The sequence below is a fragment of the Syzygium oleosum genome, unplaced genomic scaffold, assembly GCF_021117445.2.
Source record: "Syzygium oleosum isolate NSW1041296 unplaced genomic scaffold, Sole_v2.1 Sole_v2.46, whole genome shotgun sequence".
NCBI lineage: Eukaryota > Viridiplantae > Streptophyta > Magnoliopsida > Myrtales > Myrtaceae > Syzygium > Syzygium oleosum.
Genome location: NW_026607530.1, coordinates 1,222,070 through 1,334,377, shown reverse-complemented (window position 1 = coordinate 1,334,377; position 112,308 = coordinate 1,222,070). Strand labels below are relative to the sequence as shown.

General features: G+C 41.5%; 14 protein-coding genes across 17 annotated transcripts; 8 read left to right on the top strand and 6 right to left on the bottom strand.

The window, feature by feature from the left end:
• Nucleotides 1-10,297: 10,297 nt before the first annotated feature.
• Nucleotides 10,298-18,649, bottom strand: LOC115687395 (uncharacterized). The gene is made up of 14 exons (XM_030612942.2): nt 18,300-18,649; nt 17,436-17,562; nt 17,087-17,333; nt 16,719-16,760; nt 16,538-16,609; nt 16,286-16,421; nt 16,008-16,165; nt 14,229-14,313; nt 13,490-13,689; nt 13,146-13,307; nt 12,583-12,735; nt 11,491-11,751; nt 10,680-10,958; nt 10,298-10,568 (listed from the first exon to the last, which is right to left on the bottom strand). The coding sequence occupies exons 1-14, from the start codon at nt 18,358-18,360 to the stop codon at nt 10,332-10,334; spliced, it is 2,220 nt and encodes a 739-aa protein (XP_030468802.2). The 5' UTR covers nt 18,361-18,649; the 3' UTR covers nt 10,298-10,331.
• Nucleotides 18,650-19,575: 926 nt separating this feature from the next.
• Nucleotides 19,576-22,547, top strand: LOC115687410 (uncharacterized). 2 transcript variants are annotated; one of them, XM_056306576.1, is made up of 2 exons: nt 19,576-19,971; nt 20,917-22,294. In XM_056306576.1, exon 1 carries the CDS (start codon nt 19,786-19,788, stop codon nt 19,936-19,938), a length of 153 nt encoding a protein of 50 aa, XP_056162551.1. In that variant the 5' UTR covers nt 19,576-19,785; the 3' UTR covers nt 19,939-19,971; nt 20,917-22,294. The 2 variants fall into 2 exon arrangements, with proteins under 2 accessions (XP_056162551.1, XP_030468822.1); XM_030612962.2 differs by having other exon boundaries at nt 19,578-19,971; nt 22,250-22,547.
• Nucleotides 22,548-24,760: 2,213 nt separating this feature from the next.
• LOC115687370 (protein ENHANCED DISEASE RESISTANCE 2-like) lies at nt 24,761-26,093 on the top strand. Its single transcript, XM_030612901.2, has one exon. It carries the CDS (start codon nt 24,845-24,847, stop codon nt 25,784-25,786), a length of 942 nt encoding a protein of 313 aa, XP_030468761.1. The 5' UTR covers nt 24,761-24,844; the 3' UTR covers nt 25,787-26,093.
• A 4,289-nt stretch (nt 26,094-30,382) lies between these two features.
• On the bottom strand, nt 30,383-34,596 carry LOC115687369 (aspartyl protease family protein At5g10770-like). Its single transcript, XM_030612900.2, has 3 exons — nt 34,337-34,596; nt 31,804-32,259; nt 30,383-31,542 (listed from the first exon to the last, which is right to left on the bottom strand). The coding sequence occupies exons 1-3, from the start codon at nt 34,512-34,514 to the stop codon at nt 30,716-30,718; spliced, it is 1,461 nt and encodes a 486-aa protein (XP_030468760.2). The 5' UTR covers nt 34,515-34,596; the 3' UTR covers nt 30,383-30,715.
• A 9,126-nt stretch (nt 34,597-43,722) lies between these two features.
• LOC115687381 (uncharacterized) lies at nt 43,723-56,221 on the bottom strand. Its single transcript, XM_056306612.1, has 15 exons — nt 55,883-56,221; nt 55,500-55,657; nt 55,025-55,146; nt 54,611-54,804; nt 54,315-54,497; nt 54,129-54,247; nt 53,890-54,026; nt 53,055-53,174; nt 52,802-52,895; nt 49,410-49,522; nt 47,035-47,279; nt 45,821-46,057; nt 45,012-45,191; nt 44,759-44,924; nt 43,723-44,347 (listed from the first exon to the last, which is right to left on the bottom strand). The coding sequence occupies exons 1-15, from the start codon at nt 56,003-56,005 to the stop codon at nt 43,932-43,934; spliced, it is 2,607 nt and encodes an 868-aa protein (XP_056162587.1). The 5' UTR covers nt 56,006-56,221; the 3' UTR covers nt 43,723-43,931.
• Nucleotides 56,222-57,542: 1,321 nt separating this feature from the next.
• LOC115687367 (protein TIC 55, chloroplastic) lies at nt 57,543-60,281 on the top strand. The gene is made up of 3 exons (XM_030612897.2): nt 57,543-58,118; nt 58,787-58,889; nt 58,998-60,281. Exons 1-3 carry the CDS (start codon nt 57,676-57,678, stop codon nt 60,114-60,116), a joined length of 1,665 nt encoding a protein of 554 aa, XP_030468757.2. The 5' UTR covers nt 57,543-57,675; the 3' UTR covers nt 60,117-60,281.
• Nucleotides 60,282-61,109: 828 nt separating this feature from the next.
• On the bottom strand, nt 61,110-64,951 carry LOC115687368 (zinc finger CCCH domain-containing protein 18). Its single transcript, XM_030612899.2, has 4 exons — nt 64,741-64,951; nt 63,809-64,120; nt 62,516-62,576; nt 61,110-62,247 (listed from the first exon to the last, which is right to left on the bottom strand). The coding sequence occupies exons 1-4, from the start codon at nt 64,870-64,872 to the stop codon at nt 61,259-61,261; spliced, it is 1,494 nt and encodes a 497-aa protein (XP_030468759.2). The 5' UTR covers nt 64,873-64,951; the 3' UTR covers nt 61,110-61,258.
• A 1,293-nt stretch (nt 64,952-66,244) lies between these two features.
• LOC115687339 (uncharacterized) lies at nt 66,245-68,727 on the bottom strand. The gene is made up of 3 exons (XM_030612857.2): nt 68,251-68,727; nt 66,642-66,791; nt 66,245-66,529 (listed from the first exon to the last, which is right to left on the bottom strand). Exons 1-3 carry the CDS (start codon nt 68,482-68,484, stop codon nt 66,452-66,454), a joined length of 462 nt encoding a protein of 153 aa, XP_030468717.2. The 5' UTR covers nt 68,485-68,727; the 3' UTR covers nt 66,245-66,451.
• Nucleotides 68,728-72,956: 4,229 nt separating this feature from the next.
• Nucleotides 72,957-79,156, top strand: LOC115687353 (monogalactosyldiacylglycerol synthase, chloroplastic). Of its 2 annotated transcripts, XM_030612878.2 has the most exons (8): nt 72,959-73,831; nt 74,656-74,828; nt 76,072-76,233; nt 76,306-76,447; nt 76,793-77,017; nt 77,527-77,589; nt 77,665-77,739; nt 78,687-79,156. In XM_030612878.2, exons 1-8 carry the CDS (start codon nt 73,298-73,300, stop codon nt 78,918-78,920), a joined length of 1,608 nt encoding a protein of 535 aa, XP_030468738.1. In that variant the 5' UTR covers nt 72,959-73,297; the 3' UTR covers nt 78,921-79,156. The 2 variants fall into 2 exon arrangements, with proteins under 2 accessions (XP_030468737.1, XP_030468738.1); XM_030612877.2 differs by having other exon boundaries at nt 72,957-73,831; nt 76,072-76,447.
• Nucleotides 79,157-80,607: 1,451 nt separating this feature from the next.
• LOC115687354 (uncharacterized) lies at nt 80,608-84,176 on the top strand. The gene is made up of 6 exons (XM_030612879.2): nt 80,608-80,845; nt 80,969-81,025; nt 81,378-81,531; nt 82,734-82,831; nt 82,958-83,023; nt 83,755-84,176. Exons 1-6 carry the CDS (start codon nt 80,717-80,719, stop codon nt 83,791-83,793), a joined length of 543 nt encoding a protein of 180 aa, XP_030468739.1. The 5' UTR covers nt 80,608-80,716; the 3' UTR covers nt 83,794-84,176.
• A 992-nt stretch (nt 84,177-85,168) lies between these two features.
• Nucleotides 85,169-85,815, top strand: LOC115687355 (probable steroid-binding protein 3). The gene has a single exon (XM_030612880.2). The coding sequence runs from the start codon at nt 85,273-85,275 to the stop codon at nt 85,573-85,575; it is 303 nt and encodes a 100-aa protein (XP_030468740.1). The 5' UTR covers nt 85,169-85,272; the 3' UTR covers nt 85,576-85,815.
• A 2,905-nt stretch (nt 85,816-88,720) lies between these two features.
• Nucleotides 88,721-92,058, top strand: LOC115687384 (ubiquitin C-terminal hydrolase 22). Its single transcript, XM_030612915.2, has 3 exons — nt 88,721-89,880; nt 90,352-90,470; nt 90,934-92,058. Exons 1-3 carry the CDS (start codon nt 89,111-89,113, stop codon nt 91,716-91,718), a joined length of 1,674 nt encoding a protein of 557 aa, XP_030468775.1. The 5' UTR covers nt 88,721-89,110; the 3' UTR covers nt 91,719-92,058.
• A 603-nt stretch (nt 92,059-92,661) lies between these two features.
• LOC115687383 (uncharacterized) lies at nt 92,662-97,620 on the top strand. The gene is made up of 9 exons (XM_030612914.2): nt 92,662-92,854; nt 93,533-93,873; nt 93,943-94,093; nt 94,491-94,831; nt 94,934-95,084; nt 95,399-95,733; nt 95,802-95,952; nt 96,080-96,420; nt 96,824-97,620. Exons 2-9 carry the CDS (start codon nt 93,541-93,543, stop codon nt 97,349-97,351), a joined length of 2,331 nt encoding a protein of 776 aa, XP_030468774.2. The 5' UTR covers nt 92,662-92,854; nt 93,533-93,540; the 3' UTR covers nt 97,352-97,620.
• A 4,378-nt stretch (nt 97,621-101,998) lies between these two features.
• LOC115687363 (protein RRC1) lies at nt 101,999-111,427 on the bottom strand. 2 transcript variants are annotated; one of them, XM_030612890.2, is made up of 17 exons: nt 111,095-111,427; nt 110,825-110,960; nt 110,595-110,640; nt 108,310-108,370; nt 108,051-108,203; nt 107,765-107,884; nt 107,497-107,662; nt 106,778-106,890; nt 106,503-106,574; nt 105,836-106,057; nt 105,652-105,710; nt 105,449-105,533; nt 105,063-105,200; nt 104,436-104,660; nt 103,523-104,325; nt 103,004-103,170; nt 101,999-102,616 (listed from the first exon to the last, which is right to left on the bottom strand). In XM_030612890.2, the coding sequence occupies exons 1-17, from the start codon at nt 111,167-111,169 to the stop codon at nt 102,357-102,359; spliced, it is 2,901 nt and encodes a 966-aa protein (XP_030468750.2). In that variant the 5' UTR covers nt 111,170-111,427; the 3' UTR covers nt 101,999-102,356. The 2 variants fall into 2 exon arrangements, with proteins under 2 accessions (XP_030468750.2, XP_056162618.1); XM_056306643.1 differs by lacking the exons at nt 110,595-110,640; nt 111,095-111,427 and having other exon boundaries at nt 110,825-110,962.
• Between the last annotated feature and the right edge of the window lie 881 nt (nt 111,428-112,308).

Sequence of the window (112,308 nt, the reverse complement as noted above, 5' to 3'; positions counted from 1 at the left end):
GAAACTTAGGAGACCGGAAGTCGATATGTTCCATATGACACAGACCCACGATCAGCGACCAGGGCACAGTAACATTGAGCTTCTCAAACATTCAATTGCCGACCATGGCCATTTCACTTCTGCAAATTACACGAATCTTCTTACATTCCTCTTCTGGTTTCCTTTCTCTCCTGTTGCAAACCATATATTCGGTCGAAGTATGGTCGAGGGCTTTCGATTTTTCGGTCTTGAAAATTAAAATAATTGTCATTTAATATACTTGACAATTGTTCCGAGAAACTCATTAACAATAGTTTTGTTTATTAGCAATAGGGTGACGACCTCTGTGTATATATGTTTATTATATAATTAGTAATAATATCCATCCTCCCTTTTTTTTTGGTACATGCGTTTTCCGGAGGAGGAACATGATAAAAAGTGTTGGTCAAAGTTGGCCATTGACCGGTCAATAGTGATGAACATGGAAGCAATAAAATCTGAAATGAATGAGACGGTGGTTCGATCAAAATGACGTTCCACAGTGAAACCAAATGCTTTGAAATTTTCAGTTTTTGGTGGTTATAGGGTGCATTTGGTTCGGCTTTTGGGGAAAGCCTTTGGGATTATGCAAAGACTTTTAGCATAAAAGGATTTGATGAAATGTAAAGACTATTTGGTAAACTGTAATTGAAAAATGTCTTGGAAAGCAACTTTGGAGAAATGATGTTTGGTAGATATATACTTGAAAAGTCCTTTGGTGTGACTAATTTAAGTGTTGGGTTAATAATACGAAAAACCCCAAACTGGTATACTTATGACAAAATTACCCCAAACTAATTTTTGAACTCTAAAAACCCAAAATTCATACACCCGTGACATATTTACCCTCCGTTAACTTCCATCAAATTTTACCGTTAAATTTGTTAACGTGGATGACATAACGTGGTATGGTGACGTGCAAAATCCATAGGGTTAATACTACTAAAAATCTCAAATTGGTACATTTATGATAAATTTACCCCAAATTAGTTTTTTCGGTCACTAAAAATCCCAAACTAGCGTGACACATTTATTCTGTGACACATTTGCACAGATATTCGTCAAGGTGGTGCAAATCATACCGTAGATCTTTCAAGCCTAACACTAGTATTAAATTAAACACGCCAAAGGAGTCATAAACCACCAATGATAATGCAAATTTGCCGACGATATGACATAAACATGCACGACTGTTTTAGTGCAAGTGTAGAGGTACACGTGAAATGTAACATATGGAGTTCCTAGTCAGCTGTTTCAATGACTTGTGATGGTAAGAATATTGTCATGTGGCCTTCAGTGCATTTGGTTCTGAATGGCGAAGCCTTTACCTCTATGTCCACATTACCAGAAAATTGAAATTCTTCCTCCAGATATATCTGAGAATACGTATTGCCCTTTCCTGGTCTAGATTGAAAATGAATTTTATTCAGTCCCCGTACTTGAGTGTGCAGGCACACTTCTGTATGTTCGACTATGCTTTATGTGGTTCATTTCGGTCTGCCGAGGCAATAATTTTTAGGGAGGTCATTGCTTTTGCATATTACCTATCCTTGTAAACCAGCTGCATGAAGTCTGTCCCTAATCGAACATAGCTGAGTTTTAGCTTCTGTGATACTCATGCTCTCTCTGGGTACTCCAACTGAGCAGGCAATTCCAATTCCATAGACCAATACCAGACACTCTTGAACTGTGTTGTCTCTGCTATGGCCTGCATAGCTCTCTCTTCCCTGAAGTAGAACGGGATCAGTAATTTCTAGAACTTGTGCAGGCAAAAATTCCTCAACGAAAGTGCAAGGTTCATATGTTCTTTGAAGATCTCATCCGTGGGATTGATTCCGGTGAACGTCTCTAACAATAGAATGCCATAATTGTAGACATCACTTTTGCTGGAAGCCACACTTCCCGTCCCATATTCTGCGCTTTGTCCAAATTTCGAAGTAGTCATAACAGAAATATAGTGTCCCACTCCATATCATGAATTGTAAGATTCTTTTGAGAGCATTCATTGGATTTTTGGTGATGAATAGTCTTCCTTTTGACAGGGGAAGGACAAGCGGGTTTAACCTAGAGCTACATAACCAACTATTCCTCTTAGACCAGCTAAGCTTATGAGTTGGTGTCAAGTGTGTTTTGAAGGACGAGTGAATAGCCACTGACATGCCCATCCATCTCATCCTGTAAGAGAACATTGCTTCGCTTTAGATCACCATGAATTATATGATTGGGACACTGGTTGTGAAGATAATCCAATACAGGAGCAATGTCAATCGCTTTTTTTATCCTACAGAGCTTCAATCGGTTTATGAGGGTGGTGCAACCACTCTTCAAGGCTGCCAATCACCATGAACTCATAGACTAAAGCCTTAAACTAATTACCGTTATAGTCAACGCTTGAGCATATCAATGCCCGTTTCTGTGTCTAATATGCTTTAGTCTCGCATTCATCCATGAAACTCTTCAGTGCATCACAGCGTGTTAATTCAGCACTTTCACATCGACGACCATTCCATTCTGGAGTATACCCTTGTAAATGGATCCAAAACTTCTGATACCAATCAAATTAGTTGAAAAGAATCCATGTGGTGGTTTCAGGAGAATTCCATAATATAGATTCTGCCATGTACTGTCTATGGAGCTAGAAATAGGCTCTTTCCTTTTCTTCTTCAACCAACATGAGTACAAAAAACCAAGAAGAAGAGCTATTTCCAGAAGCCCAAAAGCGATAGAGATGGAATATATCAGCTTCTGTGGACTAGCCCCATGCTCTTGGAGTTTCTTGAGATGCACTTAGGGAGATGAAATTCAGGAATTCCTCCGCGGAGCCTCTCGTTTCCAATGACAAATACGGCATTTGTGTTCTTGAAGACTCCCTCAGTTGGTAGAGCGCCTTTAATATTGTTAAAAGAAAAATCTGTAAGTTCCAAATCAAATGCTTCCAAGAACCTTGGAATCTCACCGGATAAATTATTGCACGAAAGATCAAGTACTTTGATACCTCTTAACCGACTAATGGATCGAGGAAGTGGTCCTGCAAGCTTAATTTTACCAGTACATACAATTTCCCAGACTGCTTGGTATCTCACTATTTCACATATATGTGTATATAACTCAAGTTCTTCGTCTCTACTATGTCTGTGGGAAGGACCCCAGTCAGATGGTTGGGGTATAAGTTCAAATAGAAGAGACTTGTGACCACCGGGAATATGGAAAACTGAGATTGTTACTAGAGAGATCGAGCGGCATCGATCTTTGGCACGTATCTAGATACAGAGGAATGCACCCTTGAAAGTTTTTTCCATCAAGAGACAGAGAAATCAATTTAATTAGAGTTTGCATAAAGGATGGAATAACCCTGGAAAGATTGTGGTTTGAGAGATTCAAATACGTAACGTTTTGCAGATTTTTCAAGTCAAATGGGATTGTACCTGAAAGTTTGTCGACATCCACATACAACTTTTCTAAGTTCACAGGGAGAAGAACACTAGAAGTGCCAAAACTTGTGTACGGTGCTCACTTTAGTGCCAAAAGTTTTCGCCGGCCCACTTAAGTGCCAAATCGGAGGAAAAACGATCACTTAAGTGCCAACGGCGAGAAATTCCGGCCAAATTAATACGTGGCTTTTATAATTAAAATTTTAAACCGAGTTGGAATTTTTTTTTAAAAAAATCGGTCTACGTGGCATTTTCATGTGTATAATTCAATTTTTTAAATATTTTTTCTGAAACTTTTTTCCTTCCTTTCTTTTTTCTTTTTCTTTCTTCATCTTCCTCTACCTTGGGTCACCGCCGGTGACCGGAGGTCGGCCTCGCCGTCGCCAAACCCAGCAACGGCGAGGCCGGCCACGCCATGGCTGGGCAAGGCTCGACCTCGCCGGATCTGGGCGAGGTCGAGCCTCGCCCGGCCATGGCGAGACCGGCCTCGCCGTCACCAAACCCAGCGACAGCGAGGTTGGCCTCGCCGTCGCTGAGGCCAGGCGACCGGCCGTGGCCGGCCTCCGGTCACCGGCTGTGACCGAAGAAGAAGAAGAAAGAAAAAGAAAAACGAAAAGAAAGAAAAAAATTTCAAAAAAATATTTAAAAAATCCAAGTGTACATGCTAAACTACGTTGTTTTGATGTGTACATGCTGACTGAGCATGTTGACTCAACCTCCGGCGAGCCACATCGGCTTCAAAAATTAATAAAAAAATGTCACATCGGATTTCCGACCAAACTGACCGGAGTTGACACTTGAGTGATCGTTTTTCAAAAATCTTGGCACTAAAGTGAGCGCCGTACACAAGTTTTGGCACTTCTGCTGTTCTTCTCCCAGGTTCACAAGATCCCAAGTGCCCCCGGAATCTCACCAATTAAAGCATTCTAGCTCACTCACCAACGCTGCGAGAGTAATGGAGAAGTTGCCAATGCACTGAGGCAGTGACTCACCCAGTCTATTTTCCATGACATTCGACTCTTTTAAGCTAGAGTCATTTGTTAAGGAGCAAAGGAAGCTCAAGTCACGGGAACCCCCATTTCTGATATGATTGGAGCGAATCGAAAACCATTGAAGGTTATGTAGGACTCCAGCTTGCATTGTACACACTAATATCCTCGAAAACTCATGTAGTCGTCCTTGTAGATAGACATGGACAGGTGTGGGATGCGCAAGCATAATGCTTACTCGTATTAATAGATCGAACCATTTAACTAGCACAAAAGAAGAAAAGGATGACTGGTTATATGAATTCGGATCACGTCGGTGACTTGGATGAGTGCAGGTTTTTAACAGGGTACGTATTTACGCTAGCAAGTAGTACAGTTAGTTGGAAAGAGTCCTTAGAAGACGTTGCCTTTTCTTCAACTGAGGTAGATTATATGGCACTGACATTTAGGGCCCGTTTGGTAACGTGCCAAATAGTGAAAATTTCTGTTCTTTTGTTCCCAGAAATAGTTTGGGAACAGAAATGCGTTTGGTAAATTTTTTGTTCCTTGGCACATTTTTGCAAAAATTTGTGCCGAGAAACAGTTTTGGAAGAGAAATAAGAAGTAAAAAAAAGTTGCTTCTTGTTTCTCGGCACAATTTTGAGAATCAGTTTTTTTTTCTTTTTCTTTTTCTTTTTTTCCTTTTCTTATTTTTGTGTTGTTCTTCCCTCGGCTGGGTCGGCCGCCGGCGATCGGCTGCCGGCGACCGGCCACGCCTAGGGCCGGCGAGGCGTCACGGCCCTCGCCGGCCGCCGGCGAGAGAGGGTCGACCTCCGCCGGCGAGGGCGAGGCCGGACCCTCGCCGCCTAGGCGAGGCGCCTCGCCTGGATCGAGCGAGGCCGAGCCTCGCCGTCTGCGGGCGAGGCCGCCTCGCCCGGGCGGCGAGGGTCCAGCCCTCGCCCTCGCCTCCGCGGCCGGCGAGGTCCGTGATGCCTCGCCGCCCGGGCCAGTGGCCGGTCGCCGGTCGCCGGCGACCGGCCATGGCCAAAGAAGAAAGTAGAAAGAAAAAAAAAATTTAAACAATTCAAAATATTATTAAAATATTATTTGGGAACAGAAATTTTGTATAGTTACCAAACGCATTTCTGTTCTTTTCTACTCTAGGAATAGAAATTTTGGACAGTTTATCAAACTCCTTCAAATACTCAGAAATTGTTTCCGGGCACAGAATAAAAAAAAATCATTTCTGTACAGAAATAGCGCCCGGGCACAAAATGGTATTCATGCGCACCCTTATAATGAAGGTGGCGATATGGCTGAAGGGTTTGCTCTCGGACTTTGGATTAAATCAGAAAAGTGTTGTATACATTATGACAACCAATGTGCTATTTATCTAACATTTAATCCGGTTTGTCACGCGTGAACGAAGCATATCGACATCAAATAACATTTCATCCGAGATGTCTTAGCGAAGATAAAATTGTTGTGAGAAAGATTACTACATTGGAGAACCCAGAAGACATTATGATGAAACATGTTCCTTTGGCGTTTGTGGAGAGTAAGCGCCCTTCAGGGCGTTGAGAGATCAGCATGAATGATGAGTACTGTGACTTGGCTTCAATCGTTGAGTCAAGGTGAAGAATTGTTGAAATATATCTCGAGTTTAAGCCGTTTATAGAACAAGAACATGATCCGGTTAGATAAATGTGCGAGTTTCAGCACAAGATACGTACTTGTTACTTCTCTTGTCCAAGTTTGAATATTTGACCACAAAGTGGACATGGATCAATTACTAGATCCGAGGGGTACGATCGTTCGGTATAGGTTCAGGATCATTCATCAATTCATTTCGTGGTCTGGCGGTATCACCCGCGATCCACTACTCTGACAGTGACGAGTTGACCCCGGGCTATCCTTGGATCGGCCAACAGTGGCTCAAAATGTCACCTCAGCGATTTCATGATCGAAAGTCAATTCACGATCGAATTTTATTTTAGTCGTACGGAATTTAAATCCCTAGTTAGCCTTTGGTTAGTATCCCAGGAATGATCAGTTCCGGGTGAGAACTAACTACGAGTACATTCATAAAACTCAGTATTTTATAAATCCCAAATGGACCAATTTTCAGGATGTCACACCGGTGGCCGGCCTCCGGTCACCGGCTGTGACCGAAGAAGAAGAAGAAAGAAAAAGAAAAAAGAAAAGAAAGAAAAAAATTTCAAAAAAATATTTAAAAAATCCAAGTGTACATGCTAAACTACGTTGTTTTGATGTGTACATGCTGACTGAGCATGTTGACTCAACCTCCGGCGAGCCACATCGGCTTCAAAAATTAATAAAAAAATGTCACATCGGATTTCCGGCCAAACTGACCGGAGTTGACACTTGAGTGATCGTTTTTCAAAAATCTTGGCACTAAAGTGAGCGCCGTACACAAGTTTTGGCACTTCTGCTGTTCTTCTCCCAAGTTCACAAGATCCCAAGTGCCCCCGGAATCTCACCAATTAAAGCATTCTAGCTCACTCACCAACGCTGCGAGAGTAATGGAGAAGTTGCCAATGCACTGAGGCAGTGACTCACCCAGTCTATTTTCCATGACATTCAACTCTTTTAAGCTAGAGTCATTTGTTAAGGAGCAAAGGAAGCTCAAGTCACGGGAACCCCCATTTCTGATATGATTGGAGCGAATCGAAAACCATTGAAGGTTATGTAGGACTCCAGCTTGCATTATTGTACACACTAATATCCTCGAAAACTCATGTAGTCGTCCTTGTAGATAGACATGGACATGGTGTGGGATGCGCAAGCATAATGCTTACTCGTATTAATAGATCGAACCATTTAACTAGCACAAAAGAAGAAAAGGATGACTGGTTATATGAATTCGGATCACGTCGGTGACTTGGATGAGTGCAGGTTTTTAACAGGGTACGTATTTACACTAGCAAGTAGTACAGTTAGTTGGAAAGAGTCCTTAGAAGACGTTGCCTTTTCTTCAATTGAGGTAGATTATATGGCACTGACATTTATAATGAAGGTGGCGATATGGCTGAAGGGTTTGCTCTTGGACTTTGGATTAAATCAGAAAAGTGTTGTATACATTATGACAACCAATGTGCTATTTATCTAACATTTAATCCGGTTTGTTACGCGTGAACGAAGCATATCGACATCAAATACCACTTTATCCGAGATGTCTTAGCGAAGATAAAATTGTTGTGAGAAAGATTACTACATTGGAGAATCCAGAAGACATTATGATGAAACATGTTCCTTTGGCGTTTGTGGAGAGTCAGCGCCCTTCAGGGCGTTGAGAGATCAGCATGAATGATGAGTACTGTGACTTGGCTTCAATCGTTGAGTCAAGGTGAAGAATTGTTGAAATATATCTTGAGTTTAAGCCGTTTATAGAACAAGAACATGATCCGGTTAGATAAATGTTCGAGTTTCAGCACAAGATACGTACTTGTTACTTCTCTTGTCCAAGTTTGAATATTTGACCACAAAGTGGACATGGACAAAAAGAAAGAAACGTGAGGGGCCACGGATAATTAGAAATAAGGAAAAAAAAAAAGGAGAGAAGGACTTTGGGCCCGTTTGGTTCGGCTTTTTAAATGCAACTTGAGGGAATGCAAATACCTTTAGGTGAAAGCCACTTGGGAAAATGTAAGTGGTGTTTGGTAAAAAAAAATTTGTGAAGCTACTTTGGCCTAAGTAGTGTTTGGTAAAAAAAATTTTGCAAAGGGCTTTGGCAATTTTTATTCTTAATATTCCGGTTTTGCCCCTATTACTGTTCATCTTCTTCACTGCGAGGGTGGCCGGCGAAGGGCCGGCGAGGGCGGATCTGGCCGGCGAAGGGCCGGCGAGGTCGCAGAGGTCGCCCTGCGGCCGCCCGGGCGCCAAACCCGGGCGACAGCGCCCGGCGGTCGATCAGCAGGCCCGACCCGGCGGCGTCGCCTAGGTCGAAGCGACCTCGCCGGCCGTCGCCGACGGTTCCGCCCTCGTCGGCCCTTAAACGCCACCTCGCAGAGCCCACCTTCACGGTGAAGAAGATGAACGATAATGAGGGCAAAGCCGGAAAATTGAAATTTGAGTGAGGGCAATTTGGGAAGGAAAAATAGGCTTCAGCATTCCAACGGCATTCCAAATGCTGGCTTTCGGCTTTCCGAGTTCGGAAAGCCGAACCAAACGGTTCAGCATTTTGAGAAGGGGCTTTCGAGGCCAAAAGCCCCTTCCCAAAGCTGAACCAAACGGGGCCTTTATCCCCCTTCGCTGTACGTGTGGCCAAGAAAAGAGAAGAGAAAATAATAACGATAAAAAAAGGAGAGGTGTGCTTTGGGGTCCTTTACTCATCAAGTCAGCCGGACAGTGAAGAGTCCTTCAGGGCTGAACTGTGGCCGCACGAAGAACAAGAATAGTTAAGGATGTCGCGAGTTCTCTTCAAGAAACTCGGGCCGCGCACGATGTTCTTGGTTCTCGATCGCACGGGCGTGAACACTTGGATTTGTGTTGTGAGTCTTTATATCCAAATAAGTTGTTTATTTGAGATTTTGATTTAATTTAAGTGTGGGAAATACTCGAGCGTGTAAACGAGCGATTATGCTGCTCGCTCTTTCTGTGAATGTAGGTACCGATATATCGGATCGAACCACGTAAATCCTAAGTGTCTTTTATCGTTTCTTGTTAATTTCCTCTGTCCGGGTTAGCTTATGAGTTCGTTAATATTACAACAGTCCTTACGGAGACCCACGGCAAAGCATGACCAGCCCTTACTTTCAAACAAATGCATACTATATTAAGTGCAATTCTGTGCTTAAGCTATTCAAACTTGTCCTCCTTCGGCTGGATGGTCAAATATTTCATCCTCACAAGTCTTGCGGAGTTTTAAAATCCTTTTTTGTTTTTCTATATATTTAATGGTTTGTCACGACAAATACAGGGGAAACCTAATGCATGTGCGTCATCTAACTCTCAGATAGAATAATTCGATAGCCTTGGAGAGCAAGGCAGAAAGTGTGCAGACCACCTTGACCTTTTCCTATTATTCTGACCGTGATGAGCACGGACTTGGCAGCATGACATTGTCATCCAGCATTATAAAGAGGCTCAGGCGCGAGCTCAAGGAAACATCATTCGCTTGCCTCTTCCAATTGCAGACGAAGGCAAACATGAGCCCCCGTCTTTCTATCCTTGCTGAAACTCTGCAAGCGTTGAGCTGCCAAGTGTAGTAGTCTTGCTTCCTGCACAATACCTTCTTCTTCTTCTTTTGTGTCAAATCTGCACAATACTTCACCCTTTGCATTTTAGTACATTTTTCTTTTTTGTTCATGTGGGGCAGGACGATGACGACAATCTTTTGTTCGCTCGTCGTTCGTAACGGCGTGATTGCCTTGCCGACGAAACATCATTATATTTATCCGAGTCCTCTCTCTCTCACACATATTCGAAATCTTCTTCTGTATTCTCCCGTTTGAACTTGGCTAAGTTTTGCCTTTTTTCCCTTTTTTTGGGAGAAGCTTGAACTGGGCTTAGTGGCAGCACAGTCCATCCCCTGCCACAGCCAATCCATTTCTCATTACTGGTTTGTGCTTGAGGTAATGATGAGACTTATTTGCAATTGCATTTTCTGTTATTGCATCCGAAACAACTCCTCAATGAACACAGGACAACAGGTATATTGGCAGACATGTTTAGCTGTTTAAAGCATGAAAATGTGGCCTGGGCAACCAATTAGAGGTTTCTTTCAGGTAATTTATCTACTTTAGTCACTGTATGAAAGAAGACCAATGTCGTACAAGGTCATAGTTATTCCAGAACCAAATACAACTCCACTCTAGCACAGGAGTTAAATGATGAATAGTGAGGACACCAAAAGAAGAGTTGGCAGGGAAGAAGCTTTTTTCAATCTATTAACTCAACGAGGGTTGTCAACCACTTTATGAATCAGTCGAGATATACAAATCCAGTAAGTCTCTGGGGCTTTATGACTTGAATGAATAAATAAAGTAGATAGCATGTCTGAAATGAATGTACGAAACTCCGGCTTCAATACCATTCGAAGAAACATGGCCGACCACACTTCTGGGGCCATATTCACTGCTTGATGGAGAGATCGGAATCCAAGAGCTACCCTTGCGAGCATAGCCTGAGCCTGCAATTACAGATATCAAGAATCGGTAAGCCGCTTCTCATGAAGATCATACCACTTGTTCTCTCTCTTTTCTCTCTCTCTCTCCCAAACACCGAAACACTTTTCACAAACCTCAGAGTCTGAATTTCGTAGATCTTCAACCTCCTCAAATGACGATGTGCAACCTCCTACTTGATTCAGCATAAAGGTATCTGCTGCTTTAATTATGTCCCGAAGGAGGAAAATGCGCACCCTCAGACCCTTTTCAGACAGGATGAATAGCAAAAGATCCTCAGTAGCAGCAACAACAGCACGCATGTCGAAAGATTTCCAGCCCAGAAGGTTTGAGCTTTCTCCGGGGCTCTTGGAGTCCTCCGCAGACTCAGATCCCTGTTCAGATATTGCTACAATCTGAAACAAGAGAAAGAAGCCATTCATATTTCAGCAAGGCTGGGCAGTAATTAGCAATTTATGCAGGTGAGGATTCATAAAAGCAATGACACAAGATGACAGAATCGAGGAGTATATAATTGACCCAGACAGCTTCAACAATATCTTGTACATGACAGAGACCGTATACAGCATATTACCTCAGAAACTAAAACCGATTCACCAGATGAACATTCAGTTACAGGTGATATTTCAGGTTCCAAATTGATCATAAAATTGCAAATAGAGACGCATTTATGAAAGAGGCAAAGAATGCAACAATGTGCATCTCGCTATAGTAACTAAGAGAATAAGCTAAGCTACAGCAGCCAGGCCAGCATGTAGGTCCAAGTATTCATTTTCCCAATAAAAGATACATCAAGCGAGACAAATACCATAGAAAAATTTCACATTCAGATGCAACTGGAGAAGAAGTATGCATTTCCAACAGTATGCAATCATGTCCTAAATTGATCTTGCACGATAAAAAAAGGGACAAGGCAAAATGGCTCACCAGTCGCTCCAACCGATTCCACCTTATAGATCCATCATTCCGAATGACAAGTTGCCGCAAAATTCTTCTCATATCAGGATTGGGGTCTGCCAGAAGCCTCCCAATGACAAAAGGGTAAGCACTCTCAACAACTTTAAAATCAGGGTCTAGAAGTTTTGCGGTCCCTTCTAGTGATCCTAGAGCTCTCATCACCAAGGCATAGTCTGGTGGGAGTGAAAAGTTAAATTCATACATGACATCATACAGCTGATTCATTATTCCCTGCCATCCAAAACAACAACAGTAATTCCCAGTTTAGTTTCATCCATATTATACAGCAAGGTTCCACAACGTCTATGCAATACTTTTGCTCAGATCCCACAAGATTAATGCCAGATAAAAAGCCAAAGGGATTGATCAGCAGCTTCAACAAATTTCATTCACGTCTCAATCAGAAACTACACTTGACAGTAAACATACACAATTGGGTCTTTCATGATTTCCTCTCATTTCACAAAACACAAAAATGCGCATGAAATACTTCCTCCTGCACCCGCAGAAGCACGCATGAGCATTCTGCTCCACTTCTTGACACGACGCCATAACCAGAGGGATGTCAATATGGACAGGAAAAGCATCGATCAAATTCTAGTTGACACACGGTGATCATCAAAGAATCACCCGTTATCAAATGAATGAACCACCAGGACCAAATTACATCAGATGCTTAGTGGCATTCATCAATTGTGCACAATTTATCAGCGCACTACGTTCTGTTCAGAAGAAGAAAAGATATTCCTTGCTCACCACTAGACACATGTTCACAAAACTTATGCGTGGGTAACAGTTTCCATTTCATATCTTAGGAAAAGGCTATTTTGCTGCATTTGGTCCTATCCTGCTCTAGGAATATTTTAGGGATAGGTTTTATAGGAACAAGACGAACCAATTGGGTCAGATACCTAGCACCAAGCTCCTATTGTTTCTTTCGTTGCAGTATTTTTTAGCAAGTTTCTAAAAAACAAAACCTAGATGCTTTCTCCCGGATGCAGAAACAGATCAAATGACTTGGCTATTTAAAAAGGAAGACTTGTAGCAGCTTATAGAGAAAACCTGAAAATCTTGAGATAGTCTGATACCCTCACCACCAAAGGATGCTTTTAATGCATCTGCAACTGCTTGTATATCAACCCCTTCAGGAATGAATCCCAAAGAAAGAAAGTCATTTGCTAGACCCAAAGAGTCACGATTAATGAAGTGCACAAGCTGAAAAGGAGAGAAACTGATCAACAAGTTGAATCAGCATATTACAAATGACAGCACTAAGGTAAAATGATGCAGGTGCTCACAACTGCTATATGGGCAATTTGTTTACAGGAGAGAGCATGTGAATATGAAGATCGTATGATTCCAGCCATGGAGCCTGATTGTAACTTTTCTTTATTCTTTTTCTTTTTAACTTCTTTTTGTGCAAGGTGGGGGGTGTTGTTGTCATTTTATGGGATCCATTCTAGGAAAAACCGGAATTACCATATTCTGGGGGCATTGTGTATATTCAAGTCTCGACTGACAAATCTTTCTAATGCTTTCAAAATAGTTCAGTAGATAAACTTGCATTACCTTGACACGAAAAGAGAAAATGCTAAATTGCATGTGCGGTAAGGCAATGCTCGTACCATTTGAATTAGTCCAATGCGATAATGGCGAGGAATGTCTCCCATCATGCCAAAATCAAAATAGGCGAGAGAACCATTGGAAGTTGCAACAAGATTCCCGGGATGCGGGTCGGCATGAAAAAATCCAACTTCAAGCAACTGTCTTAATGAGCAGTATAATCCCTATAAAGCACAATACAAATCAGGTAACTTTCAGGACACATACAATGAGCTCAAGTAAAAAGTTGGCATTATCTTTCCACTCAATGTGAATAACAACAATATCTAGATGATGGTAGTGAATAGACATGCATAAAAAGTTGGACTATGGCTCCATAAAAAATGACAAAGGATTCTTTTTCCACCTGATCAATGAGTTTCCTTCTGTTTAAACGGGCTTCCTTCAGGCTAGCTCCATCTGTGAGTTTAATTGCATCTATCCATTCCATTGTCAGAACAGCTTTGCGAGTATAATCCCAATATATTTTTGGAACCTTGACCAAGTTAGTATTCTTGAATTTGGTATCTCTAATTGCAGCTTTTGATTGCATGTTCTGGTCATCAACTACCATGAAAAAGCTCTAATCAGCACACCAACAGAAGATTGTCCATAGCTCACAAACACTATACCACATCAGATACATGCATATGGCCATCTATTATTATACACAGAGAGAGAGAGAGAGAGAGAGAGAGAGAGAGAGAGAGAGAGAGAGAGATAGGTGGAATTGCTTTTCTCAATGGAAAGTGGTATTCATTTTGTAAAAGCCCCACTGTCTGGCAAAGGCTACTGCAAAGAACACTTCTAGTATGGCTATCACACACTTCAAGAATAAATATCCAAAATTTGAAAGAATGACCCTATTGTAATAGTCAAACTAGTACCATTTTTTAAAAGACACATTATGAAACTATAGAAGAATAACATTGTGCGACAATAAACAATGAAGAAATTGACAGATCCAATCATAATCATCCTGAAATGAGCTATGATTGAACTATAGACATACATGTATCAGAAAATATTCTTGGGATACTTTAAAGTACATATCCTACAGCTCCAGGAAACTTCTTGCATATTAATTATATGGTATATAAACTCACGTGGGATGGAACCATAGAGAGAAGCAAAGCGTTCTGCATTTTTCCCCTCCAGAACATAATCAATTTCATCGAACATGTGTCTAACCTGTCAATAAGTAGAGAATACACCACGTCCTTGTTAAAATATAACACAAACCGGAATCCATACGTAGAGAAAAAAATGGCCAAGAAAAGTGCATGCTTCCAAATTTGAATTTGACATCAGTATTTTGCACACTGTAACATGGCCGAGCCACCGATAAAATAAAACCATATAAGCTGTAAAAGAACCTCACCAAAATAATAGACTGTAATGCCCTAAATATGATACTCTTGCACTCAGAATATGTGATGATACAAGTAAAAGTTCCACTACTTCTAGAAATACTGCATAGGATATAAACATAAGCTTGGACTGCCTCTGTAGATACTGAAGAGGCTTCTGATCCTACATATTAAGAACTCGGTTTGGTTTCATGAAGTACGATTCAAATGCTTCCCTCAAGGGGCTTCCACCTTGATAGTTACCCAGTTGTGATGGGGCAGTGGTACCAACATGACCCAATGAATTAGTTTGAAGCTCCAAGAAGCCTGGAGACTTCAAAAAGAGAAAAGAAATTGCTTCCTCCAAGAGTACCTCTGCCATATTCAATCGGTAGATGCTAATCTTGGAGCATCGAAAATATCAATTGCACCCGAAGTATTTGATGCATAATATTTTCCCCAAGTCTGAATCTCTTGTAAATATGACCAAATATAAGGCACGAAGTATCCCACCAAGCAGGAACGGCTGCATCCACCGTGTAAAAGCTTACATATAAACATGTTCATTGACATATTTTCCTTTTGTCCACTGGATATTCTAACTGGACAGCTGGTACTGAACTCGTAAGAAACTAACCATCTCTTATTTCATGGTTGAATCAATGTGCTATGTTATAAAGAAAGGGTATCCTTACCTTCATGTCTTGTGTCCAATGCTATAAGAAATACTTATCTTTTCATGTCATCGTGTTGTATGAATTAGAATTTGCACTGAACAAATGAACAATAAAAAGTTTGCCCCAGAATATGTGAAACAACTAATGCAATAGCAAGCGCGCTCATGAAGAGCTGTAGATATATAACTCAGTCCAAATAAGCAAACCAGAAATTTCATATCATGTAACCTTCGCTAGTGTATCAAAGGGAGCAGGGATTAGCATTCATCAGCATAGTCAAAGAGTAAGATTTCCAACTTCAGATATTGACATAAAATTTCACTAAGAAGATAATGAGGATGCTCAACTACAAGCGCTCTATTGGACATATAATAATTGTCTCATAGAAAAGTTTGAGTCTGTCCAAGGAGAAGATGCACCCGACTGGGTTCACCCCAGTCCATGCAGAAAGAAACTACTCAACGAATATATTTACCCCTGCTTAGAAGTTCTACTCAGTGTAGACGAGCTACTCCCAAAATCCCACCAAACCTTGAAATTAATATTTGCCTGCCCCACTGAACATATGCACAGTGTGCCCTTCCCCAATGAACACTAATAGCAAAAAATTTTGTCCTGGACACTAGAGAAAATAAAGTCAGACCACATTTTGGTAACAAACAGCGGGTGGGGAGATCCAGAAAGTCAGCCAGTGCTCAAGAGTTCGATTGTACATTTCCAGACTAACCTTGAAACTGTATTCTAAAAGACGACCAACTCTCACAATGTTGGACATCCAGCATTATTATGTCGAGTAAAGAAACAGAAACTAGCAAGAAAGTCAGAAAGAATTTTCAGAGGTTTGCACGAAAATGCTCACCATCTCATTAACTGCTACTAAAAGATCTTTGCGTGCCTTTGCAAACCTCTTCAACTGACCACCAATCATATTGAATAGAAGAGCATCAAGAGTCAATGAAAGCGTCATCCCAGGCCTTTGTACTTTAACAGCTACCAGCTCTCCAGAAGGAAGGTGAGCTGCAGGACTTGGCACAACAAAAAGAGACGGTAATGTTATGAGTCCAGTTCGCAGAAAGATCGCCAGGCAACATATAAGCAGATATATAATCTTTCCACTCATAGAAGAGATTCTCTGACCTTTGTACACCTGCCCTAAAGATGCTGCTGCAATTGGCTCTGGACTGATGTCAGCAAAAATCTTTGAAATAGGAGCTCCCAACTGGGTCTCAATAGATTTAATAGCAACAGAAGATGAAAAGGGTGGTATTTGATCCTAGCACAAGAGAAAATTTCAGCTGTAGTATGATCAGTTTCTAATGAATCATCAAAATCGGGAACAGTTTCCTCAGTTAACAATTAGACAGAAATTTATAATAAAAAAATACTTACCTGTAACTTAGCTAGCTCCTGACAATATATTGTGGGCAAAATATCTGGTCTCGTGCTCAGAGCTTGACCAAGCTGTACAAGGTTAAATGTATGACTTTAGCCAATCACAAGTCCCAAAATTGTGACTTGTGAGAACCAATTCTACCCAGACAAGCACGGAGTTCGGGTGGAAAAGACTTGCCTTGACATAAAATGGACCCAAGCGTATAAGAGTTTCACGAAACTGCAGGAATCACATATAATTTCCGTAAAAATTGGATACAATTAGGAAGAGAGCAAAGAACTTCAGACAATACAGCGTCATTATCATCTTATAGATCCAAAGCTTTGTCAATTACCATGTAAAAGCCCCAGCTCATGCAAATTAAACTTACTCTAAGCATGATGGCATCAGGGTAGCAAACATGCAGAAATCTCTAGTCCATATCGGCAAAAATAAAACATCTTGAGATTTTAAATTCAATGCGAAAAGACCATATTGAATAACAAAAATGCCCAATTTGCCTCACAGTAGGGCCTAAGCATGGCGTTAAGTGATGGTGACAATACCTTAACAGCTCGTTTCTTCATGTCTTGGACAAAAAACTGCCAAATGGTTAACTGCAACACATGGAATGAAATAATTGCTGCTCTGTACAAGGCTAAAAAGGGACCAAATCGATAAACCGTAGAGAAGCTTCTGGAGCTATACGTCCCAAGAGCATGGCCAAATTCACTTTCTAATGATTCCTTCCTCAATTTTGCATACTCAGCAGATGGCCTTTCACCATGCACGCTGGTAAATCCAGCAGAGGACCTTCACAGACATCGTTGTGATAGGTGTGAGCGATACGTTTTGAAGGGCATATGATCATTATCAATTTAAAGCCCAAATGCTAGAGATAAACATTCTACTCACGAATATGGCCGTGACAACAACTGCAGAAAACAGATATCTTGTCTGGTTGAAATTCCAATGTCCTTTGCGCTACCAATTAATATAAGGTTTCCCACTGGGCTCTCAGTCCCATTATGACGGCATAAACCTGCTAGGCAATTGCCAAATGCAAGGAAATAATGTTATTTCCCTGTAGGATGAGACGATTAATACAAGCAGTAATATCCATACATGCCAAAAATTAACTTCACTAAAAGCACCAGAATAATTGCTCTTTCTCCAAGAGAATAGCATGTGGAACACTACCAGTGGTAATACGGTTGTCATAATGCAAATCCCATGAAATGAAACCATTTGATTATCTCAATCCCATTCGAATGAGGAACTTTATAGTAAACACCAACACTAGAAGACATCACTTTCTCAAGTACCATTTGTCAGCGGGCGGTGTGCGCATTGGAATATACATAACCACTTATCGTCTAACGGTGAACAAGTGAAACATGAACTTCTCCACCGGCAGCCTATCAAACGAATGTCTCGGAACTAAGGCAGTTCAAACTATCAACATCCCCTCTTGATGAATAAACTTCCACTTAATGAAAATCCCCTCAAACATTTTGCGAATACGGATAAGTAGCTCAATAGATGAAACACCCCTAGTAATGAAAATCCATAAGACAACAGCGGACCAACGTGATCAAACCGCTACGGCACAATACGTAATCGCAACAAAGCGTTCCGAGGGACAAGCAGGTCGAGATAAAACCACACAAAACTCCTGATCCCGAACGTCTACCACCGGCACATCGGAGACACCGATTGAGCTCCGGCGCGTGGTTGGAAGCGAGCGGAGAGACGCGAGAGCTGAGAGCAGGAGATTACCCCTGGAGAGAAGTGCGACATTGCGGCGGCGGCGGCCGACGCGGGCAAAGACGGCGCTCATGAGCTTGATGCCGGAGGAGAAGCCATTGGAGTGTGTTTCGCGAGTTCGTTGCGTGCGCAGCACTTGTTCGATGAATTGCCGCAGTGAATAGGGATGTGTGAAGCGCCACGCTTTGTAGAGAGAGAGAGAGATCTGATTGAGAACGAGAAAACTGCCACGTATCACGATCTCAGTCTACCTGGCACCTCACGGGGTGACCGAGCCGCCTTCCCTCGCCGGCGTCGATTTGCTTGCTCCGGCGTGCGTGCTCAGGAGAGAAATCTGCGTTTTCTTTTTTGATAATTGATGAAGAGATTTAGATATGCGCGTGCATAATGTTCACATTTTCTGGAAAAAAAAATATTTGGTCATACACATTTTCTGAAAATTGAAAAATAGCAAATGCGATTTGAGTCTTTTCACTTGTTTTCAAAATGAGAAGATTTGAGATTTTATGAATTTAATTGACGATTTTCATTGATTTTCAATACACGAATTGTGCGTCTTGACCGACACTCTGTGGACAATTTTTCGAAAAGATTGAAAATAGGTAGAAAATGAAATTGGCTTCTAAAAGAAATTCGTAGAAAATTAAAAAAAGTGATCCTAACTCATTTTTATTTTCTCTTGTATGGCAAACTAATTAAACAACATTATATCACTATTTTAATTTGTGACGCATATTAAAAATGGCTATAATAAGACTAGAAAAAATTACATGAATATTCAAATAATTGGAACTCGTCCATAAAATATTTGTTTACCAACCTATCTAATATTATCCATAAATGGAATTAAATAACATGTTTTAGAACACTATCGGCCAATTAAGAAAATAAAAATAAAAAAATAACACAAATTATCCCTGAATTATGGCTAATTGTGCAACGTGATCCCTAAACTTTTAATTTGTTCAATGTGGTCCATAAATATTCAATGCATGTATAAATTTAGTTCCTGAGTTATATACAAATGTTCAATGTTATTCCAAAACTTGAATTAATGGAAAGAACATTAGATATTTTCATAGGCTAGAGTCAGCATTTACCAAAAGTTTATGGAGTATATCAAACAAATTAAAAGTTTAGAGATCATATTACATATTGGGATAAAATTCAGGGACCACATTGAATAAATGAAATGTTCAGGGGCCACACTGTATAGTTGGCCAAAATTCGGGGACTATTTGGGTAATTATAAAAAGAAATGTAAAAGGTAAAAGAAAAAGGAGCTAATGCTCCATCGGGTACAGTTCCCACAGGCCACAGCGACTCACCACCAGCTGTAGAGCTCGAATACCGTTCTTCCCGCCGAGAGCAGATCCCGGCGACCGCACCCTCTCTTCGCCGTTATAGGCAATCCCTCGGCCGGCGAAGCCGGCTGGAATCCGTGGAAACCCTAGAGCGAATTCGGAGCGTCGATTTGCCGGAGCTTCGTCTGCTTCCAATGGCGAACCAGCAAGCATCTTCAAGGCCGTGGCTCATTGAAGCAGCGCCTTACTTGGTGGTTCTCCTCATCGCTGCTCATGTCTTCGCTTTGGTATACTGGATATACAGATTGGCTACGGAGAAGCAGCCTCAGAGAAGGAAGGCTCACTGAAGAACCTGTCGATTTGCTAATGATGTAGCGAAGGTTTGTCGAAAACCCTGATTTGTGATGGAACCTGTTCTCGTCACGATTTCGCGGCGTTCGCCATCATATAGTCCATGTTTTTTTGTTGATATTTTTGGAAGTGTTGACAAGAAGTCCTAGAAGGAAGGTTGAGCGCATTGCTGTCGTTGCCATTGTTTGGAGTTGTTAGAAGTTGAGAGAGGAATGTAACCCTGCCATGTTGACAATTGTTTGTTTCGGTCAGTGAAAGCAATTTCTACGACTAGTTCATGTGCACAGACATTTGCTCGGATCAATAAGCTTATCTTGTGGAGAATCTTATACTGACTGTTGCGAATCTGCTGTGATCTTCCTATTGTGCTATAACACACTAAAAGTGCCTGAGTGCTTTTGAGAAGGCAAGGGGTTATTATTATCCGGTTAAAAGTCATAAGAGTGCGAAGGTTGGATATTGCACATTAGGAATTGCATCAAACATCTGGGAAATGGGGTTATGATATTTCATGAAGAGTTGCACGAGGTTTTATAGGTGCCTAGGTGCTTTTGAGAAGGCACATCTGAGGGTCGACAACAGAATCGTTGGATTATGATTCTTTGTGGAAAAAGGGAAGGGTCCCAAAGTTGGTGATTGCACATTCAGAATTTCATCAAACACTTGGAAGCAAGGGGCCAGGAATGCCCGCCAACCCTGAGGGTCCACTGCTTCCTATTTTAGTGATAATTTTTGTTTATGTTAAGTATATTATAGTAGGAAGGACATTTTTGCAGATACAATTTTATTTGTTGTGAGTCTAGGCAAATCTGTTTATTTTCTTTTTGGTTTGAAGATAAAGTAGAAGATAAGCCTCATGAGGAAAAATCTCATCTTAATTACCTGCTCTAAAGGCCATAGTATTGCTAGGTAAGTTATGAGTGGGTGTAGTTGCCCAATCTTGTTTGAATTGATTTGAAGTAGCTTTGGTTCAGGTGAAAGTCACAGGGGAATATGGTGATTATGGTGGGAAGGAATCAGTCACATGCTCGATTAGTATCCATTAAATATGCTGTAACAAATGCAGTTCTCAGTCTCATTGGCTTTGTATTGATGCAAAATGTTTAGAGGCCTGGTAGCATTGCTTCCTTCAACAGTCAAGAAATCACCTGCTTGTTCTCGAGGGAGGAGAAGACAGGGAAAAGCCTCTGTTTTTGTAGTCCTTACTGATAGTGAAAAGTCTCTTTCCCCCTGTTTTTGGGGTGATTGTAGGGAACTATGCAAGCTGCTGGGAGATTGACTTCAATCACTTTCTCCTTTTCTTGAATACCAATTTGTTGATTCTCATTTTTTCTCCTCTTGTAATATAACTAGCATAGTCATTCCAGAGGACATTTTCTGTTGATTCTCTAAGCGTGTGAACTTCTTTTGCCATGTTTTACTGCAAAATAATAGATACTTACAAGGAGAATGCTTCCTCAGTCTCTTAAATTCAACTGGCCTTTTTCTTTTTCTCCTATGTGCAGAACTTTGCCCGATTTGTTTAGCTGTAGTGTTTCCAATCACACTCTGAATATTTAAATTCCATTGGGCTAGTGACTTCCTGAACTCTTTATCTGTACATCTAGGAATTTGAACCTTTTGGTCTTGAAGGTGGATATAGTGTGTCTCAAAAGAGTGCTTATGTTGTACTATTTGTACATAATAGACTGTTTAGGGGAGTTGTCTGCGTTATCTACAGCCTTAGCATAGTGGATCTTTGCATCACGTGCTTGCTGTCTTCTTATTTCTTTTCCTAGATATGTCTTGCTGCTTTACCTTCATAGTTAACACGGTGGTTAGCGATCCATATGACAAGATGATCATGATAATACTTAGGTTTGTGTAGACCTGTCAAAATGGGTCATAAACCCATTTTTTAACCCATTTATTAGTAAGTGGATCATAAATAGGTTAATTATATTTAGTATGGAAGTGTTAAATATGGAAGTGTTTTAACAATATGGGTCGGGTCGGATCGGGTATGGGTCAAGAAAATTACATTGCGCATAAATGGGTCATAAACAGGTTAATGGGCCAATTTGGGTTGGACCATTTGTGACCCGACCCACCCATTTTACACGTCTAGGTTTGTGTCTCTGAGTAGCTCGAAATGAATTTTTAAGATTTACTTTCAGCTTTCTGATCCGAGTGGATACATTTTGGGAGATGATGGTTACTTCTGTGCTTTTTCAATGTGCTCACACTAGTGTCTTTTATCATATTCAAAACAGATAGACTGTCTCCTTGCAGTGATGAGGAAACTAATGGTATCTAATTATACCGCAGGAAGTTTACAGCTCAAGGATGATCCATCTTGGGGAAAATTCAAAAGATGGATTGCTAGATATACGGGGCGAGAACTTTTCACGCATGTTTTCTTACATCATACCTTCTCATTACGTTCAAAGTCATTGCTCTTACTTTGTACAGATAATTTTGGAAGTCTTGTGTTTAGTAGATGTTTAATGAGTGGTTGGTGTATTGGATTCGATTTGTCCGGTGTCATTCTGTTAACCTATGCTACCGGCCATCCAGTTGACATTGCGTACCGTTTTCTGAGTGAATGAAGGTTTCCTTCGGGGTACCAACTTTCGCATTAGGCCGCCTCAAGCTGTTGGTTGGATGTTGAAAATGTTTGTGTTGGTAGGATGCTGACCCGTATGAACTATGCTCACTAAAGTGCTTTTGACAAATTACCATTATCTTGTCTGCACATTTAGTTGATCTAAATGAAAGTAGAGAAATGCTATTTCACCTGGCAAGGATATTTCTTTTTGTTTTTCCTTACAATTAGGGGCTTGGGAAAAACTCGATCTATAGTGGAGGAATAGTCTTTGCCAGCAATGTGGTCCACCTTTCCACATTAGCAGTGCAAGGTGATCTTTTCGTGAAGCTTAATGGTGGAAGGGATGGAAAGTCCAGCAATGTGGTCCACCTTTCCACATTAGCCGAGCAAAGTGACCTTCTTTGTGAAGTTTAGTGGTGGAAGGGATGGAAAGTCCATTTGCTAGGCATGCTTTTCTCCCTCCCCATCCTTGGCCTTTAAGAAAAATCAACACGGTGGCAAACGCTGCCCCTTCTCTCTTGCACTTCATTCCAAGCATGGGCATTGACTCACTCCGTGAAATTGACACAACCCATTAAGAAGATTGAAAAGATAAAACGAGAAACGGCATGTAACTTAAAAAATATTTATGTCCTTTCACGTTCCTATTTACGTTACTTATTAAGCTGACAACATCTGTGAATGAATTACGTGTTCTAATTTAGGCTTTAGCAGTCGTCGTTCCCTCAGTTGTCTCCAGCAGCGCCGCTTTACGGGGAGGTTCTCTGCCAACACCACCGCCCAAATTTGCAAAGCGGGGCAGGTCGACGCCGACGGATGAGGCGATGGTGGGCTCTTCTTCCCCCACAGGTTTGGGTTAAACAAAAAATTGCGGATTCGTTCGGTCTTTTATGTCTTTATTCTGCTACGTGTCCCCATCTTGATCGTCAACATCGATGGAGTCAACAAGTACGTGAAAAAGGTGTCGTCGTCACCCTTTTCGTTTCCGCTTGCTTGACCCCCCAGCTCAAGCTGGACGTGTTTGCCATTCCTTCGTTGGAGAATCTACGTTATTTGCCACTCCATCGACGAGGACGAGCTGTATTATATGATGCACCAAGGGATGGACAAGTTTTTGCATAATCAATGCCTTTTTCGTTAGTTTGGCTTCAGCACGCCATGTACGACTCCTCGTCTATGGTTGACACTTTGACACATAGCACTAACACGCATCACCCGATGTGATGGCAAATCCGAGGTCAAAAGAGTGAGTTTTGATCCCGCGCTACCATTGTAGAAAGAAGGCCTTGCTCTCAAGGGAAGGGATATTACTTTAATGGGGTTGGAGCTTGTCCTTGAGACCTAATAATTTATATTGATAGATCGTTGCATGTTGAGAGCAAAAGTGGCATGTTCTTGAATTTTGGGTCCCTTTTCTCTTTTGCAACAAACAAAAGACCAATCTTGATTATAATACTTACATTGTTTGCACAAAAAAAAAATGATCAAATCGTTGTAATCGACAAACGGTGACATTTGCTCGGTTAATCAAGAGTTTGGTTTAAAAGTGACTCAAAGGACATTGGTAAATCGACAACTACATAATAAGGTAATCGATAGCGGGTGAAGGAGATCGACAAGCATCATCATACGAGTTCAAAAGAGTATTTTCTTGGTCACATGCTACAATCGCAAAAGGAAGGCCTAGCTCTTAAGGGAAGCGATGTGTTCTAGGGATATCGAAATAAATAGCTCATAAACTTTAACTCAATGTGTAATGTGGTATGCAATGTCGTCCCTACATTTTTAATTTGTTCAACGTGATCCCCGAACTTTTAATACATGTATGAAAATATTCGATGTTGTCTTTCTATCAATTCAAGTTTAGAGACAACACTGAACATTTTCAAACAGTTTAAGAGCTAAATTGAGTATATACCAAAAATCCAGAGATCACACATTGAGCAAATTAAAAGTTCGGAGACGGCGTTGTACATCGAGATAAAAGTTCATAGACCATTCGTGCCCTTTATCTCCCAAACGAAATGTACGAGGTGTCAATAGGAAGGGGCAATTTCGCAGTTTTATTGAAAAGCGAGGGGTGTCTCCTCCGTACCCGCAACGATGCATCACCAAACCCCCAGTCCCTAGCCACGCCTCACTATCCACTCCCACTCCGATTCCCACGCCTTCTTGGTTCCTCTCTCTTTTATTACAACACGCGCACACACACTTCCCAATTCCCCCCCGTTGCCCATCTCCTTCTCTTCCTCTCTCTCTCTCTCTCTAGCTTTCAGGAGGAGGGGGGCCGTAGACGAGCTAGAGAGAGAGAGAGAATGCGGACCACCAAGCACCACCGCCGGAGCTCCGGCCCCGACCCGGACCCCTCCGCCGAATGCTCCAGATCCGAGTCCCCCGACCCCTCCTGGATCGCCGAGTCCATCCACGGCGGCTCCCTCCGCCGCGTCGACCTCCACGCCGGCGCCAACGGCTGGGCCTCCCCGCCCGGCGACCTCTTCTCCCTCCGCTCCAAGACGTACCTCCGCAACCGCCACAAGTCCCCCCCCGGCCACTACCTCCTCTCCCCTGCCGGCATGGACTGGCTCCGATCCCCCGCCAGGCTGGACAACGTCCTCGCCCGCCCCGACAACCGCGTCGCGCAGGCCCTCCGCAGGGCCCAGGCGCGCGGCCGCTCCCTCAAGTCCTTCATCTTCGCCGTCAACCTGCAGGTCCCCGGGAAGGACCAGCACAGCGCCGTGTTCTACTTCGCCGCCGAGGAACCCATCCCCCCCGGCTCGCTCCTCTACCGGTTCGTCAACGAGGACGACGGCTTCCGCAACGGCCGGTTCAAGATCGTGAACCGGATCGTCAAGGGGCCCTGGATCGTGAAGAAGGCGGTCGGCAACTACAGCGCGTGCCTGCTGGGCAAGGCGTTGACGTGTAACTACTACCGTGGAGAGAACTACTTCGAGATCGACGTCGACATCGCGAGCTCCAAGATCGCGAGCGCCATCCTGCACCTCGCATTGGGGTACGTGACGAGCGTGACCATCGACATGGGCTTCGTGGTGGAGGCCCAGGCGGAGGACGAGCTGCCGGAGAAGCTGATCGGCGCCGTCAGGGTGTGCCAGATGGAAATGTCGTCGGCGCACGTGGTGGACACGCCCCACCCGCCGCCGCAGCAGCAGCCGCCGCAGCCGCACCTGCGCGGGCACGGGTTCGCTAGGGTGAACCACCATACTCCCGGGGACGACGAGGACGATGACGATGACCATTGATTGATTCGGAAGGCACGGAGAAGACTGCAGAGGTGAAACCCTTTTTTCGTTCTAATGACTCTCCTCGATTCACTTTGCGTTCAAAGTAAATCGTCCTCTGCAGCTGATTTGATGCTAAAACAAGAAAATAACAGGGAATGATGTGAAATTAATTGGATTGACCCTTTTGATGGGGGGCACTGATATCTGTAGATAGTTCATCTCATTCTTATTGCGAAAAATAACAATGCCCAGTTCTGCTTCTGGAAAAGCTCACTTGTTCCTGGCATCTTTGTTTTAGATGATGTAACACCTTTTGTTTGGTTAACGCTTATCATCAATAATCTAGAGAAAAACGAGGAAGGGGTAAGAAGAGAAGAGAGTATATGTCTTTTGACAAGATTGATGTTTCTGGGTGAGGTCGGTCGTGTACTTGTATTGGGTGGGACAGCCCAGATTTTGGTAGCTGGGGTTGCTGGGTTCCTTTTCCTTAGCAATGGAATAGCATGATTGCTGGTGTGTGCTCATTTGAGTCGCGTGCCGTTTCTTGATGTCCCAAAAAGCACCGAGCTTTGATTTGTAGATGGTGGGTTTCGTGAAATTGGGAATTGGAACCAACTAGGAACTGAAGGGGCGTTGAAAGTGTGCTGGCAAGGTTGTACATTTTGGTGTCTATGGACCTCCCTTATTTCCTGAAATCATTGTACTGCTTTTCGACAGTTTCTTGTCTCCTTCTTGGTACATGGCGTGGGGCATTGCATGATTAGACAATGACCCTCAGCTATCAAACATACACTCAGTAACTATAACTCCTGTTTAAAACTACTACCGGAGTCCCCTTAGTCACATCCCAGTGTCGACTTAAGCATTAGAGGGCAAATCCGGGCGCAAAGCACGGACGCCCCTATCGGTTTGTCGTGGTCCAGACTCCGGCTGAGTTTGCAGCTCCCATTTTGAGCTTTAACGTTAGATATCAAGGCGTGAGAAAGTTAGTAATGCTCTCTCGATCATCATATTTTGTGATTTCGGACTAACTAGAATTATTGGGGGTTTCATTTTTGGAGTATTTTAACTCCAAGGAACGTGGTGGTGGTTCACTGATCACTTGTCCGTCAGTTGATTATTTTAAGGGGAGTAGGCATCTTTGGAACCGTTCCATAACGTTCACTTATCTGGCGGATTGAACTGTTTCCGTAACACAGTTAGTTTACCTTTCCTTAGAACATGGTTAAAGTGTACAAATCGATTCTGATAAAAGAGTGTTATCATGTTTCACGTTGATTGATTCATGGATACAAAAGAACTCTCGGTACCCCATTTTAGGGGTGTGTGCCAACTCGAGGTACTGCAGAAGCGGTAGGGTTCATAAGTTGATAAGGCACTGCTAGTGCTATAGTGCCTCAAGGATCATAGGTCGGGGCCCCACTATTGATTTATGGCTCGTTCTTGGTTCATGTGTTGTCGAACATGGTTCAAATAAAAAGGCGATACCTACCCGTCGCATGAGAACCAAAGTTCCACGCAGTACGCATACGAGGGCATAGCTTTCATTTTCCTTCTCTTTTCCATAATCATTCTGTTTGCTCTGTTCATCAAATGTAACACGGTAGCTTTCAAACGAGGGCGCTGAAAGTCTTACTAATTCTCGATGAGCCTATTGTACGAACTCAGATGATTGATCCTCCCCAACTCAAGTGCGATGGCCACTTTTGTCTGTGGGCTCACATGACAAATCCGTAGGCAAACCCAATATTATTCTTATAATGACAATCATATTTGGCATTGCTATATCGATTCGCTTTTTCTGAGTTTTCTCCATGTCATCATGTGGTTGGCAATATTCAGATGCATCATGCACACGCCCCATCACCGGGCCAAAAGGCTTATAGACCAGATTTTGCAAGATCTCCATGTTCTTTCACTTTGCTTTCGCCCCCTACTTTGAATAGGAATCCTTAATAAATGCGTGGAGAGTATTTTTTTTTCCTCGAGAAAGTTGTATTATTCCCAGGACAGTCAAGAAGCAGGAGCCGCTGGTGAAGAAAAGAATTGAGTCAGAAAGATCAATAGTCGTCGTCCTTTTCCACATATAAAAAGAGCGACTTTTGTAGCGCCATGTGCTGCTATTGCTACGCGCAGAAAGTCATCATGTGTGGTGCACATGAATCGGCCTAGCAAAGAATCGGGTTCCAAGCCTTTATCCCCGTGTACTGCTTTTACCCGGGGATTCGCCCGAGTCTTGATCGAAGAACCGTTTTCAAAGGATTGCAAAGTGATATGTCGGGTTTAGCTTGCTGTGATCTAAAACTGCCGTGCAGAAAACTGCAGCATTGTATGTCCACTCGGTCTAGAGTTTGAATTACGTCGACTGTTCGATCTGAACCTGCTAAACATTCCATTCAGTAAGTATCATGATATCAGGAGATATGTTTCCAGGAGTTTGATTTAGCCCCATCTCAACAAGTGACGACTCAAGAAAGCCCGCAACAAAACGAGGCGAATGCACCTCAACTTAAAGCCCACATGAATGTGAGGTGAAGTTTGCCTCAATAGAGCCGAATTGGGCTATCTGCACGATTCAACCGGTGTCGGCCCATTTTTCTTGTGGGTTTTGTGTTTGCCACTCACTTGTTGTAACTACATCTCTTATTTGCTGAGCCTAATTCCCTAAAAAAAACCCTCAACTTTAGTTCAAATCTCAAATCTGCTTCGAATTTTTTTTTTATCTTAGAAAAAACCCTAAACTTTAGGTCCATTCTCAAATCTACCCCGAATTTTTTTTTGTCTCATAAAAAATCCCAAACTTTAAGTCTAGTCCCAAATTTACCCCAAATTTTGTTTTGTGTAAAAAAAATCACCAAAATTCAATTTATTTTCAAAAATATACTTCCGCGATCCAGTCCCAACTTGACGTGGCATTACCACGCCGAGAACAAATCCATATCAACGAAGTAATGGGGCACTTTTTTAGACAAAGAAAAGTTCGGGGCAAATTTGGACTGAACCTAAAAATTGAATTTTTTTTTAAATTAAAAAAAGTTTTTTGGGATGGATTTGTTATCGTCCCTAACTTTCATATCCTAGAACGGTTTTATTTTAGAGAATTTCAATAATTTTTATTGGGTTAGATTTGTTATTGAAGTGGAAATGCGTCATCGATCTATACCTATCGCCTCATTACTTTGCTGACATGGATTTGTTATCGACGTGGAAGTATCACGTCAAGTTGGGATTGGATCACGGGAGTATATTTGTGAAAATAAATTGAAATTTGCTGATTTTTTTTACACAAAACAAATTTTGGGACAGATTTGGGATTGAACTTAAAGTTTGAGGTTTTTTCCGAGACAAAAAAAAGTTCGGGACAGATTTGGGACTGAACCTAAAGTTTGAAATTTTTTCTGAGACAAAAAAAAAGATTTGGGGCAGATTTAGGACTTGACCTAAAGTGGAGGGTTTTTTTAGGGAATTCACCCTTATTTGTTGCGTTGAAAAGAAAACCGATTCTGCAGCTAAAAAGCCACCAGAAGTGGATGATGAACTGAATCGTGGGACTTTCCATAGTGGCCATAAAAGCACATGCTGTGTAAGACTAAGAAAGTGGGCGAGCCTCACCATTTCTTTGTTCTCCAACATACGAATGCTTGCACTAACTTGGTTCCTTTGAAAAACCCAACTCAACTCAAATCTGCAATGTCGTTGTCAATCAGTGACACTGAATCCTCGGTGCAAACAATGTTAGATTTTTGCTTTCAGCAACCATGCGCGCGTGCGCATAGAAGTAGCTAGTGGGTGTTACTGTCCTAGCCGGCTATGAGTCATCTTCTCATCATGCTAAACGTCCACCCTCTGCAGCCCAAAACCAGATGTAGTTCAGTGGGAGAGATTTTGTCGTGTTTCAAGTAATTTAATTTGACCGAAAACTGGAGCTGTTGGTTTGTTTGTAACACGTTCTGAATCTTAGAATTACTAGCTAAACTATCGGGAGTCCATCCACTTGAAGTTTCGCGTTTTCACGAAGCCGAGCGGAATGAATTTGAAAACTTCCATGATCAATAAATCCTACATCATCATGGTTTCATTTGATAGATTTTAAATCGAGACGTGGCAGGGTTGATTAAGATGGTGTCATTCATGGGTTGTGCCCTTGTTTTAACTAGACACATCATTTTCTTTTCATTTTCCACTTCATTCTATATGTATGCGCGTCGTTTTCACAAAAGAATTCTAATTTAACCGACTGATATGGACATCCTCTGTCCACTCATGGCCTTCCACATCGATAATGGCCCATTCATGAGGACCAATGGGCAAGAAAAAGGACATCAACATGACATCAAAGGCCTATAAAAATGGCAAAACTACTTTTGGGGGCTTCTCTTTCTGTATCGACCACTGATTTTAAAGCAGCTGGTACGCTATCTCTTCGCAAGTGCCTTTCACACATGAAAACAACTTGCTCTGAGAATGATCTGTTAGCCCTCAGTTCAGATTGGTAACAAGAACACCCGAGTAGAAAATTCCAAGAAACAACCACCACAAGATGACCAAATTCAGAAGAGGTCTTATGCCCGTCTATAGTCCTACACCAGAGAGGAGAAATAAGATGGGCAGTGATAGCACAAAGCTTCAGCTTTCTGATTTATGTGAATCTTAAAGCTGTGAGGCTCATCATATTGATCATTAACAGTGTCTTACATAGCAATCAAATTGATTGTAACAGTGTCTTCCTATCACTTATTTTCTTCTATTTGCTTTTACACTAGATAGTCTTGATTGCACCAAAATATATATGGAAGCCAAACCAGATTCCCAGCTTACAACAACAATCTGTATACCACATTCTTTTGGCGCGCGGATCATTATTCTAAAATCATAGTCTCCTACCTTTGTAAGTATCAGTAAACATCAAGAGCTAGTGCACGGTTTTTCCCCATCACTAGCTCATTTTTAGGCACAACCCTTTGGACTGAACCCAAGCTTCAATCCAGCGACATCGTACACCACCTCGAAACTCTGCTGCTGCACATTCCCATATATCAAAACATCCGTGTCGTCCCCATTCCCAGCAAATGCCAGGCAGACCTGTGACGCACTCGCAGCATACAATATTCCTGAAGGTTCCAAGTCGATGTTGATCCTACCGTTAAAATAGAAGCTGACTTTCGGTATTGACACCGTGCTATACTTGCTGAGGTCATAGCAGGTGTCTAGGATCGAAAGAGCAGGTGCCGTCGGATATTTTGTCATCATTTTCTTGAAAGCCCTAGAGAGTGCACTATACGCCGTGGGCGGCAAGCGAGTGATCACGGTGCCCGAGTCTATGATCCCAGGGGCGTTCGAGAAAATACTCGAGGAGATTGATAGTTTAGTCCCGGCTACGCTTATTCCTTCTATGTTGATACCATAAAAATTATCGCCTTGCGAGATTGTAGCCAAGGGTGTGAATTTTACGGAACTAGATGCTCCACTGCCTTTGCCAAAGGTCAAGTGTCCAGTGGAGCTAGATGATGATGGTAGGCAATACGAAAAATACTTGCCGTACTTGCTCGCGGTTTGTTGCACTAGAGAAAGTTTGTCTCGGCCGAGTCCAAGCAGCCCCGCGGAACCACCGAAGAGGCCACGGTTGTTCTGGCCACAACCAAATAAAAAATTGTCAAATGCATCTGTGGATGTCAATGTCAATTTCTCTTTTCCGAAGAACCCGGCCGAGTACGAGGAGTCTCCATATTGTATGCCGTAGACACATGTGGATGCCGAGCACCCCGGAGTGTTTCCTGCATACAAACATGTAGAAGCAAAGTTCTTAAAATTCATCAGAGAGATTGCAGTCCTAAACTTGTTCTAAGTCTTGCAGAATTCTGTTAAGATTTTGAGGCCTAAGATCATTGTCTAAGCTTTCACTCCAGCGATGCGAGCTCGTTTATTAACCACATTCTTGTCTCATGCTGACAAATTTGTTCCTTTTCCTGTTAACCTTCAAGACAGTTGAATTTTCTCTGATCACCAAATTTTCATTTGATTGTAAAAAACGTTACCTGTGGCAGAAATGAGGGCAGAGCAAAGTGAGGAGGAACAAGTGATGTTTGTATAGGATGCGGACAGTGAAGGGTTAAAAGTTGGCTCCTTTTGCTTGTAGCAGTATCTCACGCACGGCTCGCACTGGGTCCAAGTGAGGTCACTACCCGTGTCGAAAATGAGGGACAGTTCCTTCTTCGGCGTGCCAAGGCCCACCGTCACTATGTAATTGCCCGCGCCGACCGTGCTGCCCGACTGCACTGGAAGATCAGCCTTTGAGTCCCTCACGCGATTGGTCTCACTGGTACTGGCACTGGCACTAGTGATTTTGGAGAACCTTGATTGAATTGACTTGACCCTTGATTGATCTCGGAGGAGGATTTGATCATGGGTTGGTGCATTTGCTTTGTCCTGAACCAGTTGTGAGCATGGGCCATGCTTGTGGACCACTCTTAGCGATGATCTTTTGTCATCAACTGAGAAAAAAAATGAGCACATAAAATGAACAAACACATGGAGGGAGGAAGCTTCCGATTGTGATTAAAGTTAAATGAATAGATGTTTGCCAGACAACCTAAATATGATGACCTATTGGACTTCTTGTTAGCGGGACACAGATGACGAAGAATCCAGCAGAACGCGATTCTCTAAAGATACACACCGACCTTTTCAATTCGCATTACGTTGGGAAGTCATCAATTATCGGTTCTCGATAATCAAGTCGGCCGTCTGTGAAGCATTTTTCCTCCACCAACAGTTAGTGAACTCGAACCATGAGAAGCTTCATCACTGAAAAAGAACGAGGCTCGTTCACGGATTTCCATCCACAGCCTGAAAAACTTTCGTTCTTTTCCTAGTCAAATGAGCTTGGTCACGCAGTGCAGTGAATTCTTCATCAGATGTGAGAATTCTCTTCAAAATAAGTGGGAGAAGTTTCTTTGTAATTTCAATTGGTAATGCAGGTGTTTCTCTCTTCTTCTTTCTGCTCTTGTTCATTCATTTTCAAACTGACAATGAAAGGCCTTTTGGGCTTAAACGTGGGAACATCACGTGTGAACTTGTTTTGGAAGATTATTAGGTAACACGAGTAATACGATTCCTCCAAGAAATCATTTAGCTACAGTGTTTCTGCATCTGTCCAAGAAAACTATTGTTTACTCACATGAATATTTTGCTTTGTGAAAAGGACAGTAATCAATTGAATACTTGGAAAATCTTATCTAGATCACCTTTTGAAAACTTCTTTCATGTGAGGAGATCGCCTGTCCGTGCATGTACCTATCGAATAGCATTGAGATTGCCCTAAACTTGGTCGTTTCATAATGAAAGGAACAAAACAAGAATCATATCGGATCAAATCAATCTATATAACGACGATCGCTACAAGTACTCAAGATGTCTACCCTGCATATGGTTGGCAAAATGTCCAAAGCTAAACATAAATTCAGTTTCCTTGCACTTGTGATTCAACTTCGTATTCAACATGAATGTGCACGTACTGTTTTTTCTCATCCATTTTTTGAGCAAACAGAAATTGATCTTGAAGGGTGGGGATGCTCTAAACCTGCTGACGTGATGCACATGTAATCTGTGATTTCACTGCGAATTTCTTTCGTGTGAATTTAGTGACTAACTATTGCGGCCGGTGCGGTCAACATTGAATTTCCCTAGCTTGACAAACGAAAATTTGGAAGTAGTAGGCGCTTGACGAGTTCTACGGGCAGCAGACTTCGTTTACTGAGGCTGACCACAGAAAGTAGGCACCGAAATAGTCCAACCATAGAAGTGAGTGCGCAATAAAGACCAATTGGCCAAGAAAAATTAGCAAATCAATTGAAAGATTTGGTAATTGATTTAGCATACTCTTTATCCTCCTATCCAGGAATCGATTTAAATCTAATAAAAAACTTCATAATCCACTTTTTGAACCATGGAGAACCGACTACTTTTAGGGGTGAGGTAAAAAGACAATCGAAAGTTTTTCTTTTTTTTTTTCCTTCCAAATTTAGATGAACTATAGTTGTTTCGGCTATCAAGATTGAGACCAAAGTGCTCCTTCCTTTTCCTGGGAAGTTGGTAGGACAATTTATAATTCTCGAAATTGAAAAATTTCTAATAAATACGTCATTAATAACTACACTAACCCAATATGAAATAGTAGTGAATAAAAGGTAAGAAAGTCATAGATTACATTTAACATGCTATATTGTCAAACATAGGAAACTTCTCATCAAACGATGCGACGACGGGTATTATCACTCTTATAGACACGTAATTTTCACAATTTAAAATTTTGTTGAGAAGTGCTCGGGCTCTGTCTTCCTCCCGTGAACTAAGTAAACAAATTTGCCATCGACTCTATGTGATGGTGGCTGGTTACTTGGATTGCCACTCAGCACCCTCTCTAACATCAAATCTGTGGAGCGTGATATCTCGATAATAAAGCACAGATAAAGCAAGCAATTCCTAGGATCTCCCATCACCTCACCCAAGAAAAGCTGCAAAAAGCTAATTACTGCACAAACTGAGAGAGAAAAAGAGAGAGAGAGAGACCTTGTTGAGGGGTGAGGGAGGTTTTGCAAGAAGACTCTGGCAGGAGAGAGCTGACTTGAATGGTGTGATGAGTGTCATCGAGAGAAGAGCAGAGGCAGCTGAGCAAAAGTGAGCTCAGCACAGCCACGCAACTCAGAAAATTAATGGACATCGAATGATGCAACACCACAGTCGCCATCTTTCTTGCTTGCTTGCTCTCTGCTGTGCTGCTCCCTCTTACCCGGTTCAAAGCACAGATTCTGATGACATGTGGTATCTTGGTTTGCCTCTTTATAAGCTTTTTAAGGAGACCACATCCCTACAGCCCGACCGACTAATTGCATGGTTAGTATTCGCTCCATACACACGTCACCCCCATCATTGGCAGCTTCTGCTTTCTTTTCCCCACACATTCCTATATACTGTAATTATTAGTATTTTCATCTTTTCTTGTTAAACCTGCATTTCATCCCTACCATACCGTGTCTATTATATTCTTTTCATGGCTCCATTCTTCGGATCGAACAGGACTTGACATGCTCGCACTAATCAAGTAGGCTAGCCCCACCATGATGATTTGGCTCCATTAGGAAAAGGGTCGATGTTTTTAAATTCCATGCATTACCTAACCTGCATAGATAACTTAAGTTTTAGCAACTTAAAGTGTGTTTGTATCGCGGAAAATGAATGATTTGAAAAGCATTTTCCAAAAAATGATTACCCATAAATATTTTTCAAATCTTTTATTTTTCGCGAAACAAACGCACCCTTAATTGATCTCCATATATGGCATTGCAACATGCATGATAAACATTAGTGCTCTTAATCTAACATTCTTGTCTTCTTAATTGCTCTAAAATAATAGATCAATGGTGGTTCCAATATATATATATAAGTGGACTACGAGACAACATAGCCTTTGGCTTTGTAAAGTTACTTTTCCCCCATACCATAATGCTTCGCTAGCATGATGCAGCTAATGTAAGTTCGCATGATCCGTGTTGGAATTGGGTCCACTTTACATAGTTCAAATTGATACTATAAGCCAAAAAAGAAAGAAGAAGACGATTAGGAGATAAGCCTCTGGAATGTGCATGACGTGTAGCAAACAACACTAGCACTCGACTATAAGCCGCGACAAAGTAGGATTTTGAGATTTCATCTAACATTTGTAGCTTCCATGCTCTTTGTTCATGAAGCAAACATAGTCCTGAATGATCTCACTAAGTGCCTAACCATAGGTGAATTGACCGTTGTTTCGTGTTCTACAATAATCCCTGAAATAAACCTAAAACCTTCTTCATTGCTTGTGTTCTAGCCGAAAAAATTACCAAAAAAGTCATAAACCTATTATAATTATATAAATTCAATCATAAACATTTTGCATTTGTACCAACTCAATCCATTCGGGCCAATTGGATTGAATTGTTCAAGATAACCTTGTTATGAAGAATTCTTTTTCCTATGGATCTTCTCCAATACTATTAATATACAATTCCAAGACGTACCAAATATTTGTGTTTTTTCTGCAGATGATGCACAGATATCAGTTTAGAATAGGGCTATAGATTAAAGAGATGGTTACGTTTGCTTGTATCCAATGTCACGTGCGTTCAAATTCTGGGGCTGATGTCTCGCCAAAACGGAGGCCATTCTAAGGCATAGATGGGACAAACCACAAGTGGCTCCTACCCGGGAAAGCTGAAACACGATTTTCCAATCTCTACAAATCAGATTTTACAAGCTCCTAATGGAAATTTGAAGTCACCCAAAGATTTCAGGGAAAATTGTCCAAAAACTCATAAATCTATTGTACGGAGGTCAATTTAGTTCTAAATCTTTCAATTGTGCCAATTTAATCCTAAACCTTTTGACGATTTACCAATTTGGTCAGAACCCTTTCAATTGTGCCAATTTAGTTGTAAATCTTTTGATGATTTGCCAATTTAGTCCTAAACCTTTTGATGATTTGCTAATTTAGTCTTAAACCTTTTGACGATTTGCCAATGTAGTCATTCCAGCCAAATATCCAAATAATAGGTTTAATACTAAATTGACAAATCTTCAAAAGTTTTAGGACCAATTTGACATAATTAAAAATTTTAGGACTAAATTAGCAAATCGTCAAAAGATTTAAGACTAAATTGGCCACCGTAGAATAGGTTTAGGACTTCTTGGACAATTATCCCAAAGATTTCACATCCTTTATCCAATCACAAAGAAGATTCATGCTCAATAGATTTGTTGCTAAACATTATTGAACCCGCAAATACAGAGCACAAAACAATTTCGTTGGCTCCACACAAGACCAATGTGGGGAAAACAATTATTGGAAGTGGGAGTGGCCTTGAACCAACCTCATGTATTTTGGTCGTCCATTAGGCATGACTGTACCCAGATGACTTTCCTAGAATTTCGTTGATGCAATGCCACTGTTCCCACTTGAAGTCTCTAAGTGCAAGGGATATCTTTCTCCATTATATAAGTCTGAAAATGGTTTATAGCATAAAAACGAAAACAAGGCACGGAATCTTCAACCTCCCCATCATTTTCATTGCCGGCTAAAGCCAGCAAAGTTCACTCCTAAGTCGGGCTTAGTGGTGGACCTTCCAAGCATTTCATGTTGCGCTAGAATCTTATTCTCGTGTGAACCCATGCGAGTCATTTCTTCCGGAATTAAAGATGGCCAGAACCTGGAATCTGTGTGTGTGTGTGTGTGTGTGTGTGAGAGAGAGAGAGAGAGAGAGAGAGAGAGAGAGAGAAGATTCTTGTTTATCTTTATGGGTAGAGACCTAACTTGTGCAGCCCAATCAAGTGGGTGGTGGAGAAAAGCTGGAATCAATCCAAAGGAGGGAGATGGCAGAGAATTGATAGGTTAACAGCCTCCCAAATTGATATGAGTGTGAACATATTCACACTTAAATAAAGAATGAAAAAACAAGAAAAACTGAAAAGGGGTTCACTTTCTTTTCCCACGGTCCCCGTTTCTCTTTTTAATTCACTCAATCATGCTTTGATTGAGTGACCTACAAAGATCAATCAAATGGGATTAGGTGGTAGGTTCACATCATGGGAATCAGCTCTTCTTTTGTTTGTTCTTGTAGTAACTGTTCACAAGGCTTAAGTGGAAGTACTGTTCTGACTCTAATAAGTACTCGACAACAGTCGATACAACTAGAAGGATTAGATAGATTTTTCAAGACCCTCCTAGAATAGAATACCATTCCTTTAAAAAGGAGAGACAGGTGAAGACACCGTCAATTGGCAGCTATCAAGTTTTCTTCCTTCTTTTTCTAAAGCTTGCTCGAGTACATTCACATACTATAGTCTTCTAAAGCCCGGTATCTTTTACTTCAGACATATCTTTCTCCTTGTTCACACTTTAAGGTCTCTTTCATGCATTATTTTAAGCTCCATTATTACTACCACACGATGGAAAACTCCTGGAAAGAAATCATGTCTCGTGAAGTTGTGGATTAGACTACTTCTGTTGAGGCAAGGACATAATTGGGATACGAAGTCACTGTAATTAGTTTACTTCGTCAAACTGGAGATGAGCTGAGCCATCGGATGTTCATGCCCTCACGCCGAATCATGGCGGATGACCTGATTGTGTTTAACAGCTGCAAGTCAAACCTATCATTCATTTAAAGAAAACTTGATATGTCTAGCTTTGATGGATAGAGCTAACTTTAAGATGAACATGGAGAGAGACATCATTTTTGAAGAGGAACCTTATCTTTGGATAGCATGCAAGAGAAATCACAGAGTAGACTCCCTGAAGGAAGAATTAGACAGTAGGACCTGGCAGAGATTAAAGGTGGTCAGCTTGATTTTGGAGGAGAAACTCCATTTTCAGCTTGTATATCTCTTGATTCACGTTTCTTACTATGTAAACTTTAGTTGACCTTTGGAGTTGGACTAGTTTACAAGAGCATTGCATCTGTAAATGTGCAGTTCAGCATAGTTTGGGAATTCTTCCTCGTCCGATGTTGAAAAGCGACAAGATGTGGAATGACTTTCTGGACCCTTAAGAAAGCAGTTTGCTCTCTCTATCACACAAGAACTAGATTTTTGGAGGACGAGATGATGACGGTGAAAACTAATGGGGAAAGGGAAAGGAAGAGTTCTGCCTTGATATGATTGATCTCACGTTGGAGATGCAAGGAACTTTACATTCTTATTTCTTCTGGGAACTTGATGAGATAAAGAATGTCACTGATATGTCATTTTGGCAATTACTTGTTACCTCGGAAGGGCTCCCATATCGTTGTTATGCGTTTTTGTGACAGTAGCGTGTTATCATTACGGGATAGATGAGAGAGTGGAAGACGTAGGAGCCGGAGGTTCTAAGTTGATTTTCTGAGTATGGTGTTACTCTTATGGAATAGATGGGTTTCAACCATCAATGAAGCTGATTATTTGACGTTTTAACTGACGTCACTAACATGGATGGATACGAGAGAAAGACTCACATCTTTTTTTTTTTTTTTTGGTAAGGTAAAGACTCACATCTTTCATTTGCAGACTTTTGAGGAATTTATAATTTCACTCCTAAACGATGTTAGAAATTAAACCAAATTTGTTAGTACTTGTTTCCTTTTTGAGTCTGTTCGTATTTCCATATTTTGATAGATATTGTGAGATATTGTTTCTAGTTATATTTTAGGAAAGTTTCCTAAGTCAATTAGATTTCCTAATTAGAATAGGTTTCCTAGAAAGAGGTTTCTTATTTCGAATCAAACTATGGTCTATATATAGTCTATTTCTCTTGTAATTGAGACATGCAATAGAAAGACGCGAATTGCGATTGTTTCACCTTCAAAAATTCCTTTCATCAAATCAATATTGGTGCCGCGCCTCTGACGCTCAACAAATTGGTATCAGAGCTTACGGTTCGTGATCATGGCCTCAACGAACAATCAGCTTCCTCTTCAATACCCTCGTATTACCAAAGAAAATTATGGTAACTGGGCTGTTAGAATGAAAGCTCTACTCGGCGCCTACAGTGTGTGGGAATTTGTTAACACTGGCTATGATGAGCCAGAGGATGAAGCCACGTTGAACCAGAATCAGAGAAATGCCTTGGAGAAGGCTCGAACGAAAGATCAATATGCCCTGTCGATCATCTATCAAGCGTTAGATGATTCCATGTTCGAAAAAGTTTCGAACGCCACTACCGCTAAAGAGGCATGGGAGATTCTTCAAAACACACATCAAGGAGTTCAGAAAGTTCAGAAGATTCGCCTTCAAACCTTGAGAGGCGAATTCGAGGTAATTCGTATGAAAGAATCTGAATCGATTGCTGATTATTTCACGAGAATTTTGGCAATTGTTAATCAGATGAAAAGAAACGGAGAAGAAGTTTCCGATGTTCGTGTTGTTGAGAAAATACTTCGGTCCTTAGACAAGAAGTATGATTATATTGCGGTTGCAATCGAAGAATCCAAAGACTTTGATGCCATGACGGTCGATGAACTTATGGGTTCATTACAAGCCCATGAAGAAAGGTTTAGAAAGAAAAAGATTGAACCGGTGGAGGAAGTTCTCCAAACGCAGTTGACCATACGAGATGAAAAGGAGCAAAGAAGAGATCCCATACAAAATCGCGAGACAAATCAAGATCGTGATCGAGGTCGTGGCCGAGGTCACTTTCGAGGAAAAGGTCGCGGACGAAGCAGAGGAGATCCTGCTCGAAGTGATGGTGGATACCAGTACCAAAGAGGTGTTCGTGGAAGAGGAAAGAACTCGACAAGCCAATGGTATGATAAATCTAAAATCTGATGTTATCATTGCAATAAACTTGGCCATTATGCTTCTAACTGCTCGAATAAAAAAAGTAGTAGACCAGATGAAAATGCAAACTTGGTAAATAATGATGATCAAGTTCTCTTATTGGCATTCAAAGAAGATGAAGAAGGTCAAAGCGATACGTGGTATTTGGATACCAGCGCAAGTAATCACATGTGTGGGAGAAAGGAGATGTTTGCCGAGTTAGATGAGACAATTAAAGGGAATGTCTCATTCGGTGATAACTCTAAAATTCTTGTTGAAGGGAAAGGTATAATTTTGATTCGCTTAAAGAATGGTGCATGTCAGTTTATTACTAATGTTTATTATGTTCCAAAAATGTCAAGCAATATCTTGAGTTTGGGACAACTTCTGGAGAAAGGTTATACTGTTCATATGAGATATCTTAATCTTATATTGAGAGATCGGAATAATAAATTGATTGCAAATGTGAAGATGTCGAAGAACAGGATGTTTATTCTTAATAGAAAGAGTGAGATGTCTCGATGTCTAAAGACGTGCGTAGATGATCCTTCATGGTTGTGGCATTTGAGGTTTGGCCATCTCAATTTTGGCGGACTCAATTTGCTTTCTCGCAAGAAGATGGTTTATGGCTTACCACATATTGATCATCCCGATCAATTATGTGAAGGGTGTGTTATCGGCAAGCATTCCAGAACTAGCTTTCCGAAGGAGGCGACTTATCGAGCGAAGAAACCGCTTGAGTTGATTCATTCTGATTTGTGTGGCCCGATCAATCCTCACTCATATGCTAATCATCGATATTTTGTTACTTTTATTGATGATTTTACTCGGAAAACTTGGGTGTATTTTTTGAAAGAAAAGACATAAGTGTTTGATATTTTCAAACAATTCAAGAACCTGGCTGAAAAGGAAAGCGGCTATTTTATCAAGGCTTTGAGGACTGATCGTGGTGGAGAATTCACCTCAGCCATATTCAACAAATTCTGTGAAAATCATGGTATTCGACGTTTCTTGACAGCCCCGTATTCTCCTCAACAAAACGGTGTGGCTGAACGGAAAAATAGAACCATTCTTAATATGGTTCGAAGCATGTTGAAGAGCAAAAATTTGTCCAAGGAACTTTGGGCAGAAGCTGTTTCGTGTGCCGTCTATCTTCAAAATAGATGTCCAACATATGGACTTGAAGGCGTAACTCCACAAGAGGTATGGACCGGGAGAACACCAAGTGTTTCGCACTTGAGAATTTTTGGGAGCATTGCATATGCTCATATCCCGGATCAAAAAAGATCGAAACTTGAAGACAAGAGCAAAAAGCTCATCTTTATCGGGTATGACTCATCATCCAAAGCCTATCGATTATTTGACCCTAACACTTTAAAAGTGTATGTAAGTAGAGATGTCAAGTTCGATGAAGATGGAATGTGGGAAGAAAATCTAAAAGAAGAAGCGAATGTTCGTGATGATTCCGATCAAACGGAGTTGAAAGATCAACCTTCACCTTCTTCTCCAACATCTTATTCAAGTTCATCAATACCATCCTCTTCAAATAGTGTCGATGAACCGCTAGTGCCAAGATCAAGAAGATTATTTGAAATTTACGAAGCTACCGAAGAGCTTCATCTTATATGTCTTCTTGCAGATTATGAACCACTTGCTTATGATGATGCGGCCAAAGAAGAAAAGTGGAGGAAAGCCATGAACGAAGAAATTGAAGCCATCGAGAAAAATCAAACATGGGAGCTTGCTAATCTTCCGAAAGACAAGAAATCAACTGGTGTTAAATGGGTGTACAAGGCCAAGAAAAATAAGAAAGGTGAAGTAACAAGGTACAAAGCTAGATTAGTCGCGAAGGGGTACAAGCAAAAAGCCGGAATCGACTATGATGAAGTTTTTGCCCCTGTCATCCGCATGGAAACGATTAGATTGATTATTTCCATTGCTGCTCAAAATAATTGGCGGATTTATCAAATGGATGTCAAATCAGCATTCTTGAATGGCATCCTTGAAAAAGAAATTTATGTCGAACAACCCAAGGGGTTTGTTGTGAAAGGTTATGAAGACAAAGTGCTAAGGTTGAAGAAAGCTCTATATGGGCTTAAACAAGCACCGAGAGCATGGAATTCTAGAATTGATGCATATTTCAAGGCGAATGGATTTTCTCAATGTCCATACGAGCATGCACTCTATTTGAAGCAAGAAAAAGGTGATATTCTACTCGCCTGTTTATATGTTGATGATCTTGTTTTTACAGGAAATAATTCGGCGATGATTGATGCTTTTAAGGCATCGATGGTAAAAGAATTTGAGATGACCGATAATGGTCTCATGAATTATTTTCTTGGTATCGAAGTGAAGCAAAGTGCCAATGGGATTTTTATTTCCCAAAAAGGATATGCAGAAAATATCCTTGAAAAATTCAACATGAAGATCTGTATGCCGGTCAATACACCAATGGAGTGTGGAACCAAGCTTTCGAAGTTTGATGATGGTGCCGATGTTGATTCGACATATTATAGAAGCTTGATTGGAAGTTTGAGATACTGGACATGCACGAGACCGGATATTATGTATAGTGTTGGAATTGTAAGTCGATACATGGAGAAGCCGAAATCATCTCATCTTAAAGCTGCAAAGAGAATACTTCGGTATATCAAAGGTACTATTTCTCATGGTTTACACTATTATTGCTCTGAATCTTTCAAACTTAAAGCTTATTCGGATAGTGATTATGATGGAGATATTGACGATCGAAAAAGCACCACGGGATTTATATTTTTCTTGTGCGACACTGCTTTCACGTGGTCATCAAAGAAGCAATCAAGTGTTACTCTGTCGACATGTGAAGCTGAATATGTAGCTGCATCTTCATGCGTTTGTCATGCAATATGGTTGAGAATACTACTCAAAGATATTCTTATGGAGCAGAAGAAAGCAACGGAGATTTTTGTTGATAATGTTTCTGCTATTGCTTTGGCGAAAAATCCAGTTTTTCATGAACGAAGTAAACATATCGATGTTCGATATCACTTCATCCGAGAACAGGTTAAAGAGAATGAAGTTGAAGTATTGCATGTGAAGACCAGAGATCAAGTAGCAAATATTTTTACTAAACCTCTTAAGATCGATGCTTTTCGAAAGTTTAAGAGCCTACTTGGAATGATCGATGGAAGAGAATTTGGTTTAGGGGGGAGTGTTAGAAATTAAACCAAATTTGTTAGTACTTGTTTCCTTTTTGAGTCTGTTCGTATTTCCATATTTTGATAGATATTGTGAGATATTGTTTCTAGTTATATTTTAGGAAAGTTTCCTAAGTCAATTAGATTTCCTAATTAGAATAGGTTTCCTAGAAAGAGGTCTCCTATTTCGAATCAAACTATGGTCTATATATAGTCTATTTCTCTTGTAATTGAGACATGCAATAGAAAGACGCGAATTGCGATTGTTTCACCTTCAAAAATTCCTTTCATCATATCAATATTGTTGCCGCGCCTCTGACGCTCAACAAACGAAGCCATTCGCTCTTCACATGCAGAGGAGGACTAGAGTTGTAGTACAGATGTTTTTTTGTAAAATTCCAGCGTCAGCTTACTTCTTCAATATTTAATCACCTTCTACCAAGTGACAGACTAAAAGAAAATAACGGCAGATAAAACCAAGCACACTGGAAACTTCTGAAAAGCAAGATCCTGTGGCTATGCAAACTTCCTAGCAACTGACACTGCGAATAATAGGACTATCTCCAAGCGACAGCAGCTCTAAACAGAGGACTATGAGGAATTACATTTTTCTTAATTTCTTTCTGTGAGAGTGAAAGAAAAAAAATCTTGAAAACCTTTCAATTTCATCCGTTAATGACTGAGCAAGATTGTCTCACCTCCCCCGCATTGCCTGTTTTTACTTCAACTGCACTGAGCTTCAAGAATGACTGAGCCCAACTTGCAAAGAAACTGTCCTGGTCATTCGCGAAATTCTCTACTTGCCCCCTTGTTCTGTTATCGTTTATCAATACAGAATCCGACTGAAATAGCCCCTTGTGCAACAAGAGATTTCGGTAGTACTGATTGTCAAATGACAGGGATGTATCAGGGTCGTTGTTAACTGTAATGGAAGGACTAGCACCTGCAGGGCAATGTGTCATGAGTTCCTCTGCATAAGTCTTGTCGAGGGATGAGTCAATTAGCAAGAGCTTCCCCTTGGAGTCTGCTTGAAACCTGTCGCTGAATGCACTGCAGTGAGCAGCTCCTATGGTATGTGCTCCTGTCACCTCAAAGCACATAACGTTGTCAACTTTAGACCACGGAGGCTCCAATGGTCTTGTCTGTAAAACTAAACCTTACTTCTACTATTTAGTGAACTAGCAACTAGGATATGCCCAATCCTAAATTTTTCATTTACCTATCAATCCCAAAATTTCCCATTGACTCAAAACAGTTTTCTTTTCCGATGGTCAGGGGGATGCAAGAACCAGGGAATATTTTATTCGTGTGATTCCAACTATAAGGAGAAAAGTCTTTTGCATTGTCGTTATGCTTCCATTAAAAAACATGACAAAAAATACATCTTTTCGTTAACAACTACTCTTAGGGACATTTTCCAAACTTGATGCCTGTACTACTAACCGATCTCGACCATGTTTTGCTTTTTGGAGCTGATATATTCCAGTTATACCTGACAGAGTGACAAGGTCAATCAAGGACAGCCCCTTAGACGAGAAGAGTTTAATCATCTCGTTGATTGTAAAACTCGTATCCACGATGTTGGGTCTTACATTTGAAGCTGCAGAAACTCTCCCATCTTTCCTACCTGTTGGAATCAGAACTGCAGGCCCTCCAGTCTGCATTGAAGCATGCATAATTAAGTGCAAGTGTTTTGTACTTGAAAAATTGGAAAGGAAAAAAGTAGTTTTGAGAATCTGCGTTACCAGTTCAACAGCATCTCTGGCAGCTAATGCAATTATATCGGCGCAAGAAACAGTTCCTGGACAGAATAATTCTAAAACCCTTTTAGCTGAGTCTATGACAGAAAATCCTCCAAGTGATGTATTAGCTGGATCACTTTGCTCCGTTCCATTTCCTCGTATAAGCACGGATGCATCGCAACCCTACCACCATATCATAGTAATCAGTCAATTTGATTTGAAATTATAGTCACCTTGGAAGCAGGCGTAATTTCTTGGCTCAAGTTAGGAGACAGACTCGAGAGAAGTCATGAAGTGTCAGCAAGACCGCACATAGGAAAATTTACTAGTCAATAATTTCATCTACGATGATGGAAGGAGAGACTTTGCATTTAGGAATCTAGATTGCTTGGAGAAACTAAACTTTCAGTATTTGAAATGACTGTCACTATTTTCATAATTTCCATGGATAATTAAGCCATTATGACCTCAGAAAGATTTCTTACTTCTTCAGGACTTCCAACAAAGTTCATGAGATCTTTTTCCTTGGCCTAACAATAGAAGAACAGGAACATACGAGTCGCTATCTTGAGCTTTTAAATTCCTATTACTAAAAAGGAACTCCACGGATTCAACAGATGTGTGTCGAACTTGGCTTAAATTTCCTTCGGCAGGAACCCAATAAAGTTCCCAGTTCAGTCCTTCTACTGAGAAAGATTATGCGAAGCGGTCCATTTGATACAAGGAGGCATGAAGTACATTCCTTGCACTAGTTTCAAGATTACAAAAATCTGTCTCTTTCTAAAGTGAGCAATAAAGAGAAGAAGACTAACCTCCACGAAGCAGTCATGAAAGAGCAAACGAAGGAGCTTCCCAGGGATTGTGGGATCACTGGAAGAAGCTGATCTCACTGTGTTCCCGACTATGAATTCAGCACTAGGACATGAAGCTGCATAGAACCCAAAAGACAGCTGAGCGGAAGAGGCAACCACATGAGCTAGGAAGACGACCAGAAAAATGAGCGGATTCAAAATGAAAACTCTCGTCTCCATGAAGCTTTCAGGTGAATCCTGCACAGAAAGTATCACTGATAAGAGCTGCTGAAAACAACTTATTCGGAGTGAGAGAGGATTTTGATTTTTATCATCATTTAAAGCAGCATTTAATAAATTGGGTGATGTCAGAAGGTAGATGGTTCTTCGGGTCATCATGCATTAACAGCTTATAGAAAGATGAACATGTTGAAGGGATGTGTTGAGAACCGAAACAGAACGATCACGCAGAAAACAGAGAAAATAGACGATGCACGAATTTACCCAGGTTCACCCTCAATTAGGGCTACGTCCTCGCAAAGAGATTTCACTATGTTTTCGGTTTACAGCCACTCAACTCGTTACAATGATCGAAAAACGAGTAAAATATATATATGCCCCAAACGGGCCCAAAACCTAAATCTATATGAAATCTCTTAATCTCGCACCATACGCCACCCAAACCCGTTGAGGTTGGGCGCCGCCCTCGAGCCCCCGCCCGCTCACCGGCGAGTGGTGGCCACCTTTGACCCGGCAACGGAATTTCTGTCGTGGGCGCCGCCCCAACCCCGCCCGCTGACCGGGCACGGCATTACAGGGGGCGCCGCCCGAACCCCGCATTCCGCACGCATGGGTCACATGTCGTCTGACAACACTTCGCTTCCCTAAGCTCACGTGGGCATACCCGTGTGAGAAACAAGGGTCCCCGAAGTATTCGCCAACTCCAACATTCTCCCACTTGGTGAATACTTCGCAAATGAGGGCCTTTCCAATATCATTCTTCTTCAATCCAATCGCAGGTGGAGCACCATTCAAACTTCGCACCAGTGACGGCTTTAGTAAAGAAGTCGAACTATTTTCTACCGTGTCGACCTTTACAATCCGAACCTCTTTCTTCTCTACCTTTTCTCGGATGAAATGATATTGTATATCAATGTGCTTTGTGCGTGAGTGAAATGCTGGATTCTTAGCTAAATAAATAGCCCCTTGATTATCACATCTCACCTCTATGGCACCTTGCTCAAAACCGAGCTCCAAGCACAACCGCCGTAACCATACGGCCTCTTTTCCAAATGAGTAAGAGCCATATACTCACCTCGGTAGAAGAAAGCGCTACCACGCTTTGCCTCCTGCTCATCCAACTCAATGCAACCAAACAATGTGAAAACATATCCGCTAGTGGACCGTCTACTATCAATATCTCCACCCCAATCAGCATCTACATGGCCTACGATATCAAGCATGTTTCCATTCCCCGTACCTTCAAAACATAAAGAAAAATTCAAAGTTCCACGAAGATACCCGAAAACTCTTTTGATCGCATTCCGGTGTTCTCTACCCGGGTTAGACATGTATCGACTCAAGACTCCCACGCTTGGGCTATATCCGGACGCGTGCACACCATAGCATACATCAAGCTTCCCATTGCACTCGCGTATGGAATTCGGGCCATCTCTTCACTTCTTCATCTCGTTTTTGGACATTGTTCCGCGATAGTTTGGTCCCTAAAGGTATAGGGGTACCAACAAGCTTGCGTCTATCATATTGAATTTCTTCAATATTTCTTTTATGTATTTCTCCCCCCCTAACCACAGCTTTCCTTTTCTCACGGTCCCTCCTAATCTCGCATGCCCAAAATAAAATTTGCAGCCCCAAGTCTTTCATTTCGAACTTTTGGCCAGCAAACTCTTCACGGAATTCACCATCTTCGCACTATTCCCAATCAACAACATATCATCCACATATAGCGTGAGAATGACAAACTGACGCCCGTTCTCTTCACATAAACACAATGGTCGAATTTGAACGCACAAAATTAAGATGGAGCATGTACGTGTCAAACTTCGGTACCACATCCTCGGTGACGTTCATTTCCCATATAAAGACTTTTTCAATTTGCACACTAAATTCTCCTTTCCTCTTATTTCAAAGCCTTCGGTTGCCTCATATATATCTCCTCCTCCAAGTCCCCATGAAGGAATGCCGTCTTTACATCCATCCGTTTCTACCTCAAGATCATATGCAAATGCTATAGATCGAACAAACCGTATCGAGGTCAACTTCGCCACGGGAGAGAAAATCTCGTAATAGTCAACTCCCTCAATCGAGAGTACCCCTTGGCTACAAGCCTAGCCTTGTACTTCTCTACAGTCCCATCCGGTTTCAGCTTTCGCTTGAACACCCATTTACACCCAATTGCCTTTCTATCCTTAGGCAATTTACACAAGCTCCATGTTTCACTTTTATCAAGCGATCGCATCTCATCTATCATTGCGAGCTCCCACCGATTCGCATCATCCATAGATCTCGCCTTTTACGTAACTAGGATCATCTCCGTAATGCTCAAAGCATGAAACGTACTCAAAGCACTAAGTGAGTATCGAAGTGGTACCTTTCTTTCCGCGTCGATCTCCCGAGAGCCGGCATGCTATCTATATCCGGTCTTCATCCAATATGCATCCTCAACTTCATTAACCGAGTCCCTTGTTCGATTCAAAATCGACTCTACTAGCCTGCCTTGTGGAATCATCTTCACAGTTTCGTTATAGGACTTTCTTCAAGCACTACCACTTTCTTGGGCTCATCACCTTCGTGTGCCAACCCTGGCGTGATTCACGAAAGACAACATCCCCTCGTATACAATGGTCTTTGATTCTCGGATTCCACGCCTTATAGCCCTTGACCCCTTCCTTGTATCCGACAAATATGTTCTTCTCGGACTTGTTGTCAAGCTTACCCCGCTTCTCCTTGGGTACATGAACATATGCGTCACACCCAAACACCCGAACATGGGACGATTCGGCTTCTTCCCAAACACCGCCTCATATGGTGTACGATCCTTCACCGATGAGGTCGGTGACCTGTTCTTCAAATAACGGCCGTGGCTACGCCTCTTCGCCCAAAATTCGACCCCAAACCCGCCCAACTCAATGCATCTTGCCTTTTCTATGAGTGACCGATTTAATCTTTCGCTTACCCCATTCGCTGAGGCGTATATGGAGTCGTCTTCGCCTTGCAATACCATTATCCACACAAAATTGCTCGAACTTATCCGAACGAATTCACCTCCGTTATCCGTACGAAGGACCTTGATTTTCCCGCCCAATTGGTTTTCAAACAAAACCTTAAATTCTCGAAATTTCTCGAATACATCCGATTTACTTTTAATAAAATAAATCCAACTATATCTCGAAAAATCATCTATGAACGATACATAGTACTGGATCCTCCAATAGATGGAGTCTGAGTAGGTCCAAAAACATCGCCGTGAATCGCCTCGAAAACCTCGCTGCTCTTGTACCAAGGTGTTGGAAGCTAACTCGGTTCCGTTTTCCATGGAGACAAGTTCACGTAACCCGAAACCCATAGAGCATTTTGGAATTCCTTCTACCATCCGACTTGAAGCTAAGGTAGACATCCTTTTCACCGATATGCCCTAACCTCGATGCCACAAGCATGGACGTTTCATGTCCATCTTCCTTGGCCTCTTCGAAAACGAACCCGCTACCAATAGTCACTTGTTTCCCGAGCAGCTTGTATAATGTCCCGTAACGGACTCCTCGTGCAATCACAATAGAACCTCGAGTCATCTTGCACGAATCCTTATCACAAATTAAAATAACCCCCGAATCACCCATCGTACCGACCGATAACAAATTTCTACTCATCAAGGGTATGTGCATCACATCCGAATAGTCTTCACCGTGCCATTACTCATCCTCAGCTTCACCCTGCCACGCCCGACAATTTGAACTGTAGTATCATCTCCGAGCATGACATCCCCACCATTATATTGCTCATATTCACAAAACCAGTCTATGAGGCGCATGTGGTATGAAGCACCGTATCGATCAACCATATATCCTTGTCCTGATCGCGCCATACATGCAAAGCACCCAAATACATATCTCCCGCATCGACCTCCTTTTACCCGAGGATGATTCAGCCTTCTTTCTTAAAACTCTGGCTTGTTTTTACAAATTCCGCTTCACATGGCCCCACTTCTTGACATTTCCAAAGACTGCATTCCCTTCTCTCCCTACTCTTCGATCGCCCACGAGATTTGGATCCGGATCCTCTCGATTCGTAGTCTTATCCGCCGGCCTTCCCCGCCGCCAATGCCTCTTTACCGGAATTTCCCGATCCCTTTCTTCGTGTCTCCTCCGATAACAATGCAGAACACACACTTTCATACGATAATTCCTTTCATCATCTTGGAACTTAACACCGATTGATACGAGTTGACTAATCAATGTGTTAAAGTTATACGAATGTGCGTAAAACGAGTCGCCCTCATGCATCCGAAGATTATACATTTTTCCTCAAAAACGCCTTTATTAACCAAGACTTACTTTGATACGGCGACTCAGCTTCGCCATAGGTCCCCGGCCGTAGGTTCCCCATCACGTTTGTCGAATCGAGTCCGAGACAAAGCCGAATCAAACCCTTTGCTCTTCGATCAATTCGATTCCGCCTTCAATCTCCTTTGGATCTACCGGGTTTGGAAGTTGAATCCGTTTCCTCACCGCTTCCTTGCCTATCACGACACCAGGTTGCGCAACAGCCTTTCCGTTTCGATTGCCGACCAAAGATCTCGATCACGAGAAGATCCTCCATCTTCATCTTCCACGCATCAAACCGCTTCCGTCGAATTTTTCTATCTCAATTCGTGATCCTCCCGACATCTCGAATAAACCCTAATTCCTCGAACAACTCCTGCTTTGATACCAATTGAAGGGATGTGTCGAGAACCGAAATGTAACGATCACGCAGAAAAAGAGAGAAAATAGACGATGCACGAATTTACCTGTGTTCACCCTCAATTAGGGCTACGTGCCTGCAAAGAGATTTCACTATGTTTTCGGTTTGCCCACTCAACTCGTTACAATGATCGAAAAACGAGTAAAATATATATATGCCCCAAACGGGCCCAAACCCAAACCTATATGAAATCTCTTAATCTCGCACCATACGGCCACCCAAACCCGTTGAGGTTTCTGGGCGCCGCTCCCGAAGCCCCCGCCCGCTCACCGGCGAGCGGCAATGTCCGCCGACCGGCAATGGAACCTCGCGTGGGCGCGCCCGAACCCCGCCCGGCTGACCGGCAATGGGGCACTACGTGTCGGGCGCGCCGCCCGAACCCCGCATTCCGCACGCATGGGTCACATGTCGTCGGACAACACTTCGGTTCCTGCTCACGTGGCGTACCCGGTGTGAGAAACAAGGGTCCCCAAGTATTCGCCAACTCCAACACATGTGAGCCTACCATGGAATCCAAATTTGCACCTTGGAGAAGAGAGGACGACTCTGCGAGCATTAAGATACTCCATCTGCCTCTACAACATTATGAAGCACGCCTAGGTTGTGGACGATCGCGTGCCATTTGCATTTTCTTTCTCCACCTTTATCGACCCCCTTTAGTAAAGAGCTCTGACAACATCAGAGGGCAAGTAATGCGCTCTCAGTCTCACTGTCCAAGATTGCCTGCGCTTTTCCCTAGAGCACTTTCGGATCCTAATACGAAGCTGGCATTCACTGTCATGTTGACAAGGTCAATTGAGTGGCTGGTTGCACTTGCAAGACAGCTTTAACGAATCTACCAGTTCAGTGAAAATTCTAGTGCTTAACTCAAGAAGGTATGTTGCCAAGACTAATTTGGATAAATCCATTGCAAGACATCACAGAATGACTGAAAATGGATGCAAAAATCATTACGCTTTGTTTGTTCCCGAAAAAGTTCTACCCACTACAGGGCGTACAGAATTAAGAATCCGGAGGGCATATATGAGTAGGACTCATTATTCTGAGTGATAAATGCAAACCGTTGCCAGCCTACAGGCACAATTCAACGGCCAAAATGCAACTGTGAAGCCACCTGCGTTGCCTCTTCACCATTGTCTTTCCTTCTGGTTTTACTTTCATTTTTATCTTTTCCCTCACCTATATTGGCTTCATTATCAACTGCGCAGGTTTATCATCTATGGGACACTTTCCAACAAATTCCTTATTCAACAAATTCCTCATCACATAATCAGTTTCAATGAGCCACATTTGCATGCATTTGGAAGATATGGTTTCTGATCTGGCAAAGGGGCCCATGGTAGTAACACAACCCAGGCTCATTTATAGTCTTGTGTTGTGTGCTCTTCCCCATGACTTCCTTGAATGGTTGAGTAGAGACCTCAATCAAAATGAAGTCCAGCACTTCTGGGGTTTTGGCTCCATAAAGTTCGCATCCTGAAGAGGCTTTTCAGGTTTAATGAATTCCTTTCTCACTGGATCTGTCCCCTACTCATTTGCATGACAATTATAAAGAGCTGTGTCTCTCCCTTCTGGCGGGAATAAACTCACATCATCGGTAAACATTGTAAAGATGGCAAAAGAAGTTTCCTCAGTCGATTGAAAGTACTTTCTTTCTCGTATTCAAATTCAAAAACTTTAAAACATTGAAAGTTCTTAGGGTAACTTCCCGACATCAAATTGAAACATAGTTAGCATATGTACATCAGTGTTTATCATGAACATTTGCTGGTAAAAATAGGAATTGTCGATAAGAAGTTAACTAAGAACATTGATGTGAAGCAAATGTCAAGTTGTCAACGTACATAATATGGGCCCTCTCATGATATATTTTTCCCTTTCTTTGGGCTGGTGAACCTCAGTGACCGACATGTGTAGAAAGAACCGCAGCTTATGACCCATTACTGCAGATATGCAGATGCCAAGCAAGAGGAGGCCAGCAGTAAACTACTTAAGTTAGCAGATACTCATGATCTTCTTGACTATTCATCCTCAGTTTCCACATTATCTTCTGCAAGCTCTTCGAATTCATCAATATCATCAATAGGAATTTCTTCACTATCAGCGCCCAAAGAACCTATGACATGTAAACAAGTCAATTAGATTTATTGAGAGTCGCAAAACGGTGGGGCCTAGCTTATGTACACTGAGACCGAGTAGATAATATTTACAATATCTCTCTGCGGGCGAAGAGAGCAATCAATGGTATAAACACATAAGCTAACAGCATGCTTACCTTGGTAGATCATTGAAGCGGGACTGCTGATTGGATCCCTTGATTCTGATGTGAGATCAAGAAGGTAAGGAAGTTCCAGTAGTTGCAACAATGATTCTGTCTGAGGGTTTCGAGGCAATGCTGGAGTAGAATGTACATGTAATCATGCCAAGGGTCAGGATAATTTATGAAAGCTCAATCACATTTACTTGGTTACCATAAATTAATACCCCTTAGTTGGTGGTGATTGTGGACAACAGTAGACTACAGGTCTGAACAGGGCTTATTCACACAAGGAAATACAGCTCCAATACAACCAAATAAATAGCATAGATAAAGCAATGTGTCTTTTATGTAATACAGACTACAGTGCGGCAGACAAAAGCCTTGGGCATTTGTAAAATGTGACAATCACTGCCAAAATTCTCAGCCATTGTACTTGGTATATATAGAGCAGGATGCCCTTGAATTCTCATGGAGACATCTTGCTGAAGAATAAGGCATTCCTTAACTTTCAGAAGAAACTACTGTGGCTCTGCAATCAAAGTGTCCTGAACCAAGCATATCTCCATGAAAGAATCGTATATTGATGATAACAGCTCAACTCAAGAAGTCCAAAGTAACTCTGAATATAACAGACCATTTTTAATCAAGCTGCATTAACTCAAGGGTTTCAATGTCAAATCATAAGCCAACATAGCACTGCTAAATATATTTTTTCCAGGCAATTATCCAACACAATGCGATTGCATTCAAGACCAAGCAACCATATAAAAACGCATGGATATATTCTTGGTGTCCAAAAAGAAGTTGAGAAATCAAAGAGGAGTCATACTGGTGACCTCAAAACTCCTACCTTGTGAACCGGTAGAAGAGGATTGAGAGGGATTATGACATGGAACTGTCCTTTCAAATTCAAAAGGTCGAGCACCTCTTTCTTGAAGTCTGCTCCTGACCCATTGTCGACAATCTTGCATGTCAAGTTGAACAGCCCTGTTATAATGATTCACCAGCTAGTCATTACATACAAACAACGATGCTTGCCCACATGGATGGGCTATGCAAAGAAATTGCGAGACATGCACATTTACAAACCCAAAATCTGCACTTTTGGTGGTCAAAGGAAAGACAGAATGAAACTTCCGAGTTATTGACAGCCATTCCTCGTCATACAAAATCTCATGTGGTCCAGGCTCTGACTCAATATCAACGATCTAATAACAAAGCAACATCAGCTTCCACTGCAGAACTCGGTAAAATTGATCAAAAACTAGATCATACCTGTAAAAACTTGCGGCCTGGTAGGCACTTATCAAGAGCAAGAAAATTGGTAACTGGACCACCTTCACCGTGTTGAACAGAAGCAGCAAATTGGCAATGTAGATGGGCAGAAAACCAGTAAGTGGGCTTTAGCTCCTCCAGCAGTTGAGCAGCAGCCTTATTTCCAAGAGTCTTTTGATAGATCTGGAAAGCAATCCTCAAGCATGAATTAAGCAATTCTCCAGAGAGAGAGAGAGAGAGTAATCTTCAAGGCTTGTTAAATCATAGTGGCATCACTATCAAATATTTCTTGTTACCTCTTTCTCGAAAAATGGCTTCTGCTGAATGAGTTTCTTAGAGTTTCCACAATCAGTGATGCCAAGAGGCCAATCATGGGAAAGAAAAATATCGATCCGTTCCTCAACTTGCATAAGTTTGTGCACGTCATATTCACGAACATGGTAAACAGACCTGATGGTGTTCTCGTTATAAGGAGGCCTCTCATAGTGTCCTGTCCACAAAACGCTAACTTAGTTCAATTGTAAAGGGCATCCAGATGTATATGGGTACTGCCACATACTATATGCAACATTAATCAAACTCTGCAGTTAAGGGCCTACTTCATTTGGACAGCAGATGCAGTGCATGTACCAAGATCACTTGCATGAGTGAACAAGTGCTGCACCAATCTGTCATCTGGTTTCAATAGAATTGATCGAAGAAAAACTAACCTAAACGATAATGGCGTGCGTTATAGATTCCGGAGAGTCCACCGATACGGATGTTCCCAAACTTCACCACCCCAGCAAACCCCAAGAAGTATATGTTAGGTGCTGCCCATCCTCCATAGTACCTAGAACAACAACAAATCCACTAAGAATAATAGCCTGGAAGTGAAGAAGTGAAACCATCCAGCCAACCAGCGACATATAAAATCAGCCATACACTTAAAGTTAAATAAAGACAAGATTGAAGGCCTCCAAATGTAGGAAAGACCATATATGTCGGTACGGGTGCCACTTTTACTTGCACATGTAATTAGACAGACAGAGCAATTAAACAAATTCTAAGGGGAACTGCTGCTTCGCAACACGTCACACATTGCCAACTTCAAGACATTAACAATGAAAGATTCGAGGGGTAAAAAGAGGGAAGACACCAAAAATGTTCTAAGAGTCCAGAAATTCGAGAATAGAATCCACTCACAATTCCCACAAGTAATTGGAAGCTTCATGATTCCCGCCAATGAATATAGTCGGAACAGGCGCAACCTCCTCCCCGGAGAAGTACTTCCAAAACGAGTTCATTGCCCGATACTTCCTGGGCACATTCAAGCTCTCCAAATCACTCTCGTTCCTCACAGCCTGAATACCCATCATCGATATGACATCACGTTAATCATCTCTTCAGCTAAACATAAAATTCAAATACTTACATCTTCAAGAATAGAACTTGTCTACGCTAAAAAGAAGCCAATTTCCCACGGAGCTAAAGCGGAGTGGGATGTTTCAACTGAACTCCGGAATCGGGCATCAAACCCACATTCCGACAGGACACAAACCGACAATGCTCGTCGAAATCGAAGCTACCTGAAAGTCGCCGCAACAGAGGAGGAGGTCGACCTTGATGTTGCGCTGGCGCTCGACGTACTGAAGGGTCTTGTAGACGCTGTCGAGGTCTCCATGCATACAACCTTCGACGGCTATCTTCATCGAGGATTTCCGATGTCACCGGGATTCACAGGCGAGTGGGGGTCTAGGGTTTAAGCTTGGAACCACCAAGTCACCGTCGTCGATGGGCGGGTTTCGGAAAACCGAAGAAGGATCTGTTGCCCGCCCGGTGGGAGGCGAAACGGCGGTCGAAAGCGAGCTTCGTCTGGTTGCCTGATTGGGCTTTACAACCTTCTTCATGAGGGGCCAATACAAAGGCCCAAAATGAATTCAAACACATCCTTTATACACGGGTGATCGGTTCCAGGATGGGGGGTCGGTTCTCATCCTGCAATCAGGAGCCAGACCAGAAGAGCCGGCTCCTCATTTATGGAATCGGGAACCGGCCAACCTAGCTCTAGACCACCCGGGAACTGGACAATCCGGTTTATGAGTGGAATCTAAGAATCGACCATATCTCCGTTTTTTTTTTTCTTATTTCCTGTAAGATACAAGTATTGCTGGATAGTATAAACTGCTATACAAGTGATGTTAATAGAACAAGCTCGTGATAAGCTAAGCATGACGATCAAAACAACAACAAGTATAAATGATGAGTCGACATTACTTTTAAATTAGATTATTAGAAATTGAACTCAAATAATTGATGGAAAATCTCACAAAAAAAGGTTGGTCTAGTTGGATGGTTCGAGTGAATGGGTCCACACCTGGAATTGAAAACTTGACCGATATTTATCGATTCCAAATTTTAGGAATCGAGAATCGCCCAAAACTGGTTGGCTCGATCTGATTCTTTTGCTTATCCCTATTCTTTTCTGTCTTCTTTTCCATTACAATGTTAATTTGATACCATCCAGTTTTCTTGTTTGATAGTTCGTTTGGTGTAGCATTGTTGGTAGATTTGGACAAGTGAATGTATCAAGACTTTTTGTCCATATCAATTCCGTTGTCCCTTTGCTTGAGTTCAAAAGAGGAACCCGCAATCACCGCGATTGGGTTAACAAAATCTCCTTTCTTATGTTAAATTGAGCGCCAAGTCAATAAGTCTCGAAATGACAAATTAAAGAACTCATTACAGTTGTCTTCAATAAAACTTATAATAATTCATGGAATTCCATGTGATCTCAAAGTCTCTACAGAAGCAATGACATCTCTCGTCTTTTATCATAATTTTCATTTTCTCAGAAATTTTGATGATTTTGTAAATAATTGCCTTGTATTATCGTTTGGAAAAATGACATAAATGGTCCATGAATTTTGATTCAATATGCAATGTGGTCTCTGAATTTTTAATTTGTTCAATGTCGTTCATGAATTTTAATTCAACATGCAATATGATCCCTGAACTTTTAATTTGTTTAGTATAATATCTGAAATTGTACATTCGAATAACATTTCGGACTATTTGTTTAATTATTCCTATCATTTTTGGTAATGCACTTCTCGAAGAAAAGAGAAGTTCACAAAGAGACAACGCTGGGGTCTAGCAGCGGGGTGACGAAAATTTGTGTGGACGAGAGAAGTGCAACGATCCTCCAAGCAACAGACCAACGACCTTTCCCTTCCTTGCACTCCCTCCCCACCTTGCCTGTCTCTCCTTTTCTTCTCCTTCCCCATGGCTTCTTCTTCTTCTTCTTCTTCTTCTTCACTCATTCCCCGCCATCCTTTCCCTCTCCACCGCTCCTTCACTCTCCCATCTCCACTCCACGTCCATGCCCATGTCGCTCCTCCACTTCCACCCCTTACGGTTCCCCTCCTCCACCGCCGCCGCCGCCGCCGCCGCCGCCAAAGCTGCCTCCTCTCTCCCCAAGCTCTCTCTCACCCCGCCAGCACCACCTCTCAAGTCCATTCCTTCAAGACCCACCACCTCGAGCTTCAGACTGCGCGCAGTCTCGACGGGCTTCAGGGACGCTGCTGCTGCCTCGGTCGAGGACGACGATGCGAAGGTCCTTGTGGGTCCCGCCAGCGAGGAGGAGCGGCGGGGGGAGCGAGTCGTGGCGGACTACGACTGGACGGAGGAGTGGTACCCTCTCTACCTCACCAGCGACATCCCTGACGACGCCCCGTTGGGCCTCACCGTGTTCGACAAGCAGCTCGTCCTCTACAGGGACGGCGACGGCTTGCTCTGGTGTTACGAAGATCGCTGTCCCCACAGGTAACGCCGTCTTTTTCAGGGCCTGGTCGCATGTTGTTTTTGTGGGTGTTTGTCATTGTCTGAGCTTGATTGATGGTTATAATAAAGTTTATAGATTTGGTCTCTCGGGCTTTACAACAGACTCCTCCAGTCACAGGACAGCGGACAGGACTCCATTTTGTGTTGAATGAGATGATCTCTTCTCTTTTTCTTATCTTCTTCTATGCTAGCTGAGCAACTAGCTAAAAAGGAGATGACTTCGAGCCTTCTCTCCTTCATATCATGAGAAGAAGCAATGAACGATGATCATCCATGAGTGTTGTAGCTAGTTTGAAGCATTTAAGTTGCTGAGCTAACTCGGATATTCTAGCTACACTGTGGTTCTTAAAATGCAAAGAGTTTGGGAAGTGAACTGTAGTGTTGGTCGAGGCCTTGCTGTCTCATCTGCTTCGCCTCTCGATATGGGGCTTTAGCTATTTAGTCGGGAACAAGCTCCTGTATTTCCTATCTTGACAATCTATCTAAGCTGGATTTATAGATCGCTTGAATGTTCATTACAGTTCAAGGAAAGTGTTCCGGGTCTAACAGTCTTAAGTGTCAACTTACATCTCATTGCGAGGATGACAGTTTTCACTTAACTTACATGGTAGTTGGTGTTTAAACCTTTTGATGGGAAATTCCTTCCTCAGGTTGGCAAAGCTATCTGAAGGTCAGCTGATTGATGGCAGGTTGGAATGTCTGTACCATGGTTGGCAATTCGAGGGCGAGGGAAAATGTGTCAAGATACCTCAGGTTTGTCCTTGCTTATGTTGACCTAGTTCTTTTGTTCCAAGAAATGGATTGCTAGCACACTCTAGACTGATGGAAACTGAAAGTAATGTTTCTTTATTAACGATACAGCTGCCAGCGGATGCGAAAATTCCGCGATCAGCTTGTGTTAAGACATATGAGGTGAGGGATTCTCAAGGAGTTGTGTGGGTGTGGATGTCTCAGAAGACACCACCAAACTTCAGCAAGATACCTTGGTTTGAGAATTTTGCGAGGCCAGGCTTTCAAGACACTTCGACTACCCACGAGCTTCCATACGATCATTCCATACTTCTGGAGAACCTAATGGATCCAGCCCATATCCCAATTTCGCATGATAGAACAGATTGGACAGCAAAAAGGGAAGATGCCCAACCCCTATGTTTCCAAGTAACTGAAAGGACTGACCGAGGATTTGCAGGATTGTGGGGTAAAGAGAAAGATGAGTCATTGCCCAACTTTTTGCGCTTTGAAGCACCATGCGTTCTTCAAAACAATAGAGAATTTGTCGACAAGAATGGAGTAAAACACTACTTCACTGGTCTATTCCTCTGTAGACCAACTGGACAAGGGAAGTCCATGCTTATAGTGAGGTTTGGAGGGACGATGAGATCTCCTTTGGCTAAAGTGTTCCCTAAATGGTATTTCCACCAGAATGCAAGTAAAGTATTCGAGCAAGATATGGGATTTCTTTCATCGCAAAATGAAGTTTTGATAAAAGAAAAAGTTCCCACAAAGCAGCTCTACCTTAACTTGAGGTCCTCAGACACGTGGGTAGCCGAGTACAGGAAGTGGATGGACAAAGTAGGGCACGGAATGCCTTATCATTTTGGGCACAACACCATTTCCTTGCCGAAGGAGCCTGCTGTGGTGGAACATGCACCCGCTGGTTTGGTCGCCAGAGCCTCCGCGTCGTCACCTGCCAAGGGAGGTGTTGGGACAATGCACGCTCCTAATTTGGCCAACAGATACTTCAGGCATGTGATTCATTGCAAAGGATGCAGAGATATTGTGAAAGCGTTTGAAGCTTGGAAAAATGGGCTCTTTGCTTTGGCTGCTGCATTGACTGCATTGGCTATTTTAGCGTCTGCTAGACAGTGGAAGGTGATACTCTTGGCGACGGCAACGGCATGCTTCGGTGGAGTTTATGTGTGTTCAGCAGCCATTGCTATGAATACTACAAACTTTGTCAGGACTCACCGGAGATTGTGAGTCCTTGATCGTTGCACATTGTGTCTCCAGTTATTTTAGGATGACGGGAAGTACTTTCACATAATATGTAATTGGTGTAGCAAATTCGTATTTAGTTACTTAAATATGACTGCGATGCTCTTCCTTTGACAATGATACTTGGCAATTGCTTGATTTTCTGTTTGATACCGTTATGGTCTTCCATTCGACTCTAATCTGGACCCATCTTCCTTTAGCGACAGTAAATTCGTTGAAGTTGCTTTAGGTGAAGATTATGCAATGGCATGTCTCTTTTTGCAAGTTCTAGGGATGAAAGTTGGGAACTTTAAAGAGAATACCGCTACGACGGGAGGAAAAAGGGTGTGCAAGTTTTAGGGTGGACAGGTATTTCGAAGTATTTAAAACCTAGTTGGTTCCAAAAGTTCTAGTGTGCCATGTACTACCTGTATTCAAAAATATCAATTGAATAAAACGTTATCAAAATTCTAGTTATCAACACATTGAACAGTCAACACAAAACATGTGGATTACATTTCAATATACATGTTCATGTCTGATTGTACTATAATCCTATAAAGATAATAACATCGAAAATTAAAAATAAAGAATCAAATCAACTTTCAGCCATTGATAAAATTTGTTAGTTTTACATGAAAGCATAAATGAAAGCATATTCCACTTTACAGAGAGTATGAACTAAAATGAATTGCCAGAAGCATAACCAACGGAGACACCTTGCACAAAGTACATGGCACAGGATAGGGGTGGATACAGGGTGACATGACTCCAAATCCTGAAACCTACCCTGTTCTCACCAATTCCGAAACTCCGGATCTCAGAATCTATTCTGTGAGCTCTAATATCCTCTCGGAACATACTCGACCTCTACCGGTTCCACAGATTTTACAGGTTCTCACGCAGGATTTTATAACTATACCATTCAACAGTAGCCAGATCAAGTGTCTCGTCAATTTTACGACTGCAGAGAAAGGTGTATACTCATCTAATCATTAGTTTGATGAACATACTAGAATAAATCATTTTCAACAGGGGAAAAGACAGCCCCTCCTTCGTGCATGAATACAAGCACCATGGCCAACCTTCAAATCTACATCTAAGAGAGCATATTACAAAAGTAATAAACAAGAACACGATATCTAATATCAAAACTTTAGCCATTTCTTTTCTTTCTCCTTGGACATGATCGCATGAGATGCAGAAGCGTGAGCTGCCTCGGTCTCGGCCAAAGCTCTGCGCGTTTCAGCCAACTTCCTCATGGCCGCCTCACACACTACCTTGTCGTTCTTGTTCCTAACGACCATCTCTTCAAGCTTCTCCACTCGCATTCGCAATTCCTTCACCTCGTCATCATAAGCAACAAGAGCCTGCCTATCTATTTTCTTCTCCCCAGAATCTTTAAGTTGCCGCTTCTTTGCAGACTTGCCGTTCAACGCCTCCCCATGCATTGCAAGTTGGGTATTAATCAGACTAAAGACATCTGGTCTCCTTTCTTCTGCATCTTTTGCCGCCCGAACTGCCGCAGCAAACTTCTTCTCGCGTTTCCTTTTTCCACCTCTGCTGCGCTTCTTTGCTTGAGTTTCATGATCTTTGTCTTGTTCATTAGACTTTAGGGCATCGTCTAGTGATTGTTTTGGTGGAAGGACTTTCACGGGAATGGGTTCAACCATTCCTTGCCCAGATCTGCCTAAACCCATCCCTTCCCGATAGCCCATGTTGGCCATCATCTTGGATGCCATGCCACGTGTGTGATTCTCCCACTTAGCAAAAATGGCAGTTTCTGTCTGGATGCCCCTCTGTTTTGCAGTGCTTTCAAGAAATCCTAGACCCTGAGGGTCCTCTTCTTCATAGTCACTAGAGTCGGATTGCTCCGAGCTTGAATCACTCTCTTCTTCATCGCTGATTTCCGCATACTCAGATAGCGCTATAAAATCAATGCCAAGCTTTGCAGAGCTTCCATCATCCCGGAAAACAACTTGTCCAAGACCACATTCATCATCCCATGATTCAAGCTCAGCTTCTCTCCATACACCAGCTTTACTATCTGACGTTGCCCATATACTGGAACCCACCAATGACTGCTCCCAACTTGTTGGGACAAATTTCTTTAAGGATGACAATGGAACATCTACTCCTGAGACATACATGAATGTCAGGTAGGAGAAGCTATAAAAAAAGATGCAATAAAATATCAGGATTTAGATTGGTATCATCTTTGGGACAAGATAAAGCTACCAAGGTAAAAAAAAGGAACTATATATCTTGCCAAAAAAGCAACATGGAAAAACTGTCAGACAAATGCAGATGACTATGGTGACAAGAATCTGTAGTGATAACATGGGAAATTTATAATTTTGCCAGACACTTTGCAGGTTGTGTTCGTTCTTTTAGTTGCAACATACCATGTGATAAGCGGCAGCTAGTACCAAACCGACATCGTTGCTGCAGAAAGAACTTGCATATCTGCACTTTGGTGGTCTAGCATTAGTGGTCTCATAATAATTAGTCAAATTTCACACCATAATCGAGAGCTTTTGATCCACTATGTGACACTAATCACGGTTGAGAAAACATGAAGAATTGTTCTTTTGGCACATCCACCAAAGAACACGCAAATATTTCATCCGAGAGCCGTATAGATAGGTCAAAGGAAAACTTATAGAGAAGACACCTAAAAGAGAGAATCATTAACGCAGTTATTAGAATAGTGTCAGGTCCAATAAAAAAGACATGCATATGCCCAATCAGAACTTAAAGATGGGTGTTAATAGAATCTACAACCAGTGCCTAACATCATAATCTTCGCAATGAACAGGAAAGGTTATTCAAAAAGCCTCAGAAAAGTTGAGAAGCACTTTAGACATTTCAGCAGGACTGAGAATTGGCCCATATTCTCATTCAAATTAACATATTTTTTTAATGTTTAGGATGTGAAGTGGGCATTTTATTCCATTTACCAAACTAGTTTGATTCAAAGTACAACCTGATCCAGACAATACAGGACACAAAAGCACAACAAATTGTGGAGACCCTCACGATAAATGGTAAAGAGGAGATAGGCTAGAATTCCTTTTCTTTCTGCTGAAACACTACCCAGAGTGGCTGATACTTGCATTTGCACATAGATTGAAAAAAATGGCGGCAAACTTTCATGCATAGTAGGAATGAACAAAATCTACAAATAAAAAATTGTGTATCCCAAAGATTATACAGGTTGTGCAAGAGCTTCAATGTATGGTTCATGCTCTTTGTCTTATTTATCCTATTTGCTCATATGGAAGTTTGCTTCGCTTTATTCGTCACAATCAATTAGTTGGTTTCACGTTATCTATATAAGAATAACATTTTGGCGAACACTTGCTCAAGAACTTTCCACATAAGATACTCAGAGGCTAGGTTAAGAATCCCCCATTGCTTTCATACTGTGGCCAGCAATAGCAGTTAATCAGCTTAAATTATCTTAAAACAGAAGCACCTACAATGTCATTCTAACAGCCTACTAGTCCACATTAGGGCAATGGCAGACTGACCAAGCTAAAATTACTATCAGGATCTCAATCGGGGACTTAAATAGTGACATAAACTACTAATCGTATTTTTCTTTAGTTGTCCTAAGTTGATTTTGCCGAAACGAACATAATACATAAGCCTATGCTTATAGTAATGGGGGAGAAAAGAAAGAAAGCTGCACTGACCAGCATATTTTCAGTTGTCGGCGTGAGGAAAGAGATTTTAGCCAACTGTGAGCCCTCCAATCCAACTATCTGACCATTATACCAGTGACCATCCCTGTGGCGAAATCGACATTTTGACCCAATGGAGTACCTTTGCTCCTCCAGAGGCTCAGCTTCAACATCATTTGGATCCAAAGACTCCACCTTAACATTATCAACAGCAGGATCTGACTTCTGTACCACCGAATCAACTTCCCGTAACAAACGTGCACGCTTAAGGTGAAAAAGCCCTTCCTCTGCATCTCTTATTGCCGAAACCAGCTCTTCATGAACCTGGGGAAGCAGAGTATATTAAAACCCAAAGGAAAAGAAAACACAACTAGCACCCTCTTTCCATGCATGAGGACCTTACACACATTAACTTTCATCATACAAATAGAGTTCATCTTAAAGCATCGACCACTAACCAGGATTCACTGATGCAGCGCACAAAAACTAGAGCCAACAAGTATCTTTATCCAATATAAACATAACTCAAAATGCATACTCCCTCAGTAACTCGCAACTAGAAATAAGCTGATCATAATTATGCCCAACACAATAGTACCTCTAACATAATACAATCTCTCCCTGGTTGCTCTTGGGTTTCTTGATCATTTATCAAAAAAATGTTCAAAGTTGTTACTTGGGGTTCTCAAACAGCTTTCACTGAGCTCAGCACCATTCATACATTATAAGCGAAGCAATAGAGCATACAAAACAAACAGGCCCAGATGAAAAGCAACTTGCCAAGACGCATATCACCCGATAAACAATCATACACAAACAAGAAGTAAGCTTTCAAAAACCCAAAAGAGATCAACTCCAAGGACCCAAGAAATGGTGCCCAGAAAGGAAAAAACCAAAACCAAAACCAAAACCAAGAAGATGAAGGAGGGAGAAGAGGGGCGCACGGCGAGGATCTCGGGGTTGGCGGGGTCAGAGGCAAGGGCTTCGTTGAGCGAAGAAAGAGAGTCTCGCTGCTCCTCCAATTGAAGCTCCAGCTGAAGCTCCAGAACTCTCTCTTCTTCTTCGTCGCTCGCCATTTTGCTCTTCTTGCTTTTGCTTGCTCACGGTGGATGAGATGAATTCAACGCCCGTGCGGAGATCGCCAGGTTGAAGGAGAAGGGAACGAAACGACGGGCCGTCTAAGCTTAGTGGGGCTCTGGGATCCGTACACCACGTAATTAAACAGTTTTAATATGATTAACGTTTTTTCAAATAACAAAAATGATCCATCAATTTGATTCAATATATAATATAATTTTTAATTTTTTTTTATCATACAGTATAGGGACTAAATTTTAGGAATTTTATTGAACAAAGTAAAAGTTCATGGACAATATACATATTGGGCTAAAATTTATGGATCACATTGAATAAATTTAAAGTTCATGAACCACAATATACATTAAGCATAAATTCGACATTATCCCTTTTCTCGTTTTACGGCCATATGGATTTTCAATAATTTTACAATTTTTGTTTTCTTTCATGGTATAGAAAATACGGAACGGCCAAGCCAAATTAAACCTAACATTTAGAGAGAAAAAAAAATTGGAGTTTAGCAATGATTTTCTTTAGGGAATTTATGATTATATTAGTAATCAAGAACAACCAAGGCCCAACGTGATAATTAGCAAATCAAATTGGCCGAACTTCGAATTCCATAATCAGCTGGGAACGATATTTAGACATTGATTCGCTAATTGCATACCGAAATGATATTTATTTGCTTGTCTATGTTTAGGGAAACAAGTGAGTAACTGACCCGAGAAAGAAAATGATTCATCCCGAGTACATCCACCTTTCTTACAGCTGGTTTTTACGACCTCATTACAAGGCGTCGTAACAGTGCTGGTACCATAGAAGTGCCGCAATTGTCTATCGTCTCTTCGAATTCTCAAGATTTGATATCATAACTCGATGATATATAGAATCTACACAGATACAACTATAAGGCAGTGTTGAAGATAGATTACATAAATCATCCTGCATGTGTATCGACTCAGAGCCCATTCCCTTCATGATCTCAGGCTCCTAAAGGTCAGAGGTGATGCTTCTCACTCGGATTCAAATTCAGAGCGATATGAAGTGATCCCTTAAGACCAACTCTGGATCTAGATTACCTTATAGGCTGCACGACCCTGTTTGACACGAGGTCCTGGCTTACGCATCCCGACCTCGCAATTTCAAGTCAACAGGAGATTCCTCTACATGAATTCAGAAATCATGTGAAGCCGGCACATGATCCATCCCATAAAGCTAGATAACACAATGCCCTTCATTCAGAATTTCGATCCTATGGGCAATATGAGCACTTTCACTTGAGAGGCTCCAAACTCTAGTACACAGATTTTCAGTTTCAATCTCCAAGACAAATTTTTTTTGGCCGTTCACCGGCAACAATGAATACGCTGAGAAAGAATAATACATCTGATTTTATAAGATATCTTACAGGATACACATCCATGTGAAACCTGAAACGGATGGTGTGCTCTTGAAACAACAAAACTGTGTCCTAACTCTCTGATTTTAGACTGTGAAAAGGGAAAAGAGAACAGCTAAAATGGTAAAGCTGAGGTAGTTTACAAAGCCATGGTACATTCGCCAAGTAGTACGTCACTACTTCGAAGTGGTAGGCTCTCCCAACCACTTGGCTCGAAACCCCGTCCCCTTACAGTCTGAGCAGCACGTTGAACCCTACAAAATTCATGATCACACCCTTAAGAACTGCACTTGATTGTCCCTCTTTGATATTGCATGAACTAGATTCTGTAACATTAGCATTCTTTTAATTGAGCCATACACTAACCTTTCCAGCACATATGACGCAGCTTGTGTTTCTTGAAGGGACTTGGCAGAGCATGTTGTCTCCAAGGATGAAGAAACCCGTACCTCCACACCATTTGCATTCTACATGCCCCTTCGAGTTGCAAGAGGAACAAGCTACCGGCCTAGGTTGCTGCATGCATTATTGAAACAATATTATAAGATCTGAAGGTCACATAGTCCTTTTAACAATTAAGAAACGCCATAACCCCGTTTAGCTGCATTTGTTCAGACAAACCATCAAATCCTCTAACCTCCAAAGAACGAGAAAAGCTTTAAGCACATTTTCTTACATATAGCAAACTTTCTCACAGATAACTTGTTTCTAATATGCTTCGCAAGTTATGGAGTACTAGTCTTCTTTAACAAAAATGCATCATAGGGGACTCCGGGACTCTCTTGCCCCTCACCAATAAAATTGTTCCCCAAAGAACCCGATGTTCAATCAAGTTTACAACATTCTTACAGCATGTAGTGTCCAACAGCAGCAAGTTCAGCCTATGATATATTTAATCCAAAATAAGGGCTTCAATGAAGCTGAAAGAGTAGAAAGTACAGTCCCATAAGTCACAGGAAGCATAATCAAATGTCATAACCCTGGAGCGCAAATACCAATCTCAAACAATTAACGGATGCGCAAGTAACTGGTGCAACAAACAGGAGACAGGAACTATGATCTTGTTAATAGATAAATTGAGGGCTATTCAAAGTTAGATTAGAAGACCACTCTCTTCTATCATAAAATGTTTGTATGAGTCATGGCTATATGTATCGTGTAGTGCTGCAACAGCTGTAAAAAGATGGTGTTCGAGAACCATTAAACAGTTCTTCAAGCATTCTTGCCCAGCAACTGCTAACTTACAAAGTGAACAAAGAGCTTGTCATAGCAGGATCAAGGAGGAGTGAGAATATAAGGAGTTTTTGGTCTTCTATTGAGGAGATTTCTGCTCAAGCAAAGCAAGACGTGGTTTCTTGGCAAGGGTAATTCGATGCCGATATTGCAGCTCTCTCTCCGGGACATCGACATGATTGAACAATCTGAGAATTGTTCATGCTAAATGCTAATACAGTGTCGCTCGTGCAATTCAAGAGAAGATAAGACCACTTACATGTTCAATAACCCTCAGCAAACTAGACACCACATACCCATCCAGAGACCTTAGCAATACTCCAGTATAAGAGTTCCACATTTACACAACTTAGACTACCCACTAAGCAATAATAATAACAACAATTCGAGTAGACTCGATACTCGATTCATCCCACTCGTTCAGTCAATTCAATTCATCATCGCAGCATGCTCGTGCGGAAATTATCTCGATTCAACATAAGGGATCCCTTATCATTCTAAACTCTTCCAGGAAATATGCAGTGCAAAGAAATTACCCCTCAATTATAACATCCAAAACGATTGAGCAACCATAGAAAAAATGAGATATATTCTGTTCAACGAATTCAATCTTACACCAAAGGCCCGAAGTTAACATGCTCAATCACTCTTGAAACTCAAACAGTACATGCAAAAAGATCATACACAGAGACATACAGGCACACAAGAAACCTCAATCAAGGCATACAAAACCAAAGGGTACCTGAGAAATCAACCAGGCCTGCTCCATACGCTTAACGAAATCAGAGGAGCTCTCATACGAATCCACCGTTGAAGCTCTCACGCCAACGAACCTAGACCTCTTGCCCCTCGCCGTCGCACCATGAGGTGAAATTACACAGACGGCATTTCGACGGGCTTGCGAACTCCCGCAATCTACGGATGATTTGGGCACAATCAAGGGTCTGCAACTACAACAGCAGGCGCAGCTCATCATGTGGGTCTCTGAAAAATCTCAAGGATTTGCTCGAAGAAGCCGATTTATGGCAGAGAAGAACGGAAAGATCAAAACTTTCTCGGTGATAAGCTTGGACGATTCCCGTGGGCGAGCGGAGGCGAAATCCTAACGAATGTTCGCCAGTTTTTTCCTTGCGAAGAAGAGAAGATTTAACTGTGAGCGGACGCAAACGTTGTCCTCGGAACCGCTTTTGTTCCGACCTCCGAGAAAAATCAAAGCTTTTGGGATGACGATGACGATTTTTCTTTTCCACAATTTGGGCTGCGGTGATCGGTTTCAAAGTGGGCCGATTCTCAATTTCTTGGTCTGAATCCATCAGGAACCATTCCAGTTGGGTCGAAGAACCGGCCATATATTCTTCTTTCTTTTCTTATTCCCTACAAGACTGTAAATATTGTTACATAGTATAAACTACTACACAAGTACTATGAATTAAACAAGCTCGTGATAAGCTAAACATAATGATCATCTACACAAGCAAAGCTATAATGATCATCGAGAACCAAATCCTAGAGGCATCGAGCCGCGAGGGAGGCGTGAGCACTGCACGACCGAGACTGAGAGAAGCAAGAGTGAAAGGCATGAGCGATAAACACGCCTAAATGAGCTCGAGCGAGAAAAGAGTGGAAATTTGATTTTTAAAAATTTGGAATAATAAGAATTAAAAAAAGTGGTCCAGGTGAGAGTGGTCCACACTGGAGTTGGGAATTGGACCAATATTCACCGGTTCTAAATTTTTTAAACCAAACTGGATCTCTCGAGAATTGCCCAAAATCGGTCGATTCAAGCCTGTTCTTTTGCCCATTCCTAATTTGGGCTTTGCCAGGGAAGTTGGAAGTCGAAAAGCTTGACACTCGACATAACATGGTGGGTTCATGCTTCGCATTTTCACATCTCATGGGCTTCTTCAACTTGGGCTTTGAGATTAGATTTTGCTCGATGCCTGTTACAGTGTCCTACCAAAACATCCAAGCTAGGATTTTTTGGTTCTTGCACAATCTGATGCCACGAGAAAGTAGTCACGCCGGTCCCTCTTTCCAGCCCGTAAAAATCTACATACACGGTGTTAGATGCATGACATATATCGTGTATGATTGCGAAAGTTGTTGCTAATGACATATGTCCCGAATTCACGGAATCTATATAGAATTTTCATCACATAAATTGTGCGTCCGATAAAATTTTGTCAAATTATTTTATGGAAAGTGACTCCATGCAAATACTGTAGGCTTGTGTGCTTCTAATTTAAGCAACGCGAGATATATTTTGATGATAATATCCAATCTTTTTCAAGGATTTGGGATATATTATATCTTGTAGGGATGGAGAGTGGGATGAAGGACAAATCCACCTTCCAAGTGAGGGCTCTGGAGTCAACGCCCGACCCTGAGTGGTTTGGATTGTGGATTCAAGCCCAGTATTATTTCATATCTTCGTTGAGATTGTAAAGTGCAAAAGGGAATAGGAGAGTGGAAATGCAGACCCACTCACTTTGGAGAGGTCCAAATTCACTCGAGGGCATCATTCATGGAAACTTTGGTAAGTGCCCCCCAACAACTAACTCTACCCCGCATAAAATTTTAGCAAAAAGAAAATCTCTATGTATTGATAATTAGACTTGTCAAAATGGATAATAAATTTATTTCTTAACTCATAATTGATGGGCTGAGTTGTTAGATGGGTCAGTTATATTTAGCAAATAAGTTATAAATGGATTTAAGATGGTAAAGCAAAAAGTAATAAGGTTTCAAATGGATACATAATTTACTTAGACCTAATTCACCTCTGACTCTCTTTCATCATCACTCGATCTTGCGCTCTCATCTCTGTTTGAGTATAAATTTTTCTAAATTTGGTTAAATACGAAACTGTTTCAGCATTGTGAGTCGGGTCGGGTATGGATCGGTCGGGTATGAGTATGGGTCACTAAATTTATATTGCGTGGAAATGGGTCGAAAATGGGTCAATTTGGATCGGACTATTTTTTATTTGACCCATCTGTTTAACTGGTCGGTTGATAATATTTAAAAAACGACTTTGACTCTTCATATGGAACATATTCTAAAATGTGGCAATTGAGCTCATTTCATCAAAATAAGGCCTGTCAATCTCTAGATTACGACATTTGCCTAATCCCTTTTTCGAGCGAACAAAAGCGAAAGGATCGTCTCAATTACTTGCCTTCATTAACCTACATTTTACCTTTCTCTGCATTATTCTTGAGGGGGGAAATTACTAAAACAAGCGAGAAACGAGGTTCTGAGTCTCGTTCTATTCTCTCTTGGCATGCAAAGAAAGATCACTCTTTCTAAGCATAGCTATGAAAACGAGGGTCACAACCTAAGACCTTTTTGGACGGTGGATAAGAGGCTAAATTCCGTTTGAACTTGGGATGGACGGTGAGTCTTCCCATTCTAGATTTTCAAATACCCCATGAAAAGAAAGTCACAGTCCATGGCATGTGTACCACATGCTCTGCTCAATGCAAAAATAAATTGACCCTTTTCTTCCAAACTATTGATTGATCAAAGGATCAGGTAACGTGCACCATCATCTTCCAAGAAAAGAGATGGGTCCGAAAGCAAGACCAGTATGACCATGACTGGAGAAGAGTTGAACTAATGCTGATTGGTTCTTACGGTCTTTCCTAATATTTGAGTCTTAGGGTGCGTTTGGGAATGGCTTTCGCAAGGCAGCTTAGGACCTGCTGCCTTGGGCTTTTAGCTTTCTCAGCATGTAACACTCCCGAATAAGTAAAAAACATTTCTTCTAAAACTACCCTCATCTATTTTTTGATTTTTCAGTTTTGCCCTCGTTTATCACTGTTCATCGTCTTCTCCACTTAGCTCGGCAACATGGTTGTGAGGGGATGGCAACAGGCCGGAGAGGGGCTGGCATGGTCGCACAATCCAGCGACCGTCGCCTGGGGTTGCACGGCCGCCGTGATGGGCCACGCGACCTAGGCGAGGGCCGCCTAAGGTCACGCAACCTAGACGGCCCTCACCGGGAACTCGCACGACCTCGGAGAGGCACTGTGTGATTCAAGCGAGAGGTCATGCTACCCAGATGACCCTCGAGGGCTGTCGACGACCCAGATCTGGCACGACGCGGTCTGCACGACGCGGTGCCAGATCTAGGTAGCAGGCGACCCTCGCCTGGGTTTCGTGACCCTCGTCAGGGGTCGCTCGACCCTAGGCAGCCCTCATCGATGGTCGCCGGGGACTGCCTAAGGTTGTTCGACCTCAGACGATGCCGCCAGCACCAAATCTGGGTTGTTGGCAGTCGCCTACCCTTCACTGGCTCCAGCAAAGGGTTTGAACTTTTCTTTTATTAAAAAATAAAAAAATTGCATTGCAAGAATAATTTTCCAAACGCTATTTTATCCAAAGTTGCTTTGCAATGGACTTTTAAGTTACAACTTACCGAATACAATTTGCATTTTGAAAAATTCCTTTAACTTAAAATCTTTTGCATTTTTTCAAAGACTTTTCCCCAAAGTGTTCCCAAACACAACCTTAGACCTGTTGAAGTAGATGACAATGAGATTCTCTCTAATCAAATTTTAAAAACCAAAAGAATAGATGCTTAAAGAACCGAGGATACATCAAATCACCTTTAGTTATGTCACTTATTATTCTCGGAACTTACCTTTTACCTAACAAAGACATACCATTCATATGGACACCACACGAAAAAAAAAAAAAACAATAAAGTACCGCGAATTGGTAAGCTTGAGCAAGATTATCTCACGTTGCTTGTTTATTTGATCATTGATATTGGTGTGATCCTCATCTAGCTACCAACTTTAAGTTGAAAGGAAATACATAATGCAAGAGGATCGGTATTTATATCGAGCTTGGAGCAGATTTTCTTCCTCTCATTTTGCATCTAAATGAGTTGGGTTTGCAAGATCATCTTTCAAACTCGAGTTGAGTTCAAAGTTAAGCTCATGGGGGTCCAATCGATTTGAACCAATTTCTCGACCTGAACTTATCACCATCCAAGCGATCTGTTTGTTGCAAAAATTTAATAGCAAGGCCGTTTGAATGCAAAATTCCAGATGAAAGCCAGAATAGAAAGTTGGCAAAGCTAGTTTTCCTTTCCCTTTGAACTTCTTAACGGAAAGTCACACTTCCTTCATTGCGAGCGAGATGTTTATGAGCATTGCATTCATTCATCTCCAAAGCTCGTCCCCCCGTTGTCGGTTCACTTTCAGGCAACATAAATTGCACCACCTTCAATCAGACATGAGAAACGTTTCGCGTTGTTCATCATCTTCCTCTTCATCATCGTCGAAGTGACAGGAGGAGCTGGTGTCCGACGTGGGGCGCACCCATTTGCTCCCACGGCCGAGACGAGACGGTGGTGGCTCCAGCACATCAAATTCACACACAAGTTTTGAATGGCTCAAAACACTACCGGCCAAACACAGCCAAACCCTTTGCTCTTTGCTCTTTGTGCCTCGGTTGCTCCTCCACCTCGCGCTTCAATAAAGCTATTTTTTTTCTCTTCAATTCCTACTCTCTCTCTCCCTCCCTAAATCCTCTCTTTGTGGTTACAAACCCCTCGCTGGATTTTCTTTCGTACTGTCATTTCACACTCTTCTTGCATGCCCAGTTATAAAAACCCTTCCTTTCGGTGGACCCTCTTCTCTTTCGGTCTCCACCGCGCTTCCACTCTGTTTCTCTGTGCCTCTGGCTAATACCCATTTGGTAAAGACCACCATGGACTGATTAACCCAGGTGAAAAAGCAACTATTTTGACACCCTTTGGATCGCTGAAAAGACCGACCATGAATCACCCTTCGACGGTGCATCAAGAACCCGGTGTTCTCTCTGATTTGGTGTCCCGGTTGGGTCACTTCGCGTTCAACTCAAACTCGCGCCCTTTAAATTCTGATGGGTACTCTTCGTTTTTGTCTAACTATCTCTACTTCGACGGTTCGATCGGTTTTAAGAGGCCAAAGATTTGTTCTTCCTTGAGTTTGAGCACCAGAGGCAGTGCTTCGAGCATTCGCCGGTTCCTGAGCGACTTCAATAAGGCTATTAGGTTCCATTGTGAGAGAATACCAATTGGGTTCGCTTCCGTTCAGGTTGATTCAGGCAACGGTAATGGTGATTGTAGTCATAATAATGGGGATAGTGATAATGGGTTAAGATATGATGGCTGTGGTGTTTTGGTGGATGATGGGGTACATGTCAACGGTGTCGAGGCTGATATCCCAAAGAAAGTTCTCATTTTAATGAGCGATACTGGCGGCGGCCATCGGGCTTCTGCAGAGGCTATCAAGGCAGCTTTTCATGAAGAATTTGGGGATGATTATCAGGTCAGTATTGGTGGATTAACTTTGAGGACTTACTTTCATTATTCAGATTTTGTTTGGTTGCCAAGGGATCATGAACAATGCCTTGCCTGATCGACTTCTAGTTTGTCCTGAATAAGCGGGTCGGGTCAGTATTGGTGGATTAACTCACAGGACTTAGTTTCACTATTCAGATTTTGTTTGGTTGCCGAAGGATCACGAATAATGCCTTGCCTGATCAACTTCTTGCTTGTCCTGAATAAGTGGGTGTAAAGCTAATGCACTCATCTGGCTAATATTGTCCTAAGTCCGTGACAGGAAAAAGGTTACACCATGTCAAGTTTATTCCTGTTAATGTTAAAATTAATTCTACTTGCAATGATTGTCTAATTTTAAATGGATTAAGTTATTACATGGAAGTGTTGATAAATATGAATGGCTAATAAACCGTGGGAGTTTAGCATACACATGAGATTCATTTTATTGGAGTATGGTAGTTGCTGAAGGAGTGTAAAGTAAGGTTGACTTGATTCTAGATTGTTGAGTCTTCAAGTATGAGGTCCGAAATCAACCACAGACTTGGCGAATGCTCAACAAGGTGGCAGGCACTTCGTATGTCTGATGGAAACAAAAGAAATAAAGATCCTTTTGTGACAACAAAAGCTGCATGTGGGATTTAAGTCAAAAGTGGACAAAAGTTTTTATGTGTTTCTCCTCTCTTCATATCCACAATCTTTCACTGGCTTGCAAATTCGCTGACCAAAATGATTTTTAGGGAAAATGATGTGTGTCGCAAATGGCAGATTAGTCGAGCAAATATGTTCTGTAGTAAAGAGTTCTCATTGCAGGTATTTGTTACTGATTTGTGGTCAGACCATACGCCTTGGCCATTTAACCAGTTGCCTAGGAGCTATAACTTCTTGGTGAAACATGGGCCCTTGTGGAAGATGACCTATTATGCAAGTGCTCCAAGAATTATTCATCAATCGAACTTTGCTGCAACTTCAACCTTTATAGCTCGGTGAGCTTCTGTCATAGGCATGTGCTGCCAATCTTCCCCGCGTCAACTTTATCTCGCTTAATCTCTTTCATATATGCTAACACTTACTCTTGCTGAGCCTTTGGTCCCGCTACTACTAGGCATCTGCAGATATTGTTCATACTCAGTGGAAGGCCAAACCTTGATGGACTAGGAGTAGAACTAGTAACTACAGCCTTGCAAGCTTTTGCTTTTGCAGAAGTACCTCAAGTTTCTGTTGGTGTATTTTCTGCAACTATGGTAGCTAATATGTATACCACATTGAATTCATGTATAGGCACACTGTGATATATAAATGGCATGATTTAGCAGAATATGTTTTGTCATTAGTTCTCCTAGTCCGACTCTTTTGCTTCATGGAAGTAAGGTATCGTAGCTCTCCTATATCATCTTCTCTCCAATTTCATCTGAGTTGGGATAAAATCTTTTCTACTCTTGCTGATAAACGAGTACTAGTTTATTTGGGTAACTTCGCGAGATAATCCATGTTGTATAATTATATTTGAAAATAAGAGGTTGATCTCCTTGCTTCTCTCATGATACAATCCTCTTCCCGCTGAGCCCTTTTTGTCGTCAATACAGCCCTTGTAGCAGCACTTTCTAGCTGTAGAACAAGTTCCTCTATGGACAGTAGCAGGATAAGTATCCTCATTCCCACTGAAAGTCACAGCCCTGGTATAATAATAAGTCCTACTGTAAGCCATTGGCCAGCCTGTAGGAGTTGTGTTGGACAATGGGAGGATCCTCTTTATTTGATCTATTAATTTTGACCATCTTTCTTTGAAGATTTGCAACGAGTTACTTCAGCCAATGGTCGAGCTCTTCACTATCCTTTAAATCTGATTCTTCAAGTTTGAAGAATTAAAGATGACGAGATTAATTACTTTTAGAGCATGTCCTGTCAGCTAATAGAATCATTTGCTGCCAGTTAACTTCAATTTGTGGCTGAATTAAGGAAACCAAAGGCAGATCTCCAAATCACTTCTTACAAATGAGGAGTCCTATTTGGCTGGGAATGTCAAGGGAAACCTGTTCAAACTCACTTAAATAAGAGAAGAACAATAATCAGATGTGCTTGGTGATCAAGCAGTGATGTTTTACAACAAAACATTTGTTTTATACGCCTAATGTTAGAAAAGTGTTTCTATTGATTTAATTATATGGTCTTTTGTGGCAATGTCGTGACAATGATGAACACTTATCTTATCCTGTTGCTTATTTGCAGAGAGGTTGCCAAAGGACTAATGAAGTACCAACCTGACGTTATTATTAGTGTACATCCACTTATGCAACATGTTCCGCTTCGTATTCTAAGGGCGAAGGGTCTTCTAAAGAAGATCGTTTTTACCACAGTTATCACAGATTTAAGCACTTGCCATCCTACATGGTCTGTCAATGTTGTTGCTCTTGTTAATACAGATTCTCAGTGTGGTTCTGATTTGGATTTCTCTATGCCCAGGTTTCATAAGCTTGTGACTAGATGTTACTGCCCTTCAGCAGAGGTAGCAAAGAGGGCCTTGAAAGCTGGATTGCAGCCTTCACAAATTAAGGTGTATGGCCTTCCTGTGAGACCTTCATTCGTTAAGCCTGTCCGGCCTAAGGTTGGTGACTCGGTTTCATATGTTAAGCTATCTTATCTCCTTGACAGATATGTAATATTTTTAGCTGTATCTGTAATAATATTCTGGATCTGGATTATGTCCTAGAAAATTTATGTTGGCGTTTAAATATATTAGGAACATTAATTTATGAATGTGCCCCAGCATTTGTTGACAGTAGAATGGAGTCATGAACTTTAATTATATTCTAATTGTTCTTTTAAGCTATGACTAATCAATTGAAATTGGGTTGAGTACATGCTTTTTTTATTAAACCGCTTCACTATAACTTGGATTCCTGTAGAAGATCCATGTACCTTAAGCTCGATTTTTCATTTCTAATGATAGGAAGAACTAAGGAGAGAACTGGGTATGGATGAGGATCTTCCGGCTGTCTTGTTGATGGGAGGTGGAGAAGGAATGGGTCCAATTGAAGCCACTGCTCGTGCACTAGGGGATGCATTGTATGATGAGGATCTTATGAAGCCAATTGGTCAGATCCTTGTTATTTGTGGCCGCAACAAAAAGCTCGCCAATAGATTGCTTTCAATCGATTGGAAGACTCCTGTGCAGGTAGTTGATGGGTCTATTCTTTAAGTCACTACCACAGCCCTCATCACATCTGCCTTTGTCAATGTGTTGCTTACTGTGTACAATTGAATGGAAAATACTAGCATAGCATAGTTTTACCACCACTTTTCATGCTTGTAGCCATACTTCTATCAGGCAAATGAACCTCGCATGCTATGAGAGCTGCGCCTTGATTGTTTTTAACTTTTTACGTCTAATTTTTTAAATGAAGGAGAACTGGTTTTGATTTTTTAATAACGTCCCTTGGATTTGACCTATTTCTGTGCCCTTCTGCAAGCTTAATTTTACATTTTTCTTACCCTTTCCCTTTTTATATGCTACCAGTGGATGCTTTTCTTCGCTGTCAAAATGACTTTAAAGATTGCAATGCTTAATGCAGAAAGTCAAGTAATAAGATTGTTCGAAATGAGAGAAACGTGAATTAACTGGCATGCTTCTGTTCTTCCATGCTTTTATGCATTATGTGCTGAAGAAATTGCTCAATTATCCAGGTGAAGGGGTTTGTCACCAAAATGGAGGAATGCATGGGCGCTTGTGACTGCATCATTACAAAGGTAAACCTATCAGGACCATTGAATGTATGATTCTCTTGTCGAATGTTAACTGTCTACTGATAAGTCTCTTTTCAGGCGGGCCCTGGGACCATTGCAGAGGCGACGATTCGTGGTCTCCCTATCATTCTTAATGATTATATTGCAGGGCAGGTAATTCTTGGTTTGAAGTAAAATGTTCTTTTTCCCCTTTCAGTTCAGTATCTTTTCAAAGAATCCTCATTTTTGGAATTTATTTGCGTGCATCTTGTTGGTGATACAAGTCATACCCAATTGTCCTGTCAAAGGAACCTCACTTCACAGCATAGGTGTAGCATTTCTATGTAGACAAATGAATCAGGAAATTGAATGCTGAAACTTTCTTACAAAAAATTCGCGGTTCTTTAGATATTATTTAAGTTTTCTAAATATGTGCAAGGATCTCCCGAGTTTGTTATGTTGTTTGTGGATATTTGACGTAATTATGAATAAACGACTGGAGGTTGTGAAGTGGTATAGATGATCATTGTACAACATGAACTATAGATTACATTCAGATGTCATCTTTTGTACCTCTTTTCTAGAGCGACTAAGCGGAGTTGACCACCTTTGAGATAGAAAATTATGCTTTACGGAGTTGAATATCAAGTGCTCAAGGAAAGCTATCTTCAGAAGATTAGTGCAGCTAAAACCAAACTGTTGTGATTTTCATCTGATGACAAAGATGAGAATATTGTCTGTGAGTGAAGGAACTACTGAAAAATGAATGCGTTCGTACTTCCTACTGCCTAGGGAATTGAAAGTAGCTCCAACTGGGAATTGATTGATACGGCACACTAGGTAGTTGTCATTGGCAAGGGAACAACTGAGAAGCGCTCATGAAAATGGTTGGTTATTGTTGGACGACCAAATGGTCTTGATGATCCGAAGGCTATTTTGAAATGAGCTGAGTCCTGGTTTTCCATGAAAACTGGCTTATCTGTTGCCTTTTTAGAAAATGTGAATTTTCTTTCATCCATTTCCCTCCATTTATGGGAGTGTATCTCCACGGCACTTTCCTAATGGTTTCTGGCTGAATTCTGAAATCCCTCTCCGACCAATTTTTACTTTGCCAATGACAGGAAGTGGGAAATGTGCCGTACGTGGTGGAAAACGGATTTGGAAAGTTCTCAAAATCACCAAAAGAGATAGCCAACATCGTCGCAGAATGGTTCGGCCCAAAAGCAGATGAGCTCAAGGCCATGTCACGAAATGCATTGAAGCTGGCTAGGCCTGATGCCGTGTTTAAGATTGTTCACGATCTCCACGAGTTGGTCAAGCAAAGAAGCTTGGTACCTCAGTACAACACGACGTAGCTTGATCTCCTGGACCAACTTTCGGGCGGGATGGTTTGATGGAAACATGGGTGAGAGGCATTTTTATATTGTAGATTTTTCCCCACAATACTATGCTGATTCATTGTAACAGTAGTAGTTGCATATTCATCGCTGAATCATACGTTACGTAGGCCCTGTAACCCTTTAGGGAGGAGTGAGTTATCCTCCTGTCAATAAAAAGCGAAAAGCATTGGATAGATGCAATTTACCATGCAGCAAGGACCTGATTTTACTGCCAAGTTTGTTCGATATAGTGCATTTCTGTCTTCACTGTAGGCAGATTTTTCACTCAATGCTGAAGAACCAAATGAGAAGAAGCATGAAAATCTTTGTCTTGGCTAGGTGAACATTTCAACTCTTTTGAGGTTTGTTCTGGTATTGGACCCTTCATGGTCATCCTATCATGCCTGGGAAACAATGGCTTACAAAGAGGCCGGCCTCTTGGCTTTTATGTCTCTTGTCTTTCACCTGAGAAATAGATTCTAACCTCTTGCACACAATTCTCACAAAATGTCATCATTGAAGTACACATCAGATATTTTAAGAAAGACCAAATTAGTAATTCTAATGATTTCTCAGCATCATCTTTGAATACCCTTCAATTTGTTAGAAAAAAAAAAGGAGAGGAAATTGTGTAATTAGGAAAAAAAATTCTCGAGTTCCGAGTTGATTATACTTCACGCCTTAAGCTGAAAGACATTATTTAAATAATAATAAAAAAAGAGAACTTGATTTTACTTTGATACTTCAATTCAATCTCCTTCGCTTGGCGACTACACACAGAAATTGTCTTAAGGACACTATCTTTTGTTAAAAACTCGGGTACCAATTGATGTGATGGCATAATTTTGTTTAGATGTTTCGCGAATTTCATAAAGGTATCCGGTTCAAGCCTAAATCATCAATTAGCAAATCCGTCTTGTTATTACTATGCCCACTATTTTCCTAAAAAATATAAGTAAATGAACGGGGTTCTGTCCGAAAGGAACCACAATCTTTTTGGTCAATTCTAGTGGAGGATATCGCAATTTCCACAATATTATCCGCACATAACACAAAAAATTGGCAAAAATTCCCAAATTTTCCTTTGTATGATTGCTTAACGAGAATATCCAAGTAACTCCCTGATAAAATACTTTTTTTTTCTTCTTAAAATAATGAAGAGATAAAGTATATTGGAAGTCCTAAAACTTGTTAAAAAATTACAATTGCGTCTTAAAACTTTCAAAAAGTGTAATCAAATCCTGAAACTTTCCACAAAAGTGCAATCGAGTCCTAAATCTTTCAAAAAGTGCAATTAAATTCTAAAACTCGTAATGAAAATCCAATCGAATCCTAAAACTTTCAAAAAGTGCGATCAACGGAATGACTTGATCGGACAAATTTGACTTGATTGCTTTTTTTTTGAAAGTTTTAGGACTTAATTGCATTTTCGTGATAATTTTTAAAACTTAATTACACTTTTTGTAAGATTTAGAACTCAATTGTACTTTCATGACAAATTTTATAAATGGGAGATAGAAAGGAGACGCCGGTACTGGGCCGTAAAAAGGCCGTAACGACTTCTCCAACCGTCTTCTCCGCTCGGCCCACCGAGCACAGCAGCAAGGCCTGCTCCGAGCCCCTCTCCCCCTCTCCTCGAGGACGGAGCGAAAGAGGAGAAGGAGGAAGAGGACGAAGACGAAGACGAAGACGAAGAAGAAGACCAAACACCAGATCACAGCAGAAAAATCGATACAGAGAAGCGACCGAGGCCGGCGGCGAGCGCGAAGCAGATGGAGAAGGGCAAGGGAGTGATGGGGATGGGGAGGCGGTGGGCGGTCGACTTCACCGACAACTCCACCTCTCCCGCCTCCCGCGACATCCCCGATCCTCTCGGTTTCTCTCGCGCCTCCCTCGATCAGGTAGTTCGTCGATTTGGGCTCCCGTGTTCTCGAATTGTTCTGGGTCGGGCATCGAATTCGTGTGCATGTGTTTCTTTTTTTTTTCCTCAATCGAATTCCCCTTTTTGCCTTTTGTGTTTGCAGGATGATTCTGCGGTCACTCGACAGAAGAAGGACGCTGAGGCTAATTGGAAATCTCAGGTACTCCTCCTCCTTCCCACGTCGAGAACTGCTATTGCTAGTCTTGCGAGGATCTTCGGATCTGAAACTGTATACGTTTGAGCTGAACGTAACGAAGAATATGGAAGAATGTCAGTTTTGACCGCTATTTCCCGTGTGAGTGTTGAGATTCAGTTCTAACGACTATACACTTGTGTAGAAAACACCGTATTTTGGAAAAATTAAGTCGGTATAGTCTTTAGTCTTGAACAATTTAATCAAACAAAAGGTTGGTTTTTTTTTTTTTTTGGTGTAATTCGATGTGGTGGAAGAGTTTCGAACCAAGCTTCGATGAGATAAGCTGTGAATTGTGCTCCCTGTGGTTTGTAAACAGAAAGCGTGGGAGGTGGCGCAAGCCCCGTTCAAGAATTTGATGATGATGGGGTTCATGATGTGGATGTCTGGAAGCACTGTCCATCTCTTTAGCATCGGTATCACGTTTTCGGCCCTTTGGCAGCCGATAAGTGCTCTTCAGGGAGTTGGGAAGGGTAAGCTAATCACTGATCATGAATGATTCACTTCTTATTGGTTAGCTTGAGGCATGCTCTTAGGTCTAGATTATGACGTTGTTTCTTTATTTATCTTAAAGAAGAATACTGCTAATCCAACAGGAAATTGAGACACTGCTGGTATTCATCCGTTGTATATGTCCTCTTCTTATTCCTTTTTTTTTAGTTTCCATGTATGTGAATCCGGTTAGTACATGCCAGGTAGATAGCTTAGCTTGGCCTTTGGTTTTTGAATGGCTTCCGGTTAGTACCTCTGTTACATTTGCAGCTACGATCTGTTGTCTTTGTGGAAAGAAGTACTAAATGCGCACAAATCTCAAGTAACAGATTGGCGTACACATTTGTTTGTTCACATTGACCTGGGGATGCATTGACTATTGAACATGATTAACTTATGCCCTAACATCTGAATGGGTTAGCAGGATGTGCAAGTCATGAATCTTTCATAAATTCTGCTTGACTCTTTTCATTTCTTTTTAGCTTGTCTCAAACTTGTACTGTCTGCTTGAATATGCGTTTGGTATTTGGTCAAAACATACAACAACAGCCTCCAAAATGAGTGTATAAGGTTTCAATCGCATGTTAAGTTAGAGATACGACAGCATCACAAAGGTCAACTTCTTGCGAGTTGCTAATGTGGTTTTCTGACTACTAAATGTTTGCGATTATATCCTGGCTTATGCTATCATCGCTTAATTAAGTGGAGCTCTGGATAATATTGTTACGGGACATAATGGAAATCAGTGGTAGTGAGTCAAGTTCCTGAGAACATCTGGTGAGGCTCATCTACCCTTGTATCGATATTGTGAAGTGAAGTGCCTCTTTAGTCATAAAAATTGAGGACAGAGCTGCGCTTCCTATCTGCGATTTTGGGTGCTTTTATGGGGTTGCGAATGGTTGCCAGATGGGCACGAATCCAATAGCAGGCGAATCAGTAGCAATAAAAGGTCAAGCTACTAAAAGTATGGTTATCAAATTGCCACTTATGGATATTTGTTTGGGGGTTGCTGCTTGAGTACATCAATAAAGGTCCATGAATAACTTGTGCAACTATTTTGAAAGTGGATTGTTGGATGGACCATTTTGCAGAGGACCTTAATGTTCTTTACTTATTGAGCTTGTTGTATTGTATTTTTGTCGGTTGTCATACTCAGGAAAGTTCTTTTTCTGTCACATGGCAGTTTTTGAGCCATACAAGGACAATAGGGTTGAACTTCTTGCGCCAAAGTTACTCTATATAGCCCTTAATCTGGGAGGTTTAGCACTTGGTGTTTGGAAGGTGAGATGCTTACATTAGGGACTTCTTCCCCCTACCCACAGAAGCATTTCTTGCGGAGGGTCCTTCTCTCTTGGCCCTGCAGATCTGGGGCATGTTTCCTTGTGCTAATATGTTTCTTCTTGGCAGCTTAATACACTTGGCCTACTTCCTACACATGCATCAGATTGGGTCTCATCCTTACCTCCAGCACAGGTTTAATTCTACTTTTTCTGAAATCTGCACTTGCTTAGGAAACTGTGACTGAAAATTTCATTTTGGATGAATTGCAACCTTTCTACTGTATTGTATGTTCAACTAAGGTGTATTGCTCAAAGGAAGTTAGGGGCAGATATTGGTATGAATCATAGGAGTTTGAAACAGTTTAGCTTATAATTGATTTCCTTCCTGTAAGGAGTTTTGCATAACATTAATTGTTGTATACCAGTGTAGTAGGACTCGTAGGATCATATAGGCAACCTTTCTAGGAGCATGTTTGCTACGGTTTTCTAACTGCAGTTGTAGCTGCAAAAAGAGGTGTTGGGCAAACTTATCACAGCTGCATTAGCTTACGTACAAGGAAGCTGTGTTGCCCAGCCTTGAGATATTGCAATTTTAGAACATGTCTCACCATACATACAACTTATGTCAATTCGTGGCATTGCCTCAGTCTACCACAACCATAGCTATACCAAGTAGACCCTTAGTAGGATATGATTTGGGTGTTTTTTTTTCCCCAGAAATGTCAGGGCTTGAATATCCAGAAAATTGGCTTTTTGCAAACTTAGCTTGTAATCTATTGTATTTATGTTACCATGAAAATATTACTCAACATAGATGGCCAAAGGGCTTGTAAATTTCCTGCACGATATGCCTTTTCTTTTTGGCCACTACATGTTATTAGTCTTTGATGAAGGCTAACCTAAAAAAGGTTTTGCGTATTTCAGGAGGTGGAATACTCAGGTGGGGGCATGCCTCTACATTAACGCAACAGTGTCTACAATTTCAAGACCGATCTCCAAGTACGAGAGGGAGTGCTGGAATGAATTTTTCTCCGTTACCCATTTCGTTATCCTTGGATCCGTCGCTGGTGGCGGAGTGGTTCAGTCTCGGTTGATCATCTACCAAGGTCTTGTCAGCATCGCTGTAGCTGTCGAGTAAATTAGTCGGATGGTTACTGATGCTAAATTTAGTTCCCCAGTCAATGCTACTCTTGCATTCAACCGTTTCATCTATTATCATCACTCTTAAGACTGCTTTTCTGTTAGAATGGTTGAACTCTGATCGGGACTTGTGTCATTACTGTAGTTTCTTAAGCATCCATCAGATTCTGATTTCCTAATATGACAGATGATTGATCTTATAGTAAGCACGATATATGGGCTAAGCCAAAGCAAATACCAGTAGCAATAAGTATGCACTTGTGAGTGGATTTTGGCGGATGCTGATCATGATGGCTTATGAGTTCTGGCAATAGAATTCCTATAAAGCCCGGATTAGGTGCGCAAAGAGTAAAGTGAAGACCCCGACAAGGTAAATTTGTCGGTACGACTCAAATGAGTTTTTACTGTACGCTTGGTGCTCTCATAAATCAGTGTGTTGGAATGGAAAAGAAGAAAAGAAAAATATAGTGGGAGGCTTTTCTTTATGTGAAAAAAATGTGAAATCTGATTTTAAATGGGCTGAATCATAAGAAAAGTTAACGAAATTTTGGAATCAATCGATCTCCGCAATGGGCATGGATATAGTTCTTTTATTTTTTTTGGTCAAAAGCCGAGATATAGGTTTTTTCTTGTCGAATAAAAGCGGAGATATAGTTCGAATGATTTGATTGAAATTCTAGTGGCCAATATCTACACGCACCTAATGCGTAATTCGAGAGATAATAATACAAATGATATCCGAAATTTAACTTAATATGTAACGTGCTACATGAACTTGAAGTTTCTTTAACGTGGTTCTTGAATTTTAGCTCAGCGTACGATGTCGTTTCTGAAATATTAATTTGTTTTATGTCGTCTCTGGATTATACGAAAATATTCAAAGTATATGTATCAAATATTGATTCAATAATTCATGAGCTAATTTGAATATGTACCAAATATTCATAGATCATATTAAACAAATTAAAAATTTATGGATGATAATGAATATAAAATAAAAATCCAAGATTTATATTGCATTAAAGTTTTTAGATAAGTTATGTGATTTACCCAAACTCAATGAGTTTCCACGTGGCTATGCTTTTGACCGATCGATATGACAAGGGAGGGTACGCTCATCATCACGTCAGATCCGTTTGTCTTGCTGTGGGCCCCAATTTCATTATATTATTTGGGACGCGACAAATCCAAGCAATCTCTCTCTCTCTCTCTCCCCTCGAAGAACCAGAGTCGCACCTACACCTGCCACCCCCAAAGCCATACCCACATCATCATCATCATCATCATCATCAGGGTCGAGCCATGGAGTTCACGCCGGGCGAGTTGATCCAGTTCAACGGCACGGACCCCTCGAAGCCCATCTACGTGGCCATCAAGGGCCGGGTCTTCGACGTCACCGCCGGCAAGTCCTTCTACGGCCCCGGCGGGGCGTACGCCATGTTCGCCGGCAAGGACGCGAGCCGGGCCCTCGCCAAGATGAGCAAGAACGACGAGGACGTCACCCCTTCCCTCGACGGCCTCTCCGACAAGGAGATCGGCGTCCTCACCGACTGGGAGAAGAAGTTCGAAGCTAAGTACCCTGTCGTAGGTCGCGTCGCCTCTTGAGTCTTTGGATCTTTTGATCGATTAGTTAATGCTCGTTATGTGTTCCCTTGTCTTGTTATTACTGGGAGTTTACCCGTGTGGTGTAATAAGGATGTTGTGTCCTTTGATGGTGGAACATGTCTCGAGACATTAAGTGGATATGATGGATGGATGTTGGATATGGATTGTAATAATCTTAGGCTTTTGATTGTTAAGTAAGATTTTGTGCTAGTAGGAAAATAAAGAAGATGTTGTATGGTAGACAGTCCTCTGCACTGGTCTAGTTTTTTCTCCTTGTATGATTGTCTGATTGTGCCCGAGTGTGCTATGCTTTCGCCGTGCAGTCGGTAGGCGTGTGAATCATGATTTTTGTTGGTGGTGGAAGGGATTCTGGGTGTCTCGTTATAAAGGCACTAATGGTATAACTTGAGATTAATGAATTTTGTTGGATTTTGAAAGAGTTGAAGGCCTTTTATGTGGTCTGTGGCTATAAGATAGATTGTTGTTGCTATATGTCGTATGATGCTTGTCTATCGGTAGCAGAATTGGCTGCTTATGTCATAGAGAAGCTATCGAGTACATTTATGAGTTCTATTGCACCACGCGTGTTCAAATTCAAGCGTGTCATCCGGGGTTGCCGCTCGCAGGGTTCCCCAGCGAAGGGCAACCCCCAGATGACAAGATAAGTTTGCATGAGTATGGTAGGAGTGCCCTTGCTTTTAACTATTGTCAGTGTTAGTCTGCTGTAAAGAATGATTCTATTCATTCAGAGGAACTTCGATTGTACTCTTCGCCTTCCCTCATCTCCTTTTAAAAGCAATGATCGGCCAACGGTGTCACCTAGATGTAAGCAGACCGTCCATGGTCGGTTCCTTTATCCTTTTGGGGGAGAGAACTCTCAGAATGTCCACACACCTCCAAAGTCGTGTCAGTTAAGTCGCTCACTGGCCATTAACCTCATTTTTGCATTTTTTGCTATTATATAGGAATGGAAAATCCAGAAAAGAGAGGAGCGTGACAGAGATCTCTAAAGTGTGGGGAATTTCATGGTTACCCCTCACATGCTGGACGACCAATGACAGTTATCTCGATAGAATAGGTATGTGCCACATGCATGTAATAGGTATTGCTGTGATCAAGGAGTGTTAAGAGCTTGGTAGAATCTTCATGTAGATCATCTAGATATTAGATCATACTCTTAATGAGGCACAAAAAGAGGATTATCAAACGTCCCTGTTACTATACGGCCAAAGCATGTTTTGGTAAACTCATCCTAATGAATGTGCGCCTGTCCGAGATTCCTCCCCAGGACTGGGAGAATCCGGACATCTGGTTTTTCAACCAAGATTTCTCCCCAAGATCTAGTTTAGATGATATCTTGTTTTAAGCTAAAATCAGCTGAGGCCTAAAAAGTAAATTTGCCATGACAGGTGCACCTATGCGGCGGGTGTCAATCGTGGATAGGATGCAAGCTAGATGTCCAGTTGGGATTTGATTGTCCTAAAGTGGAGTCAATGTCTTGACTTGTTTGGATATGTGACAGCATTTTTTAATTCTTGAGTTGGTAACCAAAACCGCACCAGATTAGTATTTTTTTTTTTTTTTGAACTGATTCAGTTCAATTATTTGAAAGGAAGCAATGACATGTCCTACCGTGACAGTATATTCTTATGATGGATGATTAAGCAAAACTCACCCTTGGATGTACTCTTATGTACTGTTCACTATTCGTGACTTTACCTTCCAAGGACCGTTTGGAATTGGATTTCTGAGGAGATCTCCCGTGACTTTTATTCAATTTTCACACTCGTTGATCAAACGAGCAATAATCCTGTATCTTAAGTTTTGACGTTAGCTGCCCTTACGCGGGTCTACCTTTACAGACAATAGATGCCTATTTCTGGCTATTTTTGTTCATTTTCTGTTCTTCAGTTTGCTGCTTTACGCAGAGATGCATCATTTTTTGCTGAATATGCGCATCTTCTGAGACGGGTCAAGCGGCGAATGTTTCGGTTTGCCTCATTTGCTAGTGCATGTGTGGCTATGTCGATGTCGAGATGAAGCGCGTGAATTTGGATTGGCCATCTTGGTGCAAAATTGTCAAATATCACTACACTGCCATGCCATCTCCTACCTCTTCATGCAATGAGGTATATGAACTTCATCGATTCTGTTGGCCATAGCCGACTTAAAGAAGATACTGCTTGATTTCTGCTTTTTCAGCAGCTAGTTTCTCATATTTTCATGTTGAGACATCATGATTGTATAGCTTTAATGTTGTCTCGGAGCTTTTTGGGAAGCCCAACATCTCACGAGGAGGATCTTTACTTTTGCCTCAATTACCATAAGCTTGAGAGAGACTCGCCGTTGCCAAACCCTTGCCTTTTCTAGAGATTTTGTTCTCCAGAACGGTTTTCATCTGATGGATTATGTTGCAACAGCACGTCTCCGTTCATCGTCATGCTCACATCCAGTATGTTACGAGCATTTGGCGATGCTTCACAAACCGCAACTCAAAATGCATTTTGTATTAATTATAGGTTACGATACATTATATCATCGATACAAATTACTCCAATAGTGATATCTAGTTGAGCGTAAAGTGATGAATTGGCAAGAGAAACAGTAGGGATGAGCTCTAAAGTTTCTTTCCAGTGGAACTTTCGGAATCTATAGCCCATTAGTTTAATAAATCAAAGCACTTCGATAATTAGATATAATTCTGTTGTAGAAACAATCAAATTATTTCGAGTGGATAGCATCCAACCCCGAAACCAAATTAGGTAAAAAGGGTATTTAGCGGTCTTGTAATTGCCCTCTCATTCTTGCACACAACCAGCTTAGCACTTTGTGTTTACATACTAAAGTTATCAACATGCATACTACGCTTTTATTTATATTGGATCTAAATACCCAAAATGATCCTCTACACGAGACATGTAACTCGTTCCAGAGACGATCTCTAGGGCGACCAATTTAACGAAATAATCAGTGCAAGAAAGAAAACTCCAAGATCCATGAATTGAAATTCTCTTTTTAATATAATCTCGTGCCGATAACTTTAGTTGGTGATTTTCTAGCTTTGTGGAAAGTGGGCGTGGGTACGAGACATTTTCTTGACATTGTGGTGGGAGAAAAAGAAAAGGGAAAGCCAAAAGGGCCGGTCTTGCTCCATCCAGCACTGTGGAGGCAGTGGAAAATTTTTCCAAGTCGGTCTTCCAATCGCAAAAGGAGAACCTTCTTCTCCTCCTCGCTAAGTCATTCCCCCACAGTTGATGAAATCTCTGCCTCTCTCTCTTTCCATCTCTCTCTCCAAACAGACGGAAACTCCGGTTCTAATCCAATCCATTCCTGTTCGACTCTCCCTATCCATTTCGGATCATTCTTTCTTGGTTTCGTCTCAATCGCCCAAGTGTCGTTTTTCTGTCCACTGTCGAACTTCATTACCGCCGCCGATCACACCTCCAAGATACCCCTTTTTTTCTCTTCCCTTTTTCCCGATCAATCTGCGCGTACCCATCTCGTGAACGGCTCTGATTCGGATCTCTACCTATCCATGGACCTGTGCTCAGTCAAAGCCCGATGCTCTGTCCCCAAACCCTGCTGTCACTTGGCTGATTACAAGCTCAAATACGGTCCGACTGGCTATGATTCCCTCCGGGACAGCTTTGTGACTGGCCCAAATGGGAGAACGATTGTCTGTGCACCCGATAGGAAGATGCCCAGATGCTTTTGCTGTGATGGGTATCGGGAAAGACTTTACCTTTGCTTAATTTGCTCCTCAGTCTCTTGCTTGGATCACACCCTCCTGCACGCCCGATCTGATTCCGGACACGACATAGCTGTCGACGTCAAAAGATCCGAGCTTTACTGTGGGATATGTCGTGATCAGGTCTATGATCCTGATTTTGACGCTGCTGTGATCAGTAAGAATATAAAGGACCTGATGATAGTTCACAGAAATGCTTTTGAGAGTGTTGGGGAGAGATCGAGTAAGAGGAGGAGATTGAGTTCTGCGATTGATCTGGATTTGAAGAAGTGGAAGGAGCTGCCTTGTATGAGAGATCAGAGGGCGAAGTCTTGTTATCCGATTGGTTTGAGAGGATTGAATAATTTGGGGAACACCTGTTTCATGAATTCCGTGTTGCAAGCATTGGTACATGCCCCTCCGTTGAGGAATTACTTCCTTAGTGAGAGGCATAACCGTGGAACTTGCCTGAAGAGATCGTTAGAACGATTCTGTTTGCTCTGTGACATTGACATTATCTTCTCGGCCATGTTTTCGGGCGATCGGAGCCCATATAGTCCAGCTCAATTTCTTTACAGGTGTGTACTTGTTATCTGCAAGTGATATCCTTTGGATTTAGCTCAATTTTCCAGCTCTTAGAGAATCGGTCTTGTCTTTGAAGAGAGATCTGCCATTCGTGTTCATGTGTGTGATTATGATATCATCATTTGTGCCTCAAATTAGTACTCTTGGTTGTGTCTCATCAGATTAATTAACTTAATCAAACATAAAAGCTGAAAATCAGCTATTCTGATGAAGCATGGATTGTGTGCAGCATTCTGAGAAGATTTAGTTCCCTGATTGAATGAAATGTGGCGGTGCCATTTTGCGGTTGGAAGGGTTTGAATGTAAATACATCAGTTCAACTTTGGTTTAGAACGATTGATTGTAGTGTTTCGAATGTGTTCGTCATCAGATTCCACAGCTTTTGTATAGTGTCTTTTTCTTTAATAAACTGATATAATTATGACATTGTTTACTGTTTTATGACTGGTTCTGTTGTATTGAAGCTGGTGGCAGCATTCAGCAAATCTAGCTAGTTACGAGCAGCAAGATGCCCATGAGTTTTTCATCTCGCTGTTGGATGGTATCCATGAAAAGGAGAACAAACTAAGGGACATGAACAAAGGTATCGTAGCTTTGAGCACTCATGCTTGATTGGTCATGCCATCTGTTATTCAACGGTGCATAATGCTAATTCATGCCAGTTGCAGTAGAGTTTGGGAGCATCAATACAGAGTGTTATTCTCAGTTAACAATTCTCTAATTTTGTGCAATCTCTCGTGAGGGCAATATAAAATATTTCTGATTAATATGCTTCGAGTTTGCTTTTTGCTCTGAGCTGGGTGATGTGTATGTATGTGAATTCCATATGGACATTGTCTTACGTACGTGCTTACATGCATACCTGGATCCGCAATAATTAGCACGATGTCATGGACTGCACTATGAAGTTCTCTGTCATATTTTGCGTATTACAAGTGGCCAGCAGACCTAAAGTCTGGTCTAATGGTCTGAAGATAAATTAGCACTGTCATGAAGTTGCCAAGGTATTATCCCTTGTGTACTAACGATATTTTTCTTTTTCTCAGATGCTGGAGATTGCCCATGTATAGCTCACAGGGTATTTTCTGGACTGTTGAGATCAGATGTAACTTGTCTGACTTGTGGATTCACTTCCACGACCCATGACCCTTTTATGGACATTTCACTTCACTTGGATCCGAGTCATTGTTTTTCAACAGAGACAACTAATAAAGGTTCTAAATTGAATGGATGCACGAGCATATCTACATCCACCCTTGTTGGATGTTTGGATCTTTTCACAAAACCGGAAAAGTTGGGATCAGACCAGAAACTTCACTGCCAGAATTGTCAACAAAGGCAAGATTCTTCGAAACAACTGTCCATTGGGAGGCTCCCTTTGGCACTGTGTCTTCAGGTAAAAAGGTTTGAGCACTCATTGATAAGGAAAACATCAAGGAAAATAGATTGGCATTTACAGTTCCCTTTCTCTTTGGACATGAGTCCCTACTTGTCCTCCTCGATTATCAGAAAGAGGCTTGGGAATAGAATCCTTTCTTTTGAGGGCGACGAATCTGATGTCTCAGCTGAATATGAGATTTTTGCTGTTGTTACACATTCTGGCATGCTGGAATCTGGACACTATGTGACTTATCTGCGCTTAAGAAACCAATGGTATAGATGTGATGATGCTTGGATAACCGAGGTTGATGAGGCGACCGTCCGAGCTTCACAATGTTACATGATCTTCTACGTGCAGAAGATGCTGTACCACAAAGCCAACGACGAAATTGGTTGCGCACCAACTTCCTCACGGAGGGATTCGCATATGTCAGTAGTAGGTTGCTGCTAGAGAAGAACCATGTTGATGGGTGTTTTCATAGGGTGGTTATGAAGATCACCGCAAATTGCATGTGATGGTTGACAGAAGGATGGACGGACGGAGGTTTATGTAGATCCCCCTTCAATAAAGTGATCGGGGTGAACCCCAAAATGGGAAAAAAGACGCAAGGATAATTTTAGAGCATCCCCTGCTTGGACAGTGATCATCAGTATGATCAGACTCACTGTTAAGTGCTAAGTATTCTTTTATGGGATTCATTCATGTATAGTGTACTCTGTCCTAACTACTAATACACAGCAGCGTTATGAAAAAGTCCATTTGGCTTCAATGTTTCATCCGCTTTCTTTCAGATTGTTGATGTGTCGAAGATCTCCATATCTCTCTCTCTCTCTCTCTCTCTCTCTCTCTCTCTCGCAGATAGTTGTGGGTACATATGGCACAGTTTCGTGCTTCTGCTTCCGCGCCTTCCAACCTGAGCCACAGCATCGAGGTCCGTGGAGTGTTGATTTTATTTACCTCAGCAATGAAAACTTCGATACCGCTTCGGGCCAAACGAAACTACCATCCTAAGCCTTCAAAGCAACACATATAGCATCTCGCTTGCTTTTAACTAGTTCCGCTTCTCTTTGACATATGCTTGGGGCATTACATATAGCAAACTAAAAGGACATCTTTCTACATATTTTCCCAAAATGAGTAGGGGAAATGGCCTTACCACGGGGGCATGTAACTAATTTACAGACATGGGTCAAAATCCGAGATCTTTGTTCGGTTTGGTTTCCAAAATTCAAGCCTTTGATGGGTTTTTCACCTTGAAAAAGGTGAAATAGACTATGAACAGGACAGAACAGAGTATGAAATGTGGAATGACAGATACATGCTCCATGTTGGGCTTCAGGCCCAGCATTGTTTCAATACCCTAGAGACTGAAATTTGTCTTCTTTTTTGTGGGATAGCTAAGAGAGAGAGAGAGAGATTGCGTCTGTAACCAAACACTTGTTGAGGGGGTGTTATTCCGGATTAGGGTTAACTCTTCTTCGCTTTCGCAGATTTCCTTTAGGCGCCAAACTCCAACAGAAGTGCCACTCACCAATCACCACCTCCTCCTCCTCTTCCTCCTCCTCCTTCCACTGTATCACAAACAGGTAAAGAAAACAGAACAAATTCACAAAGCTTCACGTGTATGCCATTGCATGTCTGAGTATATTCAACGTTTGCCAATCCCGCGTGTGAAAAAATCCAATCTTTCTTGATACCCTATACAGAAAAGATTGATTCTTCCAATGGGTAACGCTCCTATCAGCGTCGGAGTTTTTGTCCAGCAGAATCTTCATTTATTTCCTTTGTTCTCCGTGTTAATTCCGTGACGGTACTACAATGTAAAATATGAATGTCTCGTAAGATGGGTTGGTGTGGTTCTGGTGTTTCGCGAATTCAATGTGGTCTCCGAGGAGGTTGGCAGTCGACTCGGTTGTATTTTCGTAAACCATATGCTTCTGAATGGAGTTAGTGCGCCTGCTTCGGTGACAAGACCAGAATAAGATTCTTGGCTTGCTCAAAATGTTGTTGGACATTCTTCTATGGTATTATTTCCTGAGGCATCTCGGTGTCTTGTATTCATACAGTGGCTACACTGTTATCATTTGAACAATCTATGTTAAGGTTGCCTTCAAGAGAGCTTAACGCAGAAGAGATTTATTACAGCAAACTCTTTTGCTATAGTCTCCTTTATGCTTGTTTTTAATATTTATGAGTCAATTTAAAATGCCTGTGTGCCTCTCTCTGCTTCTAATAAGGTTTCTCATTGTCTGTCCAATATCTAGGGAGATAAATGGACAGTCATATCCCTGTGAGCAATGATCGTTCGAGGACATATTGGACACCTACAATGGAACGATATTTTATTGATCTTATGTTAGAGCAAATGCACAGAGGAAACCGGATTGGCCATACTTTTAATAAGCAAGCCTGGACAGACATGCTTGCCGTATTTAATGCGAAATTTGGATCTCAATATGATAAAGATGTTCTCAAACTTCGTTATACAAATCTCTGGAAGCAATTCAACGATGTAAAGAATCTTTTGGGTCAGAATGGATTTTCTTGGGATGAAACTCGAGAGATGGTGATTGCTGATGACTATGTTTGGGACACTTATCTTAAGGTGAGTTACCTCGGCTACTTCTCAGTAAGGGTCTATGCATTGATTTGAAACTTTTTTCAAATGATGCAGGTTCACCCACAAGCGCGCACTTTCAAGACAAAAACAGTACTGAACTTTAATGACTTATGTTTAATTTATGGATATACATCCGCCGATGGAAGATACAGCCGGTCAAGCCATGATGTGGACTTTGAAGATGAAATCCAGAGAATAAATATGGGTTGGTTATTTTTCGCCTCATGATTATGGTCAAATTAACTTATACAGCATCCTTCAGTGTGTAGGAGCAACAATGGTTTATGTTGTGATTTACTTTCAGAAGGGGTAAACTGTAATCAACATTAAAAAGAAACTTTGGATGCCTCAGACTGGTTATTTTTTGATTTGGACATATCCTTTCAGCTTGATATTGAATACCATGTATTTTTGTTTTAAATTTTTAGTTTGCAGTCGACAGACTAAATTACAGACATCTCATACTTTAACTAAGCAAATACCGAACATCTCTTGGTTAAGAGATGGCCGTGTCAATGTGATGTTTATTTTCTCAGAGAAACCTTGTTTCAACTAGTAGAATATGTCAAACTCATACTAAGTTTTGAAATCTCAATCTTTAGGCGATGGAACGGGCAGTCATGTGCCATCAAATAATGAACGTCCAAGGACAGACTGGACCCCATCAATGGACCAATACTTTCTTGAGCTTATGCTGGACCAAGTAGGGAGAGGCAATAAGTCCGGTGATACATTTACCAAGCAGGCATGGATGGATATGCTTCATTTATTCAATGAAAAATTTGGTCCTCAGTATGGAAAGAGGGTTTTGAGGCATAGATACAAGAAATTGTGGAAGTACTTCTCCGATGCCACCCTTCTTCTCAAAGAAGATGGATTTTCATGGGATAAAACACGCCAAATGATCACTGCTGATAATGATGTTTGGGATGCCTACATCAAGGTATGTGGTCATCAAGATTAGTACAGGGTTCAGTCTCCTTACTTCACTGTTTCTTGTGTTCCCTTCTTTTTCAAAAAATTCATGTTCATACAATGACTACAGGTGAACCCACATGCACGAACATATAGGACCAAGGTCCTGCCCAACTACGATGATCTGGTCCTAATTTACGGCAGTGCATGTGATAATGGGACTCAGAGTCGACTTGATCAGCAAAAGAACCCTGAAGATGACAACACGGGAAGAAAGTCTGGTGAGATGGATTATCTTTTTCTAATTAGTTTCTCTCATCTCCCAGAGTAATTATGACGTTTGGTCTTTGGTCCATATGAAGACTCAAGGATACTCTTATCTTATCTTGTCTTCTTTTACAGCTTGCTTTTTTCCTCGTATGCCCATTTCATTTTCTAGTTTCGATTGCAAATGTGTTGCACCTAACCTCATTGATATTCCCTGTCTGTAGTTCATACATATCAAAATGCTCGAAATATCTGGTTGATGTGTACATGGTTTCTTTTGTAACTAGTAGAATGTCTATATGACCCGTCTTCCGATTTTTTGGTGAAGGGAAAGCTAGGGACAAATCCTGTACTAGTGACCGCACAAGGACATACTGGACACCACTTATGGACCGCCATGTCATTGACTTGCTACTGGACCAGACTCTCAGAGGAAATAAGCTTGGTCAGACGTTTATAACACAGGCTTGGACCGTCATGGTTGCACATTTTAATGCAAATTTCCAATCTAACTATGAGAAAGATGTTCTGAAGAACCGATACAAATACTTGAGGAAGCAATTCAATGAAATAAGAAATATTCTCAAAGAGGATGGCTTTTCATGGGATGAAGCAAAGGAAATGATAACAGCTGATGACCAGTTGTGGGATGCTTATATCAAGGTGAATTTAATCCTCATCTTATCAGATTGTCTTTTCTGTTATGCGGTCTCTTATGTGCATAATTATAGGAACACCCTGATGCTCGACCTTATAGAGTCAGAACAGTCCCGAGCTATCACAAACTGTGCGTGATTTTTGGAGAAGAGAGTTTTGATGGAAGATACAACCGTGTGGCTCATAGTATAGATCCCAGCTGTGAAATACCCGTCTTGATGACTGGTATGTAATTCTTGGGAATTTGGAATGGGTTCACCGTTGATGGTTTATTAGTGATGAGAATAATCACAACATGACTTGCATTTCACTTATCAGATTTTCTAAAGGATGCCTCTTTTGTTCTTTGTAGGTGACGAGCTTAACGATTTATACTCCCCGAGGAATGAATCCTCACCGGTAGAGTGGACAGAACAAATGGATCGTAATTTTACTGACCTTTTAATAGAGATGGTGCATGAAGGGTATAAGAATGGTTCAACGTTGGATGATGTAGCATGGGTTCAGATGATTACATCTTTCAATAAACAATTTGGACTTCAATGTGGCAGATCTGATTTAGAAAGTCGCTATATCTTCTTGATGAAGCAGCATGATGAGATCAGCAAACTTCTTAGTCATGGTGGGTTTGCATGGGATGAAATGCAGCACATGGTAATTGCAGATGGTGAGGTTTGGGAAGCTTATATGAAGGTAAATATCCTTTTATGAGTGTATTGGTTCTTTTTTTTTTTTAATCACTTGACTTCCCTTTCCAGCATTCGGCCATGATGCAGCTTTACTTACATCTCTCTCTTAGCAAATCATGGCCCAGTTCTTCGCATGATCTCATGGTAAAAATCTCTGGAATGTAATACAGAAGATTGAAAAATATTTATCTTTTGGCCAAGATTTCTATTCAGGAACTATGGGGAGCATTTCTAATCATTCCTACTCAGATTAGAATAGCATGTTTCACTTGTGGAAATTGAAATCTTTGTCAGTCTGGCCAAAATGAATTAATAACAGAGAAAACTTCTGCAGAAATTTGCACTTGAGGTATTGAATTAGGGTTCTCCTTTTTGAACCATTAATTGTGAGTTGTGAAATTTTGCAGGTTGATCCAGATGCTTGTACATACAGAGATAAAGTTTTATGTTGCTATGATGATTTACGCAAGATTTTTTCTAACATGGTGGATGGAAACTTCATCAGTGAGGATCCTGGAACATGTGGTATACACGATGCGCAAAATCCGGAGGGAGATGCTGGATGTACGGATGCTCGATCTCCGTCAGTGGATTATCGCATTTCTCATCCACTGAGAAAACGACCAGGCACGCCATCCCATGAAACTGGTCCTGATAGGAAACTGCAGAGAACCAAGGAGATGCAGGTAGTTCTCACAGGCCATAGCATTGAAGGTGCTACGGGGGACGAAATTCCTATCTCTGTGGGCCGGAGCGAGCCAAAGAGCTATACCATTGAAGGTGCTATTAGTGCACTTCAGAAGATACCAGACATAGAGGACAACGTCCTGTTGGATGCTTGCGATCTTTTGGAGGATGAGAGAAAAGCCAGGACATTCTTAGCACTCAATGCTCCACTGCGGAAGAAATGGTTGTTAAGAAAGCTGCGGCCATAGTCCTTGCTCTTCAATTCTGAGTGTTGTAGATGGTTTATGGTCCTGAACTAGGGAGATGCAGGCGGAAATGGTTGAGACTCGAAATTCTTTTGGAGGTGACTTTTGCTAGGAACAGGATCCTGGAATGTTAATAGATAGGAAACTCATACTAACCATTGTTGCCTCCAGTTTGTAAAGAATGATGTCAGCCTATGTTTGGGGAAAAAAACAGCAGAAGTGTCAAAAATTATGTACGGTGCTCACTTTAGTGCAAAAAGTTTCTTTTAGATCACTTCAATATCAAAATTTTTGAAAAACGATCATTTCAGCGCTAACTTCGATTTGTTTGGCCGGAAATCTGACATGGCCTTTTTTTATTAGTTTCTTAAGCCGACATGGCTCGTCGGAGAGTCCAGTCAGCATCTAATCCCTAAAACGACGCCGTCTAGTACTCTTTCCCTCAAATAAGAACTCTAAATCCCCAAATTGAAAGAAAATCCCCCAATTTGCAACCCTAACCGGCTATTGAACCCCCAATTGAAACCCTATTTAGATTCGCTCCCAAAGTTACGAGCTCAATCTTGCAAATGGAGAGTAGGAGCTTCAGCAGCGACTCAAATTCATTTCAATGAAACGAACAAGAGGGTGAATGTTACTGTTTTTGCGGGTTACTAAGTCCAATAAGAACATCTTGGACTCGGTTGAATCCCGGAAAAAGATTTATTGGTTGCGCTAGGTATAGAGAAGGCTCGAAGTGCAAATATTTCAAATGGGTCGATGCGACGTTCTCCAGTCGAGCGATAAAGGTGATCTTGGAGCTACTTAAAGGACGCCATCAACCTCCACCTACATTAATGGATGAATTGGAGGATGTCGACTCAATGCAAGTTAAAATGAAGGCTTTAGCATCTCTAGCTAACCATTTGAAGAATGAAGTTTCAAGGATGAAAATTGAAAGGACGTGTTATCGAGCATTGATTGTGTTGTTGTTCTGCTGTGTAGCCTATTTTATGGTCAAATGTAAAGCGAGTGATGAGAAGAAATTTCTCAGTCTGCCATAGTTGAAGATGAGTGGATTATTTACTTGTATTGGGTAATTTGTAAGTATAGTTGTATTATGCTATTTTTGTATGGAACAAAAGTTTGTTGCAATTTATGGTGGAAATGGAAGGTTGAAATTCATTGGTTGTGAGCACTTGCAAGTTCTCTTGCTTAGTTGTGTATTCTCAATGTTGATTTGCTTAGTTTTGCTTGAGATGTTTGGATTGCTTCAATGGTTTGCTGGTAAATGTTTGTTGCAGTGTTTGCTGGTAATGGGATGCTGGTTTGCTGCAATTGTTGCTGCAAACGCTTGTCAAAAGAAGGAGTGGTAATAAGTTCACAAGTCATTATTTCAATATCATATATTGTAAATAGCGATTGTTTGAGTGTCAAGTTTTGTTGAAACTGATCACTTAAACGCCAGTTGTGGTGAAAAGTGATCACTTAAGTGCCAGTCGTTGTTAAAAAGTGATTACTTAAGTACTAGTTGTTGATCTGTTCATTTCACTTATGCTACACCAGCAACCAACACATAACTAGTGTGCTTGCTTGCACCAGCTATATGTTGGTACAGAGCGTGCATCTTGTACTTGCACCAATACATAGCTGGTGCAAGCATAAGATGGTGCAGCCTATGTGCTGCACCGACACATAACTGGTGGACTAGCACTAGCAGCTTGCAGCTTGCACCTTGCACTAGCATATATAACTGCTAGTGCAAGCACTGCACCAGCACCAAGTACCACCAGCACCAAGCCTTGCATCAGCTAAACACCAGCAACACCTGCACCAGCACAACCACCAGTACCGGCACCAAGCCCTGCATCAGCCAAGCACCCTCAACACCTTCACCAAGCCTTACACCAGCCAAGCACCACCACCACCACTGCACCACTACAACCATTGCACCACCGCCACCATGACCTATACCAACGAAGCACCACCACCACCACAACCTACGCCAGCCAAGCACCTCCACCACCGCTATGACCTACACCAACCAAGCACCACCACCACCAGTGCACCACGACCTACACTAGCCAAGCAACACCACTACCACTACACTACTACCACCATGACCTACACCAGCCAAGCACCACCACAACCACTACACCACGACCTACACCAACCAAGCACCACCACCACCATACCACCCTCACCTACACCAACAAGCACCACCACCACCAGTGCACCAGCACAACCACTACTGCACCAGCACAACCAGTGCACCACCACCACCTACACCAGCCAAGCACCACCACCACTGCACCAGCACAACACCACCAGCACAACCACCTACACCAGCAAAACTAGCACACCAGCAGCACAACTAGCACAACCAATAGCAAAATATGGAAATTTCAAAAGCATAGACAAAATAAATATCAGTCCATTGACATTAAACTTAGTTTTTACATTTGGTCAATATGAATAACCAACTAAAACATCCACATCCAAGGAATGGCTTGTACCAAACAAAGCATTCAACTAATTCAACGCCGTACAATGTCAATCTCATGAGTCAATATGCACAACCTCTCAATATTTAGTACCCTCCCATCAATCAATATGCATAACCCCCTAGTTCCTTTTCCTTTAAATGGACGTTTGGCTTGATTCATGATCCTTGCACTCTTTCTAATTGGATGTGCAAGTTCTTCAATTGGCCTTCCAGTCTCATATACCTTATTCTTAGCAATAGCCATTTTCTTTATAGGCTGTCATTTGATGAGAGCTCTCCGTAGGTCATTGTGGGTGCTAGGATCACTTGATTGAGATGCAACTGGTGTTGGGTTCTTTGTTGGTGACTATTTTGGAGCTGCAACATTGTCCCCCATGCCCATGCTGCACCAAAAGAAAAAAAAATTAGCTTTTGGGACCACAACGCATAAAAGCCAATAACTTCACGTGGAGGTCCTCACAAAAGCAACTAAATGATTAAACAAATTGCGATTGTCGAAATAAAATAACTTCAGTCGCTATCATTTAGTAAAAACGAAGCAACATAGCTAGCACCAGCGTCCCCACAATCAGAACTTGAGGTCCCCACAATCAGTATTTCGCGATTCCTTCTTTACTACCGTCGTGCCCACGGATGCACCAATATTCCTAATTTTTCTCTTCCCCCAAGCCCTAGTTTTGCCCTCGAAGCCCTAATTGTGCCCTCAGAACCCTAATTTTTCTATCCAATTAAATCATAGAAAGAATATGACAAACCTGAATGACTGAGGATAAGAGACGACATGCGAACGACGGTGAGCAACGACAGCGACGGAGCAAGCGACTACAAGCGACCGTTACTGAACAACGACGACTTCCTTCGCCTGAACGACGACCAGACCAGCCCTAATTTGATCCTCCTTCATGTGACGTCGTTTTGTTAACTAGGGGAAACGACGTAGCATTGGACGTCCAAGCCACGTAGGCGATGCGACGTCGTTTTTGAAGTTCATGTGGACTACATTTTTAAAAAATTTGTCAAGTCATTTACAAGATTTAATTAAAAAAGCCACGTATTAATTTTGGTCGGAATATCTCGCTGTTGGCACTTAAGTGATCGTTTTTCCTCTGATTTAACACTTAAGTGAGCCGGCGAAAACTTTTGGCACTAAAATGAGCGTCGTACACAACTTTTGGCACTTCTGCTGTTCTTCTCCCCTTATGTTTGGAAGCTGGAGCTTTTTGAAACTTAGGTTGCTCATGATAATAAGGTTTACCGAGATAAGACCAAGCCAATGGGGTAAAGAAAATCACTTGAGATGAAGAACAGGATGGTGTAGCAGGTAAAATAAAAAGAATATTTGCTCTCCGGAAATCTCTTCTTCATTCACATTAACTTACAAAGTTGAGCCTGTGCGATGCAAAGAACATGGCAAGCGACGATAAATAAATTAGTTAATTATAACATCTCTAAAATGCACGTAAAACATACAAATAGAAACAATCAAGAAATAAACTGTTTATCTTGTTAGGATCAATATTATTCAATATATTCGATATTATATGACTCCAAATTGATTTCTAAATCAAGCAAAACAAAAGCAATTGAAAATGGAATCATTTGGAACGCATGAACACAACCATTTCGCTTATATTATTTTACACTTGAATGAATTAGTTATACAATTAATTGAGATCTAATGATCATTTTAAGATCAATTTTTTTAAAAAAAATTCTTGAGAACCCAATGATTAGAGAACAACGGCATTTCTTGACCTCACATCATTCAAATTGTTAAAGATAGTCCTAAGTAAGATGGGGTTCACTAATTATGAGGTTAATTGAGGATTATAATAATTTTTTATCATTTTTTTGGAAATAGAGTAAACTGTCCATTGCTTAGACTGTCCACAATGCTTGTTGTATTTTCGAACTCAAGAGCCGACCTTCCACCCTTTGTAGCGGTAGATAATATTGCCCAAGTACATGCTGACAAGAGTACCTATAAGGCTACCGTTCCGCTCCAGATCCTGCATAGATTTCCTGCATCAAGTACACGATGTGTCGACCAGGAAAGAACGGGTTTCAAAATTGGGGTTTCGATTTACGACCGGACTATTTCCTTCTTACGTTTCGGATTCTCTTACCGGGATCAAAAGCAGTAATAAGGATGAGGTGTTAGGCGATTCTACCGAAAAAAGAATCCTTACAATTCATAAGGAGGAAAGACAGAACATCCGAAGTTTACATTACACAAAAATTTGACTCGATTCACTAAATTGTGCTCTTTAGTAAATGTCGATAATCTCATCACAGGGCTACACCAGGATTTTCAATGGCAAATCATCCTTCCTCAAACAAACCACTGCAGAGAAAAAGACTGAACATTTTCCTCGTACATGGACCAGATATGCCTAAAATGAGAATGCAGTCCTATCTCTACTTTGTTTGGATTCTGCATACCAGCTTTGTGACAGAAATTTAACCCCCCGTCATTAATAGCCAAGCTGTCGTTCTTCAGTCCATCCATAAGTCACCACTTGATCACGTCCGTCTCCTCCTATCACGCTCTCTCTCTCTACCTCTATCCTTGTCGTGATCATCCCTTTCTCTGCTGCCACTCTTCTCACGGTCTCTCTCGCGATCTCTGCTTCTTTCGCTCTCTAAGTGATGAGTCCTACCATCTCTGTCAAGGTTTGATGATCTTCGTGGTGGACTAGCGCTATGACTTCGGCTGCGATGACGTTTTCTGGATGAATCACGGAAGTCGTCTCTTCTGTCCTTCCTCTCTGATGAAGATCTCCCTGACGTTAACAAGGCAGGACAACCTTAGATGGGGACAGAGAAGTAGCTCTTCCAAAATTAAAGGAGTTACAATTAACGACACTTTGCAATAAGGATTTTATTAAAGATTACCGAACACTTGTTAAGCAACCATTTAATAAAACTTTACAGTTGATTTTCCTAGTGTGATGCATAATCAGTGCCCAAAAAAACTAAATTATTCCAAATAAAGTATATTCAACAAATGCCCTGGGGGAACTCATTAACAATACCCTTACAAAAATTCTCTCCAATAGAACAATGACAAGTAGAGTAAGAACATAAAGCAAAGGAGAAGGAAAGCATGCATGTTAAGGGCTAATCGGCAGTTCAGAGGATAAAACAAAAAAATCGACATTATGACTTACTGTTCCCAGAAACATCATCACTAGAGCCTGATAACCCATATTCCACCTCCAGCCGTTTCCTGTGCAAGGTAACTTTCTTCTCAATTTCTTCCACATTCTTGATTCCACGATCTTCCAGAGATTCTCGATACTCTATCAAAGCAACCTCGAGACGCCTCAATTTTTGTCTGTAATAGGAGAAGTCAATCAACCAATACAAAATGGATCAAAGCAAGGTACGCAAATGTAACCAAGACCTATCTAGAGCAATGCACCATAGTACCCAAAACAAATCCACCTAGTTTCTTCTCTAAGCATCATACAGCAAATCCTAAATCTTAATTGTGAATGCACGTCTTCTCCTTGCCAGAGGAAAAAATAGGTGGTAGTAAAAGAAATTAACTAGAGAAGTTACACTGCTGTCTACAATCAACAGTTAGAGGATCCTTAGAGTAAGACTTTTCAAGCGAACATACAAGAGCAAGTTCTCCAAAAGAAGATATAAATGGAACCTCAAACCTAGTTAAGGTGAGAGATAACCTTTGCTCTTCACTCATTCCGCTGTCTGACTGAGAGGGCATGCTTGAATCAGCCGCCAACTCAATCCCATCAGCATCACCAGGAGCATCCCCAGCATTCTCGCTTCCAGATGATGAATAGCCTAACCCTAGGCCTCTAGAACCTCTTTCCTGTTCATCATCGCTTTCATCATTTTCTCGAGCCCACTTTGAAGATGGCAAAACAGGATCATTTATTTCTTTTCTCGTGAAGGCTTTCAGCTCAGGCGGTGGAATTGGGATGGTTGAAGCCAATGTAACAGATTCTTCTCCTTTTGCAGCCATCTCATCATCTTCAAAACGATTCCATCCTGATAATCCTCCTGGCCCAGCATCGACATTAGTATCTCTTTGACCACTTGAATATCTCCCAGAGCTTGTGCTACTCTGTTTAAATTTCAAGTCCTCATCTAACTCATAGCCCCTCTGTCTCTCTGCCTCTTCAAGACTTAACAACCTCGCAACCATCATTTCTCTACCACCAACAAGAGATAATCCATTATGCCTGCAGCGTCTTTCAAGCTCAGCAAGGGGAAGAGACATTAACTCTTGCATAGCAGCTCCTCTGCCCATTGCTAGAGCAGCATCTTGGTTGACCTTAACTCCATCACCTGACTCTTCTGAGTTTGCTTTCTTTTCTATTTCAGGTGTATCACCACATAAAGAGTGAAAAGGGACCACACCAGAATTACTCAAGCGCAGAAAAGTAGCTCGTAATCCATTCACATAAGCATCAGAAAACAGAAACCAGTCTGACCATACTTGCAAAACCTTCAGGACTCGTTCCTGCAGATTTCAAAAAGGAATCACACAGGCAAAACACCCAAAGAAACACTTCAAGAGAATTGTTCAACAATTTCCTCAAAAACAAGTTTAAAGCAACCAATAGCAATTACCTTAAGCGCCTCAGCAGTGATCCTTCCAGTTATACTTCGATACAAATCATTAAAGCTCTCCATTATGTCAGGTAGTGTTGCTTCAAATTTAGTGCGGTATGCAGAAGCATTCTTCACAGGAGCACTACTATTATGGAGGACATCGGAAACCAGCATAAGCCTCGCAACCTTAGTTGGGATAGGTGTCTCTTTAAGCGTTAAAGATTCTGTTAAAACCTCAACAACCTGCATTCCAACAATCATCATAGGCGAGTCAAAATGTATATTCATAAAATACTCCACACTAGGTAGGATGCATATCTAACTCCATTTTAGGTCATACACGAGTATAAACAGAGGAAAAGTAGTAAGTTCAAAACGACAGGTAGCAAAAAGTAACGCGAGTAAAATGTGAACACAATAATAGTATGCTCACAAGCCACGACGTGAAATACTAACGGATTATCATTTGAACAGGTATTAATACTTAATAGCATTTTTGTAATGAGCAAAGACCTTTGAAGGCACATGTACACCACAATAGTGATAAACAATTAATCCTTATCCCACTAATTAGTTAGGAAGAGAATTAAAGCAAAAAAAGAAAGAAATATAAATCACTTAGTGGACGTCAAAAACATGTATCACCTCTCCTGCAGCGTCAGCATTGTCCAAAGCAAAACCCATTGCTTCCTTTATCAAGTTTCTCTCCAATGTTAATGCACGCAGCATGTCCTCAAATTCATCCCTCTGCGAATCAGTTAGCGTACGTTCTGGCTCTACACGCTGCAAAGAGAAGAAAACGACAATGAGCAATTTCAGATTTAGAACTAATTTTGAATGCCAGAACATGGGCAGACTCCACCAATTCCAGGTATCTTTCAATGAATTCAGACACAAGCACAAGCAGGAGGCAGTTTGCATATACATGACCAACTTAAGGCATGCTGCACACTCAATAGCACTAAATGCATGGAAACAAAACAAAGCAAGAGAGAGAGAAGGATTGGAGACCCAAGAGAGAGAGATGATACCCTGCTTCTCCCAGCAGCAAACGTTGTGCCAGATTCTTTTTCATGTTCAGGACTTCGGGCAGTAGGCAAGGGTGGAGGTATCCATCTAGGGAATAAGACAAATGATGTGATCAAATTCCAGGATGTCCATAACTCTCAAACAACCAAAATATGCCAGGCAGTGATGTGGCATCGTGTACTAGCGCAACTTATGGCAGTTTTACCTTCCACTACCAGTAATCATGATGAAAGGTTCTGTTCGCCATCTTTGAAGAGTGTCACCCTGCAACAGAACAAGACAGAATATGACTATAGTTCTACTATTGGGCAGAAAAGTGAAGCCTAACTTATGCCCCTCAATTCAACACCGGATTAATATGCCAACTAAACTATATCAAGAAGTTTCACCTGAGCAAAAGAATAAAGCCTCCAGATATAATAGGTATGCTCTTTAGACCCAAGCTCAAACAAGAAACTGAAAAGTTGCTTCCCACGACCTCTCTCCATAATAGCCTGTTCAAACGCACATCCGCCATCCAATACATATAAGGCCATTGTGTCAATCACATGCCGGAGATGATCATCCTCTGGTGGAATAACAGTTATATCGGGTATATTAGGAGTCAAAACCTGCAGTGAAACCAAGGTGTCAAAAAATACTTTAAGTCTATCCAGCTTTCATCAACTCAGAAGAGGAAGCACGATAAGAAAATGGTTGTGAGAAGGATAAAACAAAAAAGTCAAGGGCATGCACAAAATTAGCAACATGGTTCCTCAGCACTAAGCAAATCCACCTTAATACAAAAGAGACCACAAATATGAAGTGCCAACAAAAGCAAATTACACCACAAAAAGAGATTTAAATTGGCCATTGGTCTATTTACTGGAGGGGAGGAAAAAAGATGTAATCAATCACATGAAAGAGGTTCATGGGAGATGAGGCACTTTCATATGTTATAAGTACGAAAACACCAGAAGGCTCAAATAAGAATATAAAAGAGCAGTTCCCTACATGACCTACGCGACTGCTGCAAATGATTTAACTGCACCGAAGAACAGGATAATGAAGGCATACCAACTCGGAGTTCTGAGCAGGGACTGCGGTAACTGGTGGACCCGATGGACCAGACAAAATCACTGTAGCGCCCTGTAAAACATGAAATATAATCGTTAATCATTCCCAGCCTTCATCAACTAGTTCAGCTATGAGGCTACTCAGTAGTGCAATTTCAAAAATTCTGTCAAGGAAAATGTTGGCTGCAAGTACAAGCTCAAAGAGGAATATCAGCACCAAACCTACAGCAAGCATATCAACCAGTTTGCTTTTAAAGCAAGAGTAAGAAAGCAGACCTCCTTACTCCTTATGGCCATGTGCCCTGGTGGAGGAGCAGGAAGAGCTTGTGATGGGAGAGCCACAGATTTGCCCCATCCAATCTTCAATTCATACTCATAAACAACGACACCTGCACAAGAATTTGTTATTTTTTTTTTTTTTGGTAAGGGCACAAGAATTCGTTATTATAGGTTAGTAAACAGAAAAAATATGAAGCTCAACCTGTCTTCTCCCATGCATACTACGACCAACTCAAATATGAACATGCCTTCAGGCTCTTTAAAAGAATATAATACGTCATGAAGATGCTGGAGCTTTAACAGTTTGTTGTAGCTGCTAATAGTACATTTGGCTTGCTTTATAGCCTTCGGGTAGATAGAAATAGAAACCACACTCATTTATTTAAGTCCATTTGTATAGTCGCAATAAAACATAAAGATGAGGGAGCAAAGAACTATATGATGGAAGAAGTCATATTTTAAGAAAGAGGTCAGCATCTAAATGAGAGAAGCTTGACAAATTCGTGGTGTGACAGAACCAAGTTCATCCAGGAAGTTGCCCGTGGCCGCTTGGATCACCCTTGCATAGCTCTTTAAACTGCCACGAGGTTCTATTTTGCCAAATAAAATTCACAGAAGGGGACAGAACAGATAGAAGAGCACCAAAATGTCCTCCTTAGCACACTAACTACTGCAATAGTTACACCAATCACAAGCAAGAATTACAAATTTCGGACCTTGCATTTCGTCCTTTGCAGCCTGTGCATCAGCTCTGTTCATGAAAGCCACAAATCCACAATTTCTCTGTCGTCTTCTCTCTTCTTCTGTCCGAGGCCACATTATCTTTACACTTGCTATGGGGCCAAATCTTCCGAAAGTCCGTAAAAGGAAGTTCTCATCAACCTATCACAACATTTTAAGTTAAATCACTAATAGCTTTGGTCAAATGTAGCACTGCATATCAGAGAAAGTTCAAGCAATTCGTCTCATGACGATATATCATACCTGAGGTGAAAGGTTACCAACATAGAGATTTGTTGTCTGTGGATCACCATCATCAAATGATCCAGGAAACCTTCCACTTGGATCAAGATCATCAGGCAGTTCATCAAATCGGCTTGATGGCTGTAAAGAGAAAGAGAATGGCCACATAAGCTATATAAAAAATGAAGAATCTGAGAGCGATGCAAAAAATTTTTCATCCCTCTTTCATGTACCCGCTCCATTCTGATAAATGAACTGTAGCAGCTAAAGAACACCAGAAAGTGGGTCCAAAATTAAAGGCACATACAGCAGAATTTTCACTGTGGCGGCCATCGCGCCAATTTTCACGCTCCTGATTCCGTCTCTCCCTCATCTCTTGCTCATGCTTCAGCTCCTCCATGAAATGATCTATGTTTCGTGACTTCCCTTTCTCTCTCTCTTTTGCCTTCTCCTCGTCTTTCTAATATGTTTAGTGTAAAACTATTAGATATTAATAAATAATATTTAAATCAAGTCCATTAAACAACACAATCAAGAAAAACGAAAAGAGTCTCCATAATAGATACCTTCTTTTCAGTTTCTTTTCCTTTGGATGAAAGAGGGGGTGGTATGAAAGAAGGAACATACCTGAGAAGAAGGATATATCAATACCTATGTCCACTAAAACATTTCTGTCACATTATTAGAACAATTGCAGAAAAGAAGAATAGAAGATCACAACAACATCATTTGCGAGGAGTTGGTGGGACTGACAGTTAAAACTATAATTTTGAGGAAATTTCTCGATGTGTACTACATCAGCTAGAATTGGCTTTTGAAAATATAAAACGAAACATCAGCAGAATAGCAAAGCAACTTGAAAGAAGAGACCATCATTTGCATTTGAACTTGATGCATCTAAAAAGGACCAGACAGTAATGCCTCCTTTCTTTGTGCTTTCTTCTTTTGGCTAAACATGAGTAATACCCACATAAACCCTTCCCAGGAAAGTAGTGCCAGTATGTTCAACAACCGCATGATTAAGAAAGAGCAAACTAAACACGTAATATGCATTTTCTAATGATCAACTCCATCAAATCATCAGTTCATCACATAAACCTAGATAAGAAGGTACGCGCCTACCATGAAGAGAATGGAGAAAGACATAGGTTACCCAAAGCTAAAAGAAATTCTTATTAAACACAGGAATTATTCTTTCATCAAACAAAAAAGGAAGTATATTTTCCATCCCATACTGTTTGCATAGTTACACCTTGCATACTATGTGATCCCAACCATTTAAGCGTTCCTAAGCCTGCTCATGACTATATCTAAAATTATTCACAAAACTTGATAGAAAAGAGAATGCAAAGCAAAGATTGCAGTCACTTTTTTCCAAAACACCCTCTTATATTTGAAAATGAAGCCATATACAAAACCTACACTGCCATCCACCTACCCGGAGTAACAGACTATTTTCGAATTTACATGCTCAATGGCAGTCCTAAAATGAAATCAAGCATTTGGAAATATCTGACCAGTATATGAAGTCATATGAAGCACTATGCAAAAAAAAAATACACCATTCATTCAACTATTAGAAGTAAACACATGGAACCAGAGCAACATTAACTTACAAAGAGATTCCCTACAAGCTTTGTCGCATCAAAGACTATGTTAATATTGGTCCAAACCTTATGCCATTTTACCAACTTTCAACAGCTAGAGCATAGATTGCTTTAATTGAGGAAATCAAATGCAAGCGTAAACCATAATCTCTTGTGTAAACTACAGCAGAAAAGGAAGGCTCTGAGGGATTATTTTAATGGATATCTACAATTTCTACGTATGTGTAGTGGTGCCAACAGCCTAAGGCATTCCACTTCTGCACCAAAAGACAAATAAACCCAACTTCGAGGTTTAGCAACCTCCCAGATCGAAAAAAAGCATAGAAACAAAGCTCTAATAATTTGAACCCCATTAAAAATGCCTAAACCATTAGTTTCCTAGCATTGGCTATTCAAAAAACTGGACATGGTAAAGAGTAAAATTAGGAAACGATTCTAAATCATGTCAGATTTGAATGGAAAAAAAAAAGCAGATGGAAATAGTTTTTAAGCTCAGTAGTCTCGCGAATCTATCCAATTTTTGGCTCAAATAAGTTTCTTCCCTATGCACAGATTTTCCTCAAAATTCGAGTATTTGTTTAAACCATGCCAGTAACCATCGAGACTAAGTAGCACAACCCCAATGACCAAGGAACACATTCCCCATAGATACAGCACCAAAGACCAGTATAGATAACTGCAAAGAGTATAGATATCTTAGATATGCTCATGCACACTTAAAGATGTTCTAATTTCATCCGTGGTTAAGAGATAATGTAATGGCAATTTCAATGTTGATATTACTGACCCAATGATTCTGCAATGCCAGTAACCAACAAAAATAACCTCCATCTTTTAAATGCCGATACGCAATCAGATCACAGTCATGGGAATTGACCATAGCAATCCAATGTCCCTCAAGAATGACAAACACGATAGGTAGAGCTGGTCAAGCACACCCGCAACAACCAAATAAAGTAGAACTTATATCTTAAACGCTGAGGGTTCAACCTAATCGCACCTTGAGATATATGACTTAATAACAGCAAAAGCAAAAAGCAATTGGCATAGAAAAGAGGAGCACAAAAATACATATCAGTGGAAATAACATCAACTAAGCCACTCACAAATACCCTTACACTTGAGGACCTAAACATTACAAAAAGGCAGACATGACAATGTCATCTCCATGGGTCTTTCCTACTTATGATGCCTTCAAACAACAGAGGATCGTAGCACGGTTCAGTTAAAAAGCACTTGTTTACCTACTTCCCTTCTTTGGAACAGGCATCCCATCTTTGGACTTTTCACCTGCCATCCGTGAATGAATGAAAAAGAGGCCCATACTTTTATTAATTTGTCCCCAGATTAGATGATAAAAATTCACTCATTTACTTCTACATCGCATGGATAAGTAATGAATGAAAACGACATTTGAACACTGGTTCTCCTGTAAACTAGAATGTGAAAAACCAGATTGGACTGCCGAGCTAACCTTCGGAATCGGGCCTCGCCCGCTCATTCGGATTGATCATTCCTCCCCGAACAAAAGCCTTCGACCCGGGCGCATTATCCCCTTGAAACGACTCCACGAATTCGGCGTAAAGGCGAGCCGTCTCATCTTCCGCCCTCTGCAGAAATCATCGGATGAAAATTAGGAATCCGGCGAACAACACGAGATTGCCGACGGAACCGACCGCGCCAACGGGGAAACGACTCGAGAAAGCTGACAAGAGTTCAGTAGAGAGAGAGAGAGAAGGGTCACCTTCTTCTTCGCCTCTTCCTCCTCCCGGTGCTTCTGGAAGGGCGTCTTCTTGCGGGTTATGGAGAACGAACTCATCCTCGCATAGGAAATTTGCCGAAATCGCGTATCACGGCGGGGCGAGAGATGGATGCTGCGCAGGCGCACGGGCCCGAAGCGAGGGTTTCCGAAATCGTTCGCCAAATCCCGATCGCCGCCGGATGATGCGGCGGTTCTCGAGAGGTTCGACCGGTGAAGGACGAAGAAGAAGAAGAAGAAGAAGAAGAACGAAGAGGAGGAAGGGTAGACAAGCTCTGATTCGAAACCCTAGAGCCAGCTGAAGGGGAAGGGGAAGAAGAACGTCACACGTGTTTCGGTCTTCCCCTGTTTCCAGATTTTAAAGCTTTGTTATCGAAAAAGGCTGGGCCTCTTTTGTTTTTTTACTTAATTAACACTAGTCTGCATAAGAATTAAAAATTTTACTTATTTAAATTTCATTTGCGGATATATAAAATGATGAAACAGTAGAACATACATAAAATTACAAAGCCATAAAAATTTATGAGTATTATCGACCGTTAAATCGTTATTTCATCTTTGGATTAGAGTCGCAAGTGCCTCTTCGGTGGCGGCACCGCCGATGCTGCCCATTGCCAAGGGGTCTGGTGGAGGTCGTCGGCCCTGAGTCAGGGTGGCTAGCTCGGTCTAAATCTGGGCAAGCCTCGCCAATGTCAGCATTCTCCTAGGGCCGACAACCCTCCCCGACCTAGCGAGGGTCGTTAACCCTCGCCCGAAGCCAGTGAGAGTCACCAACCCAAACAAAGGCCAACGTCGCCAAGGGTGAGGGTGGCCGGCTCAGGGGCTAGGCCGAGCCGGTGACCTCTGCTAGTCCCTCCATTGATGGGGGCGACGACGGCGGCACCCACCGAAGAGGCCCCTGCCTTTGATTTTTTTTTTTCCACTTTTGTTTTGTTTTTCAAATAAAATTTTAGCTTTTTCTTAGTTTTTAATCTAATAAAAATATGATTTGGAGAAGAAAATAATAAAAATGACAAATAGGAGGGAGAAAATAATTTAGAAAACGTCACGTTAGATTTTTTCGTTAGCCAAATTGACTATAAAAGGACTTGATTGTATCAATTTGACAAGTGTTAGGATTTTATTATATTTTTTGAAAGTTTTAAAACTCAACTGCACTTTGGTGACAAGTTTTAGGACTTTTAGTGCACTTATCTCAA

Bases quoted from the DNA above. Each gene is read 5' to 3' on its own strand.
- LOC115687395 (XM_030612942.2), bottom strand. From the start codon at position 18,360: ATGAGCGCCGTCTTTGCCCGCGTCGGCCGCCGCCGCCGCAATGTCGCA. The intron at 16,761-17,086 runs GTATTGTCACCA...TGATTCCTGCAG, and splicing joins TGAAGAAACGAGCTGTTAAG to TTTCGTGAAACTCTTATACG. The intron at 13,308-13,489 runs GTGGAAAAAGAA...TGTGCTTTATAG, and splicing joins GAAGGAAACTCATTGATCAG to GGATTATACTGCTCATTAAG.
- LOC115687410 (XM_030612962.2), top strand. From the start codon at position 19,786: ATGGCGAACCAGCAAGCATCTTCAAGGCCGTGGCTCATTGAAGCAGCG.
- LOC115687370 (XM_030612901.2), top strand. From the start codon at position 24,845: ATGCGGACCACCAAGCACCACCGCCGGAGCTCCGGCCCCGACCCGGAC.
- LOC115687369 (XM_030612900.2), bottom strand. From the start codon at position 34,514: ATGGCGACTGTGGTGTTGCATCATTCGATGTCCATTAATTTTCTGAGT. The intron at 32,260-34,336 runs GTCTCTCTCTCT...TTTTTTTCTCAG, and splicing joins CTCCCTCACCCCTCAACAAG to TTGATGACAAAAGATCATCG. The intron at 31,543-31,803 runs GTAACGTTTTTT...GTTTGTATGCAG, and splicing joins TGCCCTCATTTCTGCCACAG to GAAACACTCCGGGGTGCTCG.
- LOC115687381 (XM_056306612.1), bottom strand. From the start codon at position 56,005: ATGAAGATAGCCGTCGAAGGTTGTATGCATGGAGACCTCGACAGCGTC. The intron at 54,027-54,128 runs GTTTGTAAATGT...TCATTATAACAG, and splicing joins ACCAAAAGTGCAGATTTTGG to GGCTGTTCAACTTGACATGC. The intron at 49,523-52,801 runs GTCAAGAAGATC...GACTATTGGTAG, and splicing joins GTGGAAACTGAGGATGAATA to CGGGTTCGTTTTCGAAGAGG.
- LOC115687367 (XM_030612897.2), top strand. From the start codon at position 57,676: ATGCCCATGTCGCTCCTCCACTTCCACCCCTTACGGTTCCCCTCCTCC. The intron at 58,119-58,786 runs GTAACGCCGTCT...TTCCTTCCTCAG, and splicing joins GAAGATCGCTGTCCCCACAG to GTTGGCAAAGCTATCTGAAG. The intron at 58,890-58,997 runs GTTTGTCCTTGC...TTAACGATACAG, and splicing joins AATGTGTCAAGATACCTCAG to CTGCCAGCGGATGCGAAAAT.
- LOC115687368 (XM_030612899.2), bottom strand. From the start codon at position 64,872: ATGGCGAGCGACGAAGAAGAAGAGAGAGTTCTGGAGCTTCAGCTGGAG. The intron at 62,577-63,808 runs GTCAGTGCAGCT...ACCAAAGTGCAG, and splicing joins CGACAACTGAAAATATGCTG to ATATGCAAGTTCTTTCTGCA. The intron at 62,248-62,515 runs GTATGTTGCAAC...TGTATGTCTCAG, and splicing joins TAGCTGCCGCTTATCACATG to GAGTAGATGTTCCATTGTCA.
- LOC115687339 (XM_030612857.2), bottom strand. From the start codon at position 68,484: ATGATGAGCTGCGCCTGCTGTTGTAGTTGCAGACCCTTGATTGTGCCC. The intron at 66,792-68,250 runs GTACCCTTTGGT...TAATGCATGCAG, and splicing joins AGGCCTGGTTGATTTCTCAG to CAACCTAGGCCGGTAGCTTG. The intron at 66,530-66,641 runs GTTAGTGTATGG...TGAATTTTGTAG, and splicing joins GCGTCATATGTGCTGGAAAG to GGTTCAACGTGCTGCTCAGA.
- LOC115687353 (XM_030612877.2), top strand. From the start codon at position 73,298: ATGAATCACCCTTCGACGGTGCATCAAGAACCCGGTGTTCTCTCTGAT. The intron at 74,829-76,071 runs GTGAGCTTCTGT...GCTTATTTGCAG, and splicing joins ACTTCAACCTTTATAGCTCG to AGAGGTTGCCAAAGGACTAA. The intron at 77,590-77,664 runs GTAAACCTATCA...GTCTCTTTTCAG, and splicing joins GTGACTGCATCATTACAAAG to GCGGGCCCTGGGACCATTGC.
- LOC115687354 (XM_030612879.2), top strand. From the start codon at position 80,717: ATGGAGAAGGGCAAGGGAGTGATGGGGATGGGGAGGCGGTGGGCGGTC. The intron at 81,532-82,733 runs GTAAGCTAATCA...GTCACATGGCAG, and splicing joins TCTTCAGGGAGTTGGGAAGG to TTTTTGAGCCATACAAGGAC. The intron at 82,832-82,957 runs GTGAGATGCTTA...TCTTCTTGGCAG, and splicing joins TAGCACTTGGTGTTTGGAAG to CTTAATACACTTGGCCTACT.
- LOC115687355 (XM_030612880.2), top strand. From the start codon at position 85,273: ATGGAGTTCACGCCGGGCGAGTTGATCCAGTTCAACGGCACGGACCCC.
- LOC115687384 (XM_030612915.2), top strand. From the start codon at position 89,111: ATGGACCTGTGCTCAGTCAAAGCCCGATGCTCTGTCCCCAAACCCTGC. The intron at 89,881-90,351 runs GTGTGTACTTGT...GTTGTATTGAAG, and splicing joins CCAGCTCAATTTCTTTACAG to CTGGTGGCAGCATTCAGCAA. The intron at 90,471-90,933 runs GTATCGTAGCTT...TCTTTTTCTCAG, and splicing joins ACTAAGGGACATGAACAAAG to ATGCTGGAGATTGCCCATGT.
- LOC115687383 (XM_030612914.2), top strand. From the start codon at position 93,541: ATGGACAGTCATATCCCTGTGAGCAATGATCGTTCGAGGACATATTGG. The intron at 94,094-94,490 runs GTTGGTTATTTT...CTCAATCTTTAG, and splicing joins AATCCAGAGAATAAATATGG to GCGATGGAACGGGCAGTCAT. The intron at 94,832-94,933 runs GTATGTGGTCAT...CAATGACTACAG, and splicing joins TTTGGGATGCCTACATCAAG to GTGAACCCACATGCACGAAC.
- LOC115687363 (XM_030612890.2), bottom strand. From the start codon at position 111,169: ATGAGTTCGTTCTCCATAACCCGCAAGAAGACGCCCTTCCAGAAGCAC. The intron at 106,575-106,777 runs GTCTGCTTTCTT...CATGTTTTACAG, and splicing joins TGGCCATAAGGAGTAAGGAG to GGCGCTACAGTGATTTTGTC. The intron at 105,711-105,835 runs GTGAAACTTCTT...GTTCTGTTGCAG, and splicing joins GGCTTTATTCTTTTGCTCAG to GGTGACACTCTTCAAAGATG.